At 41.4% G+C, this 144179-nt stretch overlaps 5 protein-coding genes across 8 annotated transcripts; 2 read left to right on the plus strand and 3 right to left on the minus strand.

Annotated features, from left to right (window-relative positions):
* Nucleotides 1-7825: 7825 nt before the first annotated feature.
* c16h4orf33 (chromosome 16 C4orf33 homolog) lies at nucleotides 7826-10540 on the minus strand. Of its 2 annotated transcripts, XM_018738266.1 has the most exons (6): nucleotides 10263-10540; nucleotides 9709-9889; nucleotides 8981-9041; nucleotides 8747-8798; nucleotides 8447-8646; nucleotides 7826-8149 (listed from the first exon to the last, which is right to left on the minus strand). In XM_018738266.1, the coding sequence occupies exons 2-6, from the start codon at nucleotides 9887-9889 to the stop codon at nucleotides 8053-8055; spliced, it is 591 nt and encodes a 196-aa protein (XP_018593782.1). In that variant the 5' UTR covers nucleotides 10263-10540; the 3' UTR covers nucleotides 7826-8052. The 2 variants fall into 2 exon arrangements, with proteins under 2 accessions (XP_018593782.1, XP_018593781.1); XM_018738265.1 differs by lacking the exon at nucleotides 10263-10540 and having other exon boundaries at nucleotides 9709-9926.
* sclt1 (sodium channel and clathrin linker 1) lies at nucleotides 9842-23091 on the plus strand. Of its 3 annotated transcripts, none has more exons than XM_018738264.2 (22): nucleotides 9842-9972; nucleotides 11119-11169; nucleotides 11287-11354; nucleotides 12416-12468; nucleotides 12552-12624; nucleotides 12815-12870; nucleotides 13452-13581; nucleotides 13798-13920; nucleotides 14280-14345; nucleotides 14844-14914; nucleotides 15193-15283; nucleotides 15800-15891; nucleotides 16019-16196; nucleotides 17137-17235; nucleotides 18065-18136; nucleotides 18457-18531; nucleotides 19053-19198; nucleotides 19368-19560; nucleotides 19669-19865; nucleotides 20848-20926; nucleotides 21585-21680; nucleotides 22354-23091. In XM_018738264.2, exons 2-22 carry the CDS (start codon nucleotides 11136-11138, stop codon nucleotides 22414-22416), a joined length of 2055 nt encoding a protein of 684 aa, XP_018593780.1. In that variant the 5' UTR covers nucleotides 9842-9972; nucleotides 11119-11135; the 3' UTR covers nucleotides 22417-23091. The 3 variants fall into 3 exon arrangements, with proteins under 3 accessions (XP_018593780.1, XP_018593778.1, XP_018593779.1); XM_018738262.2 differs by lacking the exon at nucleotides 9842-9972 and adding an exon at nucleotides 10603-10796; XM_018738263.2 differs by lacking the exon at nucleotides 9842-9972 and adding an exon at nucleotides 10611-10672.
* Nucleotides 23092-23871: 780 nt separating this feature from the next.
* Nucleotides 23872-25364, minus strand: smim19 (small integral membrane protein 19). Its single transcript, XM_018738280.1, has 3 exons — nucleotides 25139-25364; nucleotides 24890-25014; nucleotides 23872-24190 (listed from the first exon to the last, which is right to left on the minus strand). Exons 1-3 carry the CDS (start codon nucleotides 25267-25269, stop codon nucleotides 24132-24134), a joined length of 315 nt encoding a protein of 104 aa, XP_018593796.1. The 5' UTR covers nucleotides 25270-25364; the 3' UTR covers nucleotides 23872-24131.
* A 2314-nt stretch (nucleotides 25365-27678) lies between these two features.
* On the plus strand, nucleotides 27679-86611 carry dnah6 (dynein, axonemal, heavy chain 6). Its single transcript, XM_018738293.2, has 79 exons — nucleotides 27679-27797; nucleotides 28525-28801; nucleotides 28893-29039; nucleotides 29316-29593; nucleotides 29725-29992; nucleotides 30261-30395; nucleotides 30536-30659; nucleotides 30846-30963; nucleotides 31067-31235; nucleotides 31641-31751; nucleotides 31868-31978; nucleotides 32112-32201; nucleotides 33317-33437; nucleotides 34255-34406; nucleotides 34808-34960; nucleotides 35069-35320; nucleotides 35592-35720; nucleotides 36287-36400; nucleotides 36908-37051; nucleotides 37403-37558; nucleotides 37663-37713; nucleotides 38135-38227; nucleotides 38418-38537; nucleotides 38646-38826; nucleotides 39231-39327; nucleotides 39525-39750; nucleotides 40103-40267; nucleotides 41191-41301; nucleotides 41435-41560; nucleotides 41650-41805; nucleotides 42396-42557; nucleotides 43465-43602; nucleotides 43915-44082; nucleotides 44252-44400; nucleotides 45441-45548; nucleotides 45960-46515; nucleotides 46605-46727; nucleotides 47093-47275; nucleotides 47857-48000; nucleotides 49300-49521; nucleotides 50073-50220; nucleotides 52574-52731; nucleotides 52920-53051; nucleotides 53552-53723; nucleotides 53954-54100; nucleotides 54399-54472; nucleotides 54990-55144; nucleotides 55740-55971; nucleotides 56684-56836; nucleotides 56994-57134; nucleotides 59026-59268; nucleotides 59484-59651; nucleotides 59748-59983; nucleotides 60756-61017; nucleotides 61701-61824; nucleotides 63826-64022; nucleotides 64328-64531; nucleotides 66427-66552; nucleotides 66922-67086; nucleotides 67812-67879; nucleotides 68292-68472; nucleotides 68982-69161; nucleotides 69469-69702; nucleotides 70882-71017; nucleotides 71276-71451; nucleotides 72716-72906; nucleotides 73032-73192; nucleotides 74132-74220; nucleotides 75408-75554; nucleotides 76147-76285; nucleotides 76985-77104; nucleotides 79380-79501; nucleotides 79873-80002; nucleotides 80595-80722; nucleotides 81866-82051; nucleotides 83779-83851; nucleotides 83967-84118; nucleotides 85068-85290; nucleotides 85665-86611. The coding sequence occupies exons 2-79, from the start codon at nucleotides 28544-28546 to the stop codon at nucleotides 85766-85768; spliced, it is 12486 nt and encodes a 4161-aa protein (XP_018593809.2). The 5' UTR covers nucleotides 27679-27797; nucleotides 28525-28543; the 3' UTR covers nucleotides 85769-86611.
* A 17410-nt stretch (nucleotides 86612-104021) lies between these two features.
* Nucleotides 104022-130947, minus strand: chrna8 (cholinergic receptor, nicotinic, alpha 8). The gene is made up of 8 exons (XM_029259143.1): nucleotides 130876-130947; nucleotides 129042-129151; nucleotides 115735-115814; nucleotides 115142-115309; nucleotides 112243-112437; nucleotides 111260-111346; nucleotides 107993-108102; nucleotides 104022-104537 (listed from the first exon to the last, which is right to left on the minus strand). Exons 1-8 carry the CDS (start codon nucleotides 130876-130878, stop codon nucleotides 104022-104024), a joined length of 1269 nt encoding a protein of 422 aa, XP_029114976.1. The 5' UTR covers nucleotides 130879-130947.
* Nucleotides 130948-144179: the final 13232 nt, after the last annotated feature.

Consider the following 144179-nt stretch of genomic DNA (forward strand, 5'->3'; position numbering starts at 1 on the left):
GTCCCGCTTGGGGTGCCTTGCGGCGGACTGGCGTCCCGTCCTGGGTGTCCCCCCTCCCCCTCCGGCCTTATGCCCTGTGTTGCCGGGTAGGCTCTGGCTCCCCGTGACCCCATATGGGACAAGCAGTTCGGAAAATGTGTGTGTGTGTGTGTGTGTGTGTAATAGTAAGTTGCTTTGGAAAAAAGTGTCAGGTAAATGAATAAATGTAATGTAAGACCTGTGTGTTATTGTCATGATCCCTGGGAGCAATACTCAGAATGATCACAGGAGGTGTCACTCCGGATCTACTCAGCTACATCAACACACCTGATCTCAGTAGACTAAATGCCTAATTCCCAACTCTATATATGGGGTGAAAAGCAAACATCAGGTTTCAGATTCTCTATCAGTCCTCAGTCACCCTGCCTGAAATTAGTCTAGCCTAACAGTCCTTGTTATTGTATACTTACCTTTCCCAAGTCCTGCTCCTAGTGTATTCCTGCAAATCATCAGCAAAGCCCTATACTCTTTTCATTGTCAGATCAGCATGTTCCCTCACCAGCCTTGTTTTCCTGTCCTCTGCTCGCCAGATCCCCAGGTTCCCTCGTCTGTCAAATGCTGCAGTCACCTTGTTGCCAAGCCTCCATGTGTATCATTGTGCACCAGTCACACCACCACCGTGTCTCCTCTTAGCACCAACTGCACAGTGCACTTGTAAATTAACTTCACTCCCGAGTTTACATCTGTGTCTGATTGGGATAATTATGTTAAAACATAGTGCATTGTAATCTATCTTTAACAAGCCATCATTAAAAAGCACCATGGGTACATGGTATGCCTTGCTGTCACCTGCGACTGTTGGTGTCCTGCTCTTAAACTTGGACAGAAGGTCATCTGCAGCATCTGCCAGTCTCTACGATGAGGCAAAGTAGCTAATATATCTCTACTCATGGTGGCACAGTGGTCTGTGGGTTTACGTATAATTTGCATTTTCTTCTCATGTTCTTGTGGGTTTCCTCTCACAGTCCAAAGATTCACTTTGTTTATATGTATGTGTGATTGCCCTGCAATGGACTGATGTCCCATCTAGGGTGTTCCCTGCCTTTCACCCTACAATTCTGGAATAGGCTCTGGACCATCACAACCCTGTATTGGGGAAGTAGTTAGTGATAATGACATTATATTTATGTAGCTGAAAGTTTTCTCCAAAGCAGCTTAGAATGATTAACCCACTAACATAACAGGGTCATTGTTACTGGAGGAATTCATGGTAAGCGTATTGCTCGAGAGTACGATTGCAGGAACAGGGATTCAAACCTAGGTCCTCTGAGTGCAAGTTCTAAGCAATAGGTCACCTGCTGCACCAATGATGATGAACGGGTGGATGTTAAAGTAGCACCTCAGTGGAGTGCTTCAGCTCCGGGGGAGATGCATTAGATATAATTTCTGAACTCCGTTACTTATTCAGTTGATATGTTTGTTATGTCTGGTGTGCAAGTCAGTTTTGCCCGCTATTATTTTGCTTCTTCCCTTTTGGTAGCCTTGGTATTTTCTGTTTATTTACTTTCCCAAACTTTTCACACATTTTAATGGCTTTCTACAAATAATCACAAGTACAAGTATTACACTGCAGTGTCAGGTTGTCTGGGAACATGTAGGAAAGTCAACGGGCTCCTTAGTTCTCTAATGACAGCAACTGGCAGAAAACACATTGCAGGAAAGCTGCTGTCGGGGCCCCATGCTGATGACATCATTCCATGTAACACCTAGAGCAGACAGTTTTGTTATTTACACCATCGAAAAAGTAATCATCCTCTACAGGATGCAAATAATTAGGGGATTTTTGTTCGGCGTGAAGGATCAAAGCCACCCATTGGCCGCTGTCGGTGGATCCAGCCTAACACAGAGCGAGGCAGCGTGAGCCTTTTTCTGTGACAGCCCAGCATTACCGGTGATGCTGTTAATTACCTTCCTTCGCTTACACGATCACGACTGAGCCTGGCATAAACCTAGTAATAAATTGCCACTTTATGTTTGCTTTCAGAGAACGCATTGCAGCAACTGCGGAGGCGTTTTTGATAGAACCGAAAAGGCTTTTTCAGTTGTGCCAAGGCTTATCTTCTTTAAGCTCGCACAGTGCAAAGGTTCAGTTTTTAGAACTAGAAAAATGAAAAATCCCACTGTCCTGATGATTGCATTCGTTCATTTATTTATTTATGTATCTGTCATTTCTAAAGGAAAGACTTTTCATTTCCTTCAAGGCTTTTTCATGCAATAACATTAGAAAGATATTTAACCTGGAGCATTAGCACCTTCTTTTCTATTTTGTGCCCGTGTTGCATTCTTCTGGGAAGCTAAATCATTAGGGGTGCTGGATTTGTGGCCAAAACAGTAAAGGCAAACTCCCCCAAGGGAGCCTCCCGTTGTACCCAGCAGAAAAGTGTGATATAGCCCACGCAGTAAGTTGTGTACACTACACGAGTGAGGAGTGAGTGCTAAGAAACTGAAGAGCCTAGAGCAAATTACCTTAATTAGACACAAGATTTCAGAAAGAAGGACATAAAATAGCTTTTAAAATTTTTGAACACTGATAGCTTACCATTTTGGTTACAACTCATCACTGAGAGAGAAAATGAATGATAAAGCAGACGTTTTGTCTTTTATCTGATGCAGTCGTGTTGTGCATAACATGGGACTTCTGTTATCTAACCAAGGGTGCTGCTCTCCCTTGGACCCCTCTGCTCTTCATATCTCTGTTCTGCCTGCAAGTTGTCTTGTACAAACTCTTTCAGTACTTGCCCTTTGTTCTCACTAAGATCTACACCCATCACTGGTGCTATACTTTGGTAGTTTTTCCACTTATGAATATTCATGTCCTCTCCCTTAAAGCATAACACACACACATATATAAGATGCGTTATTAGGAGAGCTTCTCCTTGGACTTGTCTCCTAGCATGCTGTTTGTACAGACACTTGGAAGGAATAAAAGCCGTGATGTTTCAGCCTATGTCTATTCAAACCAAATTCCAAAACGTCACATTAGTTATTGAGTTTATATACAGAGATTTGACATCTCAAATTTCATGCAAACCATGCAGACACTGAAAAAAAGCCTATCTGTTACACTGGCTTTTAACTGAAGTCTAATGTCAAGTGTGTGGGTTATTTATATGTTTTTCTGGCAGAAGAAAAACATGGCATTTCAGGTCTGGGGACCATGTGTAAACAAACAAAGGAGGAACATTTATTTAACCTCTGGAAAATGTCAAAGTATGTGTTGAAGGGAATTGCGTAATTTTTCTGTGATTTTTTTTTTTTTTTTTTTCTTTTTTTTTTACTATTTGAAGCTAAGCAAAATGTAATTGCTTTGTGTGTGGAATCTCTTTTTTGCAAGGAAAATTCAATTGTCTTTGAAACACATAAATATGAAACACTTTGCATGGATTTTAACATTTACTTTTGAATGCCTTTGCCGTTATGAAATGTCAGTGTATAATTTGATACATACGCTGGCAAATCCATCGGATTGACTTTGAACTTTTTATGCTAAGGATTTTTGTATACATGTTAGTGGGCAGTGTATGTTTTATTCAGGGAATTGTTGGCATTGATAATGTTTCTCTTTCTCTATGCGTGTGTGTGTGCATGATCCCACATAGAATATGTGCACATGCATATTTGATATAGAATGGCTCTGTGAATTCCTTTTCAGGTGAATCTTCCATGGAGATTGTGTGGCAAGCTGGAGCCAAACAGACTCAATTTGATGTGACTGACCTTCAATTCCCTGCTGCGTGATTTAATTCCATCTAAAGGGTACCGTACACAAAGCTATCAAATCAAAACATGGCAGCCCTGCACACTGGTTGAGGAATAACAACAGCCACCGTAGCTGAAATGGCAGACTGTGCAAACCAGTCAGAATTTGGCCAAAGTATTGCATTAGGTATGATAATGATTGTCTGTATCCATTATGGAGCAATAATCATTAAACTGACTACAGAGTAGTTATAAGTTAATGTTCTTCCAAATTAAAGGCTAAGTTACTCTCATAAATACCTGTAGTATTTGCATCTGTCAGCTGTTGGTGGAAAATTTTCACTGAGGAAAGATGATTAGAGTAATTAGCAACAGCTGTCAGCCATTAGCCTGCTAAGCGTGTCTGATAGCCACCAGTTGAAAAGAAAATTTCCCTGTCCTGGCAGATTAGAGCAGGCCTTGGACTTGTGACTGAACGGGCGTTGGGCGTTGGGCGTTGGGCGTTGGGCGTTGGGCGTTGGGCGTTGGGCGTTGGGCGTTGGGCGTTGGGCGTTGGGCGTTGGGCGTTGGGCGTTAACTCTGGCTTGAGGCTGGGCGTGGAGTTGTTGCTAGACTTGAGGCTGGCCTTCAGGTGGTGTGTGTATTGATTCACCTGAGTGTAAAGGGCTTGGATGAGACTACACGTGCAAAACACAAGGTAGACCTAGCATCCACACGCACCACCTGTACTCCTGCTGAAGGACAGGATTTGTGGGCATTCCTTTCTTGAGGAAGAGTCCAGCAAAAAAAGCCATGAGGACTGTAGCAATGGGCCTGATGTGTGGAAGGAGGTGGGAAAAGAGAAGGTGCAGCTACAGCAAACCCCACCAATGCACTTCTGAGCAGAAGTTCCAGAAAATCAGTGAATGCCAAAAACTGTCCATAAGGACAGAAACCCTCAGGGAATCTAAAATATCTCTGACACAGAGTGAGAGGCAGGCAAAAGATGGGTGCTCTGGTTTCCTCCCATTGTCTAAAGACGTGTTTCAGGTGAGCTGGTGACTCTAAAATGCCCTAAGTTTGTGATAATGTGAATTAATGATTGTACAGTATGTGTGTTATCTTGCTTTATGTAAATATATCAATGATTACAGAGAATTTAGTGCAGTGTATAATTACAAGTCACTTTGGACAAAGATGTCAGATGAAGACTAAATTGATGCGAGTTGCTTTGGAGAAAAGTATCTGCTAAATGAATAAAGTCTTTCCTTTCATGCGGACTGTTATTAATAGCAAGGACAAAATTGGTGTTTTTATTTATTTTGCACAAATGTTGCTAAAACTGCATTCCTGATAAAAATTATTTATACCAATAAATGTAAAACAAGAATTCTAGTCTGTGGAAACCACTTAAAAATAATACATTTCAAAACAGTTTTCTCTGATCAGCTTGTTACAACAGCAATCAAAAGAGGAAAACATTTGCAAGAAGGTATCACTTATTTCTGTACTCAGTATTGACCTTCTCATTGCAGACAACATAAAATGCTTGTTTTCTTTGTCAGTTTCTTTTTGCTCTATTTTTGTCAACACACCACCTTAAGCCCTGGTCAAGGTTTTGAATTGTTCCATTTAAAGTGACAAAATTGGGACAAATCAATAACATCAGAGCCGAAAAATTGACTGCAGGTGAACGTTCGTGGAACAAAGCCTGACACAGGGCCATAAAGCATGTCCACAGCAAAGCGCGGAGTATGAAATTTCACCGACTAAAAATACAGTTAGCAATTCTGAAATGCGGTGCACTCTTATCATTCGTTTTGATTCAGCTCTTCAGTGCCACATCTCCGCTTTCCACCAGAAGTTAACTTTTCTCTTCTCTCTTTCATCAGCCGTTCATCAAACTTTTCCTGAAATGAGATTTATTTTGGGTTTTTTTTTTTTTTTTTTTTTAATTTATTCTTCCTCACAAACTTTGAAAAGAGGTCTGTTGACTTTGAGAAGAAAAGGTAACAACGATGTAAAGGTCTAGAGCATCTCTGGCGTTTTGCAGCTTTTTCAGCTTTGCCCGAGCGCTTTTAAAAATATGTTCTTCTCCGCTCTTGAGTATCAATTACTTTTTGGGAAGGTTTGGAAATTATACAGCGATGTGATCCAAGTGCTCTTGAAGCATTGATTGCCACAGATGAGCTCCATATCTGCCACTCGTGAGATGTGGAGCAGCGATAGTGATGCTCAGTGCCAGGGAAGGAGGGAGGGGGATGTGAGTGAATTCTAATCCTACTCCTGTTCAAAAGGACCAGACAGGGCAGAAGTGATAATGAGGAGCTTAAGCGGAGAGTTCTCAGGGTCTAATCACTGTCTGATTTCGAACGCTAAGGACCAATTAGAAACGATAGGGCTCAATAAGGGATTACAACTGTAAGTAAAGATGGGCCCTTGGTACAAGAAAATCAATTCTCTGTGTCTTGGTACCAGGAGGAGAGTAAATACAGGTCTGATGGGGCAGGAAGTTTAACCATAGAAATGAATCACAGATAAAAATAAGAAAGTCAGGCTAGAGGTTCATTTGAAGGGGAAAAAAAAGTCTTTGCTAAGCAGATAGAAGCACAAGTTATTTTTACAGCTGTGACTAAATAGTTTCCAAGAAATTAAAATTAAATCAGTTGTTGAATTTATGTACTGTAATACAGAACACGAGGGCCTGGAAACTCTTGGTACCGAGAAGAATTTGGTAATGCAAGTATAGATTTATGGTAAGCATGCGCACGGCATACAGAAGTATTAATATGTATGTTTTGCTGGAGGACTTTTCTCAAGGCGCTACAGCGGGAGTCCTCCAGTTAGGAGTTAACACGGTGAATCTGTGTTAACCAATGGGAGTTTTGTCATACATCATGAGAAAAAACTTATTAGCCACTTTTCGAAATCTCTATTTACTACGTTTATGTTAACAGCTGCCGTAACAAATGAATGAATATGTCAGAGTACAAATTTGATCATTAGCTTGTTGAATGAACATAATCCTTTTGTGTACTGTGCCATGAGTCAAACAAAGATTTCTGACATTTGCAACATACGTCACCTGTATGGTGTGTAAAAAAGTAGCATTATACACAGGTGTTTTTGAGACTGCCAGCTCTTATAAATGCATTAGTGACATATAACATTTACATTACTTTTATATTTATTCATTTAGCAGATGCTTTTCTCCGAAGTAACACACATCTCAGAAAAAAATACAAAGAGGGTCTTACAAGATGATGAAGCTCTCTGATTCCACTCAATTCACAGTGGAAATCATTTCAATTCTCCAAACTTAATGATGAAATGCAAGCAACACAGATGCAAGGATTGCTTTGTGTATTCAGTCTTTTTAGATACAACTGGTGGCATGGGGAAATTCGGGGATAGAACTCATCAAACTGTTTCCCTATTGCAGATTGTAGTGGAATTGCTATTTATCTTTTAAATCTTTCCATGTGAATGTATTTGCAGTCTGTATTTTACTTATTCTTTTTTGCATTATATGTAAAGCTTCAGTTCCCTTTAGTAATTGCAGGAATACCGAACAAGTAAACTGATTTTTTGTGGGAAAGCACCAGGTGGAGACAAATCCTCCATTGAGTTCTCAGATTCATTTTAGCAGTTTAATAACTATTGACTTTATTGCAGAATTCATAACAACAAAAACAAAGTCAGAAATGTGGCTCTAATAGCTGAAAACACATTGATGCAAGCCTCTAGTTTTAACCAATATGTTAAATGTGTGATCTTATCGGTCACAAGATATGTTTTGTAGTGTTATGGCATCTGTAGTAATTTACTATAAGCTTTTAATATTTCAAATGAACATACTAGTATATAGTGCCTACAAAATTGGTATATTGTCATATAACCTGAATTTAATATTTTAAATTATCACTTCTCTGACTCACTCTTGCTAACCCCTTGTCTTTCCCAGGGTAATAGTGGTCTGGAGCCTATCCTGCAATCACTGGGCATAAGGCTGGGGGGTATACTCTGAATGGGAAACCAGTCCATCGCAGGGTAGGCACACATGCACACACTCACTCATCCATTCAATTTTAAATCATCAGAAAAAATACTGTTTCTTCCAGAAGTTTTAATTCAAATAGAACAGAATTTGGACTATTTCCCAACAAACAGTGTTTTATACTTCATTGTTAAAGAACTGTTAATTGAGGTTTATTAAATCCATTGTTTGATTTCCTTTTTTTTTAAAAAACAGTATATAATTTTCTTCCATGAATCATACATCACTTCTCGCAATCATTCATCATTGCTTGCACGTAATCACTGGAACACAAGTGGTCAATGAGTTGCTGGCCAAAGGTCTGAATCTGGCTGCACCCATTCATCTCCCATGATCCACTGCAGGTGAAAGTCTCTGAAGTATTCCAGAAGGTGGCTGAAAGAAAGATTTTAACACCTCTCATCAGTTCTTAACTATTATAACCTGGTTTTTTACCCAGTTCAAACATTATATTAGACAGGTTTTTCATACAGTGTTGTGTTGCTGTTTTTCATTTAATCTTTCAGACAAGTAAATCCAATTTAAGGCACTTCTGTACATGTCATAGTGGTAATGTAAGCAAAACAGATGATATGTAATAAAGAAAAGGCACATTCAGAATTCAGATGTAATCTCACATGGTACAACGGAGACATGACTGTAACCTCTGCATATCAGGGTGTGCACACTTACAAGTTTGGCTTCTGACCCTCCACTATCTCATCTCTTGGTATGGGGTAAAGGGCTTCGTATTTCCTTCCCTCTCCAGAGCCATGAATGGCATATGAGTTCATTTTATTTACCCCTGGGGGGAAATACGTCCATGGCAGGAGAGCGTGCCCTGTCCACCGGCCCCCATTTATAGATGCTTGGAATGACAAAGGTAGCCCTTGCTTAAAAAGATAAGAGAATTGTAGCACATAATTCACTTAATTGATTTTTGATGACCAAATGGGATATACTAGCAAAGCAGTTAAAAGTACTTTGGCCTACCTGGAATGCATTTCCCCTCCCCGAGAGCAATAACACTAAATGCTGCCCATGGCTGTAAAATAACATGTATAGATTGCATTGGAAAAATACTCATATTCAAATATAACATTCAATTTTTATTTCAAATGAACTGCAAAGTAAACCGACAATATGGGATATTTAACACTGTGAAATAAAAATATGGTTTTTCATAATGTTTTGTTGCTCTAAACTGTAGTAAGTATGGCTACTTACGGACAAACTTCCACTTCAAGATAGTTTTCTGTGTTGCTATTCAAGAAGAAAGACTCTACAACTGAAAATATGATTAACTGTAATCATGAACTTGAAGGCAAAATAAACTGGAAAACCATGACACAAATAAGTAACATTACCTTCAGCCTAAAAAAGAAAAGAGGCAAATTATAAATGTAATAAAATATTGAACTGTAACAGAGTTTTTAAAATGATTCTATTTCCGAAAATCATAAAAGTAGAAATTATGTGTCATATTTGTTTTTACTGCAACATGAGATATCTTGTTATACGTAATTCGCAGTTATTTGTTTACATATTTCTGTGTATTTAGAGTCGCATGCTTGCAAATCATTTGAAACATTAAACTTTTAACAAATTGTGTTTTTATCCCGATATCCAACCTCTACGGAGAGAAAAGACCGATGTGACAGAGGAGGAGGTGCAAAACACAAAAAATTCCCTTAGCCTTAGGCTTCACGTTATAAAATATTTTCATTTTGGCAACATGTTGTACTGAAAGTTGTATGCTTGATGATCACTTTACATTTTTAAATTAAGCTTTTTTTTAACAGTTTTGCGTTAACCAATCACCTTTCCAGACTTTTTAAACTCTAGACAATATATTTTAAAACTAACATTTCTGATGAATCGGAATGTGCGGCCATGCCAATATCCGGTCACTTGAAGTGCGAGCATGCGCACATCAACTGAAGGTGACGTCATACCTTCATAGTCCCAGAGTCCAGGGAACGGCTGACCTGGAGCCCCCGGTGGGCCAGGAGGCTCGTTGAAAAAGGGGGCAGACACTTCCATGAGCAGCCCCCCATCGCCGGGGGAGAAGCGGATGTTGACCGGCTCATGGTTCACGGGCAGGCTGTCCCAAGTGTGATCAATGATAAAGTTCATCTGAAATATTGACATTTAAAATCAACATGGGCCCAGGCAGGTGGAGATTCTTCTAAACGCTGCTCGTGCACAAAGGCCCTGAGGTACTGGAAAAACTCAAAACTCCATTATAAACTTAGGGAAGACAAATCAAATGTCACCACCTCTCTCCTATGTCTCAAGTCTACCGCCTCCTTACAAAAATATTTTAGCTGACTATATATATAATAGTATTGTATTTTGGGAAACTAGCAAATACAGAAATGTAAGATTTAAGATGTTCTTTTTGTTTCACATAGTAGACTACAGCACTTTTGAATCGATGTTTGTTAAACGTTTTAAATTAACAGCAACGTAAATTAGCTCCAAAAAACATTAAAGCATTAACACTTACTGTGGCGACCCAGGTTCCCAGCTATGCTGCTCGACTGAAAATGCATGCAGATGAATTGCGGAACAATAAATGAACAAGTAATAAAATAATTATCTATGTACTTTGGAAGTAGGCTGCCAGTATTCAGGCGTTGCAATAAAACAATTAAAATAATCTAACGTAAATATGACACGATATGGGGGGGTATTACTTAAACGCTGATACATGTATGTGGTTGTATGAAATTACAAAAACAAAATCTGGCGCTGAAGTCGTTCGTCGCAGATGAAAGCGGACGTAAATACTGCCTTCTTGTTTCCCTGGGGAAGAATTAGGCAGCGTACCGCTTGGGTGGCTCTCATTGGCGCTCCCGCTCCACTTCAAACTGTAGGGCGGAAGAAGTAGGGGAGCTGACAGACGACCGACTCGCGGTATGTACGTTATGTCAACGAATACATATTGAGTGTGTACGTTACGTCCAGGATGCGCATGCGCCGTTGTCGTCTCCCCCGGCGGATTCGTTGACGATATCATATATGGAACCGCTCCCTGCAGGTAGGTTCGCGGTCGCGGCCGGTGTCGAGCGCTTGCGATTGAGGAGCTCGGATTGAGCGCCACACCTAACAACGGCGGTACTTGGCAGCTAAATTAGTAAAAATACTGAGACTGAGAGTCCCACAGAGTGTCCCTTGACACTGAATCATCATGCCACTGTCTGGACCGGCGTAAGCTGTGTTATTGTAGTATGTGACATAGTCCTGTTGTTGTTGTTGTTATTGTTATTATTTATTGACTAAACGCTGCAGGCATACTGGTCTTGCAGTTACGCACTAATAAACGGGCAACAAAAATGAAAAGAAAAATGTTTCCCTTCCAGCTGGCAGCCGTGTGGAGATGTCAGCGGGTGTGGAGTGCAGTCGAGATGGAGGTGAGCAGTGAGTGATCAGATCGAGCCCCAGAGCAGAGTGTCTCACTGCACACCTTCCTTCATCTCTTCTTGTAAAATTCTGTTTTTTTTTTTCTTCTTCTTCTTTTAAAATTACAGTTCAGAGAAACAACTCTGCTGTCTCTCAGAACGAAGATGGATATGAATCTCAACCCACTACATCTCGGGTATTATTATTATTATTATTATTAATACTGATTTTGTCATTTTAGGAACACAGTTAGAACCAGAAGTTTGTTCAGTTTTGTTTTGTTTGTCGTTCCATGTACCTTTTATGCATTTGGTCTTTTTTTTTGTCCTAAGTGACATATATTAATTATGCATTTATAAACAGCTGGGTAATTTTTACTGGAGCAATTCACCATTAGTACCTTGCTAAAGAGTATAACAGCAGCAAGTTGGATTCGAACCTGCACTTCTGAGTGCAGAAGCTCTAACCACTGCATTACCTCCTACCAAAATCACTTTTACCCCTATCTTATAATAAATGCATAGTAACACAGACATTGTTTAATTTATTCCTGGTTAGGCTCTTTAAAAGCTTGACTATAGCTACAGTAAATAAAAACACTTTTTAATATGTCTTAATCTCTTGCTATTCAAATTAAAACTGGACTTACATGACAAAAAATGCCCTCTCTCAACAAACTCCTAATCAATCTACATTGCGTACCAATTCATCTCATGAAGGTTTTTTTTTTTTTTTTTTTTTTTTTTTTTTTTTTTTTGAAAACTTTGTTATTGATCAACAACACTCAGGAACCCCAAACACAAGCTGTAAGCACTATGGAAGTGACTTGAATTAAGATGGTCCTAGTCTGCTCTTGGTGTGATTTACTGCTGTCAGTCAGTTTGGCAGGTAAATAAATAGCCATTTTGCACCATTATAAAAGAGATTTAAGATGAAAATGCAGTTAAAAATTTGTTCATTCTCAATAGCCCCTGGTCCAGTCCAGGGTCGTGGTGGTCCAGAGCCTGCATAGGGTGCAGGACACAGTACACCCTGTTCAATCACACATACTCATTTTCTCACATAACGTGCACTAAGGGCAGTTGAGAGTCACTAGTTCACCTGAACACATGAGGTGACAGTGTATTTTTATTCTGGCTTTTTATTTATAATGCTATTTACTGTATAATTTGGATGCATTACTGTTGTCTTTCATTTTTGCATTTACAAATTTATATGCATTTGCATGTTTTAAGTGCAATAACTTGTGTGTTGAAGGACCAGGCAACTGGAATCCCCGAATCACCTCCACCATGGCTCTCTGATGGAAGGTCAGTCTTTCTGTGTGAAGGTGACATGAAGAGATGTGCACTGGGTGCGGTGTACAGTTCATAACACTGTATTCTGTTGACAGTATAATGGCTCCACTGGTTGCTGAGTATGACGGACATATAGATAACATGAACAAGCAGCTGCGGGCCTACGAGGTGAAGTCTCTTTTTCTTTCCTGAAGCCTTACATACAAATAAAAGGTAAAAAATGAAGGCAATATTGCCATGATAGTGCTTCTTATGGAAGTACTTCAGACAGAAATGTTGACTGGCATCGTTTAACATCTAATTGTCCCTTTCTGCTGTGGAGTACTGAACTTATTATTGATTTACTTCTAACCTACAGAGGCAGATGGCAGAAATCAAGGTGAAGCTTAGTGCTGTTGTAAAAGAAAATGAAAGGTACCGTTTATATTATTCATTCATTCATCCGTCATTTCATTGTCAAGAAGTGCTGGTCCAGTGCAGGGTTGTGGTGGTTCAGAGCCTATCCAGGAAACATAGGCCGAAAGCCAGCGTGCATTCTGTAAAGGACCCCAGTCCATCGCAGGCCAATGATACACACTCACTCCCTCGCACAGTCACACTGCACAGGCAGTTTAGAGTTCACCGGAAACACATCTTTGGACTGCAGGAGAAAACCCGTGCAAACACAGGTTAGAACAACCAAATTCCATACTGACTGAGTTGTACTGAAACCCACAGCCCAAGAATTGTGTGACACCAGCACTACGTGCTCCACCACCGTGCTGCCAGCCTAATTTAAATTATCGGTACTAGTGTACAGTATGCAGTGGTGTACACAGAACAGAATCATGGTAATTTGTTTTTACTTCATAAATAGAAGTTATGCTTGCATTGTGTATAAAAATTTGTATTTGAGGCGTACGAACTAAATGTTGTGATCAGCATTAATATGGTACAGAAGCAGTACATTGAGCAGTGCGGAGGCTGACACCCTGTGTGTGCGCTCGCTCACCAAGGCTCTATGCAGAACTGAGGGAGTCCATCGAAAAGCAGCTGCAGGCCTTTCCTGCCGGTGCAGAAATCGAGTCCTTGACGGATGATGAGATTGTGAAGAATCTCCAGGAACAAATTCAGCTGTCCCTGCAGGTGATGCGTCGTTTGTCCGTCAGAAATAAATTTTAAAGGACACCTTTTGAAATTGGCTTTTCTTTAACTTGGCTAATCAATAAAAGCCACTGGCTGAGCTAAAGAAGTAAAGGCATTAATCTCTGGGAAAACATGTCAGTTTAATAAGAGGGCAACAGAGCCAATGAACAGCCTATTTTTTCTGTGTCCACTCTGCCTCCTGCTGTCGGTCCACAGGAAAAAGACCATGCGATGGAGCTCTGGCAGTCAGCTGCGCAGGAACTCGATCGACTGCAGCAGCTGTATCAGAAGACTACGTCCGACTCCCAGCTCCTCGCAGTCGAAACGCAACACACGATGGTGTGTACTGCAGTCAGATACAAAGCAGATAGAAACTACAGCTGGTTATACACTTAAAAAGGGTTCCAACCTAACAACACCATCTTAAGTCAGCTTCAGAGCTTACCAAAGTGCTATTATACTGTATTATATAAACTATAAGGATATCTAAATAATTAACATGCATGAATGCTACCTTTATTTTTCATTCATTTTGTGCATTATCCATAATAAAGTAATACTAACCTAAGAATAATATTAATGTACGGTTTTCCGTCCTTGTCCAGTTTCCAAGCCGTGTGTTCTCCTTGAGTCCACCAGAGGGCACTATGGTCAATGCAGATTAATGTCTGAAATGATCAGCTGTGTGTTTGTTACAGGAGCAGCTGACACAGGTCCAGCAACTTGCTCAGCAGCTACAGGTGGCCAATCAGAAGCTGGAGGCGGTAAGGTGTGAACATGTTAGGAGTCACCTGATCCTTTCTGACCTGAGATTAAGTGCTGTGTCGCTGGCAGGGACATGCCTTTACCCTGCACACCTTGCTGCTTTAATACTTTATCCTTTTTACGGTTTCACTGCCCACCTGTAGTTAGGGTGCAAATTAGATTGGCTGCGACCACCTCCATGCCTGGCAAGGAAGTTTGTGCTACTCTTGTGTAGTGAAAATAATTTCTATTAATCTGTTTTCATTCATTATTTTTGCTTTTATTTCTTGCCTTCATTCTTTCACATTGAGGGGGTAGAGGCACTGAAAGAGTAATGTAATATCTCGTGTGCATTTTTAATAAGGGTCAAAACACGTATTGTTGTTCTGCTTTTCTTCTCCACGTGTGGCCTTGTACACATTGGTTAAAATTCTTGTGGAAAGCAAGTGCTTCTGATAGCTCGTTTCCTGTTAAAGGTCATGCCTCAGTGGCAGCTTTGTCTGACTTGTCACACACAGACCAACCAACAGTTTCTCAAGACGGTGACTGAGCAGAATGTGGAGTTGGAGGATCTGCGCAACCAGCTGAGGTAGTTCACTCCTACCATCCACACATCCACAACTGCTCACCCTCTCTTCCTTACACACGATGCTGTCTTCGTTTTGAACCTCCGATGAGCTCCCTCTCTTACCTGAAGGACCTCATTTCTCCTTCCGTCTCTCTGCCTATGTACTCCTTTCTGCTGTGCCTCTGTCTGCTTTTTCTTCCTCCATGTAGAATCAGAAGTGATGGTCACACGCCATCTCCCCTTGAACATGTCCAGTGACCTTCTGGTGAAACACAGACTGGTATAACCTTATTTTGCAGACAAGCTAAACAGGATCTGAGAACAGCTACGGCAAAAGTGGAGGAGATGACCAAGCTCATGCAGAGTGTGCAGGACCAAATGCAGCGAAGGGTGTGTAGCAAGACTCCTAACTTTCAACAAACATTTTAAACATTTCAGACTGTAAGTAATGTCACATTTTGTTGACAACTTTACATTTTTTTTTCATTTAGCTGATGCTTTTCTCCAAAGCAATTTGCGACATTAATCTACGTACAGTTATTTACCCGTTTATACAGTTGGGAAATTTTACTGGAGCAACTGAGGATAAGTACCTTGCTCAAGGTACAACAGTCAGAGATGAGATTCGAATTTGATACCAGTTAGACAGCAGTTCTAACCAGTACATTACCAGCTGCCCTTGGTTGTCACAAAGACTTTTGCAATAGATTTTCTACACAGAAATGAAAGGCAGAAAAACATGATTATTTGTGCTTTATGATCTACGGAAGAAACAGCCAAGGTGCCTTTAAGAATAAATAACCGAAGAGGTGACCCACAGAGACGTAGGATCTGTACATATGATTGACGAGGGTGTGATGGAGGTGTAGTGACTGTACTTTTGGCTGTGTACCTGCGTGTACTCAGGAAGAAGATGCTGCTGCAGCCCACGGGAGAGAGGAAGCCTCAGACAGGCGACTTCAACAGCTGCAGGCGGCCCTCGGCCAGCTGGAGGCCAGGTAAGTCCTGAGTCTGTTGTTCTGTGTTGGTCAGATTAGGCAACATTTGTCTTTAAAGTTCCAATCCATGTGCAGAACCCACAGTGACAGGTAAACAAATATCATTTCTGTGTCTGCACACACACAGGCTAACAGCAGCAGCACAGGAAGCAGAGCGGCTGCGGCGGGAGCAGGTGACACAGGAGCGCCAGGTGGGCGAGCTGCAGGGACGCTGTGCCGCCCTCGAGGAGGAGAAGTACGAGGCCATCACCAAGGTGCGCGAGAACATCCAGATGGCTGAGGAGGCTGCCCTTCAGAAGGAGCAGGTGAGGGTATCCGAATTCTGAGCAGAGCCGCAGGCCGAAACACTGAAGTTGCATTACTTGGTCTTCGAGAAAAGAATATGCTGGGCGACATGGTGGCACAGCAAGTAGTGCTGCTGTCTCACAGCACCCGGGTGGTGCGAGAGGACATGGGTTCAATCCCTGCTCAGTCTGTGTGGAGTTTACATGTTTTCCCCGTGTCTGCGTGGGTTTCCTCCCACAGTCCAAAGACATGCTGTTCAGGCTCACCCATAGTGTGTGAGTGACAGAGAGAGTGTGTTGCACTGATTTATGGATGAGTGTCCCAGTGTAAGTAATGTATTTAGCAGTGTAAGTCACCTTGGTGAATAAGGTGTGTGGGCTCATAACACTACATAGAGTTCATTGGAAGTCGCTTTGGAGAAAAGCGTCTGCTAAATAAATAAATGTAAATGTAAGAATATCATAATAAATTGTTTGTAGTTAATATTTTATTTAGTGCAAAACTGGGTGGCACACTGGTGAAGTGAGTAGCACTACTGCCTCACAGCGTGTGAGCGGTGCAACAGAACCTAGGGCTCAGTCTGTGTGGAGTTTGCATGTTCAACCCATGTCTGTGTGGGGTTACTCAGGTTTCCTTCTACAGTCCAAAGGCATGCAGTTCTGCATAATTGGTGATGCTAAATTGTCCTCAGTGTGTGGTTGTGTGTTTGTATGTGTGGTACTACCCTCTGATGAAGTCATGCCATCCAGGGTGTACCACCCCTCAGCCTTGTGCCCCTTGCTTCCAGGATAGGATCCAGTTCACCATGGCCCTGCTCAGGACAAGCAGTTATTGAGAATGGATGGATGGATGGATGGAGTGCAAAATGTAGAGGAATAGTGAGCACATGCATAAGTTATTCAGGGTCCCCTGTCCAGCTGTGTAAATGGGGAGACTTAGTGTGACATTTAAATCTATCAGGCCACTTTGAGAGAGAAGCAGAAATGTGAGGAGCTGGAGAAGATGAAGGAGGCCATTAAGATGTTGATCCAGGAGGCCGCGGTTCGAACCAGAAAAGAGGTCAGTTTTGTTTATCATACAAATGTTAGCTGCTGTTTCCACAGGTTGTTTGGTTCAATCTGCAATTCATGGCTTTCAATTAGAAAAGGTTATTAGGCATAAGTAAATTGTGAAGGGGCAAATCACAGTATTCTCAATCAATTGTAATCAACTACATATGAAATGCAAATTTCCTAGGAGAGTCAGTGTAGGTAACTATTTTAAACACAATTAAATATTTTTAATTTACCAAGCAGTCACACAGATAAGATGCCAACTGGTAAACAGCTGTTAGACTAATATTTAATTTATTTATATATTGATTGATTGTCCAAGGAGACTTATGGGAATAAGGTATAAAGTCACACATCTTAATTTGTTAATTTGTATTTCAAGCTTCTCTCCATGCTGCTCCTGTTGTACCCTTGAGAAAGGTGCTTACCATCAAGTGCTCTAGGTGCAATAATCAGCCCTGAAAAGGGGTTGGACACTCACCTTTTATAAAAGGGTGTCTAAACAACAAATTAAGTAGTAATACTGTAATTCATGACTCGCTCCAAGCGAGAAAGACATTTCAAGATAAGTACCGTACCATATACATACGGGCAGTGGCTTTTTACACTCCTCTTAAGTACTCTATTGTCTAAGAGCCTCAGTGCCTACCACTGGTTTCTAGGTTACTTTTTTCAGCACCAAAGCAGACACACATGGCAAAAACCGGATTAGGAGATTGGATTGAGTCGGAGTTAATCTGTTCAAGGAAACTAGGCTACTTGTTCAGGTACTTTTTGGTGAATAATACAGTGAGTCACGGTTACTTCAAAAACCTTTTAGCATCTCTTTTTTTCAGGTTGAAAATGTTCGGAAGCAGTGTAATGAACAGATCCACAGAATGGCAGAGGAGCTTTCCGCTCTTCAAATGGTGGGTGTGTGTGCATGTGTGTGCGCTCGCTCGCGTGTCTGCATATCAGTACATTCACCTTTAAAGAGAAATAATTCTGAATGACTCTTGGGGGACACCTAAATACCCTGTGATGAGTGACATTCAGAATGTGCTAGACAGTGTGTGTGTGTGTTGTCTGTGTGAAGTCTTGTTTGGATCGCTCTCTTGTCCTTTGTCTGCGGTCACACAGCCCAGGAAGCATTATTTATTTCGATGTGCCTTTTAGATGAGTGAACACTAGACCTTTCGGTGCACTATTGTGTGTCTGCTGACAAATGCCTCCTGTGCCCTGTGATAAGGAATGTGCGGACAAAGAATCTCAGATAGAGAGGGTCTTGCGGGAGAGGAAGGCCCTGGAAGAAGAGGTGGAAAAGGTAAACATGTCTCACTGTTCTGACTGGAATAAGCATCGCATTTTTACAAGGTTTTGTTGATTTCATTTTGAGAGGAGCAGCTTGTAATCGGTGGCTAAATGTACATTTATGTGTGTGTGTGTGTGTGTGTGTGTGTGTGTGTGTGTGTGTGTGTGTGTGTGTGTGTGTGTGTGTGTGTGTGTGTGTATGTATGTATGTATGTATATGCAGCCACCAAATACAAGTTGCACCTCCCAGAATAACAGGACTATTTCAGTCTATTATTGGTCTAAGCTGTAGTCTGACTTGCTCCAAAAAGAAGGGCTGCAAGCTGCTGTCTGCTTCACTAATGCTGTAAATCAATAAGTTTCCTCTGTTTTTCTTTTTAAAAACATGGTGATGGCCACTACTTTCTGTAGTACCACTCACACAAAAAACTGGTTAGGTAGATGTCAGAAGCATTGCTTTTAACTGCAAGATAGTGCCGCTCTCATAAAGGGGTGAGCTTTGAGCAGAAAGATGCCACTGTGTATCTGCCACAGGTGTACAGGGAGGGCAGGGACGGTGGGCCGGAGTACCAAAAGATCAACGCACTTCACCAGAGGTGTCTGAACACCGAGCGACTGAAGGACGACCTGCAGGTCACACTCCAGACCACTCAAAACAAGATGAAGAAAATGGAGATGGAGTGAGTGAGATGTGCTCATGGATGTTAAAACTGCACTCTGGGGGAAATGTTGTCCGTGGGTGTGAGTTACAGCAGATGGTATCACGTGGATGTACTGTGCATCTCAGGAAGAGTACATTGTGCAGCTCGGAGCAACAGTCGTGTCGGCATCTCTCGTTTCCACCCACAGGTACCTAGAGGAGCTGTCGCGATGTCAGGAGGAAGTGCGCAGGCTGCAGGGGGCACTGGCAGGGGCCCAGGAAGACTGTAGCAAAGTGAGCGAGGAGCGACTGCGGCTACAGCAGGAGAACCAGCAGCTGCGCAGGGAGATGGAGGAGCTGCGCAAGGCCAGCGTGCAGGCTCAGAGGAAGGCCAAGCAGCAGGTGCACACCACAGAGGGCTCAGGCTCGCAGTGCTACTCAGAGCAGATCCTCGATTCACTTGAGCTGCATCTCAGGTGACCTCCCGCGTCACTCGCCCTTCCCATTCAGGTATCCACCATCGAGCACGAGTTCTCCCTGAAGGAGCAGGAGCTGGAGGCACGGGTGCGACAGCTGGAGGAGAGCAGCCAGAACTCGAGCGCGGACCTGAACCGCCTGCTGGTGGCTCAACAGAGGAGCACAAAGCGTTGGAAGGAAGAGGCGCACAGGATGGCCGAGGCCTTCGAGCACAAACTGGGGAGCCTGAGGTGAGAGCGTGTGTTTTTCACTAGGTTCACTTGGAAAGTTAATGTATGAGAGCCTTGTACAAGTTTGATTCAGTGGCTTAACCTTTTGCTGCCCAAGTTATCGGACAGTACCTTCAAATTGTTGTTTCTGATCTTGGGGAGGGCTTATGATTAAAGTATCTGTTGAACAGTAAGACACATTGAGTCGTTCTGTGATTCCCCGCTTGTTTTCAGAGTGACAGTTTTAGCCAAGTTCCATTCACTGTTTAGCATTTTGCAAGTTCTTCAGCTCCCTTCCTTCCACACTTTTTTTTTTTTTTTTTTTTTTTTTTTTTTTTTTACAGCATTCAAAACATTTAGGTAAATATATAATTTTTTTGCTTGTCTTGGCATTAATTCCAATAAATATAATTCAGTTTTTTACTTTGTAAGGCAATTCTATTCTTAATACTAGTGTCCTAGAAACAGGACGCTATGTCAAGTAACTCCCCCCCCCCCCTCTTTCTCAGACTCAAAAATATAAGTTGACAAACATTCAAAACTGTTGAATAAATTGTGGACTATCTACACTCAGAACATATTGGTTTTGGTTAGTAGTGAAATAAAACTTTCACCCTAGTTTTCATTTTTATCATTTCAGTAATAATTATCAAAAAATTGTCCAGATGCCCTGTCATACATATATTAATATTTAAATCCATATTTTTACATTTATATATTTTTTAGTTTCCATTAATCCAATATGTTGCTATATATCTTACAAAGAAATACCATGTGCATGAATATAATTAAAAATTGGGGGCATTAATTTTGGCATTAATGAGTTACTGAAAGTAGTGTTCTTTGAGCATCAGCTATGCTCACTGGCAGTTTGCAGGTTTTTACTTGAACTGTTGCAAATGTGGAATGATATGAGTTACCTTTTTAACACGTATGTCAGGCTTGGGAGGTTACAGTACAGTAAGGTACTTTGAATAACTTTGCAAACTGCTCTTCATACCAGAGCTGAACTGGTTCGACAAAAGCAGCGCTGTCAGGAACTGGAGGTCCAGTTGGAAGCAGATCATGAAAAAATTGTGGAGGTAAATATGCTGCATTAACTTGTTGCTCAACAAGCACTTCTGTTGTGAAGGACTTGCAGTATCACGCTAATTTTTACAGCAGGGCTTTAGGGTACATACCTTATTCAGAGTAGTGGGGAAGGAGACCTGAACTGGAAACCTTCAGGTTATAAGTTCATGATTTTAACCTGTTCACTACTTGCTGTCCCATACTTAGAAACACTTATGCACCATAATATGAGAAGGTATGTTTACCTTTTCAACAATTACAAAAAGTTTTTGGTTTTTTAGCATATTAGTAAATCCTCACTATGTAACTGCTTGTCCAAGTCAGGGTCACTAGTGGTCTCACAAGGGTGTGAGGCAGGGTAAACTTTGGACAGGATGCTGGTTCATCACAGGGCAATTACACACACACATTTTAGTCATTGGACTATGGGAGGAAACCAGAGCACCCTGTGGAAAATCATACATGGGGGGAACATGCAAACTTCACATACACTAAAAGTGATTTGAACTCACAACTCAAGCTGGGCAGCACTAGCAGGATCTGTGCTACTTAGTGCTATCTAAGATTGTAAGTGTACCACTTACATTTATGAAGCTCTTGCACTCTTATGTATTCTAGTTTTTTCTGTGCATCTTAGTTTTACTCAAATTCCACTGCTTGCTCAAACAGTACGAAAGGCAGATGGCAGAGTACCAGGAGAAGAACAACCGTCTCCAGAGACGTCTCACCCAGGCTGAACAGAGAGCATCTACGGCATCACAACAGGTAGCAACCCCCTGCAGTAGGGTCAGGCCAGACATTGGGCACTGGCTTCATTACTGAATCATGCTCAGCTTTCAGTATTATTCCGGTTTGCTGGCTTCACGGTCAGCGTAGTCTACATAACAGCCTCTAAATCAGTCACCCGGTCCTGGTGCTGTTGTACCCCTTTACATGCTGTTTTTTTTGCAGCTAGTTATCTTTAATCCTGAAACTGATGTGATGATTCAGCTCTTGTTCACTGAAAACTCACTGGAATGAGTAGTCCATGAATAATTCATGGAAAAAAAATTTTTGTTCTGGACTAAAGTATTTAAACAGTTAAATTATTCACTGAATCAGTTTACACTGTTTTTTTGGACAAAGGGCAATAAAACTTTAGCTGTCTACTGATGTAGTATGTCACAAATGATGAGCAAAAGGAAAGAAAGAGCCATAGCCAGTTTTATTTTCAGTATGCCATCATCATCTGAGTTGTGCCTGTTGAATGAAAAACTCAGTTAGGACTAATGTTGCCAGGTCAGCTTCAAGACAAGCCAGTGTGGTCAATCAGGAAGGCACCTCTGCAGAAGGTGTTGGCCAAACAGTGCATGTTAAACACAGATTAAAGGACACTTTATTGGACATGTGTGCAATTATAACTTGATGAACAGAATCTTTTTTTTTTTGGTAATTCCAGTTGAGCAACATTACATCACAAAGAAGAAAAGCAGCTTCCATGTTGGATCTGGAGGCATTGTGACTAGGACTATTACCAATCTCCATCTTCTGCTTTATTGTAATATGATTTTGTAATAAACATCTCTCGCTGCTGGGCCAAATCTTCACATTATTTTGGAAATGGAAATTTAGTGTACTTCAGCAATACAGGCTCCTCTTCTAGGAACTGATGTCTTCAGGGATTTTAAAATGAAGGCTGAGATACCACATTAGCTATTCTATCTTCCAGTGCAAATAAGTCAATTTGCTGCTTAGCTGATATTTGTCCCTAAAGTGACTCAATGGTGGATTTGTACTTAGACTTACATATTTATACAGCTGGGTGACTTACTGTATAAATTCAGGTAAAGTACCTTGCCACAGCAGGAGGAAGGGATTCCAACCTGTGTCCTTCAACTGCAAGGTTGCTGGTTCTTACTACAGTGCCACTTTCAGCCCCTGTATATATTAATTTACAGTATTTGCCTAATTTACACTCACTGCCCACATTATTAGGTATACCTTGCTATTACTGGGTTGGACCCCCTTTTACCTTCAGAACCACCTTAATTACTTGTGGCATAAATTCAACAAGGTGCTGGAAACATTCCTCAGAATTTTGGTCCATACTGACATGACAGCATCACGCAGCTGCTGCAGATTTGTCGGCTGCACATCCATGATGCGGATCTCCCGTTCCACCACATCCCAAAGGTGCTCTATTAGATTGAGATCTGGTGACTGCGAAGGCCATTTGAGTATAGTTAACTCATTGTCATGTTCAGAAAACCAGTTTGAGATGATTTGAGCTTTGTGACATGGCTACTTCCAGCAGGATAGCATGCTATCAGAAGATGGGTACACTGTGGTCATAAAGGGATGGACATGGTCAGCAACAATACTCAGGTAGGCTGTGGCATTTAAACAATGCTCAACTGATACTAAGGGGCCCAAAGTCTGCCAAGAAAATAACCCCACCACCTCCAGCCTGAACCACTGACACAAGGCAGGATGGATCCATATTTTCATGTTTCCGCCAAATTCTGACCCTACTATCTGAATGTAGCAGCAGAAATCGAGACTCATCAGACCAGGAACGTTTTTCCAATCTTCTGTTGTTCAAGTTTGGTGAGCCCATGCGAATTGTAGCCTCAGTTTCCTGTTCTCTGCTGACAGGAGTGGCACCTGGTGTGGTCTTCTGCTGCTCTAGCCAATCTGCTTCAAGGTTTGACATGTTGGGTGTTCAGAGATGCTCTTCTGCATACCTCAGTTGTAACGAGTGGTTATTTGAGTTATTGTTGCCTTTCTATCAGCTTGAACCAGTTTGGCTATTCTCCTCTAACCTCTGGCATCAACAAGGCACTTTCACCCACAGAACTGCCACTCACTGGATAATTTCTCTTTTTCTGAACATTCTCTGTAAACCCTAGAGATGGTTGTGTGTGAAAATCCCAGCATTTTGACCATGTCTACATGCCTAAATGCACTAAGATGCTGCCATGTGATTGGCTGATTAGATGTTAATGAGCAGTTGAACAGGTGTACCTAATAAAGTGGCCAATGAGTGTATACTTAGACGTATCGATCACAGGTGCTGCAATAGTAGCAGAACGTGGGGAATGAACCAGCAACCAGGTTACAAGTGTATATGTCCTTAACCCGAGCCATTCAGTACCTGCTACTGTACAGAAATGTACGATAAATTACAAAGACAACCAAAGTGTTGTTCCTCATTTCCCAAGCCATGTCCTCAACTCTTCACTCCATGGAGACCTGGACATTGTCACTTGTGCTCTGCTGCTGCTCAAATTTCCTGGCTGGACAAATTGGAAACAAGATGACAGTTACAGCAGTGCACGGGGAAGTGCCACTCTAGCCACACATATTCAGCTCACACTTTTCTCCAGAGCGACTTCCAATGAACTGCAGTGTTATGAGCCCACACACCTTATTCACCGCAGTGACTTACACTGCTAGATACACTACTTACACTGGGTCGCTCATCTACACATCACTGGAACACTCTCTGTTGCTCACACACTATGGGGGAACCTGAACAGCATGTATCTGGACTGTGGGAGGAAACCAGAGCACCCAGAGGAAACCCATGTAGACACGGGGAGAACATGCAAACTCCACACAGACTCTGAGCAGGGATTGAACCCATGTCCTCTCACACCACCCAGCCCAGGTGCTGTGAGACAGCAGTGCCACACCACTTAGATAACTCAGGTAGACTAACGTTCTACCTATACTATTACAGCTGGGTAACTAACGGTAAGTTACTGGAGCAATTCTGGGTAAGTTACCTTGCTCAGGGGTACTACAGCCGGAGGGATCCGAACCTGCAACCTTTTTGTTTTGGTCCAGGCACTGCAGCAGCTCCTCGTCTAAGCAGCGGGCTACCAGCTGTGTCTATACTATAGACTAGTATAATATAATTGACAGGGACTGAGCACAATTTGTGTCCGGACCACGATCCTAGCTACTATTAGCTAGGCTAGCGGGAGGCTCACCGATGGAGTACATCTCGAGCTGCTGCCGGAGCCGCACTTTCTGCAGGCTGTCGTAGAAGTTGGGCTCAGGCGCGGATCCCACTGCCGGAGGCAGCGCGAAAATGCGCATGATCTTCCTCTTGTTCCTGCAAAGACGAAAAGCGCGGCACGCGAATGGCATAAAAAACGCAGTCACGCAGCGAGAGGACAACAAGGTGAAGGCGGAAGCGCGACACACGGAGTGACGACGGACTGCTGCCGGACACCCACTTTCTGGCGTACATAAGCAGACCGAAGCTGACCAGGATAACGAGCAGATACACGTTGGTGGCCTCGTTCCACGCCTCGTGCACCGAATAATCAATGGTCTCCTCATCAGCCATCACGCCGTAGCCGCCCATTGCGATTATTCCACGGCCTGGTTGCTTGACGGAGATCCTCCGCAAACAAACAAAAGTAGATTCACTTCCGTCTCCTCCAAGTCAACGAAAGTTGAGACGAGGGAAGAAGAATACCCGCTGTAGAGACGATAAATACGACCTGGCGCCCTCTAGCGCAGAGGGGTGGAACTGCACAGGGCCCAACTTGTCAAAAGCGGTGCGCGGAGAGCGAGGTCACGTGACCTCAAAGAGGTTTTCTAGCGCTTCTCGCTGAGTTCGTGCCCTCTTAGCTTCTCTCTGGCCAAAGACGAGACTTCATTATAATGTCTCTGACTTGGTTCATATGGTGGAAAGTAACAAATTCACCGTGCTTTAGAATCATGCGTCTGTGTCCAAGTCTCTCTTTCTGAGGATGTGTAATGCACACATTGTATTTTTCCGTGAGATGTGCGTCGCTTTGGAGAAAAGTGTCTGCTAAACGAATAAATGATAATGTCTCTTCAAAGATCAGAACGGTGCAGTTTGGAGTGATTTTTACTAACTTTTCTCAGTTAAATGAAGAGGAAACAAACATCCCAACACACACTGTTTGAAGTCTTTTGTCCCGAGCGGATTTGCAATAACCCCCTATTTCAATGCTAAAAAATGAAACTGATTTCTCCAAGATGGTAACATGTTTGGTTTCTTCTTCTGTTACACACACACACACACACATTTTCAGAACCGCTTGTCCCTTACGGGGCCACAGGGAACCAGAGCCTACCCGGTAACACAGGGCGTAAGGCTGGAGGGGGAAGGGGACATACCCAGGATGGGACGCCAGTCCGCCACAAGGCACCCCAAGCAGGACTCGAACCCCAGACCCACCGGAGAGCAGGACTGCGGTCCAACCCACTGCGCCACCGCACCCCCCTTCTTCTGTTATTTAAATGTGTGTCCCCTCCCCCTCTGGCCTTACGCCCTGTGTTACCGGGTAGGCTCCGGTTCCCCGTGACCCCGTATGGGACAAGCGGTTCTGAAAATGTGTGTGTGTGTGTATTTCTAAGGTTTTGGGTAAATCAAAATTAAACCCAGAATCCTATTTTGCTGTACAGTGCTGTACAATTGCTTTCTGTATGAATGTTGTCAGCTGTGCATGTCATGAAAAATATCTCTGCTGCCAAGTGAACAAATTGTTTCTTCTTTAAAAGTTACAGTTAACACTTTGGAAAAATTTATTAAGTGTACACACACACACTGTCTGAAACCACTTGTCCAAAGCAGGGGTCGCGGCGAGCCGGAGCCTAACCCAGCAGCACAGGGCGTAGGGCTGGAGGGGGAGGGGACACACCCAGGATGGGACACCAGTCCGTTGGAAGGCACCCCAAGCGGGACTTGAACCCCAGACCCACCAGAGAGCAGGCCCCGGCCAAGCCTGCTGTGCCGCTACACTCCATGTTTATTAAGTATATTACTGAAATATGTAACAAAAATTGAAACCAGAGATAGTAGTATATAGTTAATCTCATTTTGAGTTTTGGGAAAAGAAGTTTAAAAACTCAGTTCAGTGTACTTCACAAAGTCATTTTATGGAACCTGTAAAATACTCTACTGATGTTCCTTCATTGATTTACTGTTAACTGTGACTAGGGGTTTATTTCCAGGTAACCAAAAACACTGGTTTATTTCATACTGGTTTATTTATTTCATAACCTGTTACTCAACTGTTTTCACATTTTGTGGTGTTTGTTGTTTTAACCTAGAGATACTGAGTATGACATTTATTTAGCAGACACTTTTCTCCAAAGCGACTTCCAACAAACTCTACGTAGTGTTATCAGCTCACATACCTTATTCACCGTGGTGACTTACACTGCTAGATACATTACTTACACTGGGTCACTCATCCATACACCAGTGGAACACACTCTCTCTGTCACGCACACACCTTTAGCGTGAGCATGATTGCCCTGTGACTGAATGACACCCCATCCTGGGTGTACCCTGCCTCAGGCACTATGCTTCCAGGATAGGCTCTGGACCACTGTGACCCTGCCTTGGGCAAGTGCTTATTGAAAGTGAATTAATGGAAAAACCTTTATTTCAGTGAGGAAACATGAAACTTGCTTCTCCAAAAAGATCATTTGCAGATCATGATTAATACCTTTTCTGGCTGAGCAGCTTAGCTCTTCTCTAAAACTTAAGAGATAACGCTTTCAGAAATTAAACCTATTACTGGAATGAATATTCATGTCCCTCCAAGTAAACATATACTGAACATAGAAACACAACTTAGAATCGTGTGAAGTCCATTTATTTCTGAGGTCTGGGGGGTACAAGTGGAAATCGAGTTCAGCTGGCAACCTGTAAAACACGCTACTCATGTGTCTTCATTACTACACCGAGGGTCCTTGTTGCTAGGCAACCACAAACACTGGCCGCTTTCATTATTATTGTACTATGCTGAACCACTTTCTCGGCCACTTTCACCTCAGTTTCTTTTTAATATATTTCCCCTCCGTTTCCGGCTGCCTTTATCTACAGATGTTGCGGGTGAAACACAATTTCATGTAAGTAACGCAGCTTGCTCACGAAGCGCAAAAGTGACGACGTTTTTTTAAACAGTTTCGAAGGCAAAATTAAAATAACGGCGGCGGCCGATCGTCATGACATGAACTTCGCGTTCGCAGCTCTTCGTCAGTTAGCGCTCAGGTGCCGGCAAAACAAAACAATGGAGAGTAATTAAATAATTTAAAGTAAAAAAAAACAAGAATTAAGGCGAGATCACTCATAAAATATTGAGCGCTTAGCCTTGTCCTGTGTGTGTGGCGGCGTGCCTCACACACACATTAGTACAAAAATTATTCCTAAAACACTGAACATGTAATGGTGTAGTGGAATTGACACAGATTATGTGAGAAGTTAACAAAACTTTTTAAAACAAATTAAATGGACCAGTACAGTGTAATTCAGTTGGAACCTCAGAGAGTAGACTTGTCAGATTTATTTTAATTTATGCTTTTCTCCAAAGCTGCTTCACAGTTTTTACCCATTTATACAGCTGGGTAGCATTTAACTAGAACAATTCAGGGTAAGTACCTTGCTCAAGGGTACTACAGCCAGAGATGAGATGTGAACCTGCACCCTTGGAGTCTAGAGGCAGCAGCTCTAACCACTACACGACCAGCTGTCCCATGGGGCAATTCTCTCCCAGGTGGTTTGGTTGCAGGTTGGCTCAGTTCTCAGTCTTTATTAGTCCTGAGAGTGTTGACATTTTTCCTGGTTTTTCTCATCCAGTTTGCACTGAGTATCCGCAATGGAGACAGGAAGGCATCTGTCTTCCCCCTCCCAGAGGGAGCCTCCTGAGCAGCATGGACCAGGGGGAAAGGAGGACCAGCCAAGCTTCATGTCAGAGAGACAGAGACAGGGCGACCCCAATCTGCTCCACACCATGCTGATCTCTACGGCTTCCGGCAGCATCCATCGCAACCCCGAGGCCCTGGTCTTCACCCACAGCACAAAAGCCCAGGAGCGCAGGCGGACACAAGAGCAACCTGTTAAGATGGAGATCCTGGTATGTGCAGGTCCCACGCTAGTCAGAGAGCCGTCGCTTCTGTGGCCGAGGCACATCTTAACAATCCGGCTTGTGTGCACACCTTTTGCAGCCGGTGCTCAAAAAGTACCAGGACCAGAGGCAGCCTGAGTACATTCACAGGAAGAACCTGGAGAAGGTGATGAGCAGGAACTCAGCTGACAGCAAAGCCTACACCCCATCCCCTATGCACCTCCCCAGGCTTCCAGGTCATGAGAAGGTAAAGCAGGTTACAGGTCAGACTCCCACTCCATAGTTACCATAATGAGGAAAATACCCAGAAATAGAAAACAGCCCAAATTTTAATTTATTTCCATTGGTGATTCTATCTAAAACAATTTGCGCTTGATTGGTCTGTATCAGTGAACCTGTTGAGGTTAAACTGAGCACCTAGATCTATTGAGCAAGGTCTCCTCCAAGCCTGAACCAGTATCCTTCACTCCCCGCTGGCGCAGTGGTCTCCTGCAGTGTGTGACACATTTTTTATGAATTTCAGCGCGATTTGCAGGGACCACAGTCGCAGGCCAGCTGTCCCCCTAAGAAACCATGCCCTCCCAGGAGCAGACAGCCAACGGTTACCCCACTGGTCCGCACACCCTCCCCTCTGCAGCTCCATCCACTGAGGTTTGGCTCGGCAGAGGAGGTGGCCCGTGCCCGGCTCAGTACGCCTCCCGAGATTGTCCGCGTCATTCGAGACAACCCCCACCTAGGCTTCCTGTACATGGTCTCGGCTATGCCCAAGTCCTCCATCAAATATGATGCCTACAACCTCAAGTGAGACTTAGCTTCACTGTTGATACTCTAATAGACATGACCAGTGCTGCATGGCAGAGATTAAACAGAAATGTTTTGTTTGCTCATTGAAAAGTCTGTGAGGCTTAATGAGGTTTTATCTTCACCTACAGGATTGTGACTTACGATAAGGTGAAAAAGTCCGACTTCTATACAATCAGTCAGGCGGGTTTGATGCACGTATGCAGTGGGGAGGAGGACTTCCTGTCGCTCGAGCGCTGGGAGCACGAGTACCATTGCCACCAGCGGCTCGTGCGCATCCCGGTCTTCGCCCTCTTCCGGAAGTGGAAGGCCTTCCGCGTGTGGAGGACCAGCGTGCGTTCCAAGAAGATCAGCAAATGCAAGCATGTCCTCCGGAAGCACCTCTTCATTGTCAATGAGGTCAATAAGCAAGTCAGTCATAAAGAATAATTTGCCAAATCATTGGGGCAGTTATTAATAGCAAGTCTTTCAATTTCTTAAATGTTCCTTTGCTGGGTATTACAAATACTTGGTATCATCACACTTGATGCCTTTATAATGATCTTTTTTCCCCAACAGAAACAAATGAACTTTAACACTCACTAGTTCTACCAAAGCTTTTAGCCCAAAAACAGTAAAGAGTGAGAAGCATATCAATGCGCATTGTATGTGTTTGTTAATACCCCAGTCCCTGAGACCTGCACTCATTGACATTTGGGAGATGTGCTACCGCATCAGTGACATGGGGCTGTGCCACATCCAAAAGAAATACACGTACACTCTTGAGAAGTTCCAGAGTACCCAGCAGAAACAGCTCCGGGAGGTATGGCCTCGCTTTCTTGTGTACCTACACTTGCGCACTTTATGCTAACTGTAGAATGGATAGAGAGCAGGTCAGTAAGGATGAGTCCTAGTGAGTCTGCCCATGGTGATCTCCGTCTGGCCTCATGGTGTCTTCTGCAGGTCTCCGCTCGCCTGGACGAGTTCCGAGAGCTGGTAAAAGAGGTGGCTAGGAGTGCATGTCGCACCGCTCTGCTCGAGGCCGGATACACTCCTGACTATTACGTCCTTGAGTCCGAGGCCTCAGGTATGCCAGGTGACACCTTCAGGCCCGTTACCAATTGTTCACTCATACTCAAAGAGGAATGAGAAGGTCTCAAGAAGTTCTGAGCCCCAGTAAAATGGGTGACTCTTCACACAATGAAGACAACAAGACAATAATAACGCACAGTGCAGTAGGTATGCAGATTGATTGTCTGGTTTCACTCCACAGGGGATGGGGAGCCAGGGAAATCACGCCGGGAAACGGGGACACTGCATGAAGAAGTGCCAGAGAAGATGAGCTACACACAGCAGGCCATCAAGAGGTCTCACTGCAGGAGGCTCTCCTGGTTCGTATTTGCATTATCCCCCTCCTCCAGTGTTGTGTACTCTGAGCCCTTCACTTTGGCTTCACCGTGTCTCAGACTGATCTACCATGCCTTATTCCTTCAGCTTCATCAGACTTGTAGACTACTTAATTCTGAACACCATGCACATCCTGGTGGTGAACTCGGTAGCCACACTGCTGGATGCCCTGAAAGACCAGATTCAGCGCACCCCTTCAGAGGAGCTCATCAGGACTTGGAGCACAGAGGAGTCGCATGTGGACACAGGGGAGAAGGTACTTTTAATATCCCAGACTCAAATTAGTTGAGTTCAGGTGGTTAGGGTAATGTCTTCGAAAGATCTCTGTTTTCATAATCTTAGCACTATAATATTTTAATAGTTAATAATGATTGGGCAGCAGGTTGTGTAGTGGATAAAGCTGCTGCCTTAAAAGATCTAGGTTCGAATCAAACGCTTCAGTGAGGTCCTTACCTAAAATCGATACAGAAAGAATGACTCAGCTGAATAAACTGGTAGATCTTTGTACACGGATTAACACTGTAAGTCGCCCTGGAGAAAAGCATCAGCTAAAAGAGGTAAAGTAAACGTGTTAGTTACACGTGGTTAGATGTTAAGCAGTTACTGTACATGCACCACGAGAGGCATCAGATGAAGTTATCCCCCCTGCTCATCACCTCAGGATCTGGCTATGGATGAAGAAGCAGAGGCAAGTCCAGTGCCTATGTTCGTGTCAGAGCTAATCATGGAGGTTGATGCCCTGTTCTACAAGCCATCATTAGAGGACTTCCAGGTTGGTGGTGCCCATCTGTGCAAGTGCCTGTTTAAACCATAGCTGTCCTCCTCTGCTGCAGGCCTCAGCTCTGATGCGTCCCTGTGTCTGTGTGCTTGTTTTCACCGGTGTAACAGGACTGCTTAGCAGAGATAATCACATGCTTCCAGGGCACAGTGCTGTCCCTGAACACCCTGCTCTCCGACCCCTACTTTGATGCTTTCACGCGGCCTATGATCAACAACAAGGTACTAAATACATCAGGCCCGTCTTTTGAACTCAGTTAAGTTTTTGGATCGAGCTGCTGTGTGTGTCGTAGTCTTGCCATGAAGTTCTGTGGTTTAAAGATGTGCTGAAGAAGTCATGTTGATTCTACATCAGGTGGAGGAGAAAGCATGTGGAGAGGGTCCCAGTTTGGAGATAGTGCTTGAGGATGACAGGCACCTGCAAACTATCATCCAGAACATAAAGGTGAGTATTGCCATAGTGAAACATGATATGATAGAAGTTAGTCTAGCTTGATTCAAGATGGAAAAGAAGATGTAATCATCCTTATAGTTGTTTTAAGATCATCTTAGTTTACTGTCAAATGCTAATCGCAGTTCTTCAGTGGATCGTTACCTCAGATGACCAGATACTGTAATGGCCGGATAGTCCCATTCATAACAATATTGTTTCAGATTTTCCAGAATTTAAAAAAGAAATCCCAGTTGGTTGGCTATTCTGCAAAATATAACCCAAACTGTAAAATACACAACAATTTCAATGTTTAAAGTGATTTTCAGGCATGCAATTCTCAATACACACACACACACACACACACACATTTTCAGAACCGCTTGTCCCACACGGGGTCGCAGGGAACCGGAGCCTACTCAGTAACACAGGGCGTAAGGCCGGAGGGGGAGGGGACACACCCAGGACGGGACGCCAATCCGCTGCAAGGCACCCCAAGCAGGACTCGAACCCCAGACCCACCGGAGAGCAGGACCGTGGTCCAACCCACTGTGCCACCCCACCCCCTAGCTCTAAATACACACACACACACACACACATTTTCAGAACCACTTGTCCCACACGGGGTCGCAGGGAACCGGAGCCTACCCGGTAACACAGGGCGTAAGGCCGGAGGGGGAGGGGACACACCCGGGACGGAACGCCAGTCCGTCACAAGGCACCCCAAGCAGGACTTGAACCCCAGACCCACCGGAGAGCAGGACCGTGGTCCAACCCACTGTGCCACCCCACCCCACCCCCTAGCTCTAAATACAAAACACAAAAATATTTTGTTCAAATTTTGAAAAATGTGTTCAATTAAAACATCTTATTTTTGTAAAACAACATTACTATTGTGTCAAAAATTATTTTTTAAAGAATCACAGATATGATACATTGGAATGAACAGTCAGTCACATGATTCCCCCCCCCCCCCCATTAGTCCAGTCATGAAATGAAAAACTGTGATTGATATTTCACTACATTTGGGAAACTGTTAACCTCAGCTGTGCACAGTCCCAGTTGTTAAGGCAGTGGTGCAGTTTGGAGGATGGGATGATAACTATTTCTGTGTTCTCTCCTCCTACCAGGAAACGCTTGTGTTTGCATTTGAAGCTGCAAATGTGTATGCTGAGACCTTTGAGAGGTTCCATCACTTCTTCAAGGAGAACATGGCACTGGACCTGGAAGCTCTTAGGCAACAGGAACATGGTACTGCCGTCACTCCTGCAGTTATTTTACTCCCCATTTTGACAGTTTACATAACATTTGTTCTCTCACCAGTTCAGTCCCTTTTGTCAGCCGTTTTAAATTTTTTTAAATTTCATTAGTAACCCAGGTGTTTACGTGCTTTCGTGGCAAAATGCCCAGTGTTTTTGGATACTGGCATTTATTATTTATAATATTTTGCATTGATTGAAATTGTCAAGTAATTCATGGCATGCTCCTCCTGTTTTAAAAAAGTAGTATTTATAGTCGCATAATGTTTTATTTAAGTGGCTCCCAGTGTTGTGTACCCCTGTGATGTGGTTTTTGTTTCAGCGGAATTCACTGAATCAATAAGATCATTCAGAGCTGGGTTTTAAACCGCAGCCAGATCACGTAAAACCAAGTACTTTGGGCAGCTTTCTACACTTATTCAGTTCTTTGAGTTCGACATCCACTTCTCGTGCTTCTGTAAAGTTCTTGTGGTCTAAGAAAATTGTTAAATGTCAGCAGTACAATGATTCTCCTCCTCCTCCAGCCCTATGCCCTGTGTTGCTGGGCTAGGCTGCGGTTTGCCACCACCCCACTTGGCACAAGCGGCTTCAGCAAATGTGTGTGTGTGTGTGTGTGTGATCATGCAAGCTCTCAGAGAAGTATGATTAATGTAGAGATTGGCTGCAAACAGAGCATGTACTGCGGTGTGTGGGAATCCCTGTGATGCTTAATATACTTTTTCCTGTGTCACCAGTGTCATATCTAATGCTGGTTTTTAAATCGCACGACATACTGCAGTTTTACTATAATTTATTTGCTAACGGCACAGGCCTGGACTTCTTTGGGAAAAGCCTGGAGAAGTACCACCAGGAGCACAAGGAAGCACTGACCATCCAGCAGAAGATGGAGCTGGGTCTGCTTTTGGTGGACACCACACAGCTCAAGGGCAAGCTGGTCCCGTCACCCCTGCGCTGCCTGGAGGTACTCAGAGAGCTGGTTTTTACACCGCAGCCTAAATGCACGCACGAGAGGGCACGCTGAAGAAAAGCAGCGGCAGCACGGCCCAGGCGGTTCGCTTTTCCCCAGCCCCTCACCCCGACAACTTGAGACAGTGTTCAAGGGAACTATTTCATACTCAGACATAGGCAGCAGAAGAGGCAGTCTGCTTTATATATCTGTAAGGTATAGTGTAGAGAATACAAATCAAATTTCATTCAGCCTCACATGGCCTTTAAGCATCTTTGAGAGCCACCGTTTTGCTCTTTTTTTATATGAATTTTCTTAATTGACGGATAAATTAAAAAAAAAAATCATTGTTTAATATCTCACATTAAACTAAGTCTTCTCTTAATTATTATAATAACACGCTCTGCTTTTTAAAGGCAATCCACGACATGTTGCCCCTTCTGGCCAAAAAGAAGATGGATGCCATCATAGCCGAGGCCCAGGACGCCCAGTTCCAGCTGGAATTAGTTCCCACGGCCACTATTGAATTTGTCAAGTCGTTGACGTTTCTGGATGAGATTCAGGAGAGGGTGAGTCGAAGGCTTGAAGGTTGTTGTCATAGAGTTTATAGGCTGCTCTTATGCGCGATATGGTCGCTCTCGCCAGCGTGTTGTCATCGCGGTGTCGTCTGCTGTCAGATCGAAGCGTTGGACACGGAGATGGACACGGTGTGTCAGATGTACAAGCTGATGGAGCAGTACGAGGTGCCGACGCCGCCTGAGGACATCGCCGTCTACGCCACGCTGAGACCCTCCATCATCAGCGTGCACAACGCCATCGACAAGGCTGTGGGTGAGAGGGACGCCAATGTGGAGAAGTTCTGCCAGCACCTGCAGCGTGACATTTTAGACCTGAACAGGGAGGTCAGCAGGATAAAGCAGCAGGCACAGGTACTCAGCACCACTGTTTATATGTCTCTTATAGAAATAAGGTTGCATATGACTTGAAGCAGGTAGAAATTCTCGACTTGTCAAAACACTGGTCTCTTGGGTGCGGATGACATTCGCTTGACCGGCAGAGACATCTGACAGTTGAACTTAAAGATGGAGATGAGAATGTAAATCAGCCCTAAGGATGTGAAACCAGAGCTGAAACATGAAAGGTGTTTTTATGCGTCGAGTCAAGTCTTAAGTTTCCTGTCCTCCCTCCTGCCGCTCCTAGGAATGGCAGATCCTGGACATCAGCGCTGAAAGGCCGAAGGTGAAGAAGCTGCTCCATGACATCCAGAGCGCTATTGACGAGCTGCAGGAACAGGCCTTCCAGTACAAGCTGTACCAGAAAAACTTTAAGGTACCGAAAAGACAGATGCGCTGACATGTGCGCCCTTTTCAAGTCATGGGCTTTTCTTTCTTCCCCGGTCGGCAGCACAGAATATCTTATTTAGTATTTCCAAAATCTTTTTTTTTTTAATCATTTTCTTTAATTCCTTTGCAGGAGTACAAATATCTTTGAACCAGTCACATGCTGTTTTTAAAAGAATTCAGAGCATTATTAATTTACGGCAACTGCATAGAGCTGCATTTTCCTGTTTAGCATCTTATATTTCATATTTACTCTAAGCTGTTTCTATTTTTATGTGGTTTTGTGGTTATTATTATTATTATTATTATTATTATTATTATTACTACTAACCATTTTTTAGCAGACACCTTTGTCCAAGGCGATTTACAGTTTACGGTTTTGTATTCCAAACTGTTTGCAACGATATACCCATTTAAGCAGCTGGGTGGTTTCTACTAGAGTAATTCAGGTTAAATACCATGCTCCAGAGTATTATGACAGGAGAAATTTGAACCCGGCTCCATCAGTCACCATATAGTGGCTCCAGTGACGGTGCTACGCGCTGCCCCCTGCAGGTGGAGGTGACGAAGTACGAAGCTCTGGAGGAGCTGAGTGCGGAGGTGAAGCTGAAGCAGCTGCTCTGGGATTCTCTGGAGGAGTGGGATTCGCACCAGGGGTCCTGGATGACGGTATGCAAAACAGACATCAGTCACTGCTTTCACAAGCATGTATTTTGTTGTATGTATAAATTTTAGTTTTTATATTTTAGTTTTGGGGGTGCGGTGGCGCAGTGGGTTGGACCACAGTCCTGCTCTCCGGTGGGTCTGGGGTTCGAGTCCCGCTTGGGGTGCCTTGCGACGGACTGGCGTCCCGTCCTGGGTGTGTTCCCTCCCCCTCCAGCCTTACGCCCTGAGTTGCAGGGTTAGGCTCCGGTTCCCTGCGACCCCGTATGGGACAAGCGGTTCTGATAATGTGTGTGTGTGTGTGTGTGATATCTTAGTTTTTCCGTTGCCTTTGTTCCAAAATCCTTGTGGCAGATCGTGTGCTGGTTTTGCTTGTCACCATGTCTTTGGTTCCAAGTAGTGATAGACTTTGCCAGGACCAGGAAATGTTAATCTTTGAGTGTCTGATGTAATTCTTCTTCTTCTTCTTCTTCTTCTTCTTCTTCTTCTTCTTCTTCTTCTTCTTTTTTCCAGTCTAAGTTTGAGGAACTGGATCCTGAGCAGCTGAACGCTGAGGTGGTAAAATACTCCAAGTTTGTGAGCCAGCTGGAGAAGGGGCTTCCGCCGAACAGTGTGGTGCCCAGGCTGAAAGAGCAAGTGGAGAGCATGAAAGAGAAGGTGTGTGGAGATGGAATTAATGTGCTGAGCCTGCAGGTAGTCCAGTGAAGGAGAAGAAAAAGCCATCATCAATTTCACTGTCAATGGAGAATTAAAAAAAAAATGATCATTGCAGATTACATGTCGAATCATGAAGAGTTTCCATAAAGCATTTAGGTGTTGATTTAAAATACGTACTTTGCATACTATAGAGCGGAGTGAAAAGTGTGGTGGGTCTTTTGCTTCAAGGTAGACATTCGATATCTGAATAATCAGCTACAGCTTTGGAGAAAAAAAACGGGCGAAATGTGTGTGCAGCCTTAGTGTGACAACCCCTGTCGTATGCCTGTGTGTTTCGGGGTCATCTGACAGCTTCCGATCATCACAAACCTGAGGAACCCGTCACTGAAAGCACGGCACTGGGACATGCTGGAGCAGATCGTGGGTGCGAGCCTGTACGCAGAAACCCTAACCCTGGCCTCGCTGGAGGAGCTCGACATGTTCCGCTTCATCGACGAGATCCAGGAGGCGAGTAGATGTCTGTCGCACGTCCCGCGCTGTTACCTTGTTCCACGTCTTCCTGCTGAGAGGATGGTGCCTTTCTTTGACGCAGACCATCCCATTGTTTCCAGGTGTCAGGACAGGCTTCGGGGGAGGCGTCCTTGGAGACCATCCTCAAAAAGGTGTGGAGGGGGAAGAAAGGGGAGGCACTGGGTTACATTCACTCAACTGTCATTCAGCTTCAGTTAGCCAACACTTCCAGAGCAGGGCTGGGCTTTGGTGTCCGTAGACCCTCACACTTCCACTCCAAAATGTGCAAAAAGAGGGGTAAACACCACTTAAATTACCCTGATTCACATCGACGTGACTGATGGAGAGGGCGAAGGAGCAGGAAGTGCCTAAAAATGTGGAATTTTGTTTTTTACATGTCATTTCGAAGCTTTAGTTGTTTTAAATTTTGTATTTCCTAGGCACTGTGCCTGTGATGCCTAATGGGAGATTTGGCACTGTTCCAGAGGTTTTTTCACTCTTGTGTAGTTTAGCAAAATTACTAATTGACATTGTTAGATGTTGTGTTGGTTAATTTATTCATTTTGTCCTCAGGTGGAAGAGTCCTGGAAGACCACAGAGTTTGTGGTGCTCCTACATCGGGATTCCAAGGACGTGTTCATTCTCGGCGGGACGGATGATATTCAGGTCAGCCCGAGAGGATATTATGGTGTCTGTGAAACCTCCCGGGATGCGTCGTACATCACTTACTCTTTCTGTCATAATCATTAACACCATGCTGCTCTGCTAAGATGCATCCAGTGGTGCGGCATCCTCTTCAGAGTGGTCCTGAAGCATTCTGAGATTATGACAGTAACATTTTGCATGTTATGTCCAGGCTCTGCTGGACGACAGCATGGTGAACGTGGCGACGGTGTCATCCTCACGCTATGTGGGCCCCGTCAAGGCCAGGGTGGCCGAATGGCAGAGACAGCTGTCCCTGTTCAGCCAGACTCTGGTGAGAAAAATCACTGTTGGAGATGGCACTGGCTCCTTTATGAGCAATGAGCCTAACATTTTTTGCATCATGGCTTTGCTGATGATTCCCAAACCAAAAAAAAAACAGGAGGAGTGGCTGACTTGTCAAAGGAACTGGCTATACCTGGAGAGCATCTTTAGTGCCCCAGATATTCAGAGGCAGCTGCCAGCAGAGGCTAAGATGTTCCTGCAGGTGGATAAGTCCTGGAAGGAGATCATGAGAAAAGTGAACCGGCTGCCCAACGCCCTTCGTGCCACCACGCAGCCCGGTAAGTCCTGACCCGGCCCAGTGTCGACTACCATCCCAAGGACAAGGCAAAAGCAGAGAGGACACCTGAATGGGTGGTTGCCTTTATTTTACTGCTGTGCCCTTAACTTCCAAGCATGTAGAGTATGTTCCACTGATGTATGGATGAGTAATTCGTTGTAAGTAGTGTATATAGCAGTGTAAGTCACCTTGGTGAATAAGGTATGTGGGCTGATAGTAACACTACATAGTGTTCAATCGAAGTTGCTTTGGAGAAAAACATCTGCTAAATGAAGTAAAGTAAATGCAAACTTACCTTCAGCTGATTGTGTTAAAATATCTTCAACGGTCAGCCGATGTTTGTGCTATAAATCTGTCAGGGGTGAGGTGACCTTTTCAGGTTTCACTTTTGTTTGTCTCTCTCAGGTCTCCTGGAAGTCTTCCGAAACAACAACGCGTTGCTGGATCAGATTCAGAAATGCCTGGAGGCATACCTGGAGTCCAAGAGAGCCATTTTCCCCAGGTCTCTAAAGAGTCTTTGGTCTTCAGATGGCTCCAGATTATTCTACACTGAGACAGCATTTGAAGATGATGGCATTGGTTAAAATTTCATTATCTCATTGTCTGCTCCCCATGTTATATATATCGAATCATCCCATGAAATGTTTCCTAAGTCATGGGCATCATGTTTAGCTCAGTCTTTGTGGATGCCCCGTTCAGATTCTACTTCTTGTCCAACGACGAGCTGCTGGAGATCCTGGCACAAACAAGGAACCCACAGGCTGTGCAGCCCCACCTGCGCAAATGCTTCGACGCCATCGCACGCCTCGAGTTTGCCCTGCTGCCCTCGGCACCCACCGATACCAAGGGGGAACCTGGCGAGGGGGAGGCAGAGAAGGTTTTCAGCAACGACATCCTGGCCATGGTCTCACCAGAGGGAGAAAAGGCAATTTCTCTGCTTTTTGTTTTTCCTACTTTTTTCCTCTAAATGTTTCATTAAACCTCATATTGACTGTACTCAAGAATCACGCGTCTGCATCTAAATCTCTCCTTAAGTTGATGTAATGTACTTTTTCTACTGTTCTCAGAGACGCACGTCGCTTTGGATGAAAATCATCTGCTAAATGGATAAATGCAAATGTAATGTCAGATGCATATTGTATATGCATAGTTGCCTTTCCTGTCCTTCTGTCCAAACTGGGGGTCCTAACAGGTAAATCTTATTGCTGTCATTACTAAAATTTTAGGTACATGGTTGAAGTGATCTTTTTTCCCCTTTTTTGCCCTGTGTCGTGCAGGTGGGCCTGAGGAAGGGTCTCAAGGCTCGTGGAAATGTAGAGGACTGGCTCAGTAAGGTGGAGGAGGCCATGTTCTCGTCCCTGCGGCGCCTCAGCAAGGCCTCCATCGCTGATTACCTAAACAGGCCCAGGGAGCAGTGGGTTGTGGCCGGACACCCGTCCCAGGTGCAGCGCCCAGCTGGCTGACGTAGTCATAGTGCTCTTAGTCACCAATCTGTGAAAATACCTTTACAGTTCAGCAGCTCACAACAGAACCTCAGGTAGCCTGACATTGGAATGACCAGACAGTTTACTGCATCAAAAGATTATTTCTTGAATAGATGTTTTTTAGAATTTTCAAAAACTTTTAAAAAATAGGAAAAAATTAAGTGTACCAGAAACTGATTTAAAAAATCACTTTCTTTCTATATTTCAAGTGATTTTCAAGCATACAACTCTCAACACATAGAATAAAATAGTTGTTAATATTTGTAAATGCAGAACTGGAATGAACCATCGTACTCTTTGCAGCAGCCTCCTCCTTCTCTGTAACATCATCAGTCATTTCCCTCCGTAGTAGTAGGATATTTGGTGAAATTAAATTTTAAAAAGAATGATTTGCATTCGCACACACGCACATTGACTGAAACTGCTTGTCCCGAGCGGGGTTGCGGCGAACCAGAGCCTAACCTGGCAAAACAGGGCACAGGGCTGGAGGGGGAGGTGACACACCCAGGACGGGACGCCAGTCCATCGCAAGGCACCCCAAGTAGGACTCAAACCCCAGACCCATCAGAGAGAAGGCACAGGCCAAACCCGCCGCGCCCCCCCTCACCCCCATGCCCCCTTGATTGACATGCATGTAGCTCTAAATACACAACACAAAAGTATTTTACTGAACGGATAATTGGTAAGAAATCATCACATACATTGTGCCAGACGCTTTGCTCGGTACCGGTCTTTGTCACCCTTCCCCCTCGTGTGCCTAAAAAAATCACATTTATGATACATTGGAATGACTAGTCAGTTGCTTGTCTGGACCCCTTTCCCACCTTTAATGTGGTCATATCGGGATGAAACGTAATTCTTTCAGTTTCTCTCTCTGCCAGGTCGTGTTAACCATTTCCCAGTTAATGTGGTGCCGGGACCTGGAGAGCTGTTTAGAAGGTGATGAAGATCATTTTCAGGCCCTGCAGGAGTTTGAAAAGGTCAACTTTGAGGTACATACCACCTATTTCTCTTGTTCTCAGAAATTTCTGTGCTCTTCTGCGCTTGTATTCCGCTTTACTGGTGTGCTTCTTCATTTCTCTTCCGATGCCTCTCTGATTTGCACCGTTTCCCATGGCTGCGCAGAGGCTCAACGCGCTGGCAGCGCTGGTCCGGGGACAACTTCCCAAACTGCACCGCAACATTATCACGGCCCTCATCACCATCGACGTGCACGCTCGCGACATCGTCACCGGCCTCGTCAAGGAGGAGGTATTTTCACGTCCCGCGTCTAACCTCAGGTCCTCACGATAAAGGTCCCCGGGAGATTACTCCTTCCTTACTACACCCATACCCTTCAGGTGGACTGCAGCAGCAACTTTGAATGGCAAAGGCAGCTGCGGTACTACTGGGACCTGGACCTGGACAACTGCGTGGCGAGGATGGCCTTGTCACAGTACACCTACGGCTACGAGTACCTGGGCGCCTGCCCCCGCCTTGTGATCACGCCCCTCACCGTAAGCCCGTCCCGCTCTGCCAGACATGATCAAAAGTGCCAGTTGATTGTCATAAGTCATTTGCGTCTCGTGTGCACTTTGATGATTTTCCTGCGAGCGTTTCATCAGTCCGGAGCCGAATGTTTTTCCGCGCTGCTCTTAATTTGAATACCATTACCCATGACAGAAAGAGACGTTCAGAATGGATATACGTGTGTGTTTTCGGGTTGGGCTGCGTGCGGACGGTGAGCGCTTTAATTGGTATCTCTTCCCACGAGGTACAGGCCCGGCTTGATTAGGACTCTAATTCAGTCTGACTAATTAGGCTGCCGTTTTCCGTGCCGTGCCGTGTGTTGTCTGCCTTCGGCTCTCGGCTCTCCCCCCTGTCCGAGCTGTGCGTTTTGTGCGGGAACACTGAAGGTTGAATAGCTTGATTAATGGGACGTGTTCCTCCTTCCTAATTAAGTTTAACTTCACAGCCCGTCGTTGATGCTCACTCGGGGTCCAATGTTGAGATGATTAATATTGTTCTGATTTTTATTTGCACTTTAATATGTTTTCTTTGGGAGTCGGTTTGCCCAGCTCTGAGCTCTGTTGTCTGTGGGGTCCAGGACCGCTGCTATCTGTGCTTGATGGGGGCCCTGCAGCTGGACCTAGGCGGCGCCCCCGCTGGGCCAGCCGGGACCGGGAAGACGGAGACCACCAAGGATCTGGCCAAGGCGCTCGCCATACAGTGTGTTGTGTTCAACTGCTCTGACGGGCTGGACTATAAGGTGCTTCTCGTCGGATTGTATCCACCCTGTTTTCTCCTTGTGCCCCCGTTCTGATCTGTCTCTATTTTCTATACCCCACCTTTCTCTTATTAAAGGACAGCGTGTCTTTATTATACCTCTGCACATTAGCCATCGTCCTTGTCTATTCTAACTCCTCTTGAGCAAACTTTTTTCTTTTGTTTCACTTGCCTCACTCAAGTCAACATGAACTTTTAGTATGTTATTTTCAGAGTATTTCACTAGGGGGAAGTATAGCATAAGCATGGTTCTACAATACAGGTCATCCTAAGCTGTTTGCCTGGCATTCCCTTTTAACACCTAATGTTCTACTTATTTCCTTTCAGAGTTAATAATTCTGTAACAGTATTATTTTTCCTGTGCCCAGTTCCTTAACCATTAACTTACATCCAACTTGGATAAGTATTAAAAGTATATTAGAACTATAGCTCACGCATTATGCTTAAATACGTTAATGTTTTTGTCAGATAAACTGGAATGCCTTTTAATTAATATTTAGTTTTACTTTAGGTTTGTTTTACCAACTATTTATTGATAGGACATTGACTTGACATGGCTGTGTACCAAAGGACCATCAAGCATTTTTTTTTCAGTGATGATCGCAATTGTGTTTGTTGTTTTGGTAGTCATTTAATCATCATACATGGAAATGATATTCAAAGCCTCCCTTTACTCTTATAAACTAGTTGTCGCTCATTATGGCGCAGTCGTTTGTAGGATTATGACATCATTCTTGTCGTCCCCATAACTGCTGTCTCTTCGTGAATCTTTTTATCTGACAGAGCCAGCTGTCGCCATAGATCAGGCTGATGAATCTTTGCTTTTTCCATCTGTTTTTTGCACCCCTCCATTTGTTAATTGGCTTGTTTCCTGCCTTCCTTTTAATCAGATGATGGGCCGGTTTTTCAGCGGTTTGGCTCAGTCGGGGGCCTGGTGCTGCTTTGACGAGTTCAACCGCATTGACATTGAGGTGCTGTCAGTTATTGCTCAGCAGCTCATCACGATCCGCAATGCCAAGGCAGCAAAGGTAATGGGCTTCCTCGCACCCTCATCAAATCTGTGCCCAAACTGCAGTCATTCATTCTACACATAAAACCTCGGTTGTGTTTTGAGACACTGTGAAACAGGTCTTTCGGATTGTAACTGCCACCTCCATGGAGTTCTAAGTAGAACATTTTCCATATGGTTCGGTGAGAGGGTTGTCAAAATGTGCTTTTAATGGCTGGGTTTTGGGTAGAGATCCCCTTTTTTGTTCTTTTACCAGTTGAGTCCTGGACGTTACTGTTTTCTTTGTCATTGGTACTGCTTTACACCTCAGTGTGTTTCCTCTACGTGGAAGTTGTCCAGGTTCATGTTCGAGGGCCGGGAGATCAAGCTGGTCATGACCTGCGCTGCCTTCATTACCATGAACCCAGGCTATGCTGGTAGGACAGAGCTGCCCGACAACCTGAAGGCCCTCTTCCGGCCCATTGCCATGATGGTGCCCAACTATGCGCTGATCGCTGAGGTGAGCAAGAGGACAAGCAAAGATTCTCGTTAAGCCCACAAAAGGCAGACGTGTGGACAGTGGTGGACTAAAGTCATGAGCTATACTCCAACAGCAGTGCTTAGTGCTCCTTGTGCAGGCTGTGTGTAGCAATATTGTGTACAATGCGGCTCATCATTCTTTGATCCAGGTCATCCTGTACTCAGAGGGCTTTGAATCCAGTAAGACCCTGGCACGGAAGATGACCCAAATGTACAAACTGTGCAGCGAGCAGCTCTCCCAGCAAGACCACTATGACTTTGGAATGAGGGCCGTCAAATCTGTCCTTGTCATGGCTGGGTAAGTGGATCCTGGATTGTTGTCACACAAGCTGATCTTCGAGATCTTTTTTTTAAGTTCTTATGAATTCTCAGTAACAAGAACATTCTGTAAAAAGAAAAATAGAATAAATGCTAGGGGAATAGTATCACTACACAAAAATCCCGAGATATGTACGTGGCTCAATGGTGTTTAGGGGTTTACAGTTACTGAAGGTCAAGACGGTATTGGTATAGTGCTTTACTTCACAATGAAACATAAAGAATTTTTTGCTATTAAATTTTACTTTCATGAAAATTAAATTTTGCAGGTACAATAATAAGATCAGTCACATATTATTCCATGTCTGTCTTTTTACTGATGTCAGAAAGCAACCAGTACTTTGTTAAATAGTAAAGAAAATCATTACACAAGTGATCACCGAGGAATCTACAGAAGTCTTCCCAAAATATCTGCACATATAAACAGTTATAAAAATGTAAAGCTGTTTCTGACACTCAAGGTCAGCGTATGCAAAGAATAAAAGGAAAAAAGTACAGGTAGTCCCTTCCAAATAGTGACACCAGTGCCTGTGACCATTTGCATGTTAATCACTGCAGCCCAAGTTTTTTGGTCTTGTGTTTATATGTCTTCTGCTGGCTCACTTACAACTAGGGGACCTTTGGGTATGCTGAATTTCTGAGTCAGTGAGTTTACTGTAATATTAATCATAAATACTATTTTGTAACTGTTCTACTATCATGCAGTATGTGGAGAGCAGTGCAAGTGCAGGACTCTGCTGAATTATTGATGGAATAGTGTAAATTTGCCATGGAGCCTACTCATTTAGCCCAAAGTGATTATAAAATTGCTATTTGGAAGAAGTACTAAGTTAACTTGGGAAAAATTAAGAATAAAAAGAAAAATAACCAAATATAAAATGAGTGAGGCTATATGTACGTGTGTGTGGATCCAGGCTGATATGTTATTGCTGTACAGTAAGCAGGAACATATACATTTAATATGAGAACATTTGCATGTTCCATATGAAGTCAATATAGTTTATAGTGCTGTTTCCGCAGGTCCCTGAAGAGAGAGAATCCACACCTGAGCGAAGATGTGGTGCTGATCAGAGCCCTCAGGGACTCCAACCTCCCGAAGTTCCTCGCAGATGATGCCCTCCTCTTTGGGTAACCACATTTTCAGATGTTATTCTTAACCATCGATTGCTCTGTGTTCGATAAGGACGTTAAAGTTTGATCAGCAGTGGTTAAAATTGTTAATTTGGGGACCAGTGTTAATTTAGAACCAGTGGTTACAGCTGCTGCCTTTAGGCCCAAAGGTTCAATCCCCCTTCTGGCTATAGTACCCTTGAGTAATGTACTTACCCCAAAGTTACTCCAATAACATTAGCCAGCTGTATAAAGGGGTGAAATAAATATAAGTACCTTAACATTGTAAGATGTTTTGGAGAAAAGTGTCAGCTAAATGAATAAATGTAAAAAATTTTTTCTGGGATTTCAGTTGTGAGGAGAATTCTGGAGGTGTTCTATATCAATTTTATGAAAGCTTTTCTCTCCTTCGGGCTGTTTCTTCTACAGTGGCATCCTCTCTGACCTGTTCCCCGGCGTGGTCATCCCAGAGCACGATTACGGGGTGCTGCAGTCCACCATTGTGGACTGCCTGGTGCAGCTTCGCCTGCAGCCTCTGCCCACTATGGTCAACAAGGTCATTCAGTTATATGAGACCATGATAGTGCGCCATGGCGTCATGCTGGTGGGTCCCACCGGCGGGGGCAAAACCACCGTCTACACTGTTCTGGCCCGAGCCGCAGAGACTCTGCATCGCGCTGGCCACCAGGGTGCCTTCTACCTGCCCGTGAAGACCTACATTCTGAACCCCAAGTCAGTGACCATGGGGGAGCTGTACGGCGAGGTGAACCTCCTCACGCTGGAGTGGCGGGACGGCTTGATGGCGCTGAGCGTGCGCGCAGCTGTCAATGATACCAGCGATGACCACAAGTGGATCATCAGTGACGGGCCAGTGGATGCCCTGTGGATCGAGAACATGAACACAGTGCTGGATGACAATAAAATGCTGTGCTTGGCCAACAGTGAGAGGATCAAGCTCACTCCATCCATCCATATGGTGTTTGAGGTAAGGAACAGATGGTCAGAAGGATTTGTTGGTGACAAAGACAACGTTGCTCTTTCAGCCCTAACCTTCTTCTTGGCCATGCATCACAGGTCCAGGATTTAGCAGTAGCTTCTCCAGCTACCGTCAGCCGCTGTGGAATGGTCTACATTGACTCTGACCAGTTAAAGTGGATGCCATATGTCCAGACGTGGATAACCGGACTGCCCGAGAAAGTAACATCATCAGTTCTCATTACCCAATCCTCTAATGCTGATATATCTTTAGTATCTTCCTAACCGTACAGTACAAAACATTTTGACACCTCTAGAATACCTAACTGGGTCAAATATGGTCATTATTATTATCATTATTATTATTATTATTATTATTATTATTATTATTATGGGCAAGATTTGGTGTATAAAATATATTTATTTGTCACTCTGAACACATTTACATGTCATTTAGATTTATATGTCTCTCGTTCATACTGTATCGTCAGAATAAAACTGATCCCTGTGGTGAGGGTAATTTATTTTTTTTTTTTTACCCTATTTTTGAATTTTACTCTTTCTCTTCACATCTGTTTTACCCCCAGGTGACAGATTCCATGAAGGGATATTTGCTTGACCTGTTTGAGCAGTATGTGGAAAAGGGGCTGCAATTTGCCAGTAAGAGATGTTTCCAGCCCATGGCTCAGGTGGACATCAGTAAGGTGACCACACTGTGCTGCCTGCTGGAGGCGCTCTTGCTGGGGAAAGACGGACTTCAGTTCAATATGGTACACAGTAATTCACCATCCCAGAACTGACTGGTGCATGTATTGCCCTGAACATATTCATACTCTAATATATTTTATTCTTTAATAGTCTTCATGTTATAATTCCGTTATTTAATTTGGAGGGGGGTGTGGTGGCGCAGTGGCTCAGTGGGTTGGACCAGGTCCTGCTCTCCGGTGGGTCTGGGGTTCGAGTCCCGCTTGGGGTGTCCTGCGATGGACTGGTGTCCCATCCTGGGTGTGTCCCCTACGCCCTGTGCTGCCCGGTTAGGTTCTGGTTCCCCATGACCCTGTATGGGACAAGCGGATCAGAAAGTGTGTGTGTGTCTGTTTAATTTGGAAGATATATAGCTGGAGAGATCCTTGAGTTCTAGACTTATGTGATTCAAATAAAAGAACAAATTTGTATAAAAGATTTGATGACAATGATCAATTCTAGATTGGTTCAACATAGCAATTATGTTTAGAGTGGAATAGAACATGTCAGAGGTGTTGTCTTGTTCAGTGATCACCCATTGTCTGTGTAATTATGTCAAAAACTCCCACTCCTGGGTACTAATTATTTACGCCCGGATTGAGTACAGGATCCCAGCAGGCTGAACACCATCCTGTGCCAGACCTTTGTGTTCTGCTACCTTTGGTCAGTGGGTGGAAACCTAGCGGAGAACCACTGGGATGCCTTTGACAGCTTCGTCCGGCAACAGTTCGAGGACAATAACGATGCCAAGGTAGGCCACATCTGAACTCCCAGGGGACCTTTTAACCCCTTTTCACACTGAATTTTCCACCCACAAGTTAGACTACACTCCATCCCCCAGCAAACCCCTTAACCCCTATATAATATGCTTCCCCACAAGGTAGGCCACACCTCGGTTCCTAATAAAGCCCTGATCCACCTGACAAAATGGACCACACACAGCTCAGTTATTTTTGTACAGTTGAGTCTCAGGAAACAAAGGAGGAAAAGTGAAGTTATACCTCAGTATCCAAGGCTGCTTGAGGCAGTATTCTGTGCCAGGGCAGCATGCAGCATAAAGGCAAACACAGTCTGGGAGGGATTTGCCTGTGTGGTTGATGAACGTGGTGCCTACGGGTGCCTCGGCATGGGGTCATGGCCGGCACTTGGGGTCAATAGGAGAGAGGCGCCATGCAAAGTAGGTTAACCGCACACACATTTTGCACAATTATGAGCTTTTTTCTCGGTCTGTACGTAGGGAGCAGCTGTTTCCCTGGGCATACAGGGTTTTATTTTTGCTTCGGCTGCACCTGCCCCCCTGTCCCAAGCAGCTAGGTTAGGATTTTGGGCCTAGTTTTATTATGCATGAGAATCCCAACTGGGGGCTGGGATTCAGCATAACTTTCAGTAGGTAAAAGGGCTTAAATACAGCCTCTCACAGCCTAAACCCTACAACCATTCCCTGTCATGAGTTTATTTTTATTTTGGCATTTGTCACTTTCGGAATCTGTCCACAACGAGCATATATCTCACAGAAGGAATTGTTTTTTTGTTTTTTTTAGAATAGTATAATTCTAGCTCTTATGCAGTAATTCATGGAGATGTAACATATTACTGGGTTTCTTCGCTTTCACTCTTATGTCTAGTTTGCCCTATACAAGTGGTCACTCGGGTCTTCTAGGGGTACATTTCACTAGTGTCATATATACAAACGCTTGCATGTCTGTAACATCAAAGAATTGTGAATGTAATCTGTAGTCTAGTTTGTGTGTGTACCTTTAAAGTTTCATATTTGTATGTTTGATCTTCACAGATCAATTTTTATGTCTTGCAAAACCAAAATATAAACACGAAGTCTGTAAAGTTAATGCACCCATTAGTTATAGATTTTATGTCTTTGTCAAGTAGATCTTTGGAAGAAAATAATGAAAGAATTAAAGTGATTTAAGTCTGCAGAGCACTCCACTGAATTTAGTAATGTGGTATTGTGGTTTCTTACTGCTTATTAGCCAAAATTGGTAAGAGAGAGTGTGTGTGTGTGTGTGTGTGTGTTTGTGTTCCATGTTCCCAGCTTCCCACCTCAGGGGACCTCTGGAGCATGTACATGGACTTTGACCAAAAGGGCCTGGAGCCCTGGGAGCGCATCATCCCCACCTTCAGTTACAACCAGGAGATGCCCTTCTTTGAGATGCTGGTACCAACCACTGACACTGTGCGCTACGGCTACCTGATGGAGAAGCTCCTGTTGGTGCACCAGTCAGTCCTCTTCACAGGCAACACTGGAGTGGGGAAGGTAAGGCTGGGGAACTTCCAGACACATTCTAGATGTATATGGATCATGGCTTTTGACTCAAACTTCATCATCGGCCAGCAAAGCTGTACTTTTTAGAGAGGTACCTCACTCAGGCCTACTATAAAACACTGGAAAACCCAAGAGGGTTGGGCAGTTATTTGGAGTTAGACCTCCAAAGATTTTTTCCCCCTAATTCCATACATTGGGAGTTTTTTTTTTTTTTCATTTCCTCAGTTGCAAGATAGCTTACTTCAGAATATTACATTAGTAAATTGTTCACTTTGATTATATTGTAATTGCTGTCTTTCCATTGTCACCTTTGCACAAACAATATGAGCACTCTTGTTTATGAAATGAGTGTCACCTTGTTGAAAAGAATATATGTAAAAATGGGTAAATAACTAAGTAGCTTAACGTTGTAAGTCGCTCTGGAGAAAAGTGTCAGCCAAGTGAATAACTGTGATTGCAACATCTTGCAGAACTATCTATTTACTGTCAATATGCCACCAAAGAAGGGGCAGTTCCAACCAGTTTTCCTCTTCTTCTGTCAGTCAGTGGTAGCTCGTGGCCTGCTCAACAGCATCCAGGAAAAGGGAGGGTATGTTCCTGTCTTCATCAACTTCTCTGCCCAGACTTCCTCTGCACGGACACAAGAAATCATCGAGTCCAAACTGGAGAAGAAACGGAAGAACATACTGGGTGAGGCATGCGCTCAATCAAATCTTTATACATTTTGTAGTAGGTAAATTAGTAAAAATTAATATAGCTGTTTTGGATGCTGTGGAGAATGTGTCACATCATTTTTCAAAAGAACCGGGTGATTTGCAAAACACACACAATGTCTACAACCGCTTGTCCTGAGGGTGGTCGTGGCAAACCGGAGCCTAACCCGGCAACACAGGGCGCAGGGCTGGAGGGGAGGGGACACACCCAGGAGAGGACACCAGTCCGCCACAAGGCACCCCAAGGAGGACTTTCACCCCAGACCCACCGGAGAGCAGGCCCCATCCAAACCCTCTGCACCACCTCACCCCCCTTGTTTTGTGAAACACTTACAAAGCAATATGCAGATGTAACAAAACATGCTTAAAAATTGATCACCATAAATACTACTGAATTATAAGGAAAGCATTTTTGAATATTCATGATTACAAACACATTGTCAGTATAATAACCAAGTGTTATATATTTTATATGGTTAAAAATAAAGAAGCATCCCTAAAAAACAATTATCTTTTATTTAGCTTTTGCCTTTGTAGAGGCTGACCTACAATATGAGATAATTGCTTTACAGTCACTTCCCGTTTATATAGCAGAGTATTCTTACTGGAGGAGCTCTATGTAAGTACCTTCATACACGTATGTATAGCTCACTCTGTTACATTCTAACATGCAATAGGTTTTGTTCCAGCAATTTAGGAAATCCTTTATGTCTGTCCTGAAATTTTGGTCCACAGCATATTCAATGTTTAATTTGTCAGGCACCATGAAAAAAGGAGCTAAAGTACTGGATCCATCGCAGATGTTGTTTGGCTGTATTGCTGTTACAGATGGCATCCGTGACATTAAGAAGGGCAGCTGGATCATATGAGCACTGATGGTGTACTTCACACCTTCATGGTGAAAAGAACTCATCTGTGGGTCTGAGGAAGGCAAAAGAACATCTCGATTTTCTAAATGTCATGCATAAACCCCTTTTGTATAACTATGGCATAAATGAAACTTGGTGTCTACACCACCACTACTGACCGCTGCCACCAATTTGAACTTGTTAGTTATGCCATAACGCTTAGACATTATAGCAGACTTGATGACGTGTATGACCCCATTTTGCAGTTTCTTTGCAACAATACTTTGTAATATCTTATCCATGATTATGTTTTTAGTGCAGAACTATAGCACATTTAGTCAAATTTCCAAAGCAACAATGTATCTGTACTGCATCATAGAGGCATCAGTCATTGTTCTTGTGAATACAGTAAGAGGAGTGTTGCTAGAGTTGCAGTTCAGTACCTTAGCCCTGTCTGTCCTCATGTCTTCAGAACAGGATGTGACAGATCTCTTATATTGTAATCCGTTACTTTTTTCTGAATGCGTGAAGCTGTTTCGGTGCTTATTGACCATATGCCTGGGAAGATCTTATCATCAGCAGAGAAGTCCTTAGGCTGTCCTTCAGACCATTTTGAATGCAGCACACCGCCTTTTTCTCCACTGCTTTTTGTTGCACCTCACGAAGCACACCATTGCGCCCGCTATTTTGGCAACTCTTGTCAGCCTTCAGCACAAAAATATATTATACGCAAACCCAAGATATTAGGCCTATTCGAGAGCCACATTATTTAACAAAAACACTGTGATGGATAGAGTTAGATGACGATGAGCACAAATTTTTAATATCGTACAAACACTTAATTTGCATAGTCATTCTACATATTGTACCACTCCTGATTTTCAAATATACACCCAGACCACTAAAGCAGCTGTCATTTTGTTAATGTTGAGAGAAAATAATAAAAATTTAGCTGCTATGAATGTCAAATACCTCTTTACAAAGTGATACGTTATTTGAGATAAGCTGTGTAGTGAATATGACTGTCCGATTCCAATCTGCTGGTTCCCGCTCACTGGAAACAATCAGACATATGCAGCACTATGAATGTGTGCTGCTTTAAATTAAAATTTAATTCAAATGTAATATGGTGTTACAGAATTTTCGGTTTTTGTTTATGGTAATGTAAAAAATTTATGACACAGAGAAATTGTCTTGATTGATTTGGCCATAGTTAGAGTTTGCAAGATTGTCCAGATCTTGTGTTAAAAAAATAGCTTGTGCTACTGCTTTCAGATCTCGTTAAAAATTAAGATTGTATAGAAAATTCAACGTGCAGACATAGATATTCGTATCCAATCTGAAAATTTTATTAAAGTATTTCAGGTAATCAGACAGAACTTCACAAATTCCCTAAGGTGATTTTTGTATTAATGAAGCAGGGGATGACAGTGAAACAAGTAGTGCCTCAACTGAGTAAGTACATTTCTTCTGTTGATGCAGGTGCCCCTGGCAACAAGAAAGTAGTCATATTTGTGGATGATCTGAACATGCCCAAGCTTGACAGTTACGGCTCCCAGCCGCCCATTGAGCTGCTGCGCCAGTTCCAGGACTTCCAGGGCTTCTACGATCGTGAAAAGTTCTTCTGGAAGGAAATCCAGGTGAACTGCATGCGCGCTTTTGTTTGCCCACACGGTGTACCGCCTTGTCTGTAACATAAATCAGCAGACATGGTAGACAGTTCTTATTGTTAAGTGAATCATTTCTGAGGAACACGGCTAAAACCAAAAAAAAACCTAATCCGTCCATTCCTTTCTTTACACCTCACCCTCTCCTCCGATTGCTGTAGGATGTGATTATTTCAGCAGCCTGTGCACCCCCTGGGGGTGGCCGCAACCCCGTCACCCCACGCTTCATTCGCCACTTCAGCATGCTGTGCCTTCCCATGCCTTCAGAGCACTGCCTCAAGCAGATCTTCAAGGTCAGTAAAGCCCCCCAGCCCTTGCAGTCAGACTTCCTCCATGCAGTTTACGTGTGCGAAGTGATGCCCTGAATGGGTTGGGGAGCAGTGACACAGAGAGACCACAAGAATAGATAGTGAGGACAGGTACAGGGGGTGGAGGGTGGATCGCTGCTTCTCATTACCAGTGAGAAATGATCTTCTGTTCCTCCCGTTTATTACCAGTTCACCGAGGAATTGACACTGTTTGATACTGTATATCTAGGTGCTTCTTTGTTGACTCATCTGGTGCAAATTTCCCTGCGCCTCCTGCAGCTGTCTCCCAGCAGAGTCTTAATTCACCATACCCTTTGTGCATTATTTGTGCCTGTGGTATTATCGTGCAGCAGCTATAAACCTTGTAAGGTATTAGTAATTTTACTGCCGCCGTGCTTATGATGCCTGCATCTCCCTACCTTTAAGGGTGAAGTTTGTTCAAAAGGAATTTGGTGTTGATGTAAGCGGCCCTCCCTACCCCGCAGGCCATACTGTCCGGGTTCCTGATGGAGTTCCCGCTGGCGGTGAAACAGATGGCCAGCAGCATTGTGGATGCAGCCGTGGAGATCTACAACCGCATGAGTGTGGACTTGCTGCCCACGCCTGCCAAGTCTCACTACGTGTTCAACCTGCGGGACCTCTCCAAGTGTGTGCAGGGTATGGGTTTAAAAGTGCTGCAGGCAGTTAGTTATTCCTCATCCTGCTGTCACAACTTAGCCGCCAAAATGAAACCCAAAGTGTTGGGTGGCCTGCGGCTGCAGAAGCCAGAGGGGTGTCTTTCACGCACCGACGCTCCTTACGCACGTCGGCTAACAGGCAGAATGAAATGCTTATCATGAATTGGAATAGAAACATTAAGAAGGAGTGACAGTCAACCCCCCCACCAGGAATGCTGCAGTGCGAGGCTGGAACGGTGCGAGAGCAGAACCACATCTTCCGTCTCTTTTGCCATGAGTGTCAGAGGGTGTTCCACGACCGGCTCATCAACAACGAGGACAAGATGTACTTCAACACCATGCTCTCCGAAATGGCCAGTAAGACTTTCTCGGAGTTTTCTTCACACGTCCCGGTGAAATTCCCCCCCTACACTCACTCCATCCCCATGGCTGTGCATTAAATGATACTGATCGTTCACTTTCATTTTCTTGTCCTGTGTTAAGCGTTCACCCTTTTTGAATTTCATAAGCAGTTTTGGAACTATGCCACCATACCTTATATAAACAAAATTGCAAATGATTTCTTATTTTCATCTGAGGTTTTATTTTTAAAGTGCTCACAGACTTTCCGTGATTCCCATTTTTCTGTCAAATCAACACTTTCTCTTTTTTCTAGGCAAATATTTTGGATTCAATTTAGAACCAAGTTACTTTGTGGACAAGCCAATCATCTTTGGAGATTTCATTAAGGTAGCAATGCCAGGTTGTTGCATATTTGAAATTATGTGAAGGATTTAAGGTAAAGAGAGATGGCACTTTAAAGCCAAGAGGAACAATACATTTAATTTCCACAGAACATGGAAGTTCTGTATTCATACCTTCATCTTTGGTCATGTACATTGCATGAAGCAACATGTTAGTGTATAGAACTTTTGTGTATAGAACATGTGACAGGTTAAGACATCATAATTGTTAGACAAACAGCTGACTGTGTCCAAACATTGAATGGTAGATATAAATCATCAGAAACAAGGACACCATGTAGATCATAAATACAACTGTATTGAAAACATAATATAAATAGTGATAGAGAATTGCAAAACAATTGATGGAAAACCGAATTACGGAAAACAGTATAGAGATATCTCCTTATTTAGCCAATTAGGTCATATGGTATTTAAAGTTACAAAACAACTCATTATTGCTGTGTATCTGAGGCATGAAATAATTTTATAATAACAATAAACTGTTTGTTATCTTTTGCCAGATTGGGGCTAATAAGGCAGACCGTATATACGAGGACCTGACAGACATGGACAAGATCCGTTCGGTCCTGCAGGATTACCTGGACGATTATAATATGACTAATGCTAAGGAGACAAAACTGGTTTTTTTCCAAGATGCGATTGAGCACATCTCAAGGTTGCTGCAATTGTTCTCAGATACAGAGAGAGGAAAAGGGAGAAATAGTGAAAACACCCTGGAGAATGTTGAGCCACATTTCCAAAACAGTAACAGTGAACATTTAGGCCTACCTAGTTACCAACTTTTGTTACATCAGCCATGCTCCCCCTTTCAAAAAAGCACCAAATCCCCTGGTATTCCTCCCTAGCACATTAGGACTAGTGCTTGTTCCCCAATCACTTCTCCCTAGGAGCAAGACTTGTTGGATGCCATAAATACTGAATAATCATACGTAATTGTATTATTTAGCTCTATGGCTGATGACCCAGATAAATCCTTAGGCTCGAAAACAAATGCCGTGGTTTGCCCAGAATGCAAGGCAACTGTGTTGACATCTGTTAGCCCTTGTTCATTCATGCATTGCAATCTTTTGGAATGCACTGCATATTATAATAATAGTTAATATCAGAATACATGTAATAATTAGTGATGTATGTACTATAAATGGAGGTCTGTGATTAAAAAGAATTGTATCAAGAATTATAATATGTAAAGAACGGGGCTGTTATTTGAATAGACCGAAGTGTCACCTGTTTAAAAATTTTGCCCTCAGGATTGCCCGCATGATCAGGCAGGAACGCGGCAACGCCCTGCTGGTGGGCGTGGGTGGCACAGGGAAGCAGTCGCTGACACGGCTTGCAGCCCACATGTGCGGCTACCGCTGCTTCCAGATCGAACTCAGCCGTGGCTACAACTACGACAGCTTTCACGAGGACCTGCGTAAGCTCTACAGGATGGCTGGCGTGGAGGGCAAGGACACCGTCTTTCTCTTCACTGACACGCAGGTGTGGAAGTGCATCTTCATACCTAGCCCAAGTTCTACAAGAACAGCTTTGTTTAGGTTCTGGTGATGATGCAAGTGCAGGGCAATGCCAGGGGTCTTTACCCTTTGGCAAACATGTTTTTACCAGTACCCTAAAACACAAACTATGAGTTAAAATTTAAAAGCTACTCCTTCCAATGCACGTTACAAAAGAAAAACATAAAAAACCTCATATCCATTCATCTTACCGCAAGTGTATTAGACACACTTACAAACCTGGTCTATGCATAACACTTCCTGAAAATTAGAATTAGAATTAGAATTAGTATCACCCAAAGAGCTTTTCATCTCTTTGCTTTGCACTACACCACATCATTTTAAATATTGTAGCTTACATTTGGTCATATGGTATTAGAAAAACAGACAGACAGACTGATAAAAACTTTATGTATCCCAAAATTGCACAACTGTTTACATGGTTTGGACAATAAAAAGTAAATGTGAGTTATATAACTTGCTCAAGGAGAACAATATCAGGCTCCTATCCAAGGTGTGAGCTTCCAGTCATTTTTATTCCATAACTGAATACTGAAGGATGAAAATTTTATACAGTTCATGCTGTGTCTCCTGTGTGTTGAATTACAGACATTGAGTTTCAGTGTTAAATAGCCAGTAAGGGCACATGGTAGTCTGACATGCATTAGTGGGTGATGCTGTTTTGACTTCTACATCAGATCATAGTAGAGGAGTTCCTGGAGGACATCAACAATATGCTGAACTCGGGGGAGGTGCCGAACCTGTTTGAGAAGGACGAGTTGGAGCAGGTGTTGGCAGCCATGCGACCTAAAGCTAAGGAAGCTGGCATCTCTGAAGGCAACAGAGACGAGGTGATGCTGCCATGGAGTTTTAAAAACTATAATAGTAAAATACTGAAAAATGCATTTCTGTGTGAGGTTTATGAATTTTTTTCTGGGATTTAACCTCCTGTTGTGTGCTTCCACTCAGCAGACCTCATACTTTGTCTCTGTATGGTTTCATATGTAGGTTTTCCAGTTCTTCATTGCTCGTGTGCGGGAGAAGTTGCACATCGTACTGTGCATGAGTCCTGTGGGTGATGCCTTCCGCTCTCGTTGCCGCATGTTCCCATCTCTGGTCAACTGCTGCACCATCGACTGGTTCATCCAGGTTGGCTTCTCCTCCTGCTGCACTCATCTGTTTGTGTATTTCTTCGTGTTTCGTGATCCCCCCCTCTTTTTGTCCCTGCTTATCTTTCTTTGGTTTGTAGGAATTTCATGATTTCCTTTGGCTTTTTTCACCATATGTGTATGAAATGTTTTTGGTAATAAATAGAACACATTCAGTTTGTGTCCATCACAACTGTAACTGATGTACCTACAGTATGTATGCATCTAACTGTTCTTTTTTTTATGTCATCTGCTATTAATGTGCATGTACAAACTTTATATATATACCGAAAATATACTTTACACGATACACCTGCCAGGAAATGAGTATAGATTTCCTTTTAAGATTGAGGGGAAATGGAGTCTTTCCCCATCAATGTTAAATGCTTTTAGCTGTTCATTATAAAGCCAGTTTTAAGATGGGATAGTAAAATGTCGTAATTGTTAGTGCCAAATGCAGCACTGATATTTAGGGGAATTACAGTGGAAACAGAAGCATAATCTGCAGACATTAGTAGGACATTACTAACGTTCACAGGGGCAGTTTCTGTGTTGTGTAGTTTTCTGAAACCAGACTGGAAGGGGTGGAAGGTAATCCTGCAGGACTAAGTGGATCTCCTGAAGTGTTTATCGAGTGTCCTCTTTTAAACGGTCTGCGTACTAGCCCTCACCAAACTTTATTTCAATAGTCTGTTTTAAGATTTTTGCGAAGAGCAAACTTAACCCAAGACAGCTTTCTTTTAGGTTATCTGTTGGCAAATTAGGTTCTTTGCACGGAGATGATACTATTTTGAAGGTTGTTGGTACAAGACCGCTGTTCAAGGACTCATTTATTACATCTGGAACAAAGGCTGAAAAGCAGCTGTTTAATGATGCTGATAAAGACATTCATTTTGCTTCTTACTTCATGCAGTTGCCATCTTCTAACCTTTCTTTTAAAGACTTTCCCCAAACTTGATCATGACTAATATGACCTTGGTCACTCCAGATTTTGCCCCTCATTTTTCACCCAAAGTAGTGCGGTTCTTCTGGCTCCAAACAAACAAATCCAATGAATTGATTTTCAGGAACACGCAACAGCTAATTACTTCAGGAGACAGTTAATAATTGCTCAACACTGAAGTAGGGTATGGATCCTCCTACCCTGTAATCCAATGCATATGTACCAAGAAATTCAAAAAAAAGATTTTAAAAGATTTATTTTTGGCTCTCATTATAAACTGACTGATTAGTTCAAGCACCGTGGCTCTGTTTATTCACATATCCTCTTTTCTCTCTTCTACACCATATATTAATTTTTTCCTGCTAATGAGGGGCATGCTGTGTAATCTCCGCAAGCTGTGAGGAGGAGCACACTGCCCGTGCCCATCAGAGGCTCTTGTCAGCTGCCTCAAGCAGGCCCTCTGAGTGGGAGGACAGTGGGAGTGTGTGGGCTTGATGGATGTTTATGCCCTGGGTGACCCCAGGATTTATAATTACACATCTCCCCCCCGCCATCCAATCCCATTCAGTGCTACTGCTGCTTTCATTTTATGTTAACACTCTTCTCTCCATCCTGTGTGTCATCTTGTGAATCTTTGTGACATGAAAAGTGAGTGGATTGGAGAGTGGCTGGTAAAACACTGCTCCCCGCTTGATATTGATTGTAGAACAGCTTCAGAAACTAAATGTATTCATCTGAAAAGTATTTAACGTGTCAGTTTTTCATGAAGCGGAAGATTTTCATATTGTAATATTTTTTATAATTATTTAGACAGTTCCTAATAAGCTTCTATGACACCAGGCACTAGTGTAACAGCATAGAAAAATCTTCCAGACTGGTATTTTTGTGTAGCAGGCGGTAAAACCTATTACTTCTTATACTTTGGCTCCTCTCCCTACTTTCTTTCTAGTGGCCTCGTGAGGCTCTGCTGTCTGTGTCACGTACCTTCTTCAAAAATGTGGAGCTGGGTAGTGAGGAGATGAAGGAACGCTTCTCAGAAATGTGCGTGGAGATCCATGTCAGTGTGATGGAGATGGCCGACAGGTTCTATGCAGAGCTTCGGCGCCGATACTACACCACACCCACTTCCTACCTGGAGCTGATCAACCTGTACCTAGCCATGCTGGGGGAGAAGAGGCAACAATTGGTTGTGGTAAGTGAAGGGTGGCATGGATTAGTGCAAGATCTCACTACAATGAGAAAAGAGGAAAGGATAAGAGTTATACTGCTATCTGCCACAATTTAATAAACACACAGCAAGACAACCTAGAAAGAATTCATCTGACACTGGGAACACTCATGGTGTCCGTTGTTGTGGTCTGCTGGTTAAACTGTACATAAATCAGCTCTGATGTTTTTGGACCCCAGGCACGGGACCGTGTGAAAAATGGGCTCATAAAACTGCTGGAGACCAATGAGTTGGTTGACAAGATGAAGGTGGACCTTTCAGCTCTTGAACCCATGCTCAAGCAGAAGTCAATCGATGTTGGTGCCTTGATGGAGAGGCTGGCTGTAGACCAAGAGAAAGCAGACGAAGTATGTGTGTTTTTGCCCCTGCGCTTGTATTCCAGTTCATGATTTTTTTGCGAGTTTTATGGTCACATACAAGCACCTCTCCTGCTGCTACATCAGGTGCGTAAGGTGGTGCTGGAGGACGAGGCTGTGGCCAAGGTGAAGGCTGAAGAAACACAAGCCATTGCCGAGGACGCACAGCGAGACTTGAACGAAGCTCTGCCTGCCCTGGACGGTGCCAACCGTGCACTGGACTCCCTGGACAAAGCAGATATCTCCGAGATCCGCGTCTTCACCAAGCCGCCAGATCTTGTAATGACCGTGATGGAGGCTGTGTGTATACTCCTCAATGCCAAGTGAGTCAGACTACTCTCTGCTTTTAGAGTATTGTCACATATGAGTGAACATCAGAATTCCTTTTCTTTGTGTTTTGCCTTTTCTTTTATGTTTGACTTTTGTTATGTTTCAAACATGCAATTACAGATGTCAGTTAGAAATATTTTTGAATATTCTGGTCACATCGTAGGGATCCATGGTATACGATCTTCAAATTGTATTTTTTGTAAATTGTATCAGTTGATTTGTGTAGACCTTTAGTGTAATGAGTTGATATCAGGTTGAGGTACGGTGACGCAGCCCTGGCAGATTGAGCTGTGCTATACTGTACATAGCTGCATTGTCCTCAGTAAAAGCTAAGGCAGACAAATTAACTTCACCTCTGAAGATATTACATGTTTCATGCTGGCTATTATAGATTTCTGTCACACTCAGTTGCTAGCAGCCTGTCATCAAAAGCAGAGACAGTGACAAATATCCTGTTGCCCTGTGGTTTGATTTGAGTGTGACAGCTGTGATGAACAGGTAGAGAAGACCTTTCGCTGCAGGTCATCAGCACTTGTTTTTTACAGACACTCAATTTCATTTACTGTAGGTTTACATATTATTAGCCAAACCCTGCTGGCAATGGAATTGACCCTCTCTGAATCAAGAATTCATGACCCATTGTCTTAGTTTTAGTTTCTTTAACATAGCTTAGCACAGCTTTGCAAGTCTGTCATCCTGCAATGATCATTCCTGCTTCATAACGTATCAGGATGTTTTACTGCCTCTCGGTCGCCCCATTCTCAGGCCAGACTGGGCGAGTGCCAAACAGGTCCTGGGAGACTCCTACTTCCTAAGGCGCCTGATGGAGTATGACAAGGACAACATCCGGCCGCAGATCCTGCAGAAGCTGCAGAAGTATGTCAACAATCCTGATTTTGTGCCAGAAAAAGTGGAGAAGGTGTCAAAGGCTTGCCGCTCCATGTGCATGTGGGTCCGAGCCATGGACCTCTATTCCAGAGTGCTCAAGGAAGTGGGGCCAAAGAGACAAAAGCTGGCCACTGCACAGGTATATATGTTTGCCACCTCCGTAGGTCTTTCATGAACAGAAGGTAGGGTTCTTGCCTGTTAAGGATTTAAAGTGTGACTGAAAAGTTTCTGTTTTGCAGTTATGAAATGGAACCACAAAAAAATGTTTTTCTTATTTATGTAGTTGATGCCTTTAAGTAAGTTTACTTAGAATGTTTGATATACTACTATAAATGGGGACAGCTGGTCACATAGTGGTTAGAGCTACTGCCTTTGGACCTAAAGGTTGCACGTTTGACCCCCACCTCTGGCTGTAGTACCTCTGAGCAAGGTACCGACCCTAAAAATTGCTCCAGTAAAACAACCCAGATGTACAAATGGGTAAATAATTGTAAGTAGACTAACATTGTAAGTCGCTTTGGAGAAAAGCGTCAGGAAAATTAATAAATGTAAATGGCTTATAATTTTTACTCATTTATACAGCTGGGTAATTTTCAGTTTTAAGTACCTTTACCAACACCTCTCTAACAAGAATGGGGCTTCAGTTACAGATCCTTCTATTACAAGGCAGCACATCTAACAACTATGATATCTGCTGGCAGTAGTGGTACCACTGTTTAACCTGAAGCAACCAAACAAAATAACTTAAAATAGGTCTTGCTTTGAAATTTAAAATTGAAAGCACAATCAACATGAATACAACAGTGTCACTTCTTCATTTAGGCAGAACTGGATGTGACTATGGCCACCCTGAGAGAGAAGCAGAAAAAGCTACAGGAGGTAGAAAACCATATTAATATTCTACAGGAGCAGTTCCGTAACAGTGTGGCTGAAAAAGAAAGTTTAGGTAAGATCTTCAGTAGTCAATTGCAGAGTGATACCACTGGTCACCCTAAGACAATATGAAATGTCCATTGATTGACCAGAGGCTACGCTGCCTCAGGCTACTCAACTGCAGTCATGGAAGGATGAGCCTAGCACAAGGGTGTCAAAGCACAGTCTTTTTTGGCCAAGAGCACATAATCATTATTTTGAGCTTGTTTGAGTGCCACACATGTAAATATCACAGTAAATTACACAGTAAATCTTAAATGTCTAAACTGACATTTATTTTATTGTGTAATGCAGCAGTATTAATGACTTTGACAAGACAAAAGTCATTTACCTGATGATAATGGAAGTGTCTTGGGGATGCGGTGGCGCAGTGGGTTGGACCGCAGTCCTGCTCTTTGGTGGGTCTGGGGTTCGAGTCCCGCTTGGGTCGCCTTGCGACGGACTGGCGTCCCGTCCTGGGTGTGTCCCCTTCCCCCTCCGGCCTTACGCCCTGTGTTGCCGGGTAGGCTCCGGTTTCCCGTGACCCCGTGAGGGACAAGCGGTTCTGAAAGTGTGTGTGTGTGTGTCTGTCTTTGAGTTGAAGCTGAATCATAGCAGCCACTCATATGGTTTCCAAGGCAAGGGAGGGAACAGACATGGTTTGCCATGATCTTCTTGTCTGCATATTTGTGGGGTGCAGATATGGAGAGATCATGCAAACTTCAAACTGAGCTGAATTTGAACTCCACATCCACTGAGCAGCTCAGGAGCCATGAGGCACTGGCCTTACCTACCACAGTGTCTCTATAAATCTGATGCATGCTTAAACACTCCTCAGTAATAACAATAATAATAATAATAATACACACACACACTTTCTGAACCGCTTGTCCCATACAGTAATAATAATAATAATTACAGTAATAATAATAATAATTCTCTAAATTTGAAGCCCTTGTTATCAAATTGTTTTCAGTGCTAGTGACTAATTGATCTTTTTGATCATAGTTTCAGCTAATGCATAGATTGCTGTGACTGGTAATTCCAGCTGAGTGGACAGATTCTTAAAAACCCATTGCTGTCCCAACTTTATTCTTTAATTTGAATACTTTGATTTTATGAAATTGGCCTTCAAAATTTCTAAAATTTAAATGCATTGCATTGCATTCATTGCATAACGACCCATGTTACCAGGAGTTTGAGCGAGAAAATGGTTTTATTGTAAATAGTTGAATTGTGGATAAAATGGAATTATGTTCAACCACTGTGGGAACTCACAGGGAATATAAGGGAGTGAGTGTGTTGGCCAGTGAAGAAAGAGGAAAGCTTGAGGGGTATCAAGCAGGCTGGGAAGGCTGGCTTGAGGTGCAGGTCCTTGAGATGAAGGGGTCCTTAGACGGAGAGCCTTATGTCCTTGTTTTTGTTCCTGTACCTCGCGCTGTGTGCCAGTGTTCCAATAAATGTTCGTAATGAATGCTATCCGTGCGTCCTTCTTTGCCCCAGCTGAACCCAGAGTGCAGTGCACTACATTGTTTATGATAGGCATAGCGCTTACTACTAATTTACAAATTTTCTTATTGGCTACATTACGTGAAATGGTGGTCTACATGTGGACACTCCTGAAATACAGTTTTTCAAGTCTTGCTTAAACATCTCAGGGCCCAATCAATACTAGCAGTAGTAAAAATCTGCTCTAGCTAATACACACTTGCAACATCTGCCTGGGGAGGGTTAAACTGCAAAAGATCTTAACTGGAGTTGAGAAAAAGAAATGGAGTTAGGAAAGTCAGTTAAATTAAGTGGCTCATTGCCCAACTGGAAGAAAAACTCGCTGGTTTTACCTCCCAGGACTCTAGTTGAACTACCTTGACTCAAGGTGTTTTCTTGGACATGTCAGTATAGAAAACTTGGTCTCTTTCAAACCCTTGTCCTGTTTTAGAAAAGTAAATTTGGAGACATTTATTTAGTGATGAAGTTACTGAGTTCTCCTCTGATGAAGCTCCTTCCCACCATATGTGTTCTCCCCTGTGGGCAGCGGAGACCATGGCACTGACGGAAGCGCGGCTAGGCCGGTCGGGTAAGCTGACTGCAGCCCTGGGGGACGAGCAGGTGCGCTGGCAGGAGAGCGTTGCCGCTTTTGAGCAAGAGATCAATGATGTCATCGGCAACGTCTTCATTGCAGCGGCTTGTGTCGCCTATTATGGGGCCTTCACATCCCAGTACCGCCAGCTGGTATGAGTATTCATCCTCTCTCCACTTGATAATCACATTTGTTAAAACAGATTTATCACTAATAGTGAGACGTGGGGTCCATGTTGCCCCTCATTAACAGCTGCTGTATCCAGATATGTAAATACTAATAGAGATAATCTTGGCAGTCAGCATTGACTGTTGAGTGTCGACACCATTTCCCTGTTGGAAATACTGAAAAAATGTATGTTGATACCCCTCAGTTTTCCAACACACACATAATTGTCTGTTAGTCTATTTGTCTGAGAATTTAGAGGTGGAGTGAGTATTTCTGTGTCACCCCTCAGCTCATAGACCAATGGACCTCCCAGTGTCAGGATCTAGGCATCCCCATCAGCTCTGGCTTCAGCCTGGTCAACATCCTGGGAGACCCCTACCAGATTCGCCAGTGGAATGCTGAAGGACTTCCCCGGGACATTGTATCCACTGAGAATGGCATCCTGGTGACACGTGGCCATCGTTGGCCTCTCATGATCGACCCTCAGGACCAGGTGACATCTCCGCCCCTATATAAATGTCATTAATATCTGTGTATCTGACCATTTCAGCAAGAGCCTGGTTTACATTTCCTCTTTCCTTCTTTAGTATCTCTTTGGCTTGTTCAGCTCTACTTTGTTGGAAATTTCTTGTTCCTCCACAGTAATGACCTGTGACCTTTTTGATGTTCTTCCTCAGAATCTACCTGACTGGTCATTTCTCAAAAGCTGAATGTGCAACAAGTACAGTTTGTCAGTATGTAACTAATGAAAAGTCTGCACATTCCTCTAGCGTGCGCTCTTTCATTAGTCAGTCTTATTGTGGCAATAAACTGCAATGTCAATGAAGTTACTGTAGCATTATGAGACGGATGCTGCAGTACAGTAGCACAGCGAGGGCCATCTGTGATCAGTGCTGGGGGTTAGCATGTATTTATTGCTCAGTTTGTGTTTTTGGTAACCCCCCCATTCCACCAACTGCTCTCCCCAGAATGGCACACACACAAAGAATGAGCTGTTATCTTCAGAACACAGAAACTGCTGGGAAGCTGTTATAATAAGGAAGGGGCCTGGCTCTCTACAGTTCTTCTGTTGTCTTTTCATGACTGTGTTTTCATTTATGAATGAGAAGCTAAACCTTAGTGTAAAACATGGATAAATGACATTTTTTGAAGATTACAGTATGTAAGGCTGTTCCTGCTATAAGATGTCAGTCATCTCTATGAGTCTTTTTGTAACGGTACGTACGCATGTTAGTACCAAATGGCGTTTCTCTTTAAACCCTATTATTGTTCATTTTGTTCAGAGAAAATGCAGGTAATTAGCATGTAGTTCCATTTCAAACACAAACCCCTCATTGTGCAATTATAGAGACTTTACGGTCGAATGAACACGCTGGTAGTGTGTAAATAATGCGGTTTTCCTCACTTTGGATGTTATCAACATTTATGTTTTTGTTTTTCGGAAAGACCCCTGGGAGCCATGTTTCGAGGGCCTACTTCAAAGCATTAAAACCGGAGTGTAATTGGGCAGGGAAATGTTTTGCATCTAAATGTGAAAAAGAAATTATTCTCATCTGACCCAGTAAGCAGAGCACTATGTATTAAATCCTGTCTGACGATTCTGTGCTCACATAGGTGCTTGCATAACATAATTTTTGTGTCATGGACTGTTTGGGACAAACCCTTAATTTCTAGTGGGGGGGTTCTGATTTGAGGCCATTCAGGGTTTATTGTTTTCTTTTGACTGCTTTCATAGGAGTTTTTTGTGTCATCCGGTTCTATACCTTCCTAGGGCTTTGAGATTCTTTGTCCTATGAGGTGGTAACATGCTTATATTTCTTGTTTAGTGTTGTGCTTAATCTACTTAAAAATTACCTGTTGCAGTTTCTTGCAAAGGACATTACATAAAGCTAAGCTGAACTGAATTATTTACTCTTTAATAATTGTTATTTTTTTAGGTATTGATGTTTTACTTTTCCATTTTTAAAAAAATTCTGAATTTATTTTAATATCAAAAAGTGCTTGTTGAAGTTGCCCCATTGTCATCCCAGTCTTTTCTTACTTGTGCCATTAAGGATCTTTAGTTTCTTCTGTCAAGACTATCACAAGGATGGTAACATTTATGTCGTTGACTTACTACGCTCTTTGTCCAAAACAACGGAACAGCTTATATTCTCCTGAAGAATGTGCTCATTTAGTATTTAGCAGTAATAAAAATAGATACATTCATAAATATTTTGTTTCTTGCACTCTTGACAGCCATATTAGCTGCTTACAGGAAGCGGAAGGTTCTTGCTATGGATGAAAGTTGACGCCTTTCCTCTAGTGGATTGGTCATGTTGTTTGCAGGGCTGGTCGCTGTGCAGTGCTGCCCTACATTTCAGGGTGTCCAAATCTACCATCTTGCAGGCAAATCGCTGGATCCGCTCCAAGGAGGCGCACAATGGCTTGAAGGTGATCAAGCTGACGGACACAGGGTTTCTGCGCACCCTGGAGACCGCCGTTCGCCTGGGTATGCCTGTTCTCTTGGAGGAGGTACGGTTTGTGTCTAAACCCCTCACAGCCACAGGATACAGCAGAAATACGAAGCACTGTCACGGAAGGATTTTCGAATGTCACTGCCAATTGCTTTAGGCGTCATGAAATGGGATGCATGGTTAGAAAAGCTGGAAAATCAGTATGTGCAGACTACTTTATACTTTCTGTCAAACAAATCTCAGTCAGCGCTTATTATCAGACTTTTTGCTTGATTTGCAGTTTGCATACTCGGAAACTGTGTTGTTGTAAAAATAATGCAGACATGAAAAATGTGCTTAGAGCAAAGAGACAATTGAGACACAAGTGCTAAACCGTCAATACGCTGTCACTGAAGCTCAGATTGCATGTGTTGGCCTTTGTGTATAGCTAAAGGAGACCCTTGACCCAGCGCTGGAGCCCATTTTGTTGAAGCAGACCTTTGTGGCCGGTGGGCGAACCCTGATCCGCTTGGGCGATTCTGACGTCGATTATGACAAAAATTTCCGATTTTACATGACTACTAAGATGGCCAACCCCCACTACCTTCCAGAGGTTTGTGTTGGTTCTTGTCCTCCTTCCACTGGTAGGACACTTTTCCATTTCATTCTCCTACTGTAATTCCACCCACTGCGGTAAGAATGATTAAACTTCCACAGTCCAAAGAAATGTGTTTCACAAGAATTAGTGACTCTAAATTACCCTTAGCGTGTGAATGTATGACTGAAGATGGGCAGGCACTGTACCCAGGGTGTGTCCTGGCTCACCTAGCACCCTGTATTTTTGGGATATGCTCTGAAACACCACAATCCTGCATTAAGACAAGAGCCCGATGATAATGAGTGAATGAACGAATTAATTATAACCATATAGTGCAACAGTGAGCTTGTACTTGTTCTAATATTAACCAATAGTTTATTCTTCTGTTACTGGAGCTGAGAGATTTAAGATGGAGCAGCAGGTAATGTACTTGGTACTGCCATTGCCTTGAATGTCAAACGGTTCAAACAGTATCCTTGAGCAAAAAATTTTGATCCCTTAACTCCTAATTATCATTAAAAACCATTATTTAGCTGATGTATTTGTTCAATGTTAGGATTGTATACTTATTTAAATTAATAGCATTTATACTTTGTACTATATTCTTGTTATTGGGAAAAAAAACTGGTCTCAGTTAAGATTTCTGATTTCTGTTTGACTTTTGTTTGATATAATTTCCATTAACGTGCTTCAAAATACTAGTTCATAATACTGTGGCATATTTTAATGCTTACTTGTAGGTGTGCATAAAGGTAACCATCATCAACTTTACAGTGACTAAATCAGGTCTGGAGGACCAGCTTCTCAGGTGTGCAGTTCAGTCATTCTACTCTTTGTGTTCTCCTTAGGTTTTCCTTCTCGTCTTTCCCACGTTTTTTTTTTTTTTTTTGCATTTTTTAAAGTATGTTTTCTTTGTATACGTTTTCCATTTGTTTATTCCATATTTTCACAAATAAATCTAACATGCAAATGCAGGAAAGCGAAATAGATAATAAACTAGTATGACAGCTATTTATATTTTTTTCTGAAATCTTCCTTTGTGAGTTTGGGACATGTACATTTCTTTTAGATATTTGCAGTTTTTCCCCATTAATTCCCCAAATGAAGTGGCTTCACATAAGTGCTCATTGCTTTTGAATTGTAGATATGCTGGTGTATGGAGGGGTAATGGAGTGATGGTGGTCAGTAAAAAGTGCATTTCTGTGTCCCCTGCCCTGTAGTGATGTCGTTCGATTGGAGCGACCCGACCTGGAGGAGCAACGCAACCAGTTGATTGTGCAGATCAATGCTGACCGCAACCAGTTGAAGGCCATCGAGGACCGGATCCTCAAACTGCTCTTCACTTCAGAGGGCAACATCCTTGACAATGAAGAGCTGGTGCAGACACTGCAGGAGTCCAAGGTATGAGGAAAAGGAAAGAGGAACAAGAGCAAGCTCTTCTCTTCTCTTCTCTTCTCCATCTCGAAGGAAAATTTGCATATACATAGTTATTTCTGTTTTATTTTCTATGTTACGCTGAAAAGAGTCATTGGCTATTTAGCTTACTGAGTTTATTTTGATATAGGTCTATTTGTAATTAACAGTAGTACCTCTGTGCGATAAACACCAGTGGAGAAAGAGGGGGAGGTTAACTGTTTGACTCTGTCTGAAAATCTATCATAGTCGTCTGAGTCATGAAACATGAGCATGATGATCAAGAACCTGGGAAAAGCAATACATTAATTTAACATGATCAGAAAAATTAGATGTCTCATTTTGGGTGTCATAACCATACTTTGGTCGTCTTATAACCTACAGCTGCAGGAAACTGCAGCAGCAAATAACTGGCTTCAATTATGACAGGGACCCAACTGTTAGGGCAAAATTTACTTTCATTCGAGTTGTATGCCCATGTAATTGCCGTTCTGCAGGTGACATCGGAAGCTATTAAGACAAGACTAAAGGAAGCCGAGGCTACAGAGCTGATGATCAATGCAGCACGGGAGAAGTACCGGCCAGTGGCCACCCGTGGCTCCGTCATGTACTTCGTTATTGCCAGCCTCTCTGAGATAGACCCCATGTACCAGTTTTCTCTCAAATACTTCAAACAGGTGAGAAGAATCAGCAAGTCCTGTAACAGCATTGTTAAGGTACTCACTCAACCCCTTGCTTTCATTAACCGCTTGTCCATGTCAGGGCTGCAGCAGTTCACAGCCTATCCCTTATACCCAAAGGGCTTAAGGTTTAACACTTGGGAGCCAAGCTATTTTACCACTGAATAGGAAAGGATTCAATGAAATAATAAAGCTGTCGAGATAAATGTGGCTTGGCTAAAAACTATTTGTTTCTACCCCCTAATTCACACCTTTCTCATGTCAACATAAAGAATGTGGATCTCGTACCTCTGTTGGCCTCCAGCTATTCAATACCACCATCGAGACGTCGGAGAGGAGCAGTGACCTAGATGTCAGACTGCAAACCCTGCTGGACCAGACGCTGCTGGCCTCCTACACCAGTGTGTCCCGTGGGCTGTTTGAGCGCCACAAAGCCGTCTACAGCTTCCTGCTGTGTGTTGAAATCATGCGCCAGCGGGGCGAGGTGTCTGATGCCGAGTGGCAGCACTTCCTCCGGGGAACAGCAGGCATCGAAAAGGTCAGTGCTGCCGTTTTGCAGCCATGTGCCTTCGTCCTCTCTCTAATCACAGTCCAGTCCCTTCTGGTCCTGGGCTCTCTACATGAAAAGAATAAGCATAGTTCATATGCATCTTAAAGTACGTCTATTTACATTATGTAAAGACTGGAGTTGTAGAGTGTTGTGTATCAGACAGATTGCTGGTGCTTTTTGTGCCTGCTGTTCTCACAGTCAAACACCCACTGAGTGAAGGACAGTGAAACACAGCACCTGTGTTATTTGTGCCATATATGTGAATAACAGGAGTACTTAACAGCACTCTTTCACTAACTGTCATTTGGTTCTCACACCTGCATGAGCCACCTTAGTCAATCTTTGTCTCAGGTGATATGACACAAAAATGGAAAAAGTTTGTGCTGTACCCTTGAGCAGCTATGTACCCAAAATTGTTTTGGTAAAAATTTCCCAGTTGCATAAATGGTAGATAACTGCAAGCAGCCTAGCATATAAACCTTTGTGACATTGTAAGTTACCATGGGGAAAGGCTAAATTAATAATTCCAATAGGTCAGCCAGTTTTTTTTTTTTTTCCCTGTTTGCACAACAGAACTGTATAATATATTTTACACAATACACAACATATTTTTAAAATGCTTGAGAACGGTGCTATTACATGGAACCTGTCAGATAAGTCAACTTTACATGTCCATCTCTTTAGTTGTTACCACATAACAAGAAAATTTTACCACAGTTATTGTAATGGTTCACCATTTCTAATAAGTTGTGATGATTAGAACAGTGCAGATCGCCTTCAGGTGTAGGCCGTTCTATGGAAGAGAGTGGCGGGTGTTACTTGTGAGGGCTGTTACCCAACACTTTCAAACAGAACGGATCCCCACGAGAGACAGTCTCCCTGGGCATGGTGAGATGAGCTCTGACACGCGTTATGCTTGTCAAGGTTTGTTGATTGTTCCCCAGGCCACAACAACAAAAGGTGCCCAGGTTTGACTCCCTCTTGAAGGGATACCCAGTTCACCCCTCCAAGAAACAGCATGATCAAAATTTGTCATCAGCTGTGTTTAAGTATCGGGTCTTTGGTTAAAAAATGTGAAATGGTGTTGTTACAAGAGATATTTGGTTGTCTCTTTTGGAACTGATGATGCCGTCTCACCCATTCACCCCCTCCCACCCCACTGTGTAGGAGTACGCAGCGAAGCCAAACGTTCCCTGGCTGTCAGACTTCACCTGGCAGACCTGCTGCAGCCTGGAGGACATAATGCCCTGCTTTCAGGGCATCAAGAACGACATCGTGTCCACACAAATCGCCATTACTCTTGGTACATCTCTATATCACTAATAGAACCTAGAAGGCAGCCAAGTGGTTAAAGTATGAATGAATATATGAATGGTATGAATCTGTAAACAAAGGGTTATTCATTAAAATCCATGGAGGGGCCATTTGCGAAGGGCTCCCCTGCCAAGAAGACAACATACCCAGATGTCTTTTCCCTGTCAGTACTGCTATGAGGGATGTGTTTTCTGCTCAGACCCGCTGCTATTAGCAGACAATGAATAGGCTTTCTCTTGCTGCTCAGGGTCCCTAGAAGTATCCATAAACCCAGAAACATGGGAGGGCTACGTGACAGAGCTGCCTCCAGACTCGAAGGAGGACCCAAATAATGACCAGTCAGATGTTGTCAGGGACCACTGGGACCAGAGGTTGGGTGCCTTTCAGAAGCTTCTCCTCATTAGGAGCTTCATGGAAGAAAAGGTGATAGTCATATAACATTCCTGTTTGAAAGTGAATTGTACTCTGCTTAATTTTCCTGTGGTTATATTGGTCACTACTCAGCCTCTTTACGTTGAAATTCCTAACATACTTCAGATCTCGTTAAATCAATAACATGAGCAGTCATTGAAGAGAATGCGTACAGTATTGATTAGCCCAGGTTATTGCATTCTTAATACAAGTAATTGAAGCAGTTTAACAAATGTACACATAAAAAGTGTAGAGCATGCACATTTTTTGTCAGTTTTTAGTTCTTTTAACAAGATAAAAACCACCTTTTTATTATGGTTATTGCGGTAAATGCTTCGGAGTTACACATTCACTAACCTTACAACCCTTTAGTTAAGTGGTGCGCCTACTCTAAATATATAAATGGAAAAGACTGAAAAAAAGGAAAATGACAGCACTTAAAAAAAAAAAAAAAAATTCTGAATATTTGGTCCTGCTAAGTAAACAGCAATAGTAAATTGATTAAAAAGTTTGTGCAGTCTTAGCTTATTTGGTCATCTATAAATTTCTAGATTTTTCCATTTGTGTTTTCTGTATTTCTTGGTGTTAGTACACACAGTACATTAGTCATGTTAATACTTAACCTGTGTGATTGCATATTTGTGCATTTATGCATGACAGTTTTGTTTACTTTTGTTGAGTTCATGCTCTACTTACTTGCCAAGTGAAAACATATATTTGGCGGTAGCCTGTGCCTTTGTGTGTATCTGTTAGCATGCTCTGATAATTTTGGAAAGTGTTTCTGTTCCACTGTGTATGTGTTCAGTTCCATCAGTACTTTTTTGATCCTGGTATGTGTTAATACCGTTGGATTTAGAGCTCAAAGCACCATACTCTACATGTCCCACTTGTCTGAAGCATGGAGCAGAGCATGTTGCTTACATAGTACTTGCAGATTCTGCCAGATCGTGGAAAAAATCACTTCAAACTGTTGCTTTCATTTTACTCTACTTTGAAGCACTAGCTATTCAAAACATTTCATGCTACGGTCACTTCAGACACATGTAACCTTGTCCTTTTGACATGCTTCAGGACACTCAAAAAAATTCCATCAGCTTCAATACAATTCTGGAATCTTGAAGATAAATGCATACATCTATTAACTTTATTTACTACTGTATATACAGTAACTGTCAAGTAAAAGTGTTTGCTCTAGTGGTGCCGATTGCCTGTGCATGCGTTGTCTGTACGTGAGACTTTATGTCTTTTACTCTCCTTCACTTGCATCCATACGCAGGTGGTATTTGCAGTGACACAGTTTGTCATAGTCAGCTTGGGGAAGCAGTTTGTAGAGAACCCACCGGTTGACTTGGCTACCCTGTACAGCAACATGTCCCCCTCTACTCCACTGGTGTTCATCCTCAGCACTGGGTCTGACCCCATGGGGGCTTTCCAGAGGTTTGCCAAAGAGAAAAACTACCTTGACAGGTAAGCTATGAAAAAATGAAAGCTGTATCCAAGGCAACCTTTAGCAAGAATTAGTATGGAATAGTTTGATGAGGAGGTTGTGTGCAAGACTTTTCCATAATTTTACTGCTCTTGCTGTTGTCCAGGGTGGAGTCGATATCCCTCGGCCAAGGACAGGGCCCCATAGCAGAGAAGATGATTCTGGAGGCCCTGAAGACAGGCAGCTGGGTCTTCCTGCAGAACTGCCACCTGGCTGTGTCCTGGATGTTGGCCATGGAGGAGCTCATTAAGACCTTCTCAGAGCCTGGTTAGTTCCTCTTCCCACAGCCATCACAGCCTGTCCCAAGGCTCTTAAGAGCCCAAGATGACACTAACATGGTGTGCTTTATGATTACTAGTAATGCATTTTCACCCCTATTCACATGATGCCTCTGCAATGTAACAAACACACACACACAGAGTAAGGGCAATTTAGAGTCATCAGTTCTTCTGAAACACGTCTTTGGACTGTGGGAAGAAACTGGAATACGTGGAGGAAAGCCGCGTGAACACTGGGATAACATGTAAACTCCACATAGAAAGACCAATAGCTGAACCTCTGTCCAGTCGTGCAGCCCAGGGGCTGCTTTAATATTAGCCAATGTTCTGGAAAGTCAGTGTGGTCATGCTTTTTTCTTGAATTTTAACATTTAACATTTCACTTTTATTTCATTTCACTAAAACACTAAAATATTTTTTTAAACACTAACATTTAATATTTTAGTTCAGACACAAGGAAAAGTGAATTCAGCAAAATACTGCATATAATGTTTTAAATGCAGGTCTGGAATTGTAAATCAGCTTCTATAGAGCTACATGAATTTTTGTGTGTCTGTTATTTCAGTGTGTTGTGTAAGTACAGTAGAGCGAATTCTATCTTAGCAACAGCTCATTATGAGGGGCCTCTCTCAAAGTTCTGCTGTGTGTGTGTGTATGTGTGTGTGTGTGCGCACGCGCGAATGAGGTGAGAGAACTGTTTTAGTACAACCTCTTACACCTGTTCCAACTCTGTGAGCTTCTGCACGTTCTGCATATTTATATTGGGACTGTGTTTAGCGCTACACAAACTCATTTGGTTTACATGTGCCGCTTTGGGTATATGAGGTATTCAGGGGGTCTGCTTTTTGGGAACATTATGTGTCAGTTGTGCTTTATGTACCACAGTTGCATAAATGTTCATGTAAACACATCTGTTCCTTTTTTCCAGATACTACCATCCACAAAAATTTCAGATTGTTTTTGAGCTCCATGCCGACCAAAGTCTTCCCTGTTACCGTCCTCCAGAACTCTGTGAAGGTAAAGTCTGGTGTATTTATGACTTCACCTCCTAATGTTGTCTTTTGCATTGTCCTGCATCTCTGAATCAGTTCTCACCCAACTTGTATCAGTGGTGCTCCCTGAACTGACCCAGTAATGACAGTGTGAAGGTATCAGAAGGTACTGAAACTCAGCTGTACATGAATGATCCTCACAGCTTATTTAACTGAACATTATACAGATTCATCATCTCTTGTACATAATTTTTAAAAAATTTCTTTTAAATGACCACTAGGAAATATCAGTGCTCTCTGTACTATGGTTTTGCAATGCATAAAGACTGTCAGATAATTCTTTTTTGATAATTTCGTAGTTCTTTGGAAAGTGTCATTTTCCATGTACATCACACACATCATCCGAAACTGCTTGTCCCATATGGGGTCGCGGGAGCCTAACCCGGCAACACAGGGCAAAAGGCTGGAGGGGGAGGGGACACACCCGGGGCAGGACACCAGTCTGTCACAAGGCACCCCAAGGAGGACTTGAACCCCAGACCCACCCGAGAGCAAGACCTGGGCCAACCTGCTGTGCCACCGTTTCCATGTGGGGCTGTTTGTTTTTATTTGTCCGGGTCCTGTTTACAGAGCATGCAATCGTTTTGTTAAAGATGATGGGCTTAGCTGGGGTTGATTTTACTGTCTGTAAAAACCTGTTAGGAATGAGAGTAACAGGTTGTCCATCTAGTTCTCATATCCTGAGAAAATATAGAATCAGCTTCTACAGGATTGTGTTGAGTTGTATAGACTTGTGTTTAGACTTACATTTAGCTGATACTTTTCTCAAAGCCAACATAAAATGTTAAGCTGCCTAACACTTTCTACCCATTTATACAGCTGAGTAATTTTACTGGAGCAATTTAGTGTAAGTACCTTGCTCAAGGGTACTACAACTGGAACTGGGATTCAAACCTGCAGCCTTTGGGTCTAAAGGCATTAACACGATCCACTAGTACATTATGGCTGAGAGAAAAAGTTTATCTGTCACAAAATTTAACCAATTTGTGCTTTTTCACAAGAATCAGTGCTCAGTTTTGTAGTACTGGCTGTGTACTAATAACAAATGCAATACTTACTGTTGAAATCAGTCTCAGAGAAACTAGGGCAGAGAAATCAGTGACAATGCACATAGCATTACCTGTCCCGGTTTAAAGGACCCTGCCCTTACAGGTGACCAACGAACCACCGAAAGGCCTACGAGCCAACGTGCGGAGGGCCTTCACGGAGCTCACCAACCCCTTCTTTGAGGAGCACATCCTGGGCAGGCAGTGGAGGAAGATCATCTTCGGAGTGTGCTTCTTTCATGCCATCGTTCAGGTATACACGGAATTCTCTGTCATCTTCCTATCAGTCTTCATTCACACATACAATAAATTAACTAAACATTGTTATCATAAAAGTAATGACAGAATGGGGGGTGCGGTGGCGCAGTGGGTTGGACCACGGTCCTGCTCTCCAGTGGGTCTGGGGTTCGAGTCCAGCTTGGGGTGCCTTGTGACGGACTGGCGTCCCGTCCTGGGTGTGTCCTCTCCCCCTCCGGCCTTACGCCCTGTGTTACCAGGTAGGCTCCGGTTCCCTGCGACCCCGTATGGGACAGGCGGTTCTGAAAATGTGTGTGTGTGTGTGTAATGACAGAATGACTGCACAACTGCACTTTAAGTGGAGTACATGGAATTTACCTTTATGTTCTCTCTGTCATCATTTGCTGCCAGCATTCTTGTCCCTGTTAGTTGCTTTTCCCTTGTTTTTTATATCGGTGTGCTCTACATATAGCTTTCAATGAAAAATCTCCATCCTCTCCCTGAATTATGCCTTGCATATGTTAGATGTCCCTGTCACCACTGGAATTGCCCCCGGGAACAATCACGAGTGACGCAACAACTCTTTGTCCTCTCTCTTCTAACCGAAGGAACGCAAGAAGTTTGGGCCTCTGGGCTGGAACATCGGCTACGAGTTCAGCGACAGCGACAGGGAATGCGCTTTGCTCAACCTGAACCTGTACTGTCACGTAGGAAGTATCCCATGGGATGCGCTCACTTACATCACGGGTGAGGCTGGCACACGACAGCAGCTGCATTATTAACATCCATAACATGGTGCCGTGTCTGCACCGTCTCCTCAGACAGGCAAGATCCTGTCCACTTGGAATCGAGCAGCAGGGATGTAATCCTTAAATTGTACTTTTGCTGAGATGTATGTCGCTTTGGACAAAAGCGTCTGCTAAATGAATAAATGTAAATGTAAATGTAAATGGCACAGTGTTATTGCTACAGCAAAATGAGGGTCTAATCAGTTCTTTTCTTTGAAAGCCCTTCAAAATAGCTTTAATATCAGCAACAAAATTTTGCTTTTGAAAAATGTGAACATGCAAGAATTTAATGTGTATTGTAATATACATTAACAAAACATATAATGAAGAATAGTATATATCTCACAATGCCTTTACTTGGCGAACCCTTAATTCGTGTGCTTGTATTTCCGTAGAGTACACACTTCTAAAATATGTAAATACATGTGTACATAGCTATTTTTTTTAGAATGAGCATCTTTTTTCTTGTATGAATTTACTGCTTTTTACAAAGCTAGACTGGTTTCCTGTCTTGTGCCATGCAAATACTCAATCAAATAATCCTGTCACTTAAGCAAGGTGGGAAAATGTGGCAAGGCGGTGCATACTCTTCCACCAGGAGGTGGGCTGCTGCTCAGTGGGTCGGCTTTTGACTCCGTGCCCTCCGGCTGTCTTGCAGGGGAAATCACATACGGTGGTAGGGTGACAGACGCCTGGGACCAGCGCTGCCTCCGGACAATCCTCAAGCGCTTCTTCTCCCCAGCCAACCTGGAGGACGGTCACAGGTACTCATCATCAGGCAAGTGCCCTGCTAGATCACATCATACTATGTCCAAGGTTTTAACCCGTGTGGATTTCACTGGGCTCTCAACAACATGAGGTGCACTGAAAAAAAAAGATCTTACAAAGGATTTCTCAGATACATGTTACCTTCCTAAATTGAGGGAAGACTACTTATAAACCCTAAACTGACAGTGTATTTGAAACTCCCAGGAAAGGTGAGTCAAATTAGTAAGACTGTGGTAAATTTCTCAGGTGCGGTACAGTCTAGATGTCTGTCTTTATCAAGTTTAAACAAATCAGCTAATTACGCTTGTGAGGCTCACTTGTTACTGTTCATGGTGTGACCTCAGTATTGACCCTTAATAGCCCTAATCCTTGATAATTGTCCCATTGTCTAGCTCACATGTTGTCCAAGGTCATTTTTAAAAACTGTTCTTTGTATATTGCCCTTAAGTTTAAATTATCACTGGTCACACCAGTCATCTAAATGTAATTCAGATTCAAATTAGTTTAATTAGTTAAATCAGCATCTGCCTGCTTTGGAGTGGGTGTGAAATCACATTATTAGAATAAAGGAGAGGTTATTCCAATATAGCAATGCAATAAAATATATCTATGAAGGGAGGGTATAAGTGTAAAGTGCTAACCAGAGATGTTGTGAATATCCTTTCAGTTCATGGCAGTTATCAAAAATATTATGAAACATATAACAATGATATTTTAAACTGAAATTCGTTAAAAACACAAGAAGTATTAGTACTCTCTGTGGTTGTTATCAGCACAGTACACCTGCTTCCAGGGATGAATAAGTGTCTTTTGTCAGCTGACAAAATGCCATCTCTGGTGACATTTTCCTCCTGTTCCTTCTCCCAGTTTGTCCCAGCTGACACACATGCCGGCTCAAGTATCCGTCTTTGACCCAGCAGGGTAATGACAGTGGGGACACAGACAGTGATTATTGCGACTGTAGCAAATCATCTTTATTTGTTTTTGTTTGTTTGTTTGTTGTACCAGACGGGAAATTTTCTTGCTCTGGAGAGCTGGAAAACTGGCTTTAACCCATTTCAGTTTCAGAATATCAGATGGTCATTCCTTTCAACTTAATGTGTTCTGATAAATAAGAAGTGAATGAATTCTACAGGAAAAACTTTTGTCCTTCAGTTACATTTTTAGACTATTTGTAGGCTGACATATTGTCGGTCATACTTCTCTGTCTATTGGACGAGAAGTCACAGAAGCATTTTATTATCAATTCGCCAGCCAAAGGGTATCTTATTTCATCTTATTTCAGTGGTACCAATTCCTGTTTGTAGATTTGAAGGTTTGAGACTCTTCAAGAGACATTTAGACTAACTAAATGACTGTAGTACAAGCTGACAGAAAAACCACCTTTGCCCCACTGAGCCTCAACATCCACCCCTGCAATTCAGGGAACCCATTTTATTTGCTGAATTTCACCGTCTAATATATCCACAGCTTCCTAAAATAACATTTGCTTTGCTGCCGTGGAATTATGTTGCCTAATGAATAACCGCATAATGTGACGTGTATCTCAGATATATATAAGGATACTGGGGGGGCGCAGCAAGTTTGGCCGGGGTCTGCTCTGTGGTGGGCTCAGGGTTCGAGCCCTGCTTGGGGTGCCTTGCGGTAGACTGGCGTCCTGTCCTGGGTGTGTCCCTTCACCCTTCAGCCTTGTGCCCTGTGCTGCTGGGCTGAGCTCTGGCTCGCCTTGGGACAAGCGGTTGTAGTAATTGTGTGTGTGTGTGTGTGTGTGTGTGTGTGTGTGTGTGTATGATACTGTGTATATTTTCCATCGTAATTCATCCACTGGTGCTATGAATTAATAAAAAGGAACAGAGTTTAAAACGTACATTTTTGTCCATACTCTTTCAGCTTCTCCTCTGCTTCTCTAGCTTAGTTAAAACTGTTTTGTTTTGTTAGAGTTGGCAATTATATTCTGGCCGAAATAACTGTAGAACTCCCGTTACGCTTGATCAGCTGTGAGCCAAGGAGACAGAACCGTCTGCTGTTCTTTGTTTCTGATAGATCAGCCTCAATATATAGAGGATATAACCCCATCCATAGGATTTGTTTGAAAATGTGGTTTGAACAAATGCTTGGAGTGGCAAGTTCAAATGAGGCTTGACATGAACGTGTAGTAGATTCACTGTAAAATACCTACCGGTCTCCAATAAATACTAAAATGAATTACCTTGACATTATGAGTACTGCCACTGAAATCATATCTGTGCAATATAGAAGTGAGTGCTTTTTTGTCTTATTTTCAGGGACATATTTTGCTCCTGAGGCAGACAGTTTGCATCACTATAGGGAATACATTGAAAAGCTGCCGCTGATTGATGACCCTGAGATTTTTGGCATGCATGAAAACGCCAATTTGGCCTTCCAGGTTTGTTTCCGACTGTCAGTTTCATTGGTTTTCAGTCAGCCAGTTAGCAGGGATCATTACAGCTCAAATACTGGTGTACAGCATCCAAGTACTGACATTAAATACTTGGTGTTTTCAATTGCACAGTTTTTTGCTGATTACCATGATTATAGTCCTTATGTGCATCTGCTGGTATTTTAAAGTCAAGGTGTAGCTTAAGTGTAGGTACAGAGAGCTGTTAAGTAATATGAAAATAAAAATTTGTATGTATCGAAGGTCAGTCACTGGCTTACAGATAAAGCCAGTAATCGTATGTCAAGGTGTAGACTGGATGAAGGGCACTGTTGAGTAGAGGTCAGTGCTGATTTTCTCTGCTTTCTCGCTTCCTGCAGCGTCAGGAGACCTCCACTCTCATCGGCACAATCCTGGAGGTGCAGCCCAGGTCATCGGCAGGCGGTGGTGGCAAGAGCAATGATGAGATTGTGCAGGAGCTTGCTGAATCCATCCTGGCAAAACTGCCTGGTGAGGGGGCTGGGATATGAATTGAGTTTTGAGAAGAGGGTGTTAAACAACCTATGTTTCTCTCTCCCATTTTTTAAATACTTTTAATTAAAGAGAATTTTTCAAAAATTATTGAATTATTAGTCCTTAATAATTTTCAAAATTTTTTTGAAGTCAGTACTCGAGGACCACAGTTGAATTTTCTATTCTTTACCTGCAATCCTGAAGGGCAGACTGTAGGAAGATTTATTTTTTTTTAACATCCAATTCAATTACATCCTGATTTAATGGTGGGAGGAGAGCTGGGAAACCTGCTTGACTCAGTCCTCCTGGACCATGAATTGAATAGCCCTTCTGCACAGAACTGCAATTTGAACCTCCAACCTTCTAGAACATAGTCTTGTAACCTTGAAGGTTGTTGATTCAAATATCATAGCTCTCCAGGAGTTCCACTAAGCAAAACATGTAACATTAACTGTAAAACCGATGAGCTTGAGCAAAGATGAATTACTTGGTGTAAAAGCGTTCACTTTGAAACAGAATTATTAATTGTAACGGTAACAAGGCAGCTGGAAGGTCGAATAACTGCATGCTGATAAAATTCGCCCCCCAGAAAAGCTGGACATGGAGACAGCCTCGGAAAGCCTCTTTAAGCGGGATGCAAACGGGCGGGTGAACTCCCTGACTACTGTGCTGGGGCAAGAGGTGGATCGCTTCAACAGCCTGCTCAGAGTGCTGCAGGTGAGAGGGGGCAGAGGCCTGGCCCTACCGCTGAGCTCCGTCCCAAAACACAGGGCCCTGCAGCTGCTCCTCTTCACCTTTCTCCTCCTCTCCTTTCTGCAGCTTCACACTTTTTCCCCCTCATCTTTATCCTCCTTAATGCCATCATAACAATGTCATAAACACGACATAACAGCACAACAGTTTTTAATTTTTCTTATCACCTGCGACGCATGTCACAACATATTACGTATGCAGCACAAGATGATAAAATCTTACAAGAGAATTTCTAGTTTTTTGATTACGATTTTTTTCCCCTGAAACGGCAATGTGAAGTCCTCAAACGAGGATTCCTCAAATCCTTATTTGGGTGCACTTCTGCTTCTTTTGTGAGCGCAACCTGGTGAATGTCAAACTCTCCCTAGCAATGTGACAACAGCACCGTGACCACGCAAATGTGTGCATCATGGCACACGCACCTGTTCAGGGCCACGTGATGTTGACTTGCACCAAGGTTTGTGGCAGTTGTGAACTAGCTGTCGCATGAAAAAACATGGATATTGATCTGACTGCACCGTTGGCGGTCCGTTTGGGAGCCTGAAGGGAGGCCAGTTTTCGGAGGCCAGGAGCTGGATCCGTTCGAGGTTTCACCTTCGGTGGCAGTGGCCATGTGTTAAGCCGATTTAGCTCACCTACTGTGTGCCAGACACTACGTAAATACATTCTGATTAATAAACAGACCTTTCATCTCTGCTGTGGCATTTAAACACACTAATCTTCAAAAGCTTTAAGCTAGTAAATGTTATTCAGAACCTTTTTAGATAAATAATGTTGACATTTTATTCATTTTTAAATGGGCTTTGAGTGATTTCCTGCATGTCTGGCCTGTGTATTGAGTATGAATTGTTATTATTATTGTTTCTGAGCCAGTAGGATACAGGAGGAAAGTGATGATAATAATAGGCTAGCAGTAATGCATACAAGTATATTGTTTTGCTTTTTAGAATACAAATGTAGCAGTCTTTGAAACCGTGACACTTTTTGCTGTTCTTGTCACAGTTTTTTTGTTGGTTATTCATGACATTATAAGTCAAGGCATGGCAGAAACATTTTTGGCTCTTTTTTGTTGTAAGTGTACTTGAACCCTGCCCTGTGTCCCTCTAGGTGTCTCTGAATATACTGCAGAAGGCCATTGCAGGACTGGTGGTCATGTCAGAGGAGATGGAGCGAATCTACAACAGCTTCCTCAACAACCAGGTGCCCGACCACTGGGCCAATGCTGCCTACCCTTCTCTGAAGCCCCTGGGAAGCTGGGTGAAGGACCTCGCCCTCCGAACATCCTTCATTGATGTGAGAAACAGTGCCTATCAATCCCTTCCCTTTAAAACCACTCTTTATTTCAGTCTGTATTTGTACTCTTTCCCTTACTCCGCACTGTTTTTTACATCAAAACAAGACTTATTTCCTTTGAGACTGCACCTATATTTCAGAGTCAGACATATTTTTGATTTAACTTTTTTTATTTGTACTTAAAATTCTTGCAAGTACCTGCATGTGCACTAGTGAGGGGGACACTATTTAAAGTGCCTTTCTCAGGGTTTAAGCTCTTTTTGAAGGAGTCCTATTCCTGTGTTATTCTAAAGATGATCATATGGGGGGGGGAAAAACACAAAACTTTGCCCTCTTCAGGTCCAATAACAGCTCTGGTTTTATCTCTTCCCTATTACTGGAGGCTATTGGAGGCTACAGTATGTGGTGGAAGCCCACAAAGGCACTAGGTTGATGTTTCCATTCATAAAGTTAGCATCGCTATGGCATCTTGGACAAAGTAATGCGTTCCCTCAGCCAAAAAAAATCAATTAGCAATAGCATTATTATCATAAATAATAATAGCACTAAAACTCCACACAAAATCAGGGCTCAGTCTGCAGCCATAGAACTTGTAGGTGATATTTTCAACTAAATTTGATTTCCACAATTAATCTATTACTACTTATTGATTGCGATGAGTTCAAGCATGCCAATTAGTAGTACTGTAAATATCATTACTGTTGTCACTCAAAACAACATCTGTTAGTCTCTACGTGGACAAATCAAGTTTTCTTGCTTTTCAGCAAGCCTTCATAAAAAATTACTAGGAGAAGTACAGAAAATCAACCGTAGGTTCATTATCTCTAGAGGCGAGGGTGAGAAACACTATGCATGTCAGAATATATGATGTACAATGCCTCCCTAAGTTACCATGGCTGACATAGTACTCTGGTTTATGTTTACAAGAGTCCACTGCTGGTCATGGGCAACCCTATGAATTAGACGCGGCTAGTAAGGGTCACCCTGGACAGGAGACTAGCCCATTGCAGAGTAGCCTCAGACACACATACACAATCTAAGGGCAGTTTAGAGTGACCAGTTTGTTTGAAACGCATGTTTGGACGGTGGGAGGAAAGCAGAGCACACCAAAGAAAGTCATGCAGACACAGGGAGAGCATCTAAACTAAACAACTGTAACCTACACCCAACGAACCCAGGTGCTGTAAGGCAGAAACATTACTGCTGTGCCACAATGCTGCCCAAGTACAAATTGAGTGAAAGCAAAATAAAGCTAGCATTTTTGGATGTGATTGCTTTTTGCTAGTGATTCTTGTGCTTTATTTTGTTTAAAAGCTCACACAGACTCTACAGTTACATATGAATGATACCTTTCATCGGTTATTATTTCTGAATTTTGCAGACAGTTTTTTTGCTGATAATTTCTGTGTTATATTAAAAGTAGGACAGCTGCATACTGGTTGACATACAGTGACCCTGGAACAGCTGTAGATCAAGAAATGCGTCAAATGACAGGCTAAGGTTCCCAAAGCAGTTTACATAACCATGACTAAGAAAAACATCTGTCAGCAAGAATTAAAAAGCTGTTAGTCGCATGATGATGTTGTCCTGAAGGTCGAGTTTCAGTGGTGGGTCTTGAATTTGAGTGTAAGGACCATAAGTGCAGCTATGATATCAATTCCGAATCACTGTGGAGAAACACTTCGGTGAGATGCTTTTATGCCATAATATGTATTATTCTTTTTCAGAACTGGATCCAACATGGTCAACCCAAGTCCTTCTGGATTTCTGGTTTCTTTTTCCCACAGGGCTTTTTGACAGGTAAGACGCCTATAGCGTAAGGTTAAAAATACAGCGTTAAATACATTTTTCTGTAAAACAATTTTTTGTTGTGATTTGCATGAAAGTGTATTACATTTTTATCCTGAAATTGCAGGAACACTGCAGAATCATGCCCGTGCGTACAACCTCCCAATCGACGAGCTCAACTTCCGTTTTAACATGGTCCCAGCGTACTATGACCAAAGTGTGGTCACTGAGGCCCTGAAATCCCTAGCTGCTGGCAGTGAGCTGGAGATGGATGCCACGGTAAGGGGTAATCTGGGATGTTACAGCTTTCGTATGCATGGAGTTTCTGCACAACCTCATTTAAGCACAGAAACATTCTGTGAGGTGAATGCCAATGGTGAAGAGAAGGGTTGTTTACAATGAATTAGCCTATTCTGCGTGTGCCTAATTTTTTTCGTTGTTATTGGCAACAGCAGCAACACTGGTTCACAGCAACACAGAAACAGAATATATAACATATATAAAGCAGGGATTTAAAAAATTGTAATTTTAGTGTTATCACTTACCATCCTCCAAAAAGTCCACTGTCCAAAACGGTGCCAAGTTTACATGAGTCAAATATTTTTAATCAATCAAATATTTTTTCATTAGAAGAAAATTCATCACTTGGGTCATACATGTACCCCTTTTACAGAGGGATATTCAGATATAGACCGCAAAAACAATAGAAAACTGCTGAATTATTAAAGCTCAGGCCCCACAAGGGCGAGGGAGCTGCAGGGTCATTTCGCCCAAGCCTTACTTCACAGGGGGCCTCACCTCAGCCAAGGGTGCAGTATAATGTAATATATAAACTAGCAGAGCCAGAGAGCCTAAAGCAGATCACAGCGTTTGGATTTTCCAGACACAAAAACTGAAAAAAAATGCTGGTTTTTAATATTTAAATATATATTTTTTTTATCCCTCTTTCCAAACAATGAGTGGGTCTCACAATGTGCAGATGGGCCCCAGCCTCCTCTGAGCTCCCGAAGGGCCTGTTGGGACTGAAAGCTTTCAGTGCCTTTTCAGAAACAAACTAGAGTATATCATATCTGGTCAGAGACATTTTTCATTTTAAACCAGTAAAGCTCATCAGACTTTTTCTTACCAAGCACAGCAAAGGAGGCCCAGTAAACTGACTGCTGTACCATTATGGATGTGCTTTATTATCAGCATGGTTCTCAGGCATCTCCATCTGATTCCCTTCCAGTTGCCCACTCCCGAGGATGGCGTGCTGGTCCACGGCATGTTCATGGACGCCTCCCGCTGGGATGATGACAACATGGTGATAGAGGATGCACTACCACGGGTGATGAACCCACCTCTCCCTGTGGTGCACTTTGAGCCGCAGCAAAACTACACTGCAGAGGCTTCTCTCTATGAGGCCCCTCTTTACAAGACCTCTGCCAGAGCGGGGACTCTGTCTACCACCGGTATGATTACCAATAGAGCATCAAGCATTTAAAACTCACATTTGGAACATAACCATTACCTTATGCATGCCTAGAATATCAGTTAAAAGTTTGAGTACACCCTGTTAATATGAGTGATACTTGGGTGGGAGAAACTGGACAGGGGCTTGAAAGCAATGCAAGCCAAAACTCGTATACATCCCTTTGAACTACTCCAGAAGAGCTGGGATTACCTGCTGAGTACCATAAATTAATATGACATGAAAAAACAACCTTTTGTCAAGTGGACTTAAACTTTTTACTGATATTGTATCTCTTAACATATACAGCATTTTAAATAGACCAGTTTAATTGATTATATTAGATGTGTTAACTACAGTAATGGTTTGCCGCAGGGCACTCAACCAACTTCGTGGTGACTGTCATGCTTCCCTCAAGCCGGCTCAGCGATTACTGGATCTCCAAAGGCTCAGCTCTGTTGTGTCAGCTTAATGATTGAACTTATACATCTGGTTGAAACAGGAGTGGATCCTGCTATTCCTCTACACAGTGCACTTCTACTCATCTTCTCTTATTTATTCTTAACTTCTGAAGTATATTTAAGCATTTTTTTTCAACAGACAAAACTGAAACTGATCTGAAACCGATTCATTTTATTTATTTCTTGCTTTTCTACAATGCAACTTTATTAGTTACTTGCTCTTTGTATGGCAAATGGTTGTGTTATTAATTTTTCAAGATAGAAACGTTTTCAGGTTTTATTCACCCACTGTTGGTAATCACTTGTCCAAGAGCAATGAAAAGAATTTGACTTGATTTATACATTAAGATACTGTAGGTGACAGTAAAATACACCCAAAAAGAAAGTCATCTCACTTCCAAAGTGTTAACAGTTTGTGTCTCGTGATCACGAGTGTTAGTGTTGCCAGACTGGCTGAGCACAGAGCTGAAACATGTGAATCCACAAAATTTATCTTGAACAAACATCCCAGGTCACTATTTACAACTGTGTTTCACAACTGATGCCTATATACGTGCTTAAGACTTTCACTAGCTAGCAAACAAAAGAACTCTTCTATACTCCCCTCAATTAATGAAACAAACCATATTAAAGAGGCTCCGCCCCAAACATTACAGCAAAATAAAAATGGACAAGTCTTAATCTTCCATTTACGTAAAACAGAATCACAAAAATTTATAATAGAAACATTTTACAAAGTACAATATTTCCTATTTTCATCAGGTTAGTTCAAATAACATTAAACCAGTTTTGTCTGCATCTATTACCCATTACCAAAATGGATCCTCCTGGTGGCACTTAAAGAACTCAAATTCCCATAATTCTCCTTTTTGAAATTTTGAGCATCAAGTGGCCATTTTCACAAAGGTAAGGTGTCTGTTTCTTCATATAACTTTAACACCTTATAAACACATAAGATGATATAACATTTTTCGTAAACCTTACCCATCAATGTATAAATATTTTTTGTACATTAATGTTTATAAATATTTATAAACATTAATATTTATAAATATTTTTATAAACAATATGTTCATTTACACATTGAGCAACTTCTGGAATACAATTAGTTAAAAATAAGATATTTAATGTCCAGTTTGGCTTGAGTAGGAGTTTATGGAGGTAATGTATTTTTATTTTCAGCTGTTTTTAAATTTGTTGTGGGGGGGGGTGTGCAGGTCTGGGGTTCGAGTCCTGCTTGGGGTGTCTTGGGACAGACTGGTGTCCCGCCCTGGGTGTGTCCCCTCCCCTCCAGCCTTGTGCCCTGTGTTGCCGGGCTAGGCTCCGGTTTGCTGCAACCCCACTTGGGACAAGCGGTTTCAGCCTGTGTGTGTGTTTAATTTGTTTTAATGTTAAAAGGTCTATCAGTTTTTTTTTTGTTTGTTTATTTTTAAATTTAACACATGCATTAGATTTGCATAAGTTATCCAGTAAAAAAATAGAGCAGTGTCTGAATGACAAAGCTTTTGTTGATTGTTATGTAGTAGTAAAAGAAAGAAACACTTCTGGTTCCAGTTATTTTTGTAAGTTGCAGAGCCAGTGTAATATTGCTTATCGTTAGTTTATTATTTTCATTTATAGAGACTATTTGTAACTCTCAAAATGCATTTTATGTACATGCAAAATGATATATTGTACTCCTATTTTTAGATTACAGATTTATTTATGCAAAGAAAAATATTTACTGTTGGACAGTTTTTCAGTGCTTACAGTATGTAGTTTAATACATTTAATTAAACCAAGAAATTTAGCAGAGCTGAATATAGAGAAGTATTTGATTTTGGTATCATATTCCAGCATAGAGTCTTGAGTTCATCTGCTGAAAATGCAGGAGTCAGAATTCCAACTGTAATAGCATGTCTGTAATCCAGGATCACAGCTTGCAGATTTTCCATAGACACAAAACTGAAATTAGTCACAGAAATAGCTTTTTGGATCAAAGATTAAGGGTTTAATCTAAAAAAAGTGCCTTTCAATAATTAAGATTCAGGCCATACATGTTTGAGAAGAAACGGGAAGCCTGGCATAACCACTAGTATTGATTTCTCTGCTGAGGTGTCGCTATAAACTTGGGGTTAGGGGGATGTAGCTCAGCACTGAGGTGTGAAACTGTGCATTAACATTTAAATTTTTATTTCTCAGATGTTATTTTTGGCCTCCAGTCAATTCTTTCCCCACTGCCATAGCATTCTTTATCCCCAGTCTTTTCCCAGGATCATGACTATCTCTATTATAGGAGGCAGATTCAGAGTTGGCTCAGGCAATGCGTCAGAGCTGGAATAGAGTTGATGAAAAGCAGGATTCCGTTCATTTATCCAACACTCTTTTACAAAGCATCTTACAATGTTAAGACACCTACAATTATTTACCTATTTATACAGGAGGGCAATGGGGGGGTGTGGTGGTGCAGCAGGCTTGACCGGGTCCTGCTCTCTGGTGGGTCTGGGGTTTGAGTCCTGCTTGGGGTGCCTCCCAATGGACTGGCATCCCGTCCGGGGCGTGTCCCTTCCCGCTCCAACCCCACTCCCTGTGTTGCCGGGCTCCGGTTTGCTATGACCCCGCCCAGGAGAAGTGGTTTCAGACTGTGTGTGTGTGTGTGTGTGTGTGTGTGTGTGTGTGTGTGTGTGTGTGTGTGTGTACAGGGGGGCAGTTTTATTGGAGCAATTTTAGGTAAGTATGTTGCTCAAGCGTGCTAGAGCAGTATGTGAGATTCAAACCGGCAACCTTCCAAGCCAAAGACAGCAGCTCTAACTACGCTATCAGCAACCCAGTTTAAGCCAAAGAAAGAAATGTCAATTTAACTACATGAGGATGTGTGAAAGCAGTACTGCACCCACCTGCTCAAAGCTTATGAGGCCCATAAGCCAGTGGGCCATACAGTCCTCTCCTCTCTACTCCCTTCCCCCCTCATGCTCTCTTTCTCTTTGTCTTTCTCTCCCTACAGAAAGACAGATGTGTCTGGGTCTCAGCGGGGGCCTGGCTGCTGCTGTCTGGGCAAGACAGCTTAGGGGTGCTGGGACTAAGACAGCCCCAAATGCTGAAAGAAAATCTTTGGGAGAGTGATGGAGGCTGGGCAATACTACTGATAATCTGTGCACACAGTATTTCATCCATTAATATTTATTTCATGCTAATTATTTTATACACATGTCAGGGCCACCCCTATACAAATGAAAGTCAGAGGCAACTGATGAAATTTTATTATTCTAGCATTATTCAAACTGAATTATGGTATGTTTTCCAGCGCAATTGAAAAAAATGAAAGATATTCACATGCCTCCTGCAGAAGTTATGCCTCCAGGAAACAGTAATTAGAGTAGCTTGTAGCAAATATATGGGAGTGGCAATCTAGAGTGCTTCAGTTGCAGATGATCGTGACAGAGTGTTAACTGTTATATTTGCCCGTTCATCCACTGGAAATTCATCACACGTAGACTTGGGAAGCAGAGTACTGGATCAGATTGCTGTATTGGGCTGAGCTCGGAATCTGCCATCCAGCGTTCCAACGGTGATGTACAAACTCAAGGTTAGACAGCCCCAAATAGGAAGCAGCATAAAACTGAAAGAATATTCTTTTATCAACATACACACACACATAGACACACACGAATATACCCAACAACGAGGAACATCACGCATAGTTAACTATATATGCAGTATAACTGACCCTCTGCTTGCAAGCATAACTTAGAACAAAAGTCTGTAATTAAATTAATTTGTTCTTAAATCCAAAGTCACTTTTATAACAATCAGTAAAAGCTCAAAATTGCAATCAATAAAAACGCAAATAAAGACGTCTCTGTTTATTTACAAGGTCGGATCTGTAAAACTTTAAAGAAAAGAAAACTAAATGACTGAAAGTAAAATTATGCTGTCAAACTCATATTCAGTGCAAGTTGTTGAGTAATTCCTCCCATAAACGTACAATATGCCTAACCTTTTTATTGATGACTGAAGTCACATACACCAAATAAGAGTTGTAGACACTGGAAGTAGTTTGAATTCAGAAGATGTCATACTCAGATCATGTCCACGTTATTACAAAAGTAGACAAGGAAGTGCAATTAAAAATTCAGTATATAAACTGGAAAATGTTTATATCATTGGAAATTTGTAACTCAAAGAGTCATAACAAGGGACCAACCTAGTCCCATATGTTACATATAAATTATTGTAATATACCATAGAGAATATTCAGATATATCATCTTGATTTTCTTTAAATAATAAGTTTAATACATCTAGGTGTAAAGCATAATTTTTTCAAAGATGCTAACATCTTTGCTCACATGTGATGTGTTTTTAAGAGTCCATTGTATAACATTGCTTTATTGAAGTAAAAGAAAGCCAGTGTTAAATGGTAGTGTTTACTTGGTTCCCATGGCAGAGCTCTGCTGTTTGTGGTTTGGTGACTGGACTTGTTCCTGTTGCAGAGAGCAAAACATCCAGAAAGCCTGCTGCAGCTTGGCTTGACAACAGAGAAATGGAAATAATTTATATGGAATGGGTTATTCAGCAGTGTTACGTCCCTCTGCTGTGATGTGTCATAATGTTTGAAAAATAGATGTGATCGACCCAGGTGTGAGAAATACGTGTTTCTGGTGAGAAAGAAAAATGGAAAGAAAGCAGCTTATTTTTAATCAACGGGGAGATTTTCAAAGAGGGCATGAAAAAATTATGTGTCAAACAGGATGGGCTCAAACTATCCACCATCCCAAAATAGGTATGATGCCTTTTTCTATTCACAGAGACTATTGTGTGACAAAATGGTAGATAATAACATTCCTGTTTTCCTTTCAGAAGGAAATTTCTGACCCAGCTGCAGTGTGTCCTATCTGCAGTCAAAAGATGAAAATAAACGTAGAACAGTGGGTCATTCTAATTTTTATTATTTATTTATATATTTTTGTTATCTGTTGCTCATTATAAATGTACAGACTTGGAGAAAAGCTTGCTGAGTATCCTGGATAAATTCTGGAGAATAAAACTCAATGTACTGTGTCATACATCCATATGTTCCCTACCCCGGGTGGACTGTAATTTAGAGGGTGGACATGCTTCCCTTTAAAGCATAGTTTAGACATCACAAATATTGATCATCGTCAATGGTTAAAATGGATCTAATCAGTTTTTTTGATAGAGCGGACAACTTGTCATTTGTCTTGTGCTCCTGTAGCGTTTGATATATGTTTTCTTCCCACCCGGTAGAAGTGTATGGGGTATCTGTCTGAACGAATGGTCCAAGCTCACAAATGAAGGGGGTATCAAGACTGACACAATGCACGGTGAGGTGACAAGATAGTGTCATCGAACTAGAAATAGGACTGGATGGAAGTCCCAGAAAACAGACAGAGTGAGACTGGAGTTCAGAGGCCACTAGGCCCAGAGACAAACACTCTGAAATCATAGTGGTTGATTGGCCATTGTTGGGGGGAATTAGGAAAGTGTCTTAGCAAAACTTTATATCAGAAAAGGCTACCATCTTGACACTGTGATGCAGGCCAGCTCATGAGCATCTGTTACTCTATGTATCTGTGTATCAAGATGTAATTTTCTTATAGAGGAAACTCTAACTGGTCTTTGTGATGTCTGGCTGTGCTGTTTCCTTATTTACTTATTCATTTAGCTGATGCTTTTTTCCAAAACTAACAACAATGTTAGGCTTATTTACTAAGCTGTCTGTGATCCATTTATCCATTTATACAGCTGGATAATTTTTCACTGAAGCAATTCAGGATAGGGACCTTGGGCAGCAGTACTACAGCCGAAGGTAGGATTCAAAGCTGGGTCCTGGGTCCCAACCATTACATTACCTATTGTTCCACAAATAATTATTGCGTAATTCATTTAGCTGATGCACTTCTCCGAATTGTGTTGCAATGTTAAACTATTTATTTTTTTAGCCATTTCTAAAGCAGGGAAATTTTTACTGTATCAGTGCAGGATGAATTCCTTGCTCAAGTGTGTGGCAGTAGGAGGAACTTGATTTTGGTACTTTCAGAGCAAGGGGGTGGCTTTAGCCACTACGTTACCTGCCGGTTCAAGAGAGAAGGTCAGGCCTGTGCAAATAGAACTGATGTTCCACCTGACTGCTAATTGTGCTCTCTGGTGCATCTGAAAATGTCACGAACATCTGCCCTGAAGAACAAAAACGTTCACTCTCCTATCATTTTAATGTGTGTTTAACGTTGCGGAAGTTTAAGTCATTTTGTGTAATAAAGTTATGCATTGTAACTTCTGTAAATGGGGACAGAGAAAGGGTTCTTAAGTTCATTTAAGTTTGAAAGGAACTGTCCTAATTGTCCTTTCAGACAAGCTCTGTTTATTGTTAATAAAACTAGTTATCTTTTTTCCTGTCTAAGCTCATTTGCTTTGAAAACAAAAAATAAACCTATACATTATATTAATAGACAGTGCTGCTGAGAAATTAAACTGGCACAAAAGTAAGAATAGCCCAAGAAGGGCATTAGTATGTGCCAGTTATCAGCCTGAAAGCCTCTGTAGTTTGTTATTCCTTCCAAATGCCTGATGGGATGATGCCAAAGGGACAATTTATTTATTTATTTATTTGTCTCTTTATTTAAAATTTTGTGTATTAGTTTATTTTATCCAAAGAAACCCATTTGCACCGGATCAATTCAGTTTCAATGCCTTGTTAAAGTGAACAATAGTACTGCGCCTCCTGGAACACAAAGTAGCAACTTTTTGATACTGCTTACATATTTTTCACATTTCCTGCTTAAAATTGAGCTTAGCGAGTAAAACTATAAATGACAGAATGAAATTATGGCATACTTTGGAAAGATATGTTAATTCTTGCATTAGAGTGAAAGATCATAAAATATCTAATTATGATGAAGCCATTTATTCAAACAGCTCATCACAAAAATGGGCTACAAAGAAATATGTGATCTAGTTCTCTGTCACTGCAGGGTAGGATTAAACAGGATCTCACCACTTCAGCTTCATCTCCTTGGGTTTTTGGAACTGATTTTGAGGGAAAGGCTGCGAAAGGGATGGGATTGTTCTCTGCCAGTGAACAATGTGTAGGAAAATCTATGTCTTTGGCATGAGGGATTAGGTATCTCTTTTAGAGCTGTGTCTAAGGGATAGGCAAATTATCATACACTGTAGAAACAAAAACATTTCTTTGTGACCATAAAGACACCAGCAGACTCATCGTGTTATTCTGCACTTTGACTCAATTATTACTTGAGATACTTAAGTTTGTTGCAATTCATGCTATCATAGTAATACTGCATCAGTTATGTAACCTTGAAAGCATTAGATCTTTCTGAACAAGACTAAGACCTTAAAGGGGTGAAAGCATTCAAACATTGCAGATCAGTTCCATATGACATTCTTATTGTTCTAAAAGGGGCTTAACAGATGCAATGAGACTACTGGTAATTTTCACAAATCAATCCTATCTTCTAATTTTTGAAGCATATGTACAAAGTATCCCACAATCCATAGACACTGTCATCAGTGCCTTGTATCCATAAAATGTTACATAGCACCTAATATGCCGTGATATGCTTGGTATATATGATACCAGAAATGCTTTCAAGAAGAGCTAAACACAAGTGTAAGCTTTTCTGTGGCATTTCAAGCAATATATACATCATCTGCATTTCTACTAACACAGTTCCATGTAATGCATTATTTGTCATAAGTACAAAACAGTGTCATTAAACAGTAACCTACAAAATTATTGGCACCTTTGACACAGATGAACACTAAAGTGGTATTAATTAAATAGCATTGAACCATCTGAAAAACCTCAAGCTTTTATGCAAATGAAGCACAAGTTAGTTTTAAAAAAATATTAATACACAAGCAATTCACTGTTTTCTTTAAGAGTAAAGTTTTCAGAATGATTGGGTTTGACATTTTCAGTACTTTGTACAACCTCATCTGACATAAATACCAGTACAATGCCTTTTCCAATCATTTTTAGCAGGGATGGAGAACATATTAGGTTTGATCTTCCACCATTCCTCCATACAGAACTTTTCCAGGTCCTCAATGTCCTTAGGACTACGCTTATAGACTTTCAGTTCAAACCACAGGCTTTCTATTGGTTTTCAGTAGATGCACGGTATGTGTTTACTCTGTGTACTGTAAAAAGGTCTTCACAGGAGTAGGTGGATCCAAGTACAAGAGTTCATTTACATCATGCAAGGTGAAGATGTAGGTGAAATAGTGATGCATAGGAAGTTAAAGGAATGAACTGAGCTCCATACAACACTTGAAATTCTTTCAGATACTTATCCAGAGCTGAACTAGCCTGACAACAAGAGTCTGCAGAGGTGGTTTTCAGTTTATATCTTTTTATCCTGGCTCCTAATGACTGGATTGGACTGATTTTCCTTGCACAATTGTTCTATGATTGTTTTTGTCATGTAGGACAGTGGGGTGTGTGACATGTACATGTATAATGTTTTTTGCATGAACTGTATTTTAAAGAAATGACTAAGCTACTGGGGGTGCAGTGGGTTGGGCCAGAGTCCTGCTTTCTGGTGGGTCTGGGGTTCGAGTCCTGCTTGGGGTGCCTTGCGATGGACTGGCGTCCCGTCCTGGGTATGTCCCCTCCCCCTCCGGCCTTACGCCCTGTGTCACCGGGTAGGCTCTGGTTCCCCGTGACCCCGTATGGGACAAGCGGTTCTGAAAATGTGTGTGTGTGTGACTAAGCTACTTTAACTATAAATAATAGTCACAGTAATTCCCAGATTGATGGTTTTCTTTGGTCTTGAGAAGTTTTAGCTATTTTTTTGTTTTGGTTGTAACCTATCATGACTGCAATGTTAAACATCTTGGGGCAGTTGTGGGGGGCTGTACCGGGAATATCAGCACATCTGGCTCCGGGTATTTTTCAGTTCCCTTTTTAAGCTGTCACAGTTACATCAGTGGGGTGAATGGGAAACTCTGCACACCATCTGGCTATTAGGGATTCTCCTTGGACCTAAATAAACAAATGACTAAATGCACAGTCAGGAACACTGGGGACATTCTGGAATTGGCTTCAAGCACATCTCCCTGTATGTAACCTGGATTCAATCCCAGCTTCTTCAAACTAAAGAAACAGTGAAAGTCAGTGGAAAAACAGAGTGTGAGACGTGTGAGGTTTAGAGCCACCTGCCCTGCATTAAAGGGACAGCTGGTAGCTTAGTGGTCAGCGCTGTTACCTTTGGCCCCAAATGTCGCAGGTTTGTTTCCCATCTCTGGCTGTAGTACTCCTGAGCAAGGTACTTAACTGCTGTAGTAACATTACCCAGCTGTATAAATTAGTAAATAATTGTAGGTGGCCTAACATTGTAAGTTGCTTTGGAGAGAAGCATCACCTAAATGGATAATTACAGGACAGCTGGTAGTGTAGTGGTTAGAGCTACTGTCTTTGGACCCACAAATTGCAGGTTTGAGCCTCTCCTCTGGCTGTAGTACCCTTTAGCAAGGTATTTACCTGAAATTGCTGCAATAAAATTACCGACCTGCGTAAATGGGCAAAAAACTGTAACCTTAACGTTCTAAGTCGCGTTGGCGAAAAGCATCAACTAAATGAGTAAATTTAATGTGTTTAAAAACAACACCTACAATGGTGTTTCACACACAACCTAACAAATATGAAAACTGTTACACTTCCAGCAATCAGCAGGTTGTCCAAACACAGGATCAAGGTGATCCGGAGCCTGTCCCAGAAGTACAGGGAGCTAGTTAAGGCACCCCCTGGACACACACAGACAAACGGAGGATTTAGAGTAATAATTCACCTGAAACACATCTTTGCAGTGTGGCAAGAAGCCTAGTTAAACATGGGGAGAAGATATAGACTAAGTTGGATACAAGGCAACATGTAAACCCACAGACCAAAAGCTGTGAGACATGACTGCTACCCACCATGCCACCCTGAGATCTATGACATTTCTGCAAATTGGTCATTTGGATGTTATTGTATCTACAACATCCTATTAACTTCTCACACTTGGGAGCGGGATGTCTGGTGTGTACACCTCTCTTGGGTGAGTCACCGTTTGTTAATGAGCTTCTAATAGGTACATTCAGGTGACAAATATTTCCTCCTTAAGTCCTCACTTTGATGCAAAGTTCTTGCGTTTTTTTTTTTATAGATCTTTGCAGCTTTCTGGAACATCAAAGCTTTCTGCTGTGCAGCAAGCTTAATACAGGGTGTTTTTCCTCATCTTACTGTAACTTCCGCTGAGTAGTAAATCAGCAGAAATAATAAATCAAAGATCTGAGGGTAATCCTACACTGAACTGACCGCAGATATTCTAAGAAATTTGAGATTTGCCCTGTGTATCGATTTTCACTACCATGATGCAGTCATGACATCATGTGCTTGCTGTCCATCATAAGAGCACTTTCACCAGAGCCTAGAAACAAATAGCTTTTTACAGCCTTTCTTTGATTCTGCAGAGAAAATCCAAAAGCACCATCTTGCTGTTGGTTTAAGAGTTGATTGTCTTACGAGCATTATCTATATTAACCTATTACAATACTACAATATTAACCTATATTAATATAAGTCTATGGTGTCTCTGGGTGCTTACCATGAAGCACTTGGCAAACTAATTATGTACCTTTCTTAAAGTTGCTACAGGTTTAGATATTAATCCCAAACAGTGGAAAAGACAAGCGGCTTGTTGAACAAAATAAGAAGGAGACTGTAATTCTTTGTGACAGGTTGACTTTCTTTACACAGGGGCTGATGACACATGGATCCCATGTCACCAAGTCTCCTGAAGAGACACCAAACACAGCTGCTATCAAACTCTTACTGTCATCTGAAGACCTGATGTCTGTGTGTTTTTTACAGAATCGGAAGAGGAAGAAAAGCCACTTGGATTTCCAACCTTTCTTTAGCCACAGTCAAGAAAAACAGAAAATCAAAGTGACAAAATTGATATCACATTTATTTGAATTCAGTTTATTTTGAAGATTTCCCTTGCAAGCAAGATTGCCCAATTGTATTCGTTATTAGACTGAGAACAATTAAAGCTTAAAGGTATTGCATTTACATGCAATAACAATTAATGTTATACAATTCCTCACTTTTTATTGAGCTGATGTCTTTGACCAAAGGTGCCTTTAAAAGTCAGATAAAGTCCTTTTCAAGATACAGTATACAGCAGAGCATTCTTACTGGAGCAGTTCAGTGCAAGTGTGTTGCTCAAGGGCACTGCAGCAGAAGCAGAGATCTGCAGATCACAGAGCAATGGCCCTAACCGCTACTGTACCTGCTGGGATTACAGACACAAAAAAGGAGAAAAGGAAAGGACAAAACAAAGTAAAACCAAAGCTGGTGGGAAGAAAACCTTTGGGGGTCCTAGGTGTAGGAGTATTGTTGCTCATGTTCCGTTGGCTCTATGTTTGATCAGCAAGTTAGGTGCTACATTTCCTGCATCTGTCAGTTCTGAGTTTGAAGGGTTTGGGGTTTCAGTCAGGCAACTTTTGACTTGGGCGAAGAAGAGGAACGAATAACTAACAGATACCAATCCTGAAATATGTCATTGACAAGGCTTTGAGGATTAAGGTTTGTGATCTGTGTCTCGGTTGGGAAATCGAAGAAATGCTGACAGTGACATAGAAAGTTACCAGAAGGGCTTGAATGGGAATCTTCCTTTGAGGACACCAATACAGAACAAATACTGGAAAAGCACCCAGTTCAGTGTCAGGGGTCTTCTTTTCATGTGCCTAGTGCCTTTACCTGATTCTCTCTGAAGAAATCACTTTACCCTTTACTGTCTTACCTGTGTTCACAAGGGCTAACGGGACTGCTTTTGTAAATAAGATTGGGAGCAAAGGCAGTAACTTATGCTAACTGTTGTTCTATTTTAACACATTCATCAACAACAGGAAATGATCCTATGATCAAGTAGTTGTAATGGAAAACATCCCGAGCTCTCCATGTTTTGGAGCAGTGGATAAAAGAAACAAGAAGACCTGGGGTTGCCTGGAAGCAAGCAACTGGCATGAATCCTTGTCAATATGAAGGCATATAAAGTTTCCCGTAAAAAAAAAAAAAAAAAAAGTTAGAATTGTAGATAGAGGCTTTGAAGAGGATGAAATTCCTCAGTGTTTCTCTATGTGGATTTCAGAGTTGGCTTTAATTGGTCACACATATGTTGTCATTAACTTTATTCAGCTGGGGAACTCTTTCATGGGGGCTTGATTTTAATTGCTTTGACACAGATTCACAATCACATCCTATTCACAGAAATACTGAAAGTTATGCTATGTTAATATTGTATCTCCACTTAGCTATTGAGCAACAATGTGGCTAAGGGAGTTTAAGATCAATTCCCAATGAAAGCTGAGGTGAAATACAAAGAATAATTAATAATAAGTGAATAAATAAATAAATAAAGCATAAATGCAGCATGGCCAAGGTCAGCCAGCCCTGAACAATCACAAAAACAATTAACATCACAACGGGCGAATGGAAACCTTCACCGCACAGTGCAATTAGAGTGACCTCTCATTTTCAATCAGCTCTGACTTAAAAAAATGCATTCTGTTCGAATTTCATTACTTTCAACATGAACCATTCTCAGTTGCCCAATTTGACCTCAAGCTTTTAAATTAGATTTGCAATGCATATTTGTAAATTATTTTTTTCTGTACTCAGTTTGCATGTTTACATCTCGGTCAGCCAAGGGATTTGTAGCCATAATGAAGTATGCAATTATTTCTCTTTGATGTAAAAATGTGTAATTAACCTTTAAAAAGTCTTAAAAGAATTCCCATCCAGTAAAAAATGTGTACCATCAATAGAAATGTAGAGTGAAAATTAAGGCACTAAATGAGAGCTTTAGGGAAGAGTATGAATATTTGCGATGATATTTTTGTTATGGGTGAGTGTTGTTTAATTTAAACATCAAAAAGATTTGAATAAAAAGTGAGTGGCTGAATTATAAACATAATCGTAAGTTTTTGAAAGTTGTACTCAGTAATAAATAATGCAATGTTTGGTTTCTGAACTATGAAAATATGACCAATGTGAGCTACAAGAATTTTAAGAAATATCAAAGGCAGAACCCCACCATTTCAAATGTATTATGTTTTATTGGATTTATTATAATTTTTCCAAGTAAGAATGTCCGGCTTTTAATTTAATCTCCTGTACATATAAGGAAGACTGGAAATAATCACACTTAAAAAAATACATTGGCCATAAGACTTTTAACACTCCACACAAAACATAAAGATGCAGTGATGACTTTGCGACACTGTACTCATAAACAAAAGAACAACAATTTACTTCAGCATCATAGTATCTTAGAACGGTTTCTTCAGTTTTCACAATAAAATTGTATCTTTGAAGAGACAGTCCACCTACAGCACATACATTTGCTCAGTGAGAACTCAAAACTAAAGACAATACAACAGTGCATGTGTACATTTGCTTTAAAATATATAATCTTAGGACGACACAAGTTCAATATATTCCCCCAGAGATCAGAAAAGGTTAAACATTTTCACTACTGACAGACTTTATAAAGCAATATGTTTTTCTTTTTTTTTTCTCACTTCACATAAGTAATCTGCAGCAAAACATGTAGCATTATTTACTGCATTGGACTTGGGTTTTGAGTTGTCATTTTTTCCCCAAATTAAATGCTTTCTGATAATATAAATGACTAGTTATTCTAAATATAATTCAACACATAAGATAAAATGAGTGCTTAATTATTTTATTTGTAGAAGCTGTACACACCACAGTAAATTCTGAATAATACTACTAGAAGCAATGGAAGAAAATGCCATCGAGTCAAATCCAACTTAAAGCAACCACCCACGTAGTTTTCTAGGTAAGGGAGGAAATAGAAGTGGTGCAAACGGAGGGACAGCTCAGGAGATGTGAGGCACTGGCTTCACCCACAGTGCCACTGTGTCCCAGCTAAAGAGGATACACACCTTTAATTCAGGAATGTTTCAACATTTATATCTGAAAGGAGTTAACAACATTTATGGAAGTGCTCATTTGCATGCATTATATAAAGGTTAATAAGAAGAAAGAGATCTCCAAAAACTCAAGGCCTTCTGTGCTTCTAAAAAGTAGACGCTGTAATTAGTTTGGATGGTACTGATGGATCAGTCCCATTTCTGCAGCTCCTGGGATGTTTGGGGTTCACTGTTTGTAGGTCTAGTATTTTTTCCAGCCTTTGGATCTTTGCTCGCTTTCAAAGAGTCATTACCTGGTCTACTTTAAATTTATTATGAGACATCTAAGAAAAGGCATGCTTGTTCAGTCTATGAGTTATTTATTCTATAATTCATATGAAATAGTGGCCTTTCTTCTCTTTAAAACATTACATTTGTCAAGTTCTAAATGTTTTCTCTATGTAAAAATACTTCAAATTGGAATAATAAAGTGTGAAGTAAAAATTGATTTTATTAAATATTTGTCCTATTACATAGGAGCTCTGCATGTGCCTGTTCTGTATGGTTAAAATCCAAATGAAGTCCTAACACGTAGCCTTGAGCACTAACAAAAAAAACACGGGAAAGCATTGCTTTCTTCTCAGAATCTGCAAGAAGTCTTTGGGATGATGGAAACTGGGGCACCATACAGAACATGCACAATTCTCAGGAGTGATGAATCACCATGACACTCAATATTTGTAAATTTTGTACTTTTGTATTATTTTGTTTGGTAGTCCATTGAACTAGTATTGACATACAGTATCATTAAGTGCTTTCACTGAATTCTTAAGTTGATACTGTTTATTGAACCAAATAAGTCCTCTCCAGTTCCTGATGGTTAGCATTAGTATTCAGCAGGCACATTTTATTTTTCTGAAGTAATGCTTGTCTGAAATACTTTCATGTTTTATTTATTTAAATAGTCCAAGCACACATATTTTGTTCTTGGTGAGAACTTTAATCTTCAATTTTAAATTGAAGATTAAATTTTTTGTTAAATAAACCAAAATAAAAATTTTATTTATTGTACATGTGCATTCCTTGAATTTTAAGGAGATACATCAGATGATCTGACAAAATACATTAAGTTCCATTTCAAGGTAGTTAAAACAAAATAAAATAAAATTGTTTTACATTTTTATAGACATTTCTTTCTCTTTTTCTTCTGTAAAAGTGCAAAAAACATTATTATTTCTGCTTGTTGTTTTAACGATTGGTTAAAAATAGAAAAATAAAATATATAAAAATATGCTTTTCTGCCATGGTACATTTACCTAAGATATACTGCTTCACCAGCTGATTCTCTAAGAGTTGTCATGTAAATGTAACATAGAGAAAAGGTTCAAATTCAGTTTAAAGCAAATTTAAAATGATATAAACAGGCATCATAAAATCATCAAAGTGTGTTATGTAAAATAATTAATATTACTGTACTGTAACAAAACCAATATAAAAATCTAAATAATCATAATTACATATGATACGCTCAAAGAATCATATTTTTTCTTTCAATTTCTTATCCAGAATCCTTCCAAAAATGTTGCAATGACTTCACTTTATCTTTTTGTAGATTGCTGACCACAATGCAACTTCCAATATGATGAAGTATTTGAGAAGGTGACCACAAGCTAATGCTTGTAGGTGGCAGATTACCAAAACAATGGCACTGGGACAGAAGTCTTTGGAATAGCAGGAAAGATGATTTTCCTGAATTTTATTTAAAAATTCTGGGAATAAAAAGAATCTCTAGGACAGGTGGTTGTAAATGTTAGAGCATATTCTGTCTGATGGCACTTCACTAACAAACTTGACCACACATCAGATGACAAATTCAGATTTCATTCAGACAGCATTACATGGTTTTGCTGATTAGAAAAGATTATAAATGTTCTTTTTTAAAAAAAAAAAATGGCACAAAGTCCTAAATTTGCACTACTTATGGTGACAAAGGACTGCAGTAGAATTTATTGTAATTAAAGTAAAAAAATACTTGCTGAAATTGGACAGAGATTAAATTATATTGTAAATAGTTGAATTTGACAGGTGTTTACATTTTCATGGAATATGTATAAGGTCCTGTATAATGAATGCATGTTGTATACATGAAGTCACCCATGAAACAGAAACTATGCTATTATTACAGAATTAAAAATGATTGTATCCATCTATGTTGACATTTTCATATTTGCATCTTGGTAACAGTACACAGTCTAAATGTAGAACACAGTATTTACAAACCATTTCATAAAACCACCGAACTTTAATAAGCAATGTGCACACTGTAACGATACATCCTACATGAAATAACTGAAATTAACTTTCGAATGAAGGTCTCTATCTATAAAAACAGCATTTTTTCCTTACTTTTTCTGATGAAGTTTAATGGTATTCTATGAAAAGTTTCCAGGTTTCTCTTTTTTTATTTTCTTAGCTTTCCTGCACTTCGGCATTATACAAAAATATTTAAGTGGATATATACAAAGCTAAATAGCAGACATTTTTGACACATACTGTATATACCCATTCCTCACATAACAGCGTTAATTCGTTCAGTGAAATCACCCTTAGGTGAATTTCTATTGTGAGGAGGTATTTCTAAATATGACAAAAAATAGCAGCAAGACATTTTATATTTGTAACAAAAATTATTTCTAGCTTTAATATACGTTCTGCCGTTCTTTATCAAATAACATTTGACCAGAACAGGTTGTGTTTGTCTGGGGTCTATGAAAGAAGCCCAGGGTGTACACCTCGAGAGAAATTTTGATCATTTGGCCTACAGATTTTTGTGATATTTTAAACATGGTCTGAACACCAGTTGAATAAACAGTTACGGTGCTTTTCTCCTTTGGGGGAAATTGTTTTTATTGAGTTTTCTCATTTGCTTGACAGGCTGAAAGGTGCACAGTGACTACACTGCCCATGCAGTGACTTGTGTTGTCTTAAAACTGCTAGCAGAAATCACACAATATGGACACCTGGCTTTCGTTTATTACTTATCTTTATTGCCCGCACTTTTTATGAATTTTCCCCTTCATTACCAGGGCACAACACAACCTGAAAGACACACAACAACTGCATTGCACTGGAGACTAAACTGATCCATTCAAAGACCTGCCACTGGCTGAACGAACACAAGCACAAAGGAAATTGTGCTGTTCCACACGTTGTGGACGTAAAATTACTGTGTGGCATGGAAAAATGCAGCTCATAAATAATAACCCTATTGTATAAAAGGGGTGTTTTCGTGAGGTGCTGTAGTCATTTTTTTCTCTCTGCTATATGACAGCTTAGTGTACTGTAAAACGAAGGTGACTAACAAATTAACTCCATTACTCTAAGATGACAGAAAGAAAACATTAAGGGCTATACATATGTGTGGAGAGTAGCTTATCAGTATAACAACAGCATACAGACTGATTTCTACAACACAATCAATGTAGAAAGGTTTTCAAAATTTTGTCCAAAATGGAAAGCTATAAGTTCACAGTGAGACATCTCATTACTGACTTTGCCAACAAGCCCCACTTCAAGTTCATGGGCTGTGGCATACGAGTTACAAACATAAGGGAAGAGTATCTGTGCACAATGTAACATGAAAATCCATCAAACTTTGCCAAAACACCACATTTACTGAGGTGGACAAAACAAAAAAGCATAAGAGAAGCAAGTGCGGGTGGTATTTACAATGTGTTTCAAAATACACCTTCTGATGATCTTACTAAACAGTCCTTGACTTACGTAACACTCACTATAACATGGACATTACATAAAACGTCATTATAAACAAAATTGAGTTGCTGTGTAAGTTCACTGTGTAGTTTAACAAAATGTCCCTCTTTCTCTCTACTGTAATGCCAAGCACCATCTAGTATTTTTTTTTTTGCAAATACCTCTTCAGGTAGACATACACACTAACATCATAGTATAGCTACTTCTGCCTAGGGATTAAGGTATGTGCTCCTGCATGGTCAGTGAATTATTTTTGTGAAGTGGATTTTTTAACGTGGTACAAATTGTGCAGTAGGTTGTAAAATGTTTTCTGTGTAACTTAAACAATAGCTGTCCAATGTGCAGATACAAAATATTTATACGTATAACACAGATTATGCAGCATATATACGTTTTATTTAAATGTAACCTTCACATAAATCAAGGACTCTCTTTATGGATGCAACAGTTAGCATGTTTTTACCCTAAAAATATGATAAAATGGAATAGATATTTATAATTTTTTTTTACCATTCATATGGCTCCCTCGTCTTCATTCAACCTGGACTCAACAGGATTTATGCGAAATCCTTGGAAACGGCCTCAATGAAGTTGGGTGCCGACATGAGGATGGTGAAGGTGCAAATGATGGAAAAGAGTGAGAAGGCCACCAGACAGAGGCGGTCCACGACGGCCGCCGCAAACTTCCACTCGCTACAGATGGCCTCGCCTTCATCCTGCTCACGGAAGCGGCGGGCAATGTACTGCAACTCCTCCAAGATGCGTGTAATTTCAGGTATGCGCTCCCACACCATCCCGCTGCGGTCTCGATCCTCAGTCGCCCTGCCACACACCACACCTGAGTCAGTGCTAGCTGGACAGCAGGGATTCTCCATGGCATGGTAGCCAAAGTAGATGTTCATGTTGCCGTTGGTACTGGCTGGCTGACCAGGTACAGCGCCCATTTGGATGCTGCTGGAGCTGGAGTGGTGCTGAGGATGGCTGTACTTGTAGCTGGCTGACGGCCTGCGGTCTTCCCCGGGCTTCTTCATGCGCAGGAACCAGGCACACCAGTTCAGCAGGACCACACGCACCTGGGTATAATTCAGGTCAAATTCAATTTATCTATGTACAACAGTCTTTACAACTTGTTGCCTTAGAACACTTAACGTGAAACAACTGATACTGAATAACAAGAACAATAATAATTAAAAACAAGTGTGAGGGTAAAAGCCCAAAGACAATGGAAGCAAGGAGAATTTAATCATCTAGGGCTAGTATAGGAGAGAAAAAACCAGTGGTTCTGCGGCAAACTGTCGGGCCACCTGTGGTAGGATGCTAACTTCACATGAGGACAAAAATGTTTTACATACAACAGTTTCAGGACTCAAGTATACCTGGGACCTATACAGCTATGCAATGGAATGCTGTATATTCTTACCTAAGTATTCCATTGCATAAATTAAATTGAAATCTGCTTGTAAAGTGAATTCTTATAAAAAAAAAACTATTCATTACCCTTCATTCACGTAAGAAAAAAAAATGTGATTGGAGCCACAAAGAGACCCATTTTTCAACAAACCTGCAACATTCCTGCCTGATCTTTTCAAGCAATGCAGAAAATGTAATTCAAAACCAAGTCCATAATATCAGAACTACTCCAAACATCTTTAAAGGTACTCCCACATCTTCAAAATTGCCTCTATCACTTTGTGTGCGTCTATCGTCTTTATTCCTTTCCCTAATCATTTATCTATTACTTCCTTTTTTTTTTTTTTTTACTTTGTCGTGCTCAATCATTCACGTTCACAGTATTCCTGGGAGATTAAACAGAAAAAAATGAAAAAAGGAATTTTTTTCTCAGAGGTTAGAAAGTTCCTTGACAAGTACTTGTTAGGCTTTGAGCACATTGAGCTTTTCCCATAAAGCGACAACACAAAATTCAGCAACATAAAATTCTGGGTATAGTATACTATGGTGACATGTACCCAGATCCCAGGATGCCAACCCTAACGCAGTACTTTGCTAAGACAGTAAAAGGAGCTGAGTCATGTCTGCTCAGGGACATCACCTCTGAAGACGGTCCTTCCTCTGACACCTATCTCCTGCTACGCAGGACTTGAATGAAAAATGCTGTGACACAGGCACCCTCACAAGGTCGCCTTGCATTTAATCTTCTTTAAAAACCCGTTGGGCATTTAGATGTCTGGGGAATTCTGGGGACAGTTCCAGTTTAAATGACCCTCAGGTGACAGTACAGAGTTGTAAGAACTGCATCGCAAGTGCAGACTCACATTAAAGGAAGAAAAATGCACGGTAGTCCATGAATAATTATATACATTCTTTGGCTTATGAGGAAGAAAAAGGAAATAATTTTATCTTTTTTGTGTGACTTTCTGCTCCCATCACCCTTTTTATTTTTATAGTGTTCCAGAACATGCATAATAAAGCAATTTCAATATTTCCATATACAGTCAACCCATAAGAGTCATTTATTTATGCCAATCATTCAGCTTGTGTCAGGGAACAAGAAGGACATGTACTTGGTGTCTTCATGTCTGGACTCCATGTAGGGTCGGGGAATACCAACGGAATACTAGCTGTATTCTTGCAGGAGATTCAAATGATATGTGGGATTCATTGGGTGAAAAAAAATAAGAATTCCACAAAAAAATAATTCCTTGATAGCTTTTAAAGTAGGAATCTCACTTTATATTTTTCCATTCTTATTTTAGTATAAGAACAAAGTTTTTCAATTAGCTCTGGTGTGCTACTAAATTAAGTTGGTTACTTAAGAAGAGTATGTGCTCTAAACTTGCACACTATCCGTTTAAAAAAGGAAAAATTTGGTTTTGGTTTCCCTGTCAACTATATATGCGGTTACTTGTGTAATGTGCATTGGCAATAACATACTGCGTTGCTGGACAAAGTGACTGTCCTTCGAGAACTGCATGCTTGCATTTGTATCTCCATCTATGCACTTTTGTTTTCTCTTTGCAAGTCATTTTTTTGAAAAAAACATTTGGTAAATAAATAAATGTGAATATATAAATAACAAAACAGAAGTCAGCTTGCAACCCTGTTAAATCTGAAGTTAAACTCCAGCAAGTTTCACCAGCTGTACTGGAGCTTTGTAACAACTAGTTCCAGAGTTCAGGATTTATTGCCTTAGTGTTTGCAAAAGGTGGCAACTGAGCAAAGCCGCTTAGGGGTTTCGCAGAGCAGGTGTTGATAAAGTGAATCCCTTTTTGGGAATGTCAGACATGATCAAATGTGAGCACAGCCATTTCTCAGAATTGAGATGGAGCAGGGAGTTCCATTCCTCTATAAATCCTGCTCGTTTTTCATCTTGCTCACAAACTGCATACTATGCTAGAGCAATAACTGTTGTTAAGCTTATTGAATGTTTTGTCACATCACTATTAAGCCTGTGATTATAAAGCAATCATTAACATTAGGGCATTTGATTAGATCGGGGTGATGGCTGAGCATTTTAAATTATGTCTCCTAGAAGGTTTAGATAAGTACATACTAAATTACAAAACTATATGAATGTGTTTTACAGAAATACACTGATTACTCCTTTTCATTCACGCATGCAAAATTCATCCTGTCACGCCTGCCAGGACATACCCAGCACCGCAGCAGGTCCATCCTCATGCACCAGTTTTGCATCTTGTTAGCGAAGCACAGTATAAAAACTCCAGCAAGTCGAACCACCGTTTGCGGAATCTCCGAAAAACCTCACAGTTTTCAGACAGCTCCACTTACACATGACCATCCGAATTAGCGTTCAAATCCATACCCATATCCAAGTCCTCCAGTCCTCCAGTCCAATTGCTTGTTCAAGACAGTCATCATGTTTTCCTGTTATCACCATGTCCATCATTGTCATCATTCTATTCACACCATATATTCACCAAGGGCACTTTTTACCATTAGAAAAAAACTCTGCACTTGGGTCTTTCACTACACAGCTCTCCAAGTCCCTTGCTTACAGATTCCAGATTAAAAGAATCTGCTCTAAAACACAGCATGGACAATATAGCACTTTACTGAAATCAATCTACAACCAGCAGACTCATAACTTCATAAAGACTGGAGACAGTGTTTTAATACTTTAATATTGCAAGTGCATTAATACACCCTAAAATTAAGGTTTTAGTACTGTTATCACTGTTACTATTACTGTTACTTATTTATAGCGGGGGGTGCGGTGGCGCAGTGGGCTTGACCAGGTCCTGCTCTCTGCCAGGTCCGGGGTTCAAGTCCTGCTTGGGGTGCCTTGCGATGGACTGGCATCCTGTCCTGGGTGTGTCCCCTCTACCTCCAGCCTTTCGCCCTCTGTTGCCAGGTTAGGCTCCGGCTCCCCACGACCCCGTATGGGACAAGCGGTTCAGACAATGTGTGTGTGTGTGTGTGTGTGTGTGTGTGTGTATTATTTATAGCCCTTAGTCACACACATCAGCAAGTATTTACATTGTCCTGTTGCCAAGCACTTGTTGCTCCAGTTTTTTCCCAAAAAACAAAAACCCATTTGCTGACTTACCCACTTCGGCATCTTGCCCCCGTGAGGGTCATGATGGTGGAATTGGAGCACAAGAACCGTGACAACCACAGAAAGTCCCACAATCATCATAGTGCTGGCAAAGTACTGGGCTGCAAAAAAGGGAGAACAGGTGCAGAGAACAGGTATGAATTTATGCATCTGACATGCATAACCTAGTTCTGAGTAATGTACTTCTAGACACTTGTAGCAAGCAAGCAGAGCAGTGATGAATGGCACAGCCATGCAAAAGGAAGGCTGCTGGTTTTGGCTCTCTTCCACTATTCCTGTTACCCTTGAAGAAGGTACATACCCTGAACTGCATTTAGGAATGTATTTATATGTCAGTGGGTGTGCTTGAATTTATTATGAATAACCACATGTACAACTTGATGTGACAGAGAATGCTGACCAGTCATCATTTGGCTCAGTCTTCTCTTTACTGCTGTCAGCATTTAAAGGTTGCTAGAGGACATGTGAAGGGTGGGTTCATGTCCTCAGTAAGCAGAATGGATTGACTTCTTCACAATGGACTTGTGTGGTACTCTTCACTAAAAACAAATATCACCCATGCAAAAAGCACCTGACTAATTTGATGGTCTCACAAACTCACCACAACTGGAGACTAAACACAAAATGTGCAGTTTCAGAATGAGCACAATAAGGACAGATAAAAAGGTGACAGTTTGCTCTCATACCTCATATTCTTTACAAATCCAAGTTACATGAGAACAAGCCAAAAATTACAACTTTGCTTTCTATTGTTTCTTGATGTTGGATTCCAAACTTAAGGAGGACACTTTGCAACTAAGCAATTCTCAGCATCATCCAAAAAGTAGCTCACATTCAACAAGAATGCTGATCTTTTTTTGCATCAAATTCAGTTATTCAGAAATAGTGCCTGGCAAGTACACACTGTACTGCACAACACATTTCTGCTAACAGCATGACAGTAAATGCACACTGCAAAGAGAAAGTGACTGTACTTCAATGCAAAGTCAAAAATCTTTTCAACAAAGCATTAGAAAAAGCATTCTATCTCCTTTTACTCAAGTAGATGGAGTACTAGAGGCCCGCTGCTCTTTGAATTGAGAGTAGAATTTGTGTCCCACTGGTTCCTGTGGTTACTGGTACAGAAGAGGTTGTGAATTTAATAATATTTCTGAGAAATTTTAATGATTTTAGACCATACAGCATAAAAGCCAGGGCCAAAGTAGTAGAAACACATTGATGGTAAATACCAAAGTCACATTTTTGTAAACTTTCTCTATAAAAACTAAACAAAAGAGACCCAGCACCATCACTGCTTGTTGACATACAAAAGAGTTGGGCACAGGAGTTAAATGTAAATCCATTAAAGCTGTCAGGCTGTGAGAAATCTATTGATGGCTCTGACACACTTTGTAGTCTTTGAGATTCATGTGTACTTAGAACTGCAGGTAATTGATTTCTTCCGTCAGTAAGGCACTCCAATATCCTTTTCTTATCATGTTCCAGTGTCAGAGCCCACAGAGTAAATTTTCCATCAGCTGGCCACTGTGGCCATCGCAAAAACCACTGGCATTAAACATCAATTTTTCTAACAACCAAAAACTGTTTATGAGAAACAAAATATTCCTTTTTGTGCTGTCATAATGCATATTTGCAATTTTTTTTATACAGAAAAATTTACACTGAAAAGATTTATTTAAATTGTACTATGTATTGTACATTGAAATTGATTCCATATCACTTCATTTTACTTTTAAATCAACAGAGCCCAGATAAATGTTTAATTGATAAAAATATGTCAGCTCATACAGTAGCTCCTGTTGGAGCCTACGAGATATGGGTGGAGAGCAGAGGATTATACAGCTATTAGACAATGAAGGGAAATTAAGCCTTCTCTCCAAGAGAATTCGTTGCAGCAACAAAAAGTAAATTCAAATACAGGGATCACTTGATTTACAAAATTAATCCGTTCCTGAAAAGGGTGCGGATATTGAAATTTTGGATTCTAAAAGCCTATTGCCCATTTTTTAAACAGGAAAATAATAATGCATTCCCAGCCTATCCCATAGAAATTTTACAAAATATCACTAGTACACTGTAAAACACCTATATTAGCTATCAACCCATGATTTCAGCACAATACCAAACATATTTTCATTTGCATTGTTTATTTTGCAGACAGTTTTCTGCAAAGAGATGTAAATCTCAGAAAACAATGCAAATGTACACTGCTCAAAACTCCAGGGCTGGTGCCACAGCTCCGGGCAAGTTCTCACTTTTCTTTCTAACTGATCATTTCTCTACAGGATGAGCAATAAAGCCCCAGAGATCCTCTGAGCATGTCACACTAATTGTGAACAACTTTCAAAAAACTGCTAAACTTCTCCTGCTAATTGCTCTGCTGTCTTTGTCATCATTAAATGAAAAAACACACCATATTGTCAATAGACACTTCTGTGGAATTTCATGCTCTTCCCTTAACACCAAACATACACACACATACACGCACACACTGGCTGAAACCGCTTGTCCCATACGGGATCACGGTGAACCGGAGACTAACCCAGCAACACAGGGCGCAAGGCCAGAGGAGGAGGGGACACACCCAGGACGGGATGCCAGTCCGTTGCAAGGCACCCCAAGCAAGACTCGAACCCCAGACCCTCCAGAGAGTAGGACCCGGCCAAGCCCACATTACCACCCTGCCCCCCTCTCCCATGATGCCCCATTCTCTAAATGCAATCCTCTCACGATCCTAACACAACAATAGACAGGGAGATCTGGATGCAGACATGTCAGGTACAATACTGCACTTCCACTTCACTCATGCGAGGTGCAACTTTGAATTTTTTTGGACACAGTTTTGATAAATTTGATTAAACTGATTTTTTGTTCTGTTTTCAAAATTTTCACCAAAGAAAAATTTGTGAAGCCAAAAGTTTCTGGCTGCTTTATCGACAAGTTCACAACGAGGAAGAGTACATAGAACTAGTATTTAAGGAGGATTCTCTTAACTGGGTCGTATGGCTCACTACTGCAAATGTATTTGCCTCAGACATTCTTCATTGCCCTCACGTCTGGCAATTGACACCAAAAGCATTCGATTGTGGATGCATCATGAATGAGACTGGTGTTATGTCTCTACAGACTGCCTGATCTAGGATCACTGCAGTGACCTTCCAACATAAAGTGTTTTTTATGGCACTTGTGGAAGACACACATAGAATTGAATACAGACATACAGCAATCGATGGCAATCCACGCAGGAGGTTCACCCACCGATGAGAGGAACAGAGTCCGAAGTGGCAGGCATTATCTCCGCTACCAGCAGCATGAAGACAGTCAGGGAGAGTAAGACGGTGATTCCTGAAGGAAAAAGAAAGAACAGACAACTGATGCAATAAATCAAGCCCCCTGGGGTGTGCTCATTCATGGCCAGGTGGTAATCTTAATATGTGCTCTTCTCTCTCAATTAAGAATCAATAGGGAAACCCTCTCAACATTATGTTTCGCTGGCAGACCACATCATTTGACAGGTGAAAGGAGGACTTTTGCTAATTTTCTGGAGAAGAGGGTTCTGGGAATCCCAGATGTTGAAAAGGAGTATCTTAATACAGCAATGACCTTGAACAAAGTTTGAAGAGGCCATTTGTAAATCTGACCTGACGCGCACAATTTATGGGATGATGGAAGCAGATGCAGGAACCAAAATAAATATGCTGTGGCACCCTGGCACTTTTGAAGGCTTTACTGCTGAGCCTGACTTACTGCTGACACTGCTCACATCTTGTAGTCATTCTTCATCTGTGTCAGGTCAGGCAAGAGAGAGTGTAGGCATTTTGTTGTAGCCTTGTTCTGAATGAAACAGATGCTACACTTGGGGATTTTCCATTGATCAGGGATTGCCAAAACAATCTGTAAATCAAGTGGCTTTTCTGGACCCATCAATGGGAAGAATGCTTTATCCATTCATATCGTCCCCAACTCAACATTCAAAGAAAAATCTAACAGAAAAAAAATGTCTGCACATTGTTTCCTCTTAAAAGACTCATCCCAAAGGTTTAGATTTGTGTTGTACTTCCTCTACTGAGCAGAAATAAAAGCAGTCAATTTACAGTAAGGGTAAATCATTCAGTCATTAGGGTGTGCCGTATGACAAACGGACACATGTAAACCTTGATATGTCAAACACCAATCATTAAGACAAAAAATCAGAGGAAGTTCTTTCTTCAGTCCCAGCATGCCTTATCTGCACATCTTACCCAGTGAGATCTTCTCCCCAGAGTCAGCAGGCAGCAGAAAGACCAGCAGGGCGAGGCCAGAAATGAGCACACAGGGGATGAGAAGGTTGAGCCCATAGTAGAGAGTACGTCGTCGTATGGTGACCGTGAAGGTGACATCTGGATAAGGCTCCTTGCAACAGTCATAGTAGAGCTCATTCCTCTTCCCAGGAACACCTGTGGTGGCACACACCCTGGCTCTTATCTTAATATTATTATAATTATATTGTTTTTAAACTTATCTCCCTCTTTCACTTAAAACAATTTAGTGCCCCTCCAATTTGTACAGTGGGATATTTTTACTGGAACAATTCTGGTCAAGTGCCTTATAAAGCTTAATAACAAAGCAATAACTGCAGTACTGTAATGAACCTATATAGATAAAATAATTTAATTACTGGCCTGATAGTATACCGTAGCTTAGATAGAAACTGAACTGAATTTTTAAAAATTAAAGCTTTATTTTGAGGCCAGATTTTAAGGTCAACTTTCAGAATATAGGTCTATATCCTTCACCACTGGCTACCTGCCATCTAAATTTGAGCAGTGGCATATGGAGGCCAGAAAACTGGGATTCACTGACTGAGATGTTGCAAACAATCTTTGTCTTCTGTCAATATCCACTGCTTCTACAAATATTTCTTATAGTAAAGCAAACCTGGATGGACAGCAAGTAAAGTATCTGTCATGTAAAATTCTGTAATCATCCTTGCCCTTGACATGTTTATTCAAAGAAAAAGAACAGGAGCTGCTCACTTTTTTAAATCCCATTGGTCCACACTAGCTGTAAGAAAATCAATATTGCCACTAGTCCAAAAAAAGGCAATCAGTATGTACAACCAGGGTGACAAAGGGCACGGCTTGTGCTGTGGGTCAGTTTTTAAATCCTCCTTAGGTGCCATCAATTGCAGTGTGATGCTCTCAGGAACTACAGAACAAATCATTCTAGAAGTCAAACCAAAGAATGCAGTCAAAGAGATGGTAATTGCTAAGAGCTTGGTGAAGGTCTTCTTTCTTCAGAGAGTTACATGAACCACAAGGTATGTCACTGGTAAGTTCTTCTCATACGAACAAAAGTGTCACAATTCTTGGTGGGAATGCTAAAAGTGACCGCCATTGATGCACTTCCAGTAACCGAGCAACCTCTGCAGATCTGTCTAAATTTCCCTCTGGGAATCAATAAAGTATCTATCCATCCATCCATCCATCCATCCAAAGAAGGGAACAGCTGCTAGTTTAGTGGTTAGCGCCTCTGGCTGTAGTACCTATGGGCAAGGTACTTCCTCCGAATTGGTCCCCTAAAGCCTAGCTGTACAATTGGGTGAATAATTGTAGCTAGACTAAGTTTCTTTGGAGCAAAGGATCAGCTAAATGCATGAATGTGATTATCTAATCATTCAATCACACTTGTTTTTAAATAGAAGCTTTCTTGCAGTGCACACTGCACAATCTCAAAGGATATTTCATAATTAGCAATATAAACTGTTCTCATATGCTGCCCCTAAAAATGTTGTAGGTAAATTGACATTGCCAATAAACTGTTCTCATTGAATTATTCTGAAATTACTAGAGTCATCTATTATATGACAACACTCCTTATCTGGCTGGTCGGGTTTGTTACTGGTTCGGACCTTTTTTGGTTACCATCTGGAACAGGTGGTTGTGCTTATGGTTCTGGCGCCTAGCAGGCTATCAGGACTGCCTGTCACTGGCATCTGTTTTAACAGCTAAAGTGGTGAAATTGGCATGCGTGACTGCGGAGTGAAGTCTGCAAGAAGGTCCACCATCTGTCACCACAGTCCTAGCTTGCTGCCAAGCAATGCAGATGCTCTGGAATGTGGCTGGTCGGCTGCAGTTACGTGATTACAACTGTGTGGGCAATTGGAGCATGCAGAGAGGGCCTTGTTCCACAGCTGGGCGAGCAAAGGCCAACAGACAGGGGAGCAAACATCCAGGAGGAGTCAATGCAAACAGTTAGCATCAGAGGCTAATCCTCCAACACAGGGTTGAAAACAGATTTTGCCTGTAGACTAATGTCATTTTGAATAGTCCAATGTGAAATTCCATTAAATTTGCACATTCTACCATTTAAGACCTGAGATGTTTATGTTCAACAGGATCAATGCAAACAGTATCAAATATGAGTTACAATTAGCATTACCCAGAATTCTTAATTTTCCCAACAACAGTTTGTGTCTGCAATTACACACAAATGACAATAGACAGTACAACAATAGACTGTTTTTCATTGTTTTAGTTCCTGGTTATGGCTTAATTTTTCTGTAACCATTTGTATTACTGTATGTAACAGGTTTTAGTAAAACAATAACACGATAGTAAGAAACAGAACTTTTGTAGCGTCAGCGTAATAACCTTAACAATCGGTGTAACAATTCTTAGATTGAGCGCTTAATACAGTTACATTTTGAACCATAGGATTTAGGAATAGTAATCTGAAGCTCCATCTTTAATGTAACTTTTTTCTTTTAAGTATCCTCTTTTCAAGGGCATTCATTTTTCTCTTCAAGCTGTTCCAAAATTATAGAAAGGTTTGTAAAATCGAACTGAATCGTGTTCAGTCTGTGCAGAGCTTGCATGCCATCCCTATGTTAAGATGGGTTACCTCCAGGTACTCAAGCTTCCTCTCCCAGTCTAAAGATATGTGTTTCAGATACGTAAACTGATGATTATAAGTTACCCTTACTTCAGCCTTGGTTAAGGTCTGGACCACCATGACCCTGCATTATAGTATACTAGATGTATATTACAGTTTAAGAACACAGCATAAAGTAATGCATCTGCAAATAAGTGATTTTTGGACAACTATGTAATGAATGATATGGAGCAGTAGTGAGGATCAAAAAAAGGTAACTGGCCTTACCCACAAGGTCCCACTCTCCATTGGGGATGTAGCTTGAGATATCCACTTCCACCATGTGCAGGTCCAGCAGCCAGCCATTGTGTGTCCATGAGCCAAATTTCAGGTCACACTTTTGCACATCAAAGGGGAACCAGCGCACATCGATATAGCATGTGCTCTTCAGGATTCCTAGAGGGCAAAAGTGAAAGTGCACATTCTGCTCCTCATTGACAGGTAAAAGATAGTGCTGACCCTGTCATGAATTTCTGCAAACTATTTACAGGTCAAGAACTATGGGGTGTCACTGATATAAAATTACTACTGACACCAATACAATAATCCTTGATATACAATCAATTGGTAGTCCTCAGAACTGCTCATCAGTTAATGCACCTCTGACAAGTATCTCTTTGTTTCATGATTTTTGTGTGAACTGACTGTTAAAGCCATAATCAATTGTAACCACAATTAAACCAATAATACAAACTGTACTTCAGTTTGTATTCGACAAATACATGTTAAAAAAATGTGGTGCACTTTGAACTTCACAAGTACGGTATGTATGGAGGTCAGAAGCTTCCGGGGTTGGGGCTGCAGTTGGGGTGCTGCTTCACCTGGTGGAATGTACTGGCATGCCCCTGATGCATTGACGAGGACATTGGTGTGGAATGTGGCATCAAACCGTTCATCTGCACTAGAGGACAAAAAAGACATAATTTCAAAAAGTGGAACTGCTGCTATGATGTGAGACTACAGAAAATCCGCACTGAAATAAATCAGGATATTAATCCCTGTCCCAATCAGAAAGACTGAAATGAAGCTGCGTTGATGAACTTAATCCTTTCAGTTCTCAGGTCATTCAGCTTTGCTGTCCCCATTTCTGAGACACCTGTCTGAGGTCAATGAGAGAAGACCTGAAAAATGCTGTTAGCCCAAAAACCTATTTCAGCCTTGTTAGCTAACCAGGATATGAACTTCTCTGAACCAGAGAAAATAGCTCTTGGTTTGTGAAAAAGCCTAAACCCACCAACTGAAGAATGGTATATAAAATAGGCTACCCAAATTTTATTGTGACATTTTTTTCTTTGAAACTTTCCGCTGTCATTTGGTCTTGGAAATTCAAGTAAACTGAAGGCTGTTGGTAATCATTATTTATTCAGCTGACACCTTTTTTCAAAAAACTTACCTTGTTGGTTTTTTTATTTGTATCATTTTTTTTAATATTAAGCCACCTTATTCATATTTACACAGCTGGGTAATTCTTATCGAAACAATTCAAGTGTACTACTCCAGAAGAAGGGATTTAATGCTGGGACCTTCTGATCACAAGAGGAAGCATCTAACCACTATGCCACCTGTTACCCATTCCAGGGGACTCAAGAGCACTGCAGCACAGACACCTCTGGAACAAGATGCCAGTAACAGCTCACAACTTGTCTTTCTTTGAATAGAGATGCTCTGCTGTACCACATTAGGTTAGTTAATGGCATCTGTTGTCACATTCTCCCAATAGTCAATATGCATGTCACTGTCAATCCACTTTCCAATTTTCTGCATTCCCATTAAAATCTTGTGAAGCTTCCATCCTGGTGCATGCTTCTCTACCTAGTCATTTCACTCATAAATGGACAGTTTGGTGAGGAGGCAGGACACTGAACACATCATCACTGTTACCTGTTAAATCACAATGGCAAGTCTATTATTACTTCATAGAATTCCCTGCTGTTACCAGCCTCATTGATTGCCTAATTTCTGAAATGCTGTGAGAACAAAATAGGATGGACTGTATATTATTTGGAGGGAACTGTTCCTCACTTGAAAGCAGAATTGCATTAAAATCTTTCAGGTCAGTATTTCACCATAAGGTGAATAAACTCAAACAGTAAAACAGTGATTGTTGAGCTGGCTGTTGCCCAGGAGCTGTAAGGGAATACAGAAGGTAAATTAATACCAGCTATGCTATTTGTCAACCCACCTCTGTTCCTCCCTTGACTTGCTTTGAAAACCACTCGAGTGGTCACTATGGGTCAGGTTTGACTTGGCACCTTACATGCATGCATGCTATTTGTCAAGGATCTTCATTCATGAAAAACATGCGTTCCAAAACTGTCCAGCATTATGTCTCAAACAATGACAGTGTTTCAAAATCGGAGGACAAGAAATTCTCAGAAAAACATCCAATGAAATTTTATCATATATACAGTGCTGTGCTCTCCACATTTATGCACAATTCTAAAAATAACTTTATTAATCTTGAGAAAGACTGCATGGATTAAAGAAAAGTTAATTGAATAAGAATATAAACAACACATCTCACAAAAAAATCTTTGTCATTTTAAATGCACAACATTATTTAACTGATGCTAATAATAATAATAAGAATAATAATATAACTAGCTGACACCTCTCTCCAAAGAGACTTACAATGTTAATCTACCTATAATTACCTACCCTTTTCTACAGCTGAGTAGTTCAACTGGAGTAATTTAGGGTAAAGATCTTGCTCAAAGGTACTACAGCCAGAAGTGAGATTGGGTCCAAAGGCAGCAGCTCTAATAATGATGCTATCAGCTGTCCCCTATATCCCGTACAGCTGAGCACTACGGTATCAGCTGTAATAATAATAAGAAGACGAAGTTCACAATAAACTTACAAGTGCCATTCAGAAATATCTCTCACTTTTGTTAACCTCTTGTCCAGAACATTTCCTAGAATTACTGGGCACAAGGTTGGGGGATACACACTGGATCTGGATGGGGTGCCACTCAGTCATAGTGTAATCACACACACAGTACAGGCAATTTAGGGTGTCCAATTCAGCAGAATTCCATATCCTTGGAATAGGCGAGGAAACCCAAGCAGACACAGGGAGAACATACAGACTCCACACAGACTGAGCTGGATACAAACCTATGCCCAAACAGCCCAAGAACTGTGAGGTAGCGGCACTACCTTCTGTGCCACCATACCACCCATTCAAAAACCTCTTCAATCACATTAACACCTCTTTTTGATATAAAGCCTCAGAAAAAAACTTTTTCTTTCCATAGAAATTTTTGTACAGTAGCACATTCAAACAGGTGACATTAACATTGTGTAAAAAACAGGTCCCGAGGAGCTGAATGGCCACGGAATTTCTACATTGTCTTCAGGTTTGTGTTGACTTCTTGGCACAAGTATCTCAGTGCTGACATTGAGATGGTGCGGGTCCATCCCCTGCCTACAAGGTTGCCAGGGTACTGTCCCAGTAAACTGAAACCACATAGCAACTGACACTGCAGAATAGTGACTTCTCTCTACCATTGCCACATCTCAACTTCTAGAGGTCATGAACCATTCTTCAGCAGCTCTCACAAATATAACAAATCTGAGTTGCTTCTGGTGCTGCACGCAACCACTGTCTTTCCCTTGTTGTACCCCAGGGACATAGAAACAAATGGGAGTCTTTGGATTTATTCCAGCAGCTTACATTTATTTAAAAAAAAAATTAAAAGGTTTTGTAAACATATTTGCTGAACATTACATAGCATGACTAAATTTAATTTTCATAATAAAACATTATTAAAGGTATATTAGGGACTGTATTGTAATACATGAAATTGTGTTAAGATAGGATGATTTTTTTCTTTTCTCCTCATTGGCAGATACTATGCTATTTTTTGTTATGTCATTATGAAGAAATATTGTGAGGTCATTGTATATATATGTATATGTTATCTGAAAATAAAGTTTCGTTTGTTTCAGAAAGAATTATAGTATTGCTTTTATGGAGTGGCACTCACTCCATCGCATTTAGACACATTTACAAAACAATGAAGGATCATTACTTACAACAACTAAACAAAGCAAACAATCCAGTAGAGCAATTTGAGTAATGTAGATTTATTGTATCACTCAGATACGGGGATAACAGCTTCATGTGGTTTGCAGGAAGGTTGCGTGTGGTAGCTGCTCAAGCACGTTTATAAATGTTTAGAATTGTTTGGACTTTCTGCGTCATTTTTCAAAACCAACACAAAACACTTCTGACAGATGACCTGACAGGAGAAAAAGAAAAAAGTCACTTTTAACTTCTGCACAGTATAATGTAATATGCATTACTTAAAAAAGAAAGAGACGAAGCCTGTCAATCATTAGACAAGTCTGCATTGAGCTACAGCTGTGGCAGCCAATGAGAAACTGAGAGGCCAGGTATGTGCTCCTTATGTATAAGTAGACGGCCCTCTTCCAGTCACATGGAGGTGGTTCCTGTGTTGTGACGGCTTCTAGACCCTTCTAATACTAGCCTCCTGAGCTAGCCCTGCAGCATAAAGAGCAGAATAGGTGATTCTCTAAAGTAAATCCTGCACATTTCCTCAGTGCAGAATGCTGATCTGTAGCACTCAACATTTGTACTAAAAATTGTGATAAAACCAATAGTTTATGGAGGTAAACTACAAAATTCAACATAATTCGGCATTTAAAGGTATAAATGTTGCTATATTGGACAGCTGGTACCGCAGTGGTTAGAGCTGCTGGTTTTGGACCCGAAGGTTGCAGGTTTGATTCCCACCTTAACTAAGGTACTTACCTTAAATTGCTCCAGTAGAAACAGACCACTTGTTTAAAAGGGTAAATAACTGTAAGAAGTTTAACATTGCAAGTTTCTTGGGAGAAAAGCAAGGGCTAAATGTACAAGAAGAGTCTCAAAATGCAGTTCCTTTGAACCAACTTCTCTCCTGACCTCCTAACATCTCCATAAATTTGCATTACATCATCTTTCATAACCACAATTACCATAAATCTGTGGTATTGGACAAACTGACTGTGCTTTGAGAATCACCTGTCTGCAAAACGCTGTTGCCTGTTGTCAGATGCTTTTGTTTTACTCTGAATTGTACATCCATTTGGAGAAAAGCCTCTGCTAAATGAATGAATGTAAACATAAATGCAAATGTATAGAAAACTGGAGAGTTCTCCACTTAAGAAAACTAGGAATTAGGTTTGGATCTTTAAAAACATATTACTGGGCCTCACACAATTTCAGCCAGTGAAAGTGTTTATTCTTTGGGCAAAGGGAGGCTTAAATCAAGATTCTTCTAGTGCAGGAGGGCTTAAGATGGACAGGGTATTTCAGCTGGCTGTCATATCTTTCAAGGGATTACTGTTCGCCTGTGGTGGGCATTGTACCGCTCTTTCAATCAGCCTTATCTCTCCTGGCTGTCGCCATGTGACCCGTATTGTGTGGGGGAAACAATGCGTATCGCACAGAAGTATATTACAAAAAAGCTTAGCTAAACTTAAGCCCCAAACGTCCCATTCTACCTTCAGCAAAAAAGGAAACACAAAATAGGTGATAATCTGGGAACAGATTTCTCAAGATTTCACATGATGCTGGAATTTTCTGGATACCACAGGAAAGCCCAGAATGCAGCCTAGTTTCACTGCAAGAACTAAAAGGAGAACTCCAACCGGCATAATCAAGAAGAAGCGAGGACTATGAAATACTGCAAGCAGAAACATGAGTCTTCTTCAGGGTAGAGGAGCAGCAGGTCAGTGAGACTTCAGAAGGTCAAGGAAAGTCCTCTCCATTTGGTACTGAATCCTACATTTAAATACTGCTCAGGCAAGTATTAAACACAGCGATTTTAAGAATTATATTTTATGTAATAACAGTGTCTCGCAGCTATGTACTTAATGTGATATATGTATATATTTAAAACCACATTAACCATATTGCTGTAGGGCACAGTGTGACCTGCAAGCCTGAAACAGCAGCTGACAGCAGAGAGTGACATGGCTCACATTAGGCATCTTATCTGGCAGCGTGAAGAGAGTTTCCAGAAAAGCACGGAAATGGCCAGCAAGGCAGCCCATTGTGTTTCACACTTAACTCAAGGCTTGACTCATTCCACTCATTCCCTCCACGTGCTGCATTCACTTACACATGGCTGCACAGAGCACATCCATCCCCCTGCTCAGAAGTTTATTATAAAGCCCATGCTTATTTATGCATCTCTTAGGCATTCATCAGCCCATGAACAAAAGTCAGTCCTTACAGACTTTGACAGGAGCACGAGATGGCTAACGTGCTCCACAGGGCAGCACAGAGGCAGCTGGGATTCACCTCATGGGAAGGTGAGAAGACCTGTCCTGTGACTCACACATCTGGCCTGGGTATGCTCGACTGCCTTTATTAAACCTGGTGGGCCAGCCTGGAGACTCTGCTCCTTTCTCTGAAACTGTGTGCGGATCCCAGGATGCTTCTGGTCTAGGGACAAGCAGAGTTATTTGTGGTTCACAAGTCTTGTGCGTATCTGTGAAGTTCACCAGTTCATAGCTTTCTGAGAGTTCATTTCTGTTTTTGCCATAGTATTTTTGAATACAGTTCATTGTTATGCAGCAGGCATCTACTCAAGAAGAGTGGAGAAAAGATACCTTTTTGGGAACAGGACAGCAGCCTGTGTGTGAGTGACAGAAAGAATGTGTTTCACTGATGTATAGATGAGTGACCCATTGTAAGTAGTGTATCTAGCAGTGTAAATCACCTTGGTGAATAAGGTGTGTGGGCTGATAACACTACATAGTATCCATTGTAAGTCGCTTCGGAGAAAAGCGTCTGCTAAGTGAATGAATGTAAATGTAGCCTATGTTAAGGAGAGTTATGTAAAAATCTGAGGCACTTTTGCTGTCCTCCTAATTCTCTATAAATATCTAAAGAATGACTGTGATATTATATAGAATCTGAATACCACAATATCATCTTAAGCTCTTTCAAACCAAGCAATGCCCAATATTCTTTGCATCACATCTGTGAAAAGAAAATAATGACACAAAAGTTGGGATGTGTGTTATGGAAAAAGCTTATCTAGATGTCTGATATTTAAGAGATGTTACAGATCATTCAAAAATCTTTTCATCACTGATTTATGGAATGAATTCAGAATGGCGGGTAAAATATAATGGGTCACTTTCATAGCTCAAGTAAAAGCCCTTGAATGGCATGTTCTTGTGTAAATGTGCAACACTCCATCTTGTGTATAAAGGCTTTGAAAGGCTGAATGGGAACATACAACTAAAAATATATTTGAAGATATTACCTACACTTTACAGTTGTAATATCTAGTGTTTCACGTAGACAACCTCCATGCATCTAACACCTTCCGTTCAGATCCAGTTCACCTGCATGTCCAAGCTTGCTAAAGCAACATCTTGATTCATGTTGACAAACAGACCAACCCACGCTTGGCAGCACCCATCCTCAAAAGGGGTCTTATCGTGCTTCAGCCTAACTCACATCTGAGTGCCAGCTGAGGACAGATGACTCTGGCATACCTGCAGTGCCATCGGGTATGGGAAGGACAGATGTTACCAAGGCTGGCGGTCAAAAACAGGCTCTGTGCCAAGGGTTCTGAAAACATAAAAAAGGCTTCCCTCAAGGCAGCCAGATTCCAGAAATGCACAAATGGAAACTTAAGAGGATAAACAAGAGTAAAGTGATGAATACAGGCAATTGCATACAACTGCCCACTCTATGCAGCTCCACTGCAGCCCTAAAATAAAAAAAACAGGCTTCAGGTTGTACTCTGCATGCACGCTTTGTCACAGTGCTGAGGAAGCTTAATGTGCCCCGGTAGCCAGCTGCTTCCAACAGCTTAAACACAGTTTTTTTTTTTTTTTTTTTAAAAACATAAATTGCGTTTTTTAAGAGCATGTATTCAGACTTACACATAATATTGAAAATAGAACAATGAATTGAAATCAGGAGTTGTGCCCTGTGGACCATTCATTCAAATGCAATAATAAATTATTCAGACATATTTGATACATGATTTAAAGTTTTAAATGGCTGTTTTACACTGAAGTAGATCCACAACCTCCTAGGAATTAGACAGTTGTACTTTTTCATTGTGTTTTAGAGTTTTTAAACATAATTTGAAAATGTGGTAGGGGGTGCGGGGGGTTTGGTCGGGTCCTGCTCTGTGGCAGGTCTGGGGTTCGAGTCCCGCTTGGGGCGCCTTGTGACAGACTGGCGTCCCGTCCTGGGTGTGTCCCCACCCCTCCAGCCTTGCGCCCTGTGTTGCTGGGTTGGGCTCCAGCTCTCCGCAACCCTGCTTGGGACAAGTGGTTTCGGCCAATATGCGCGGTGGCCAATTTGAAAATGCAATCTTTACCTGTTATAGATTCAACTATGCCTAAAAGAACTAAAGAAAACTTGGTTTTTATGTGACACAATATGAATAAATATGTGAAACAAATTAAAATTCTTTGGTAGTCAAGCACAATTTGAGTTATGCCAATGACATATGACAAAGTCTCAGCAGTGTGATGTAAGGACCATACCAGAAGTGGTCTCACTTTGAGAGCAACAGCATCAGACTAGAATGTTTGCCAGTAGGCGTCAGTCATCCAAGAGCTTAAAGAGCTCAAACAGTCCTCATTGTTTGCCTCATGTGAAACTGAAGACGGCATCTGAATAAGAACAATACATTTACATTTACATTGATCCATTTAGCAGACGCTTTTGTCCAAAGCGACATACATCTCAGCAAAAGTACAATTTATGCATTACATCAAGACAAAGAGACATAGCTGCAGACATGTGACTCAGTTAAACCTAGTTTGTTACCTACCACTTGCTGCACTGAGGTTCATCGTTCAAGTAGGTGCATAAAACACAGGATAGACAAATCCTCCAAGCCGGAGTAGTGGCCGAATAAAGGCTTGACGTGGTGATGCTCATGAAGTTCGGTGCGTGAACATTTACGCCGTATCTTGGGTGAAATGGGTCCGGAAAAGGTGAGTTTTCAGACCCTTCTTGAATGTAGACAGAGTTTCCACAGTTCTGAGTGAGACGGGAAGGTCATTCCACCACAACAGAGCCAGAACCAAGAACCTCCGTGCTTTACCAGGTTCAACACCTGGTTCTTCTGGTTTACTCCAGACAACCAAACACTACCTCTGCAAATTCCTGTCACCTTCAAGCAACACTCCATCAAACTGATGTATGACTTCAGACGATTCTAAGATTTCTGCTCTACACCCAGTTGACCTGGTGTTAGGTTAAGAGGTTGGTTTACACTTGAAAAACACTGGAGAAATGGCTAGTAACTTCGATAATATATACAGATATGATCATTATTAATCTTTATAGCATAAAACATTCTAAATTATTACAAAGGAGCAGTTATGTCAGCTATTATGATACCGGAATAAGCTAACATTTCTCATTATTTGCAGTTTTCAGTCACATGGTTGTCATCAGAATAGGTTAAACTTTTCAGTTTTAGTCCAAAAACAGTTTCTTCATAAAACACAGCACATACTGCATAAAAGAGATGCATCACATTGTTTTTTACTGGCTGTGAAATTTAAGTGCAGTACAGTAATTGCCCCCTGCCTCGGTTGTTTTTTTTTATTTTCTCCAAATGACAAATCTTTCTGAACAGCACAACAGATGTGGTTGGTTATGAACTGGAACTGGGTCTTATTAATTTATTCCTGAGGAGGAATGGAGAGCTGCACTCTGGCCTGAAGACTGTCTCCCAAACCTGACAGCACTGTGTAACCATGTCGAATCCAATTCCAGCTCAGCAGCCTCCTTTCAACATGAGCTCGGCCTTCTTTTCATGTGTCGAGGTGGATGTCCTTCCAGATCTTTATTTTTCTGACAACAGCTTTTTCTGTCAGATGCAGGCTCTTTCATCCCTGCAGCCTGCACAGTTAAACCTGTATAGCATCACACTTGAAAAAATCCTGAAAACCTTGATATACTACTGAAAAAGTCATAAATGTGAATAAGAATAAAAATGAGTATTTCATTGAAAAGCACAGATATGTTCTGTAAAGTTCAGTAGAACAGATAGCAAACATTAATATGCGGCCATTGTGTTGGATGTTCTGAGCAACCGAGGGCACTTATTAAATTCTGAATACAGATTAAATCCTAAAGATCAATCTTTTAATAGGAACAGTGTATATGTTATGCATAATCAACTTGTAACCGTCTTCAAAAAGGGAGGCCATGCAGTGTCACTAACGTACTGGGAAAGAACCCTTCAAAGTCATTCAAAGTTGATTTTACATTGCCATAATTTAGTAATGGCTCTCTTCTTCCAGTGATTTAACACAGGTCGATTCCTCAGGTCCTTCAGAGGTGTCATTGGCCTCTTAGTAGTGTTTTTGACCAACAGCCTTCTCGTCCAGCTGCTTAATCTCAGAAAATTGCCCGGTGGCACTCCAGATACTTCTCACTTAATGGTCAGCTTGACTACATGCCAAGAAAAATTTTCCAACAATGTCATTATTGCACTTGTCTCCTGCTCTGTGTCTTTTTACTACCTCATACAGTAATAAATTTAATCTTTTTCACTGCACTTATGGGATCTCTTCCCACTTCTTGTCTGAATTCTAAAGGTAATTTTTCAAACTAAACTTTATTTAAGGGTCTTCAGAGCAGCTTTTATTGTTTTATATTGTATTATACTATATTATCTATTTATCTATGTATTTACTGTTTTATCTGTTTAAACTGTTTAATTTTTATTTTTATATTTAAGTGTCATGTTTTATGTTGTTGTCTAAAGAACTCAGGGAGTACCACTGTAATTTTGTTGAATTGCACAGCAGTACAATGACAATAAAGTCTTCAGTTCAATTCAATTCAATTCAGTTCAATTCAACAGAAGTTAAAAGAGGTTTATTGAACACTTTGAATTAAATTTTTTGTCTATTTATATTTTGTATGTTTTGAACCCTTATTATTTTTCACCTTCATGTTTTTTAAAGTGTAGTTGTGGAAGTAAAAAAAAAAATGGGTAAAATATAAATTCCATTGAAAACCCCATCAAAATTTTAAGTTTAACCAAGACAAAACATTATTTCCTATAGTCATGGAATATAATATTTTATTTGTCTCCAGAAATGTATACTCAATCTATTTTGCAGGAAATATTCTAAATATAAAGTTGGTTTGGGTTACCGAAAAAAAAATCAGGACAAAGGTACAATGAACTGAAACTGTGGCTTTAATTTCAAAATGCCCTTATTTTGACAGTGACCATTAGAAAGCCACCCATCATTTCTACAGCTGCCATCACTGCTTCTGCCAACCAGCATTCCACTTTGGTCCCTAATTGCACTTAGAATCTGAATGTCCTTCCAGCATAGAAAATCCCTGTATTAAATCAAGTTTAATGGTGCTTTTATAGGTGGTCTTATATAGAAAAGTCAAAAGAAAGAGGGATTTCTTTTGGCTTCATATTTGTACCCCATAACAGTGGCTGCTATAAAATGACCAGCATCAAAAGTGAGGACAAGTCAGCCAACTGAGCCTGTTTTAAATCACCTCTTGATGTGGTTATTGTAAAGCCATTACATTTTCCAAGCAAGGCTCTGTTGCAAGGAGCATATGACCTATGACAAATGAAGGATGTACACTCATCCCACATGTAATAAGGTCCTGTATTTTGAAAAATCGTTATAACAGCTTGTGAAAATATATATACCTTCCATCCTATAAATTTTTGTATGTTTCACAACATCCTAATTTAGTTAGGCTGTTTTGTGTGATTCTGACAAAGACTAATAATAATAATAATAATTTAGTTTATGCTTTTTCCAAAGTGACACGATGTTAAGTGTTAAATCCCATGAAGTGTTGCAGTGTTAAGTTACCTACACACACACATTTTCTGAACCGCTTGTCCCATACGGGGTCGCGGGGAACCGGAGCCTACCCGGCAACACAGGGCGGAAGGCCGGAGGGGGAGGGAACACACCCAGGACGGGACGCCAGTCCGTCGCAAGGCACCCCAAGCGGGACTCGAACCCCAGACCCACCAGAGAGAAGGACCCGGTCCAACCCACTGCACCACCGCACCCCCCTGAGTTACCTACAATTATGTAAAAATGTAAATATTCACCTTGTTTAAGGGTCCTCAGATGTCAGAGCCACACATTCTGGTCTAACTGTGACGGTGGTGTGTCCTTCTACCAGAGAAGGTTTAAATATACAGTGATGAGTGCATTGTCCCTCCTCACTCCTAGCTTCAGTGCTTTTGCAGCCATGCATGCCACAATCATACACACAGCTTTAATAACATGAATACCCAATCATGCACTTCTGGGATGAGCTGGAACAGGAGAGTCATATCATGAATGTGTGTCCAAAAAATCTGCAGACAATGCAACATGGACTGAAATCCATAAGGAATCTTTAGAGTTCCTGCTTGAATCCAAGTCTCAAAGAATTCAAACTGTTTAAGGCAAAAGGGGTGACCGAGCCAAAGTTATGTCCTACCAAAGTGTGTGCCTAAGAAGTATCCAATGAATATAAATCAGGTCTTGAATGTTTTCTTGTTTGCAAACCAACCACACAAGCTGCCGACACAAGCTGCAGACCTTACAGCAACTGTCACTCATTTGATAAAACAAGATACAGATCTTTGTATTCCCCAGACCTTAAAGTAAGCTTTTTATATTACTGCCTACAGATAACAAAGAATACAATACAAATATAATGATGGTTACAAAAGCTTTGGGCAAATCAAACAAGGCTGAATTAAACTTCTCAACTGTAAACATAGAGGAAAGAACTGGAAAACATATTCACCCATCCATCCATCCATTCATCCATTCACCCATCCATACACCTATCCATTTTCCAGACCACTTATCCATGTCAGGGTTAGGTTAAGGAAAAGAGGAAACCAGTAAAAACTTGTTGGTCTGAAAACTAAAATTCTATGAGAAAACTAATTACATCTGGAAGCTAACCAGAAATAGTAGTCATGTGTTTATATAACTGATTACTTAAAATAGACTGGTGGGAGAAAAGAAACCAGACATTTCACAATACCAACTACCTTCATCAGAGGATCATTACTATGTTGCATATCCATACTGCTGTCCTACTCCATAACCTAGTGTTAAAATGTAATTACACTGCAGCGATGCAGTCTAAATTTAAAGATATAAAAAGTATGATTTTTTGACAACCCTTTGAGCCATAAAAGAATTCCCTGAGACATATAGAAGCACAGAAGTTAAACGGAAAACTGGAGGTAAAAGTATGTCCTCACACAAAATTTCCGTTCATACGCATTGCATAGGTAAAAACTGAGCAAACGAGAAATAGGTAGCGCATAATTTGCATGTACATTTAGGCAAATGGAGTGATCTGCCATTTTCACCATAGGTGCCGTATTGACACCTGGAGCTCATTCACTGCAGTAAAGCAGGCCCATTGTCCATCTGTACTGAGTCCTGCAGGATCGACATGGAAACCATTAACACTAACCTTGGAGCACTTGATGCAGATCCTGAGCTGCATTCATTGCCACTGAACTGGGAACAGCTCTCTGAGACTTGTACCTTTCCACACTGCACATCCAAATCCTCCAGGGTCAGCAAGAAGCAGAAATACACTTGCGCTTTCCACACAACACAACAATGTAAGGAATACTGCAGATTCCTCTGCAGCAACAATGCTGGATACTAAAAACATTTGCTTCAAAAGCTAGCACTGAAACCATGTGGGACTTGTCTTGTGACTCATCAGCCCACAGACCATAAATCCCATTAAGCATAGCCTCTGGCTGTGAAGTCCAGAATAGCCTTTTTATACATCCAGCTGTGGCCACTGTTGTCAGTCTCAAGAAGAAGCTGCCAAGCCATTCTCTGGAATCAGACCCAGTGAGGTCCCACAGCAGCCAGCTCCTTAACATGTTGGACAACACCGGTGAGATGCGATCTGCTTAAAATATCTGACATCAAGTGATAATAAACTTGATATCTTTCACAGGGCTGGTGAGAAGACATCTCCTTGACTTTTTAACAGCAGGTTCTTCTTAACAGAGTTCGGTTTTCGGGGTGCCTTTTTAGAAGGTCACAGAAGCCACTGCCCAAAGTAACAGTCCAGGCAGATGAGGTGTGGGCTTACCTGTTATAGAGAAGAATATCGGGTACCCACACCTGACTGGAGGGGAAGCGCAGGTTCTGAACCCCTGGGTAATCATCTGGGTTCCAGGTGAGGTACACATCCTGCCAGTTCTTTACAGGCAAAAGAGAAAACGGGGAGCATGAGTAATTACTGCTGTCAAAACAATCTTATGAACATTTGAGGATGTGTATACAGAGAATAATCGGTACAATTAAGGATCTCGGCCCTCTTGTGTCTCTTGTCTTTTTACATTAGAACGAAATAATTTTCAGACTTCACAAATTTTGCAATATGTGCCAAAAATTAGTATGAAAAGTGTTCGATATGCTATACAGTATATGTCTACATTCTCTATGCATTTCTCATCTATTATTTTCTATACCTAAGGTGCTAAATAATTGGTTTAGAGGCATGGAGACGCACATGTGGTTCTGGCAATAGGCAGCTGGTAGCATAGTGGTCAAAACTGGTCCCTTTGGACCCAGAGATTGCGAATCCCACCTCCAGCTGTACTGTCCTTAACTAATGCACTTACCCTAAACTGCCCCTCTACCCAGCTATATAAAAGAGTAACTAACTACAGGTAGCTTAACACTGTAAGTCACTCTGGGGAAAAAGGCATCAGCTTAATGAACCACTGCTAATGTTATGGTGAACGTAAATCCCATTATTTATGTCAGAGTAACCAACTGTTGTTATGTTTTTTTATGAATGAGTAGCTACATCTGCCCTGTCATGAAGGACCAATTAGTTGCTTCTTTGATGGACAATAATTATTTTGTCAAAGCCCCAAATTATCATTGCCCCTTTAGAGTTCCCTGCTTTCTTCCACCTTCAGGACAACCTTTGGGTCAGTTCTTGTCAGCTCCATGACAACTACACACACACACACACACACACACACACACACACACACACACATTATCTGAACCGCTTGTCCCATGCGGGGTTGCGGGGAACCGGAGCCTAACCCGGCAACACAGGGTATAGGGCTGGAGGGGGAGGGGACACACCCAGGACAGGACGCCAGTTCATTGCAAGGCACCCCAAGCGGCACTTGAACCCCAGACCCACCGGAGAGCAGGACCCGGTCCAACTCACTGCACCACTGTGCCACCGCACCCCCCTTCCATGACAACTAAGAATTTTTAAATGCCTCCTGCCTGTTCCAAGTTCAGTTCATTTTTATTTGTAATTTTTTTATTGTTGTCAACCTTCAGTTTTTTTCTGTCCTCAGCTTCATTTTGTGTCATTCCATTTCACCTGTGCTGTTTTTACAGTACTTTTTGTCACATTTGTGGAATTTTGTGAAAAACTATTTAAGTCCCAGTTTATGAGAAAACAGAGATATATTCATGAGAAATCATAGCCATTGACTTGTTTTTTATATGTAATGGCTGGATTTCAAAAACCACCACTGCAAACCTAATGCTGGATAAAATATGTTTCATAATTACTGTGGCAGCTGTTGAAGATGTAAAAACCCAGAAGCAGTAGGAGCATAAGGAAACCCCCCTCCACCCCCTAGCAAAGGGCACATGCCACATGGATACAACTTAATTCTGCTGATATGCTTTTTTGGACAGTCCATAGCTTCTGTTTGCGACATATCAGCTCAAAGAATGAGGGAGGGGTGTTTCATGAACCACCTGAATAATAGATTTTCATAATACAGGGTGATTATGTCCTGACCCAAGACAGAGACTGGCCGACTCCAGGTTGTCACACAGGATGTTTCTCCTTACTGCCATGTCTATCCCTGTGCTTAAATAAAAGAGGTTGCCAGATATGCATATTATCCTTTGTAAGTGTCTTAAATTCAACTGCAACTTACCATCTCCAGCCAAGCATTTGTTATCAACACCTGGTTCTTTTCGTCCTTAAAGAGAAAATAAGAAAAAGTGTTAAGAACATCGCAATGGAAATATAGCAAGTATGCTTATCGTCATATGCAAATAGACAATATTATTTGACTCAAAGCAATAAATGTGTGTGTTGCTGATATAAACTGAAAAAAACATGGTATACTTAAGACACTTAATCAACAACTACTTATCCACCCGCTGCCAACAGCCGCTTGTCCCGGAGAGCCGGAGCCTTACCCAGCAACACAGGGCGCAAGGCCGAAGGGGGGTGCGGGAGACACACACCCAGGATGGGACTCTAGTCTATTGCTAGGCACCCCAAGCAGGGCTCAAACCCCAGACCCTCTACACAGCAGGCACCGGCTGAACCCACTGCACCACCACACCCCCCCGCTTAGACAACTACCTTAAAATATAATAATAAGCAGCAACACTTTTAATATTCAGCTGAAACAAGATAGGCAAAAGAAGAACCACAAAACCACATTTACCTGTCCGTCATCCCTTCCTTGCAGTATGTGCACTGTACTCTTCATGCAATCACCCTCCAAGCAAACAGGGTCTGATCAGATAGTTCAGACATTGTTTCCAATGTTCCAGAACCTTCCTGTTCTGGTACACATTACTACCGCCTAAGCAGCAGTCTGAGGCTTGTGCAGAGCAGAATATGTATTATTTATTAGAAACCATGCTGATTCCCTCACGGAAAGCCAACTTGTCCAATATAATTAAAGAGTGCTCTGGTGCATGGCAAAACAAACAAGTCAACATTTAAAATTATTTCAATTACCTTGAATGAGTTACATATGCAAAAACAACTTCTGCAACAGCTAAAAAGCACTACGGCAAAGCAATATAGCGGTAACTACATTTTTTCTTAATTTTCAGATATTGTTTGATAAATGTCATGACAACAAGCCAAAAATAATATAAGCTTGTTCAGTTACTGTAAATGTATGTGGAGTAATATTAATCTGTTTTCATTACAAGCTATATAAATGTTTTGGGAAGTAACCTTACTAAATCTGACACTTTAACATAATTGCAGGAAAATATGTGCTATGAAAAAGAAAGCCAGAAGTCTTGCTAGAACAGGACACCACAACATTATTTTACGGGACACATCAACTTTTTTTTGTTTTGCTGGAGCGTTCAATTGGTATAGTATAATCAAGTAAAAACATGCATGAGAGTATAATATTAAGCCCAAAGTCTCCTAAAGTGGACTTCAACTGATTTCGTATTAAAAATGTCTGAAAAAACTCAGTAACACTTCCTGTTAAAGAGCAATCTACTGTGGTGGAGCTACTTCAGTCTGGAGGAGCCGTTTCTGGACTGACATCTCCATAAATAAAGATCTGTGTTTGTCTTTAATCACATATGAAGCCCTGCCATTTCATTCCCAGAGCTTTGCTTCATGCGGTATTTCAGAGGGAGCGTATTGATGCTAGACATACTGCAGCCTAAGGCTGTCAGGCAAACTGGAATAACAGAAGCCTAAAATAATATTCCTTCCATTTTCAGCAGTCTTAACTAAAGCTCTCATTGAGGACCTAGTAATCTGAGTGTAAGATTATATCATTTAACATACCATTTATTCATTGTATCAGTTTTGAAGATTTCCAGTCTACAGAGAGTATTACAATCCGACAATATTAAAAATAACAAGAGAACCTTCCATTTTGTTTCAGAGAAGCAAAAATCTCCTATTAGAAAATGACAACACTTAAATTTAACACTAAATTTACACTACATCAAATTTGACAGGCAGCATTATAATTTACAAACATTAATCTCTGTTTATGACCCAGGCTGATAGCTTAACGGACCCAGGCTGATAGCTTAACGTGCAAAAAAGAACGAATAAATAAATAAATAAATAAATAAACACAACTGCATGGAACACATTTTGACACAAAAAGAATATCTATATCCAAGAATAGAAAACCTCCAAAAATATATTTTAAAAAATTTCCAAAGAATTAAGTCCTCACAAAAAAAAAAAACCTACAAAAGAAAACAGCACAAAAAATGCAAAATGAAAAAAATATATGCATTATGGATTTAAAAATTCCATTTGAGGCATTTCATTACAAAGCCACAGAAGAGATAAGGTAGTCTCTCTATGATTGCAGGCAAGAAAATCCCCCTGTGAAAAAGAAGATGTGAAGGGAAAAGAAACATTTTGGAAGTCTTTAGAAAAGTGCAATCAGATGAGAAAAAGTTTGAGGATATGGAAGCATCTTTCAAAAAAGAAAAAGCAGGCAAGGAGAACCTGTGCTGCTGTTGCACGTCTCTCATCGCAGTACATAAAAGCATCTCTAGTGGCTCTACCTTTATTCATAGGCCTCATTCAGATCAAATGTTCAGGCAGATTCTTCATGCCATGTCATAATGCTCTCATTCTCACTATTTAGGATGACTCTTGGACTTTAGTTTGCTGAACTTAGTAGCAACATTTATACTTGAGGATGAGACGAGAACGTGGTCTGGGAAAAGACAAAATAAAAGATAACTCTAGTAGAGACTTGAACTTCACAATGCGGGTTTCTGGTCATTCCCTTCTCCCTCCATATCAAACGTTCTTTCTCACCACCAGCAGGGATTTGGACAGGGGAGTCACAGCAGCTACGTGCTTGTTGCTTGATTACTGTAACTCGGTGGAGAGATCAGGAAAGCATGGTGAGCAGTATGTAAAGCAGGTGTACGTTTTGTGTTGGTGTGTAAATGTGTGTATTGAAGTGGACGTGGCTAAACGTGGCCCCCCCTTCTGTGTGTAGTAGGGAACACCTCACACCACCTGGTGTTCTTAAAGAATAGACTTGGTTCGAATGTACTGAAAGTATATTTACACTACATGGCCCTCATATAACAGAGTCCAGTACATCAAAAAACTACTACAATGGGTTATGGTAATATCTGTCATATCCTTACAATGGCCTCATTATTTAGTACAATCACATTTTTTGCCCAGTCATGTGATAAGTTTATTTATTTCCTTACAGTTCACAGCAGGTGTTTAATCCCTTTCTTATTGTCTTCTACACTGCAAAGAATGTGGACACTAGGTTTCATACGTAAAAAAAACCATTTACAGTATATGCTCTGTATCACTCTGAAAATCTCACCCAATCACTACCCTCAATTATGGTAAATATAGTATCACAACTGAAACAGAATGAGTCTAATGGCCTAAGCGAGGTACAGAAAAGAACCTCGCTCAAGGGTATTACAGCAGGAGCAAGGCTCAAACACTTTTTAGCAATGCTACACAGCACCTGTAAAACCAGCGTCCACGTGTTTTGCAGAGTAAAAGACACAGTGATCTTATGAACTCTTTTTCTTTCTATTACAGATGTTCATGAGCAAACAGTGCATTCGGTTAACAAGTTTCAGCAAGCAATCAGCTGCCCTGTCCTCCCACCTCTTCAGTAGCAATTCCCCTTGCTTGAAGTTGGTTGATTTGTCTCTTTTGTCCGATTTTTGCCATGTAGGTATTGTCCAGGTGGACCCAAACCTCTCACCAGTACTATACCAGCCAATGACAAACAGCAGTTTTAACTAAACTAAACTAAGTACTGTTCGTATAAGAGTACAGGGCACTCAATGAGCAACATCTGTGACCTTTCCAACATGCAACATTAACTTTGTCCTCAATGTGGGAAAAAAGCTGGCTTGCTTAAAATGGCTTATTATTTCAAAAAAAAAAAAAATACTAAAAGCCCTCAGGACAAGATAAAGGAGTAAATAAATACTGCAAAAAAGCCTTGTGCCTCACTGGCCTATAGTAATCCAGCTGGCAGAAGAGTCAGCTTCTGGTCATATTTCATCCATCTGCCACAAAAAGTCCACAAGCTTTGAAAGACTGCAGAGGAAGTACAAAAAATTACTCACAGCATTTTGCAAATCCTGACTAGCTGAACTGAATGGCAAGAGAAACGGTCTCAGTCCCATGTCATCATAGCACCTTGTTCGATCTGGCAAGTGTGAGGCCCTTGTTTCTCACTTCCACTGGCCTGCTGCGGTGTCTGACAAGTGCGGTGTTGAACGTGTGCAGTAGAATTTGCGTGAAGTCCCCCCAAAGGTTTGTCTCATCAGCATGTTGATGGAAACTTGACACTTGTTTACTGAAACATCCCAGAATGCCATGGCAGCACTGACAATGATCTGTGAAAGAATGGGGGGAGGCATAAAATAGCTGGAGACGTCTGACATTGCAAGGGTGAGAGATGATTAAAGATGAATGGATTGTCCTTTGGGTCAGTACAAGTGACAGGATGCTTGGTGTTACAGCCACGGGTCACGTCTGTGCACTGAGCAACAGCAGTTATGCTGCGCTCCATTTACATCAAATGCACTTATCACCGATGAGACATTTGATATCCCAGCCTGACGCATTTTCTGATAACTTTCACATCTAACTGTGCCGTACTGGTGGTTCTAAGACCTGTGGGTGGAGTTTGGCTTACTCAGAAAGCGACATATGACAAAAGCATTTAAGCACCCTGCAGACTTCCTCCTGGGGAATCATCTCTCTAAACACAACACATACCTGACTTTTCCTCCTTACAAAAAGTCTGAAATAGCCAGTTCTACTTTATGACTCCAGATGAGTCGGGGAAGATGCCATTGTTTCAGCTACCAGATATAATTTACTAATGGTATATTCCTTTAAATCAAATACCAAGGGGGAATAATGTGCCTTTAAATACTGCTGGAGACGGTATAAATTCTTATGTTAATACATTTAGTCAAAATGCCAGATCAAATACTAAGCACAGGAGTTTGTGTGAGGGATTTTAAATTTTAACATCCTGATGGGATAACTGGATCATATCAGCATGAAAGTACAGACGCAGTATTTAACACAGTACGTATAAATTCTTTGTTTGGTACAGGTTTCATATTTCATGTCAATTCATAATTAAAGGTACCAGATTGAATTAGACACTGCCCCTGATGCAAGGTATGAAAAAAAATATGTTGACTGTGATAGTGTAATTAGGATTTAATTCATTGTGGACAAAGATTACACAAACATGACATGAAACTGGAAGGGCATTAGTCTGGAAACAAGTACATACACTAAATCTTATTATGATTAGGTCCTTAGAGAATTCCACTGTCAGTTCAGTTCATCATAAATTGTTTTGTATTATTTCACACACCAAAAGGCCAACTGACTGTTTACCCATCCAGTACACACGGTAGTCATAGTGTACGCATTGGCACATGGTGGCCAAAGTCAGTCAAGGGGTCCTGCCTTATAGGAATCGCTACCACTGTACTGTCAGATGAATAATAGGAGAAATATTAACAGATCTGTAAGGTACCATTCTCCTTCATCTAAGACTCTCTTGAAATCCAAATTGTGTTCTGGGGTACAGCAAAGGATGGACTATATACAGTCGCAAACCTTCCTTCCCACACACACAAGACTTAAAAGCATGCAAGAAATTTATTAGAAACAGACAACCTGCTCTTTCTGTTCTATTGCTCTGAACACTTGTTCATTATGCCTATGTAATCACAACGGGTAAAAAAAATCTCCAGAAAATTAAAAAAAAAAAAAAAAAATTCTGGAATAAAGCTTGACCCAAGTTCTTTTTTAAAATAGTACTTTGAAATGGAACTTTCCTTGACATCTGACTCATTACCACACACCATGCACATGAGAGCATAAATATTATTAATGGGTACATATTACCGTATATGTGTATTTTGGATTTGAGGTGTCACTGAATGTATTTGAGTTATTACATAAAGGTGTCTGCAGAGATGAGAATAGATTAACGTGGAGACGAGAACTAATAAGCAACCATACAAAGAAAAAACAAGGTCGGGTTGCTCTGAAATCCTGCAGCCACTTCTCTGTGGTGTTCTAGTGGTGCCATAGTGCAGTCAGATATCCATGTCTCTGTCGTTACAAAAGATGGATTCTCGTGCCCTTAGGCAGTGCAGTATATTTCCTGCAGCCATTCATAAAACATGCAATCTGGTACAAATTAATATATCAGCATTGACAATATGTCCTGTACTAAAAGTCCTTGAACTGCTTGGTCTGAAACAGTCATTAAATTAAAATTTGATCACCCTCTGGAAGTTTTTTTTTTTTTAAAACAGTGTAGGCCAAAAGTCTGGAGCCAGCCTCAAGACAATCCACCTGTCTCAGAATATCCAGGAGTCGTCCAAAGTGAACAAGAGTTCACAGAACGTAACTTTCCTGCATTTTCGGCAATTTATCCACTGGAGTATGGAGATCCATTTAAGCTGTCAGTTAAAGTGCATTAAAGTGATAAAATTATTATTCCAATTAGTTAAAAACATATGTTAAATAGGTCTTGCTTCTAGGGTCGTACATTGCGGTTATATTTGGCACGCTAATGTTGTGTTGGACATCTGGTGTCAAGACTAATAGCGCTCGAAAAACCAACATAACACACACATTTTTCTCTCACAAGCAGCCAGCACGTGTGGTTACCTTCTGCAGGATTTGTGTAAGGCGGAAAGAAAAATTCCTGTTCTGCACATACACAATTTTTTTTAATGAATATAGACAGTACATTAACATTTAGAAATGAGGGCATATGCTTAATTGATTAACTAAATCCTGTAAAATACTTAGGCAATGAAGTGGATGGAAATGTCAGCCTCTGGTGCTACTAAACTGACTGGAAAGTACAAGTTATCGCTCCTTTCGTCTCGATTCGCAATCATTTTTGCATTTTAGAAGGAATTTTAAAACAGGGTGGAAACAAGGTGGATTTCATCCATGTGAAAACTTCCCAAAAACTTTTTACTTTGTATATATTGTATAATGCAATAATTTATTAATGCCTTCCCCAATATCACTTTTCCTTTTTCCACCTTTGACCCATGCAATAAAGGGACATTTCTAGGTGGTTGCAAGGTAAATCTAATAAGACTCAGTTTCAAATACCAGCCTGAAGTTGCCCTCTGTGAAGAACAGTAAGACAATATTGATTTGTTTCCCAAATGAGATTTTCTATGCTTTCATTTTTTTGCATCTTCTGCCAAACAGGATTTGATTTCCTAAATACTACATTTACTCAGTTCTGTGCACATATTCTCTCAGAAGATCCCAAGTAGCAGTTCTTAGGAATGATGTGCTCTAGGGGCCATTCTGGAGCAATGTAGTAATACCACAGTGTTAAACGAAATGTAAGCCTTTGTAAAACTCTTTGTGAAATGTGAATATGACTAAAACTTTATTTGTGATGTAACACACACACACATTTTCAGAACCGCTTGTCCCTTACGGGGTCACGGGGAACCGGAGCCTACCCGGCAACACAGGGCGTAAGGCCGGAGAGGGAAGGGGACACACCCAGGACGGGACGCCAGTCCGTCACAAGGCACCCCAAGCGGGACTTGAACCCCAGACCCACCGGAGAGTAGGACTGCGGTCCAACCCACTGCGCCACCGCACCCCCCTGGTTGTGATGTAACATTGTGGTGAAAATCACTGGTTTTTCCAAAGTCTAAAATTAGCCTGTGCAATATGTCAACCAGCTTGCATTAAAGCATTTTTTTCATTTGTTGCCTTTTACCTCTGAGCACAGATGTAGCAGGTGAATAAGTGAAAGTGAGTTATGACAATACAGAAATTTTACAATTAATTATAGGGGTTGAAAACCAGTGGAGGGAATATAAGTCAATGTAGTTATTGGAAAAATACAGTGCCTTCAAATGGTATTCAGCTCTATTGAATTTTTCTTTTTTTATTTTTTAAAATGCAATTTTAACTTTAAATTTAAATTCATTTAAATGATTTTACTTTCCCTATCACAATTAATTCAGTAAATTCATAATGCAAGACAAAATCTCCAATAACATTTTAAGAAAAATGAAAGCATCCAATTTTCAAAGGGACTCGAGTCTGAGTTTTTTCAGGGCTGTTCCAGAATATTGACCATCTTGTTTTTAACCAATTCCTCGTAGACTTTTGCATTGTATTACGGGTTATTGACTTGCCAGAACAAAAAAAATCTTCACTTTAAATGTAAATACCTTGTCAAGTGAAACAAATCCCACAGCAGTGTTTGCTTCTACACTGACTCCTTGAGTTCTGAACATTAGACTTATCATTTTCAAATATAACATTTAACATTTATTTAGCTTTAATTGCATTTTTTTCCCTTAGTCATTTTCTTACATTTCTGTCTGTTGCATAGTGAAAGCTGCCTACGTTTCTCCACCTAGCAGTTAGTTGGCAGTAAAACACACAAAAACAGAATTTGACTGTAGTACTGCATTCACTCAACTCTTTTCCACAGTGCAGTTGAGCGCGTCGGTGATACGTAACAAAATGATGAACACTTAGTGATCATTCAGCATTAAACAAGAGCTTGTGGAGACTGTGCATTTCTATTTCTGTCCATTTATAAATTAGTTTCCAAAAATATGTAACATATTTGTATAATTTATACATTATATATTTCAGATCTTGGTTTTAGTTACAGTACATTGTGTCTTTATATTAGTAAAATGATAATTCAGAAGTTTTCAGCTTTGTAATGTTGTTCAAAGTTTTGAGGGTAAAAAACATAAAAAAGTGATGCATTGGGTTGCTTTGGGGTAAAGGTTAGCAAAAGTTCAGGAGCCTGGAGTTATGACCTAGTCAAGGTTCTTCCTGGTGGTTAATGAGCACTTGGGGAGTTTTTCTGTTTGTTCACACACACCTGCCCTGGTCTGACCTTAACTCCATCTGTTAGACCACAACAACCCAGTCCCCCCTCCAATCTCCACCACAGCCCTATCAATCACTCACTCCTTATTCATAACTACCCCACCCTCCCTCTCCTCCACCATAATTCCCCCTCCCTCAATGTCCTCCATCATGAGTACCCTACTGAAGAATTCCTCTCTCCACCACAGCTCCCTCAATCACCCTTTCCTCCTCCACAATTCCCCCTTCCACCCTCCGGTCTGTTCTTCACCACTCGCGTAATCACTCCTTCTTAGCTCCCAACAGAAGCTGCAACGGCAATGCCGAGTGCTCATTGTCTACCCACAGTTTTCCCTTTGAGGCCTTCAAACATCTGGCTCTTCCTAAGAATGTGACAGGTGGGTGCAGGTACAGAGAGGTACAGCCTCAGCCACACATCCCACAGTACCAGGAAAGATATGTACAGCTCAATCCACACACCCCATCCTCAACCCTCAATGACCCACTGATTTCCCTTTCGGCCTGATATATGTTGGAGCAAACTATATATTAGACACATAAATGGAAAGCAAATGGGAGAAACGTAATGAAGAAATATGTATTATGGGCTATTATACAGAAGTATTTTTTCTTTGCTGCTGCTCATTAGCCCCTGTTTAATGATCACTCTGTGAAATGCTACAATGTTACAGTATCAGCACCAAGGGATTAATGTGATTTAATAGTTGCAGTTCCAGAGGGATTAGGGATGTTGGTTTAAATCCCACAGAAGGACGTATTACCCTTGGGAACAAGTTTCAATTCAGGAGATTGTGGTGATCGGATATCAGTTGCATAACAACTTAACTTTTAATTCTCTTGCAGTGTCACTCCTTCCCAAGATAAACATCTGAATTTGTTAATTCAGCTGATGGTCTTTTTTCTCTAAAGAGACTCACCTATTCATATAGCTGAGGAATTTTCACTAGAGCAATTTAGAGCAAATGCCTTGGTCAAGAGCATTACAAGCAGGAAGTGAGAGTTGAACCAGGCACCTTTGAGTGGGAAGGCAGCATCTCCAGTCACCATGCTACATGTGGCCCAAAACAAATAAGCACTATTATGTCTGATAATGATGTTAAGATCTGACTGCGTATGAGGATAGTCATAAAAGTGTTTAAATTTAAAATTACTTTTCAAGACTTAATAGCATCAAATTGTGTCTTTCTGACTGGGTTGATCCACTTGTTCCATGTACCCTGGTCTTAATGTCACTGTGGATTTCTGACGCACATGCAGCTTCTCACATTCTGTTACCGCACTGACTGCTTTCTTACTGCTGTATAAGATTAACCTCAATACCTGGTGGCCTTCTTTAATTCCGCTTTTATTCTCTGAGGAGAGACATTACCCATTGGATCTTATTTGTTTTATTCAAAATTGTTTGGTTATGGCTGAGGCCCCTTTGCTAACAGCTCTTTCAGTGCTTTTATGGTTCCAGTTGGACACACATGGAGATACACCCCTAACCCACACTAGATGGTCTGCAGTGGATTTTAATGTCTGTTTATGTGGACCACAAACAAAAGTTAGGTAGTTAATCAAACATATCAAATGAATCTGACAAATCCATTTCAAAAACTCATTTTCTGTATGGGACTTTGCAAGTTATTACCTTATTTTAAATGTTTATATGAGCTATACACTCATTGGCCACTTTATTAGGTACACCTTGCTAGTACCAGGGTGGATCCCTTTTGCCTTCAGAACTGCCTTAATTCTTCACGGCATAGATTCAACAAGGTGCTGGAAACATTCCTCAGAGATTTTGGTCCATATTGACATGACAGCATCACGCAGTTGCTGCAAATTTGTTGGCTGCACATCCATGATGCAAATCTCCCGTTCCACCATATCCCAAAGGTGATCTATTGGATTGAGATCTGGTGACTGTGGAGGCCACTTGAGTATAGTGAACTCATTGTCATCTTCATGAAAACAGTTTAAGATTATTTGAGGTTTGTGACATGGCACGTTATCCTGTTGGAAGTAGCCATCAAAAGATGGGTACACTGTGGTCATAAAGCGATGGACATGGTCAGCAACAATACTCAGGTAGGCTGTGTTGTTTAAACGATGGTCATGGATTGGTACTAAGGGGCACAAAGTGTGCCAAGAAAATATCCCCCACACCATTACACCACCACCACCCGCCTGAACCATTGATACAAGGCAGGATGGATCCATGTTTTCATGTTGTTTACGCCAAATTCTGACCCTACTGTCTGAATGTCACAGCAGAAATCAAGACTCATCAGACCAGGCAACATTTTTCCAATCTTCTATTGTCCAATTTTGGTGAGCTCGTGTGAATTGTCGAATTGTCTCCTGTCAGCTAAGAATAGTTTCCTGTTCTCTGCTGACAGGAGTGGCACCCGGTGTGGTCGTCTGCTGCTGTAGCCCATCTGTTTCAAGGTTCGACGTGTTGTGTGTGTTGTGCGTTCAGAGATGCTCTTCTGCATACCTCGGTTGTAACAAGTGGTTATTTGAGTTACTGTTGCCTTTCTATCAGCTCAAACCAGTCTGGCCATTCTCCTCTGACCTCTTTGCATCAACAAGGCACTTTCGCCCACAGAACTGCTACTCACTGGATACTTTCTCTTTTTCTGACCATTCTCTGTAAACCTTAGAGATGGTTGTGCATGAAAATCCCAGTAGATCAGCAGTTTCTGAAATACTCAGAGCAGCCCGTCTGGCACCAACATCCATGCTACATTCGAAGTCACTTAAATCACCTTTCTTCCCCATTCTGATGCTCAGTTTGAACTTCAGCAGATCATCTTGACCATGTCTACATGCCTAAATGCATTAAGATGCTGCCATGTGATTGGCTGATTAGATATTTGCGTTAACGAGCAGTTGAACTGGTGTACCTAATAAAGTGGCCAGTGAGTATATATATACACACTCAGATATCAGGTTCTCTAAGTTGTGTAGTTAATGCTCATTTGTGGTGTGAAATCCTTGCCCCTCATTTAAGAGTATATGTTGTAACAGTAATGCTTCCTTTTTTGCAGCCATGAAAATGTGACAACGGTTTATGCCTTGCAGACCACGGTTGGGTAAATATCAGGTTCAAATCTTCCGTTCTATGCTCAGTGTTATGATCTAGGCAGATCTGTTTATCCTATGGATGAATACCTCTGTATGGAGAGGTCATAATGGGGACAGAAGCATCTAAAGTACACACACACACACACACACACACACACACATTTTCAGAACCGCTCGTCCCTTACGGGGTCACGGGGAACCGGAGCCTACCCGGCAACACAGGGCGTAAGGCCGGAGGGGGAAGGGGACACACCCAGGACGGGACGCCAGTCCGCCGCAAGGCACCCCAAGCGGGACTTGAACCCCAGACCCACCGGAGAGCAGGACTGCGGTCCAACCCACTGCGCCACCGCACCCCCTTCGCATCTAAAGTATTTTCACTTTTATTATTTAGCTGGTCAGCTGACTTACAATTTTGCTTATTTTAAGGTAGCAAGTTAAGTTTCCTTATTAAAATCCTCTGCCAAGTGTACAAAAGGAGGATCTTTCTAGGAGTTGGACCATGACACAAGTTACAGGTCAGAGCCCATAACCACTGTGCCAAATGATTCCTTAGAATCCTGAGATAGGACCCTTACCTGAGCAACACATCTACAACTCCAGGCCCACTGCAGCTCAAATGTATACTGTCACTGTCAAAACACTACCATAGTGAACCTATGTTCATGGGTAATCAAGACTTTTCCAGGAGACTTGTTTGCACATGGCTTCTTCCTCACTTTAATCCGTCTCAGGGTGATTTTACATACAGGCAAAGCAGTGACAGAAGCATCACTGAAAAAAGGTCTAAGTGATGAGATAGCAGTCTAGAGTGGTATTGAATTGCCCTAGAGTCAGCATTCTTGCATCAAATCAAAGTGACATTCTGGAGTCATGGTTAGCATTTTATGGATGAAACGTGGAAAGGGGCCTTAGGGACATTGTGCCAGCAGCCTTGTGGATAAGCAGGAAACGGAGAAAGACCCTCAGAACAGGGAGGAGAAACAGACAGGCTCAAAGCTGAAGCTGTCAACGGTAAGACAAAAAAGGAGAAATCAGAGCTAGTGATCTGATTCCCTTTCTGACATCAAAAACATCATTCGAAAACTCGATAGGATGGCATTACATCATTCTATTTCCTTATCACTTGGATAAACCTTGACTAACAAGAAGTTCCAATCAGAAAATCTCATCACAGAGCACTGAGTGGTTGATGTGCAAAACCCATCAAATCAAGAACAATCACATATCAGCTAAATTTGTGGATTTCAAAAAATAGTATTGAATAATGTAAAAAATGCATCACAGATAAGAAACATTTGGTGGAAAATTATTTCAAAGAAGCTTAGATTCATACATAGTGTTCATGAGGTATTTGTTGCAGCAAAAGTTGAGTCTTTTTTAAAATGTTTAGAGACATTGTTGAGGATGGGTGAGGATATACACAGAGTTTTACACATTGTTCTGCAGCCAATCTACATCTTTTTGGAACTGAGAAGAAACTCCATGCAA

This window comes from Scleropages formosus, chromosome 16, assembly GCF_900964775.1.
Source record: "Scleropages formosus chromosome 16, fSclFor1.1, whole genome shotgun sequence".
NCBI classification, from domain to species: domain Eukaryota; kingdom Metazoa; phylum Chordata; class Actinopteri; order Osteoglossiformes; family Osteoglossidae; genus Scleropages; species Scleropages formosus.

What these genes read in the sequence shown, in the direction of transcription:
- c16h4orf33 (XM_018738265.1), bottom strand. Translation starts at nt 9,904, where the DNA reads ATGTCAATATTTCAGATGAACTTTATCATTGATCACACTTGGGACAGC. An exon ending in TGGACTCTGGGACTATGAAG is followed by an intron (nt 9,042 to 9,708) that starts GTATGACGTCAC and finishes TCATATTTTCAG; the next exon opens with TTGTAGAGTCTTTCTTCTTG. An exon ending in CTTGAAGTGGAAGTTTGTCC is followed by an intron (nt 8,799 to 8,980) that starts GTAAGTAGCCAT and finishes GTTATTTTACAG; the next exon opens with CCATGGGCAGCATTTAGTGT.
- sclt1 (XM_018738262.2), top strand. An exon ending in CTGCCCTTCAGAAGGAGCAG is followed by an intron (nt 16,197 to 17,136) that starts GTGAGGGTATCC and finishes TAAATCTATCAG; the next exon opens with GCCACTTTGAGAGAGAAGCA. An exon ending in TGGAAGAAGAGGTGGAAAAG is followed by an intron (nt 18,532 to 19,052) that starts GTAAACATGTCT and finishes TATCTGCCACAG; the next exon opens with GTGTACAGGGAGGGCAGGGA.
- smim19 (XM_018738280.1), bottom strand. Translation starts at nt 25,269, where the DNA reads ATGGGCGGCTACGGCGTGATGGCTGATGAGGAGACCATTGATTATTCG. An exon ending in CTGCTTATGTACGCCAGAAA is followed by an intron (nt 25,015 to 25,138) that starts GTGGGTGTCCGG and finishes TCGTCTTTGCAG; the next exon opens with GAACAAGAGGAAGATCATGC. An exon ending in GCTCGAGATGTACTCCATCG is followed by an intron (nt 24,191 to 24,889) that starts GTGAGCCTCCCG and finishes CAATTTGTCCAG; the next exon opens with CCAGGAAATTTGAGCAGCAG.
- dnah6 (XM_018738293.2), top strand. Translation starts at nt 28,544, where the DNA reads ATGGAGACAGGAAGGCATCTGTCTTCCCCCTCCCAGAGGGAGCCTCCT. An exon ending in ACTATGCGCTGATCGCTGAG is followed by an intron (nt 44,083 to 44,251) that starts GTGAGCAAGAGG and finishes TCTTTGATCCAG; the next exon opens with GTCATCCTGTACTCAGAGGG. An exon ending in TCCGAACATCCTTCATTGAT is followed by an intron (nt 82,052 to 83,778) that starts GTGAGAAACAGT and finishes ATTCTTTTTCAG; the next exon opens with AACTGGATCCAACATGGTCA.
- chrna8 (XM_029259143.1), bottom strand. An exon ending in TGGAGAGTGGGACCTTGTGG is followed by an intron (nt 112,438 to 115,141) that starts GTAAGGCCAGTT and finishes GTGCCACCACAG; the next exon opens with GTGTTCCTGGGAAGAGGAAT. An exon ending in TGGGGAGAAGATCTCACTGG is followed by an intron (nt 111,347 to 112,242) that starts GTAAGATGTGCA and finishes TTTTTCCTTCAG; the next exon opens with GAATCACCGTCTTACTCTCC.